At 42.8% G+C, this 122,913-nt stretch overlaps 1 protein-coding gene and 1 long non-coding RNA gene across 3 annotated transcripts; one reads left to right on the top strand and one right to left on the bottom strand.

The window, feature by feature from the left end:
* Positions 1 to 6,604: 6,604 nt before the first annotated feature.
* On the top strand, positions 6,605 to 9,497 carry LOC115610437. The gene is made up of 3 exons (XR_003992225.1): positions 6,605 to 6,833; positions 6,927 to 6,999; positions 9,388 to 9,497. It is a non-coding gene; the product is annotated as an uncharacterized LOC115610437 (long non-coding RNA).
* Positions 9,498 to 45,709: 36,212 nt separating this feature from the next.
* KDR (kinase insert domain receptor) lies at positions 45,710 to 121,393 on the bottom strand. 2 transcript variants are annotated; one of them, XM_030493099.1, is made up of 31 exons: positions 121,367 to 121,393; positions 120,010 to 120,041; positions 75,064 to 75,154; positions 74,342 to 74,538; positions 73,089 to 73,213; positions 72,593 to 72,761; positions 71,221 to 71,360; positions 70,855 to 71,023; positions 69,401 to 69,512; positions 69,144 to 69,307; positions 68,193 to 68,349; positions 67,006 to 67,126; positions 66,289 to 66,397; positions 65,231 to 65,575; positions 64,166 to 64,312; positions 63,887 to 64,018; positions 62,102 to 62,208; positions 61,553 to 61,688; positions 61,178 to 61,282; positions 59,887 to 60,000; positions 58,572 to 58,660; positions 56,831 to 56,987; positions 55,250 to 55,350; positions 53,826 to 53,948; positions 53,576 to 53,687; positions 53,085 to 53,184; positions 52,876 to 52,981; positions 50,805 to 50,956; positions 47,264 to 47,360; positions 47,057 to 47,145; positions 45,710 to 46,271 (listed from the first exon to the last, which is right to left on the bottom strand). In XM_030493099.1, exons 2-31 carry the CDS (start codon positions 120,014 to 120,016, stop codon positions 46,052 to 46,054), a joined length of 3,993 nt encoding a protein of 1,330 aa, XP_030348959.1. In that variant the 5' UTR covers positions 120,017 to 120,041; positions 121,367 to 121,393; the 3' UTR covers positions 45,710 to 46,051. The 2 variants fall into 2 exon arrangements, with proteins under 2 accessions (XP_030348959.1, XP_030348958.1); XM_030493098.1 differs by lacking the exons at positions 120,010 to 120,041; positions 121,367 to 121,393 and adding an exon at positions 76,451 to 76,526.
* Between the last annotated feature and the right edge of the window lie 1,520 nt (positions 121,394 to 122,913).

Consider the following 122,913-nt stretch of genomic DNA (forward strand, 5'->3'; position numbering starts at 1 on the left):
CCTATCTTAGAAAGCATTTCCTCCAGGCCATGAACAGCCAGGAAACTCACACAGGCAATTTTAGGAGCATTATTAAATCTCTGCCAGATCAGTTACCACTAGCTTTTATGCGTCTTATAGAATCACAGAATCATAGAATAGTTAGGGTTGGAAAGGACCTTAAGATCACCTAGTTCCAACCCCCCTGCCATGGGCAGGGACACCTCACACTAAACCATGTCGCCCAAGGCTCCGTCCAACCTGGCCTTGAGCACTGCCAGGGATGGAGCATTCACAACTTCCTTGAGCAACCCATTCCAGTGCTTCACCACCCTCACTGTAAAGAACTTCTTCCTTATATCCAATCTAAACTTCCCCTGTTTAAGTTTGAACCCATTAGCCCTTGTTCTACCACTACAGTCCCTAAGGAAGAGTCCCTCCCCAGCATCCTTATAGACCCCCTTCAGATACTGGAAGGCTGTTCTGAGGTCTCCACGCAGCCTTCTCTTCTGCAGGCTGAACAGCCCCAACTTTCTCAGCCTGTCTTCATACGGGAGGTGCTCCAGCCCACTTTTCCTCCTCGTGACCATCCTCTGGACTTAATCCCGAAATCCTTGCCTACTGTGGCAAATGACTCTATGAAGTCCTATGTCCATGCAAGGCTTCTACCTTAACCCATGTGACTGTGGTCTTTAGACTCCTTAGTCCAGCAAGTATAGGGCACAAAGCACTCGTGAAAATATGCCCTGACATTTCTTTTTGAAGGGCACAGTCATCTACATTCTCTGCTATTGTGGCTTTAAATGCAGATGTCTCAAAAATGTGCAGAATTTTTTCACTCTTCCTCCAAAAGTAAAAAGGCAAGTGACACGACATGTGCTGTGTGCCAGGGTTTGTTTTACAGGAGAAGATAGGGACATGTGCCAGGACAAGGTGTCACCGTTTAGCTAACTTTCCTGAATATTCAGATGAAGCTGGTGGCACATCAGCTCCCTGCTTGCTCTTGGCATCAAGCTGTCCTGCTCGGTAGCTCCATGTCTTCTGTTCGTTGGCTGTCGAGTTGTCTAAGCTCATTTGTCCCCTCAAGATGGTGTGAGCCAACTCTCACTCTTTCTTCTGTTGAGACTTAAAATCTGAAATGAGATCTTCAGAGAGGTAAAAAACCTTTTAGCTATTCTTTTTTATTAGTGTCTCCTGTTAGCATGGTGCAGTAGTTTAGCTAAAGCTTTTATACCTCCTTACTCCACCGTCTCAATGGCCATGGGGATGATGGAATGTGACCCTCATGCAGAATCTGCAATTCCTAATCTGCTTCTAGGAGATATTTACTAACCTGTCCTTAAAACCCTCCAGGATGGCATTTCCACAGCTTCCCACGTAAGTAGTGAAATATTTCACCGTATGGGTAGAAGGTAAGGAATAAAGTTTCCTTTGCTGATATTTCTTACCTTAATCACAAGGCATTTGGAAAGTAGTCTTATTTTGGTATCTTTTGTAATGATCTTTTATTTGGAATTTGTTTGCTGTTTAACTAAGCAAGGCAAAAAGTCCTCTATGAAGAAATACAGTGAAGAACCAGTGTACACATGCAGTAGCACAGTCTGCACAATCTGGAGGTGAAGGGCTTGCTGCATTTCAAACTGACTCTGAATGAGGTTCCCACCATTCCCGCGTTATCTGATCTGCTTTGGGTTTGATATCCAGACAAGTGATCAGTCTGAGACTGCTTTTGGGGGAAAAAAGTGGTATGTGACCATTGAACACATCCTGTGCTGCAGAAGTCCTTACTCAGCTGCAGGGTTGGTGATGTTGGTGATGTTGGGATGCTGGGGAAGGGGGACAAGATCTTGGCACTGGCTATGGTGTCTGCTTGTTGTCCAAAGGAGACATCTGTGGAGAGCACATGAGTCCAAGGAGCCCTGAGGCTGCAGAAATGCCTTGAAGGAACCTGTAGCTGGGGCTCACCTCTCCTCAAACTATCACTGATGTGAATCTAGAATAGCTTTGAAAGAAATTTCACTTACCTTGATATAATCCAGCTCTTAGAATACCAAATGTCCTTCTTGGTGTTAAATAGATACCTGTAATTTCACAACAAATGGTTCCTCCACAGCACTGTGTGGACTTGTTGGAAAGACATAAAGGTCTAATACCATTGGATTTTTGTCATGATAAAGAAAAGGGATGTCCACTCCACCGCAGAACAAGAAAGAAACTTCTCTTGTTCTGCAATGGAGACCCTTCTCTATTCCAGTATTTACAGCTAAATTAAGTGTATTTGAGTCACGTGAAAGCAAGTTGCTAGGCAAGATGTAACATCTACAGAGAAACAGCACACAATCCTACCCATAGGGTCAACTTCACAACGCACAAAGAACTCCCCCCTTAAAATATGTTGTTATAGTTCTGGCATTTCTGACCTTTTGCATGCATGAGTTTGCCATCCTAATCATGCCATTCAAACGTGGCAGGGTTGTGAGCATGAAAAGTAAGCCATCATTTCCAAGCACGAAGGCAATAAATTTTCTAGAGGGCCACCATCATTTTTCAGCAAACATGTCCTCTTTTTCTCCAGACTATCCCAGAATTTGTTCAGAGAAGATGGAGCTCCACACTAGAAAATAACATCCCCAAACACACTGAAATTCAACGGTCTTTCAAGCAACTGAAAACAGATACTAAAAACACAATTACTGAACAGCTCCATAAAAGCCCATGCTATAACTGTAATTTAGAGAATAAAATCAAGTCTTCAAATTACGAAGAGTGGAAAAAAATCACCTTAAAACATAAGCATTATGTTATTTGCTAATTATTGCATGTAGTTAATGCACATGGGACTCGGAAACCCAAAAATTCACTAATAAGTGAATTCACTGTTAAAGGCTGTGAAATCATAAGAGTGGTTTCAAAGCAGGAAAATAAGAAGACAACATCTGTGTCCTTTTTATCAGTCACAGAAATGTTTTAATGTTCCCACAAAAATTTCAAGTTCTCTTTTTCCAGGAATTGCAGCTCCAAGAAAAAAGTCAGGAAATTTAATCCATGTATTAGGAGGTTCACAATAAAATTGAATTTTTTCGCATTAATTATGATAGTGGATGTCTGCACTGTAGAACACTGGAGTAAATTGATTTTTAATAACCAGCTACTGATTACCTCCCCTGCCTTAGATACCCGTGTGATAGGACCATTAAAACAGCAATATCTTGCTACATTTCAACCTCACACTCTGTTGAAGCACAGGTTGCAGTCATAGATTTTCAAGAAGTGGTGCACAAAATTAAGCCTCTGGGCTGTTTGTTGTACACAAACCCCCAAAGCTAATATAATAGTTCCAAGTCAGCTTGAGAGAGGGAGCCAAGAGAGAGATGCAGTATCTTAATAAATATTTCAGTGTATGTTTTAAGTAGTATATAACTTTGCAAATAACAAATGAAATATTTTCAAAAACCTTTGAAATAGAAACCTGCAAGTACTAAGCATCGCTGTTTTCCTCATGACAACCTCCTCCTTCTCTTTCTTCTATCCTTTGCTGAGGTCACGGACGTCAAGTACAAGATCTTAACACAATATTTACATTCCTGTTCTTTAGCTCAGAAATATGGACTTGTCCAGGCACTGAGCTTCTTGTATTCCTGAGCCCCAGGCAACACCTCCATCCAAGGATCCTTTCATGTACCTCCCTGTAGAACACCCTTCTTACAGCAGCTGCATGACAGGATCCTCCAGTGGAGGTATTGGTGGAGACTTGGGAGTGATGAATGAGCTGTAAGGCACAGGTGTTTGCAGTGGGATTTTGCTAGGATGATTTAACCCGTCTGGGTGTTTTTGGGTTCTTCAGAAGAGGAAAGAAAGTAGAGAGATGCTGTCTTGGCCCAACATAAACAAGAACCGTGCTCAGGTTCATGTGTGCCACAAGACTCTGAGTGTCTATGCATGAAAGCATGAGGCGAGCACACAGAGAATTCCACTTTCGACCCCTCTGCTGCTCATGAGTCAGAAATCTGCAAGAGAGCCATGCAGAAGTGCTAAGCCCTGTCCTACATATTTCTGTAGACTTTTTTTGGTGTGTTGATGCTATTAGCTAAAAGAGCAGAAGAAATGTTAACAGGATGTTAGAAAGACTCTGCTCTACGTGGGTCTGGGCCAGTAATAGGGATAGTGAATAAGCTGTGCACTCCAGGAAAGCCACTGAGCATCTTTGATTCCTGCTTTTCCTCTTTAGAACATGCCTTACATTTGGCTATATTTATAAAACCCTGTTTTAAAAATAGATGGTTTGCTTCCTGACTGGGACACATAAATGACATTTATTGGATGTCCTGCATGTTGTACATTTGGTTTTTCTAGTCACGTTCTCATCAAGTAAATGTGTACATATAGGGTGGCAGGGTAATCACTTCCAGAAGGAGTATGCTTGTGTTTCTGAGAAGCCGTTTGTCCATGTGTCAATACATTCACTTGTGTGTGAAGAATACTTACTCATAACTAAAAGACTCTTCACAAATATATATACAAACAGAAATTGCATGAGTGCAGGTGAAAAGGATGCAAGGCTGACTGAATTATGAATCATTGGGAAAATAATTTTCCATCAATCACCCAACTCCAGCCACTCCATACTTTGAGAAGCATGAGAACAGTGAACATGGCAGCACTACAGAATTCATCCTCCTGTCACATGCTCTAACATCAGCACCCTCTGACCACCATTCTTCAGTCCCGACTTAGCAGTATCCCTGCTGCATGCCCAGGCACAAACTGTGCCTAAAATTTGAGAGGAGGGCTCAACTGTTCCTTAAGCTCGTGCTTGTACTTTTCACATTCTTTAATGCAAAATTATCCTTGTAGAATAAAAATTATCACTAACTAAAGATCTGGGAGTAGGCAGGCTCTACCCTTTGTAAAACAGAGAAAATTTGCACATTCCAACCTCATATTTCTCCTTAAAAATCTGACACATGCCAAGAAGTATAAGGATTCACAATGGATATTGTTTACCTGTTTGCACCATTTTAGAAGCAAAAGGGAATTGCGATGGATTCAGTACAATTTGAATTAAAAAGCCAGATGAAGCATCACAGACTCACAGACCTTTCAGACTGATAGCTAATCCCTGTGAAAAGGGCTATGAAATGAAACGATAGTTTCAGGGCTAGTTCCCTTTGCTTACTTAACCCAAAAGCCTTGTTAATGCCTATTAAAATGAAATCCAGTGAACAGCAGGCTCTCGTGTTTGTGGGCTGTCAAGTTAATTTTCCATATAGGTGTGCTGTCTTCCTTGCCATTGTTGGCCAAGGGTTAATTCATCCCAGGAAAAAGTGTGGCAAAATACATCACTTTAATCCCTTTCTTCTGTAAAGATGAAGCAGTAGAAAAGGAAAAGTATCAACTGGGAAAATGTTAAGATCCGGAATTTTTTATGTAAACTTGTCAGCCACTCCTGACGTCTGCAGTAATAAACACTCGACAATAAACAGTGAGGACTTTCCTTAAACCTCTGTAAGGTAACAACTTTGAGAGGGGGACAAAAATGTTCAAAGGATTTTTCTGAATGCATTTGCATTTCCAGGCTTTGTTGTGTTATCCACATAGAATGAAGCAGTTGCTCTTTCATCACTTAACCCTTCACAGGACGCTCCTCAGCACCAAAGCAGAATCCCATGCTGAGCTGGGCAGAAGCTGTCAGAAGCTGTGATATCCTGACTGGTAAAATCCTGACTTTTTGGAAGCTTTGTGCCAAAATCATGCCAGACTTTTTAACCCTGCATTTCATCCTCCTTTTATTTCTTTCACCTCTGTAGTTATTTTCTTCAACATTCCTGTATTATGTGCTGAACTAAGACTCTCCATAAACCAGTATTTCCAAAACTCCTGGCATTGCTTATCCCCTCCATAATCCTAGCATTGCACATTGCAGCCATATTCCTCCCTACTGAACCTCATCTTAGCCTCAGCCCCTGAGCAGTTCCTGTTTTCCGAGTCCACATCCTATGTGTAGAGGCAAAGGATCTCTACACCAACATTTGCTTTTTCTATTATTAAGTAAGTAAGACAGGCTGCTAATGCTTGGGCAGCTTTTGCACCAAATAAACCAAATGAATGAATGAAATGCTCAGAGGCCCAGATGTTTTCAGAATAAGATGGGGCGTTTGGTTCACACAATTGTTCTGCCTTTTTTTTTGTTTTCCTGCATGGTTCTTTCCTGTGGAGTGTAGGATATATTAACTTGCAGCCGCAGAGTACTTGAAACGCATCTACTGGATCAGCCTAGTACATCAGTGAAAGATGGCTAACAGTCTTCCTTTTCCTGTGCAGCTGTTGTTTGCAGAAAGGGATAATTTTTAAGTTGATTTATTTACCTTAGAGGGTTTTTTTTCCTTCTTCTCTTAATCAGTGAACATCAGCATGCTAATTGTTACTAGTAGCTTTGAAACAATGAATAAACCTCATTGATACAATTAGGATTTTAATAGAAAAACATCCTTGACTTGCAGGTGGAGAGCTAAAGACTTTTGTCTTCAGGAATGTTGATATCAGAGAGTTCCCAGTAAAAAAAAACAAAAAAACAACAGACAAACCAAAGGAACAAAGGTCCATATATTGAGTTAGGAAAAAAAAACCTCAAAAGCAACCAGTAAGTCCTCTTTTAATGTAAGGGACAAAATTTATATCTGGATTTCATGGATTTTGTAAATCCCTACCTGATGTAAATTATTGCTCATGCTCTCTTTAGAGTGCCCACCATGCTAGAACAGAGTGGTCTTCACCAACAAGGTCCTTTGGCTGCAGAAAGTGGGCTCAGGAATCCCCCAAGCTGTTCGATGAGGGCACAGAAACCATCAGGACAGGTACTGCTGCTGCCGTGGCCCTGAGAACCAGCTGCTGCAAAGACACCGCTGTCATTTCATACCAGATGATAAAACTTCTTTTTGTCTTCACAGGTTACGAAAACTTGACCTTGCTGAAATGCTGCCTCCATCCACGGCACAAAGCGCAGGGGCACTTCAGGAGCAGGTCAGGCACAGCCTCACATCTGGACTATATTATCCCTATTATTCCATCTGCTGATGCTTCCTATAAAGCTCCTCTATCCCATTCACTGTGGATTTTTCTCATCCTGTCTTAGTGGTGAAGGCTGCCTCTCTGTGGCAAGAGCCTGTATGAAAGGAGGTTCTGCAAAATCCCCCTGCCTGCAGCCTATGAAACGCGCAAGGACATCAGTACACTCTTGTGACAGTATTCATGAACTTGCAACGAACACTGGCAAGCACCTAAAAAGCTCCTCCTTGTGCTTTGAGGAGCTGAGGGGTTGCACATTGCCCGGTTATTAACCGTGGAGGGCTGCCCTGCATTGTGTTTGCCACAAAGACACAGAATGCAGCGGCTTCACAGGTGTGAAGAGGGATTGAGACACACATGACATTGAAAGCACACAAAAGCAAATGAGCTGGAAGCCAGAGTTCAGGCTCCGAGAAACTTTGGGAGCGAGCAGAGGAACGGCCATGGTGTGTCTGCAGGATGGAGAGGGTGGCAGGAGCCAAGCCTGCTCCAGAAATGAAGCAGCAGAGATTCCCCTGCAGGGCAAACGTTGCTCTGTAGACTAACATACAGAATGGAAATGCAAAGCCCAGACCTAGACACTTAACCTCCCATTTTGTGTAAGGGAAAAAGTGAGGTGCCTTAGAAGTGCAGCCCAAACCCAGCCATACACAGATTGGGGAGCAAAGTCCGGGAGGTGAACATTCATAGCAATTAAAGTCCCACCAAGCTTTGGGTTTTTTTGCTTTCCTAACTGCAGTCTTTTCTTGGCCTTTGCCCTGGGCCTGTCTGGAGGCTTATAATAAAACTGATAACAAGCATTTTGGCAGCCTGAGATCACAAAAAACATTGATGCTCTGGGGAGGGATAGGGACTCCTTTCTCCACTCACTGCAGCATATTTCACCAGTAGAAGATTTCAGGGCAACTAGACCAGCAAAGGGTCAACATTTAGCTATTGCAATAGAAACTCTTCCTGCCAACCAAAGCCTTTTTTTGGCTTCTAACATGCATATGTCTTACAGGGATGAGTTTGGCTGTAAACAGATTTGAACCAACTTTCTATTGAAGCATCCTTTGTGGGAAAGTGCCTAGACATCAAGATGGAAGGGCTTCTCAGGAAATATGTCCTTCCTGGCGTCTTGCTTTGTCAGTGCAGCACCACTTCTTGCCCGCTGGCCTCAGGGGCTTCTGGGGACATCAGGCTGCCATGACACATGGCTCCCAGGCAGGCGATGCTCTCTGTCTCTAGCATTTTAACTTTAATTATTAAATTACAGAGGCTGATAATTATCAAGAGGGTGAGAGAGAAGACTGAGTCAAATAAAATGTATTACTGCTTCTGCTTTTTAATGCACTTGGTTGATCATTATTGGCAAGATAGAGCAAAGAGAAGTGTTAGCTTCTCCCAGGAGCTGGTTTTCATAATATCAAAGGAGAAACTAAATGGGAAAAAGCAGTTAATTCTCTGCTAATAATGAAAGGCTGCTGCTCCATGGCCTATGAAAGGCAGGACTGTCTGCACCACAGCAGGCGCGAGGACTTGGCAAGAGCCATCGGGACCCTTTATCTGTTTTCCCCTCTCGGAAGAAGGAGAGCTGCTGTTTTTCCTTTTCCTGTTTCTTTGCTTAGAGAAATCTGTTACTTCCCCCAAGATTTACATCCTGACCTATGTAAATCTTTGAACAGCTCTCTTGAGGCTCCTCACAGAGAAACGAGGCGTCAGGAGCACAGGCTAGCATTATTTATTCATCTGGCATTTGTAACCTATCAGGCAGCTTAGGTGAGGGAAGCTGAGAATTGCTAAGGTTTTTCTGTGTTACAGTCATGCTGTGTTACTCACAATATGGGGTGATTTTCCTTAATTAAATCTCTTGCTATTGTTTAAAACAACAGCCTAAATACACTAATGCTGTCTGTCTGATTCCACTTGTTTCTTAAAACAAAATCTGGCCAGAACTGAGTATTGATTTAGGCACACTTCCTAATGTACGTCATATACAAAAAGAAGTTATGTATGTAAATATCTGCATTGTGTTCAGGCCAGTTGTGATTATATTGTAATTCTATGATCATGGACAGTTTTGTAATGTTTAAATTATTCACTGCTAGGATGTAAAAAAGTCAGGAGACGAAATAGAGGAAGATTCTAGATTTCTAGATTCAAAATATGCACACGCACACATATGTGTATGTAGCTTGTGGTCCTCAATTAATTTAGTTTACCTATAAATGGTTTGGGTTGGGTTTGTTGTTTTTGTTCTTTAAAGCAGGGTACAAATGACAGATTTCTAATTAAAAAACACAGTTCTTTTACAAAGAAGTTCTGTTGTCAGCCTGTGACCACAGAGCATGTCTACTTCAGGTCTCGTGCAGGTCCCTCCATCAACAGAAGCAGAAAGAAAAAGAAGGGGATTCTTGAGAAAGAGCAGCAAGGATTCCTGTGCCCTATGAAAGGAATGGTGAGCATCAATTAGTGATCAACTATGAAAAGTACAGCCCTATGAAGAGAAAAACTAATTACTCTTTACTGTTAATGAAGATTGTCCACATTGGTACTGCTGCTCCTGGGAACCATGCAGGTGTTTTGGGAAGCACCTAATGCTGAGCAACCCTCCTGGGGCTGGGTATGGCCACTGGGCAGAGCCTTCCTCATTCTGTCGCCAGACTCATGTCCCTCCATTGAGGTTGCAGGTGCTGTTATCCAAGTGCTATCTGCCTTTCCTTTCCCCACCCCTGCGCATCTCCTCCTGCAGTGAAGCCTAGGGAGCTGGGGAATATAGCCCTAGCCCACCATGAACCTCACAAGGCTGGCACTACAATTCAGAGTGGGCTTTGCTTTGTGGAGATGTGATAATTTGTCACTCTGCACTAGCTCTGAACTGAAGGCGTGCCATGAGCACTGCTGGAGGAATATGTTTTCCCAGTTATAAATAATTGAATTCTAATGTTCAGGCAAGTCCTTTAGTTTCCTCTGTTTAAGCTCTCTGGGAGTTTTGTTGTTATTCTCAGGCTCTCTGATTCCTATTTCTGTCAACGAGTAGTGGAGAAATTGGCTCTTTCTGAAAAGCTTTTGGCACTGTGTTGGTTGTTACTAATAGCATCTTCTTTATTATTCTTGTAACAGTTGTACCTGGTCACTTTGAGGAGGGACTGCGTTCATCTTGCCTAACATTAGACATCAACCACAGTGGCAGCTGCCTGTTTCTGAACTTGGTGCTTAGGTGCCCATCCTACCATAAGAGATTTCCTCAATTGAGGTCTTGTAATCCACCTGACCAAATCTAGTTGACTACTTTAGGCAAGAGTAATTGCTGTCTGTATTTCGTTAACTCTGCTGAATCTAAAGGGTGCTTAGTTACCAAGCTGGAATGTAGATGTACCTCAGAGCACCTAAAGTCAGGTAGGAGTCATATCTCTCTTACTACTCTGTTGTGTATAACACAGCACACACATCAGAGCTTCTAGTCTTCCATATTTACTGAAGTTTAAATGCTTGAGAGTTTCTCGTTTGCTTAAAAATGCTGAAGGGCAGTGTAAAACTCACCCAGCAACTTAAGCTTGCAGTGTAAGAGAAGCAGTGGCAGTCCCTCACACTAGTTCCCCAGTTTTGGCAGTTCTGCAGTGCGGCTCGGTTCTACTGGATTCTATTGTGTTATTCTAGATCTCCAGAATATGCTACAGTATGTGGGAAAGCTGTGAGAGACTCCTGGGGCTTGTGTTTATCTACTTGCTGCAGAGTGGCAGCTGAAAGGCTCCAGAGGAATGGCAGTGAAATGTGCCGCCAATAATTCTTTATTAATTCAGAAAGACTCAGGCTCTAGTTAGACACGCTTATTCAGAAACAATCACTTCATTCCAGCGTCCTGGGAGCAGGGAGCACTCGCTGCATGGGGCAATATTGCAGTAATTCTCTTGTATTAGCTGTTGACATCATTTGAAAGACAAAAGATGTTGTTGCTCATGTGCTGGGCTTATTACTAAAAATGAGCAGTGATCTGCTACCATATCCTCTCTCCTGCTATCTACCCTGTACTCCATGGAGAACAAGGGCACAAGACTATAGCCTGAATAGTCCAGTCATTGTTTCCTTTTCATGGGAAAAAAGACTTGTTCTAATGGTTATGGACATCTCGGGTGACCTAACCAGACTTCCTTGCATCGCATGGCCATAACCCAACCTTCAGGTGCAGAGAAAAGAGAACAATGCCCTACCTCAGTGTGAGATGCTGTCCTAGCTACACCAGCTCATGTCTCTGCACAGAGGTGTGTGATGTTGGTACTGAAAACTGTGCCTTGGTGTGAAAAGAGGAAGAGAGCTGACTCGCTGCAGCTGGTGGGTCTGTAAGGAGCTCAAATGGACCAAACAGATTTTACTTGTAAACCAGATGTGATTCCCGGGAAACTCTGGCACCCACTGTGGTGAGACCAGGCTCTTAATGCCTGGTAGTGACAGCAGACAGGTCAAACACACCCTGCCACTTTGCAAAGATAGGAAGGATGAAAGGCAGAGAGGGTTTTGGGACTGGCCAGCAATGGGTCCACCAAGGCAAGAAAATGTAGAAATGTCAGAAGGTAGATTTTGCGTCGATAAATCACATTTCCCCTCAGGAATGTCACAGCAGCAAGGATGGGAAAGAATAAGTGGGAAAACACATTGGATTTAGTTATATTCTTGTAATAATCTATACACTCATCTGGGAATAGCAAGCAGCTCTTCATTAGGGTCTCACAGGTAATAGCCTGTGGTTTAACCTTGTTTTCTGGTGTTAAACTTTGCTTTCTGATCTTTCTTCAGCAGCTGCTTAACATTAGGTGAAGGAAAAAGCATGGCAGGATATAACAGTACCTTTTCTACCTCACTCCAGCCTGAAACGTCAGGAATCCACAAAAAACCCCACAAACAAACAAACTCCCCAAAAAAACCCCAACAGAAACAAACAAACAAACAAACCCCCAAAAACCCGAAACAAAAAGCAAAAAACAAACCCAAAAAACTCTAAGGCAGAGACTTCTTATGTCCCAATAACTCAGTAAAACTGCAGCCTCTAAAGAAAGGCCTGGAGCTAATGGAGACTTTCACCAGGTAATAACTGACACAGCTTTATATTATCAAGGTCATTGGCACCTCTCTGGTACCTCTTTTCTCTCAAGGAGTGACGGGTCCCACTGAGGGAGGGAGGCCTCCAGTGGACAGATGTGTAAAGCACCACTGTATGTTCTGCTAACGTATTCTGTCTGTGAGGCAGCTGTCTGTCTGAAAGCGCATCCATTCCCAAGGTACTTTTTGTCCTAAAAGCTATTGTGAGGCAAAGGTTTTTAAAAACACTTTTTATTTTAAGGTGAGGCAAATGGGTGATTTCTTTTTTTCCTAAAATAGTGATCTCTGGTTAATAAAATTGCTGATTGCTGGGTAGCTGATACAAACAAAAGCTAAGACAAATCTAAGATATTTTATTTAGCCAAATTATGACTTTCTATAGAATAACCAAGGAGGAAGCAGACATCTTATTTACATCATTGTAGAGGGTGCAGCATCTTTCACTCACCAGCAACATTAACAGTAGTGCATATTCCTATGAGTAGGAGCTCCCCTTTCCAGTGCCACCTTCTGCTTCATATTCCTCCTTGCCTCCTGGGACACCCATTTTCTGCCCAGAAGATGGACAGTGAAGCCCCAAGAGGCAGCAGCCACTGCTGTGCTGTGCCTGGGTCTGCAACGTGCGCACATTTATTTATTGTCTGCCCAGTACCTATTTATTTCCCAGCTGGTGGACCAAACTGTGCCAAGATTGGCTCGCTTCATTTGATGACTTGTCTCTCCATGGAGATGGGTCTCTTTCCTCCACCTAGGCACTGATTTTTATGGAACACACAGGTGTTTCATATCCTGGAGACTGCTAGCCTTCCACCAAACCTGGTCAGCAGGTTCAGAAGCTGTTAGTGGAAGAGAGACAGTGTAATCACACATACTTTGTTTCTTAGGAAACCAGCCTAAAAGTAAATCATCTCAGTGGAAATCTGAGGTTACCCATCTTCTGCCAGATTACTTTCAATATCCTACTGGACTTCTTATATTTCCAGAAGCCTAAATAGAGACATGGGTGATAAATGCCATTGTTTATCTAACATGGATATTTGTATGTGTAAGCAACTGCATCCCTCCTATCATCAGACCATTTCAGCTCTGTATTTATGTTTGCCTCTATTCTGGGCTGGCTACTTGTCTGTCATTTATTTATTCATCACTTCCAAAGTGGATCACTGAAACCTGCTCTAGATGGGGTTGGGTATAAAAGGCATTCCTTTGAGGCCCTGTCTTATTTAAGGTAGAGCTGCCTATCTTTTGCAGGTCAAATTAGATAACATATATCACCACAAATACAAATGAAATGCATCACCGGTAGGTGAATGTCACACAGGCGAGCCTAGTTTTGAAATAGGGAAGCTTTCTAGCTCCAAACTTCTCATTCTTTTTTAATCGCTGATTAATAGACCCAGAACTGACAACTAAATGAACCCTTTCTATTGCCTGAAACAAGTACTTTAGTCACAAAATAAAACTGCACCTACATTTAGCTAACCCGTTCTCCAGCTAGTCTGTCAAATGACACAGTTTTATTCCATGTCTAGAACAATTAAACATTATGTTGTAAAGAGAGAACTGAAACATTCAGTGAGAAATGTGCATTTATTACGTGTTAGATATATTACTCCCTTTTACTCAGACAGCCACCAGTGTTCATGAGCTACCTGGAACTGCTCATAATATTTCCCATTTGACCCTCTAGTCCTGTTTTCCTGAGCATCCTGCACTCAGACCTCTCTTTACTTGCTATGTTCTGGGGCTTCTGTAGTCCTTCAGTTTCTACCCGACCTTAGGAGACCACCCAAGTTCAGCACCAGCTATACCACCTGTAAGACACGGGCAGCCCTTGTGTCGCCCTGATGCTGCATTAGCGAAGCATGGCAAAGGAGTCCTTCAAGCACCACTGGTCAGGAGGGACTGTAAGATTTACACTTGCTTTGTATAGAATAGAAGCAGTGGAGGAGGTGCATCCATCAGCAGGCAAATGTTACGACAAGGACAACACTGGTCAAATGTCTGGTTTTTCCAAGGCAAGACAAAAAGATGCCACCTAAATTTGCAGACTGAAGCTAAACTTGAGAGAAAACTGCCCTAGTGAAAGTGGTGGAAAGGCTGGCCAGAGAGAAAATGAAGTTCCTGGCTTTGGAATAGGGATGTTCTGGATGTTTTTAGGGGTAAGATAGACCAAGATCTATTAGGGCTAGCCTAGGTATAATTGACCCATTAGGTATTTCAGAGGATTCAATAAAAGCATCTTTGCTTTGCTCTATCCCTATATTTCTCTGGTTTTTGTTTCTTCAGCTTTTCTATCCTAAGGAAGAAGCAAATACACTAAGTTGGACCTACCATTATTTGTGTACAGGTATAGGGCAATCCTTTTATGCCCGATGACTTCTAAAGACTGAGAAGAAAAGGAAAAGAAGTTCATGCAGAGAACAAAAAGGAGCCTGCGAAACAGGGATAAAATTTTTAAAGGATGGAATGGAGAAACGTTTGAGGAATTAAGAGTAAATGGAAAGAAATTGTCTGCGGGAACCCTGTCCCTCCGACACTAGATGGCTCTGCAACCCCGAGGAAAGCTTGCTTTGCTGGACATCCTTTTCATTGGGGGACAAAAAAGTAGCAAAGGGACGCACTGGTGATGAGAATGCTTCCAGTCTAAGTGTATTAAAGAGGAGCAACACCGCAGCTGCAGATCTTCTCTTCTAGGTTAAGGAGTTAAATTATGCTAATGTATTTTGATTACATATGCTTCGTGCTTCATAACAGCTGCTAAAATATTTTATTAAAGGTCATTTGATGTAGTGCATAAAAATATATATATTGCTATATATGCAATATAAACTTGGACTAGTTAAAATGCATGAAAAAATAAGTTTTAACTAATGACTTCATATGCCAGTGACAATTTGATCATTAAGTATTGTCAGTTTCCATTATGTCCCCTCTCCACCCCCCAACCCCCCCCCAAATGTGATCCACTTATCCTGCTTAGTTTTAACAGAATTGAGGTGCCACTCCAGCCAGTGAGTCAGCTTCACCAGGGACCTCTGTGCAAATGCACGTAGCATGGGGAATAAACAGGAGGTAGAGACATGAGCACCCCTGCAGGGCTATGATCTTATTGGCATTATGGAGGTGTCATGGGATGGTTCCTATGATTGGCATGTTGGAATGGAAGGATACAGGCTCTTCGGGAAGGACAGGCAGGGGAGATGAGGAGGGGGTCTCACCCTCTATGTCAATGACCAGACGAAGTGCATGGAGCTCTGCCTGGGGATGGTCGTGGAGCTGACTGAGAGTGGGTCGGGATGCAAGGGAGGGCAGGGACAAGGGATATTACAGTGGGGTCTGTTACAGGCTATCCAACCAGGAAGACTGAGCAGATAAGGCCCTTTGCAGACAGACAGGAGCAACCTCATGTTCAAAGCCCTGGTCCTCATGGGGGACTTCAACCACCCCAATAACTATTGGAAGACAACACAGCAGGGGTGATTGGTGACAACCATCATGGCTTCACCAAATCATGCCTTACAAATCTGGTCTGTGATGGAGTTACAGTGTTGGTGGGTAAGAGTGACTGGCATCATCTACCTGGACTCATGCAAAACATTTGATATTGTCCTACATGACATCGTTGTCTCTAAACTGGAGAGGCATGGATTTGACGGATGGGCCACTTAGTGGATAAGGAATTGGCTGGATGGCCTCACTCAAAGAATTGTGGTCAACAGCACGATGTCCGAGTGTCATTCCTCAGGGATCAGAATTGGGGCTGGTGCTGTTTGACATCTTTGTCAGCGACACGGACAGTGGGATTGAGTGTGCCCTCAGCAAGTTTGCTGGTGACACCAAGCTGTGTAGTGTTGTTGACATGCTGAAGGGAAGGGATGCCATCCAGAGGGACCTTGACATGCTTGAGAGGTGGCGAATGCCAACCTCATGAAGTTCAACAATGTGAAGTGCAAGGTCCTACACCTGGGTTGGGGCAATCCCTACAGGTTGGCTGAAGATTGGGTTGAGAGCAGCTCTGTGAAGATCTTGGGGGTGTTGTTTGACAAGAAGCTCAAGATGAGCCAGCACTGTGCATTTGCAGCCCAGAAAACCAACCATATGCTTGGCTGCATCCAAAGGAGTGTGGCCAGCAGGTCAAGGAAGGAGATTCTCCCCCTCTACTCTGCTCTCATGAGACCCCACCTGGAGTACTGTGTTCAGCACTGGGGGCCTCAATATAAGAAGGACATGGACCTGCTTGAGTGAGTCCAGAGGAGGCCACGAAGATGATCAGAGGGCTGGAGCACCTCTGCTATGAAGACCTGCTGAAAGAATTGGGGTTGTTCAGCTTTGGGAAGAGAAGGTTTCAGGGAAACCTTAGAACAGCATTCCAGTGCCTAAAGTGGGCCTACAAGAAAAGCTGGAGAGGGACTTTTTACAAGGATATGTAGGTATAAGATAAGGGAATGGCTTTAAACTGAAAAAGGGTAGATTTAGATTAGATATTAGGAAGAAGTTCCTCACTATGAGGGTGGTGAGACACTGGAACAGCTTGCCCAGAGAAGTTGTGGCTGCCCCATCCCTGTCAGTGTTCAAGGCCAGGTTGGACAGGCTTGCAGCTTCCACTTGGTCTAGTGGATGGTGTCCCTGCCAGTGGCAGGGGAGTTGGAACTAGATGATCTCTAAGGTCCCTTCCAACCCAAACCACTCTGTGATTCTGTGATTTACATTGTGACTTACAAATCAAAGTTTTCTCATTGGACTCCTTAGACATCTGGTAGAGAGAGAAACATTTTTTCAGATTGTGAAGTTGAAAATCTCTATGCTTACCATATCCAGGTAGAGTTTCTCCTAGTTTTGTGCCTATTACCTGTTGCATTCTTCAATAAAGCCTTGGCTCTAGTGATCACGAGATGGTTGAGTTTGAGATCCTCAGGACTGTGAGAAGAGCATGCAGCAAGCTCACTGCCCTGGACTTCAAGAAAGCAGACTTTGGCCTCTTCAGGAACCTCCTTAATAAGGTTTCATGGGATACAGTCCTAGAGGGCAGGGGGGCCCAAGACTGCTGGTCGATATTCAAGGATCACCTGCTACGTGCTCAAGAGTGTTGCATCCCGACTAGAAGAAAGTGCAGCAGGAGGGCCAGGAGACCTCCATGGATGGACAAGGAGCTGCTGAGGAAACTTAGAGGGAAAAAAGAAGCATCTAGAAGGTGGAAGTGAGGACAAGCGGCCTGGGAAGAATATAGGAGCATTGTCTGGGAAGCTAGGGACCAGGTTAGGAAAGCTAAGGCCCAGCTGGAATTAAGTTTGGCAAGGGATGTAAAAGATAACAGGAAAGGATTCTATAGATACGTAGCAACTAAAAGACAGACTAGGGACAATGTGGGCCCTCTCTGGAGGCTATCAGGAGAACTGGCTACCATGGATTTGGAGAAGGCTGAGGTTCTTAATGACTTCTTTGCCTCCATCTTCACCAGCAAATGCTCTGACCACACCACGAATGTCTTGGAAAGCAAATGCAGGGACTGTGAAAATGAAGACCTTAGGCCCACTGTAGGAGAGGATCAGGTTCGAGACCATCTTAAGAACCTGAAAGTGCACAAGTCCATGGAACCTGATGAAATCCATCCACAGGTCCTGAAGGAGCTGGCGAATGAAGTTGCTAAACCACTGTCCATCATATTCGAAAAATCCTGGCAGTCAGGTGAACTTCCCGATGACCGGAAGAAGGGTAATATAACCCCCATTTTCAAGAAGGGAAATACAGAAGACCCAGGGAACTACAGACCAGTCAGTCTCACCTCTGTGCCTGGCAAAATCTTGGAACAGTTTCTCCTGGAAAACATGCTAAGGCACATGAAAAACAACGAGGTGGTTGGTGACAGCCAACATGGCTTCACTAAGGGGAGATCCTGCCTGACCAATTTGGTGGCCTTCTATGATGGACCCATGGAACTGATGGACAGCGGCAGAGCAGTTGATGTCATCTGCCTGGACTTGTGCAAAGCGTTCGGCACTGTCCCGCATGACATCCTTGTCTCTCAATTGGAGAGACATCAATTTGATAGATGGACCACTCGGTGGATAAAAAACTGGCTCGATGGCCGCACGCAAAGAGTTGTGGTAAATGGCTCGATGTCCAGTTGGAAACCTGTAACGAGTGGTGTCCCTCAGGGATCGGTGTTGGGACCGGTCCTGTTCAACATCTTTGTCGGCGACATGGACACTGGGATTGACTCCACCCTCAGCAAGTTTGCAGACGACACCAAGCTGTGTGGTTCGGTCGATACGCTGGAGGGAAGGGATGCCATTCAAAGGGACCTTGACACGCTTGTGAGGTGGGCTGATGCCAACCTTATGCAGTTTAACCAAGCCAAGTGTAAGGTCCTACACCTGGGTTGGGGCAATCCCAGGCACTGCTACAGATTGGGTGGAGAAGGGATTCAGAGCAGCCCTGCAGAGAAGGACTTGGGGGTGTTGGTTGATGAGAAGCTTAACATGAGCCAGCAGTGTGCGCTTGCAGCCCAGAAAGCCAACCGTATCCTGGGCTGCATCAAAAGAAGCACGACCAGCAGGTCAAAGGAGGTGATCCTGCCCCTCTACTCTGCTCTTGTGAGACCTCACTTGGAGTACTGCGTACAGTTCTGGTGTCCTCAACATAAAAAGGACATGGAGCTGTTGGAGCAAGTCCAGAGGAGGGCCACGAGGATGATAAGAGGGCTGGAGCACCTCCCATATGAAGACAGGCTGAGAAAGTTGGGGCTGTTCAGCCTGGAGAAGAGAAGGCTGCGTGGAGACCTCATAGCAGCCTTCCAGTATCTGAAGGGGGTCTATAAGGATGCTGGGGAGGGACTCTTCCTTAGGGACTGTAGTGGTAGAACAAGGGCTAATGGGTTCAAACTTAAACAGGGGAAGATTAGGTTAGATATAAGGAAGAAGTTCTTTATAGTGAGGGTGGTGAAGCACTGGAATGGGTTGCCCAGGGAGGTTGTGGATGCTCCATCCCTGGCAGTGTTCAAGGCCAGGTTGGACAGAGCCTTGGACCACATGGTTTAGGGCAAGGTGTCCCTGCCCATGGCAGGGGGGTTGGAACTAGGTGATCTTAAGGTCCTTTCCAACCCTTACTATTCTATGATTCTATGATTCTATGATGGTATAATTAAAACAAGTTTTGATGTCATGTATCAGAGTGAAGAAACGTGTAACAAAAGTCCAGGAGAAATTTGAGTGAAGAAGGGGTTTCTGAGAGGGCAAAAGGCGCTGGAGGCTGCACAGAGCTAGGCAGGACATCAGTGTGTGCAATGTACAAGACTGTTATGACTCTTCTGGAGTTTCCTTCCTATATATGGGTGTGCACATTTGAGTATATGAGTGTTCAACATCATATACATGGATTTGACCACATCAGAGATTGAACTTCATTTAGTTCCTTCTCTTCATGTCAGACGACTTCCCCTTTAATCGCTGTTTGCTTACATTCGCCACCTTCTATCCACCTTCCATCTCCTCTTTTTGCATTACCAATAGGGAAATCCCTGATGAGAGCACCAGACCCAAATGTGCCTATAGTGCATGCTCTGCTGGGAGATGAGATGTGAACTAATAACCTCCACTTTGTTGTTATTCAAAGACTACATCAGTTAGTAAATATCCATTGTTTTCCTCTTAAAATCCCAACTACAGTCTTATATACAGCACTAAATACTTCTTTCTGGGCCAGGCAAGGTTTCCATATTTCAAGAAATAATATTTAGTTTTACATATCTTGGAATGTTTCAGTTAGCTTCTTGAGCTCTTCTGCCACACTGCACTTTTGTGATTACAGCAACAAGCCCCAATCTTGATGCTATGGAGGAAAAATGTGAAGCAGCTGATGAAGAATTATTGGTCTCATTAATTAAAAAAGAACATATTCTTTTGTATATGTTCTAATGCTAGAGCACAGAAGCAGAATTGGATCCCACAGCACTGTTCAAAATAGAAGTGAGACACAATCCGTACATCTAAAAGCTTTACGCCAACATGTTTCCCTGTCAATCAGCATTATCAGGTTGAAGCTAGTGCCTTTTTTCCACATGCTGAAAACAACCTAACAGATCAGATGAAGAAAAGACCTTGCTTTACTACCTCAGATTCAGATGGTTCAGTACCTAAGGATACCATAGGAATTATTGTGCACAAAAATTAATCCTGATCTGTAGCAGCCACAGATCACATATTAACACAGAGGTTTAATATGAAGGCATAAGCAATGGAGATGCAGCACAGGACCATTTTTCTCTGTGTAAAGCAGAGGTAATGGAGGCAACATACAGGTCTGTGATCACATTTTAAGAAGAACATTGCAATTCAGGGGAAAGTGCAGAAGAGGGCTGCAGTGAAAGAAGGAAAACAGAAAAATGAAAGGTGGTTTGATTATGGTGAATTTACCTTCACAGGGAGAAAAATCTAGGGCCCAGAGGTGTGGCAAGAACTGGCAGCTGGAAGCCAAAGCCATACATGTCTGATTACAGCATTTGATCAAGGGTAATTAACAGTGAGGGCAGGCTGCTGGTAAGTGGTGAGCTCTCCACCTCCTGCTGACTTCAGATGAGCACTGGAGCCCTTCTGGGAACTGCCGAGGCAGGAGCACCCTTGGGAGAAGAAATGGCCACACAGGAAGAGTGGAGGTGGACATCGTGCATGACAGATCCCTGCTAGCCTGGGTTGTGTCAAGGGATGCCATGGGTGAGAGAGAACATTGCAGCAGCACCCAGAGGCCCGCACAACACATTGCACCTGCATGGATTCTCGCATTGGCCATACCCCATGCAAATAGTACTCAGTGAGACCTGAGGTTCTCATACATGTACCAAATCATTATAGCGTAGTACTGATCCTCTCTAGCTCACTAGTAGAGCCAGGCTCGTTACAAAGGAGTCATTAAGGTCCTTGAGGTATCATAGCATCCAGCAGAGTAGCCAGGAGCGCCAGCTAGATACAGGTTACAGTCATGTTGCCATATCTGTCTAAGAACCCGAGCTAGTTTGTGTGATGGGTGGGTTTGCCATGTCCACCCAGGCTGCACAGCACACAGCGCTTCTGACTCTGTATGACAGAGGAGCATGCAGTCAGGTGGGGAAGGGACACTATCCCTTATCCTAGATCAGCAACCAAACCTGCATACTCCCCACTCTTGCTGCCATGCTTGTGTCTGAAACATGGCCAAAATATCTTCATTTAAAATTTTCGTTTGAATCAGTAACAGCTGTTACTTACTGGGTTTTCTCACCTTATTTTAAATAACAGACTCTTCAGCAACTCTGCATTTGAGAACTGATCCAGCTGCAGCCCCAACTGAAGGCCAAATGGTTATGACAAACCTCATTCTGTGGTGTGATTTGAAGGAAAAGAAACACAGCAAGCTTGGTCTGAATTGGGCTGTTCAAATAAAGCTGCATGAACTTTCACACTTTATACTGTTTGTTATGATGTTTTCAAAATGAAGCACAGATGTTTTATGTTGTTGGGTTTTTTTATCCCCTGGTTGAGTCACCTATTATCCAGATCTGGGCAGCTCAAAAAGGAGTCACAATGAAGAAGCATCCAAAAGAAAGTCAATATTTTATTTGATTTAGAGATAATCCTCTGCACATACCTAAAAAGATAATGAAATAAACACAATCGCTACTAACGACATGGTGTGACATGCTGGGAAGTAACTGATCCTATCCAAACTGCTTGTGTTACCCATCACCTAAATTGAATCAAGGAGGATGAGTTAGGGTTGAATTTTGCCCAGAGATTGCAGCTTTTCTTTAAATGTTCTGCTCTGATTACAATGTAGGAGTAGAGAAGAACGAAAAGTTTCTGAGACAACCTTTGATCTTAACTATAGATCTTCAGCCTTCTTGAGCAAGTGGGACCCCATAAAGCAAATCAAACTGCAAACATTATGTAAACTGTCAATGTGATAGCAAATGGCAAGAGACGTGCTCTGACAAATGCCAAGTATCACAGCAAGGCATGGAGAAATCCCTTACTTTCTATTGGAACAGAATAGTCAGATATTCTCTGACAAAACATGCCAACATGTTACTGCAGCATCCTTTGGGGATGTGACTGATGTGCAGAAAGAAAATTCTCTGGCAAGAGTTAATCTCATTCAGCAGTCCACCGAGTCCTTCCTAGAAAGGATAATGGAGATCTAGCTATAGTGCGCTGTTTGAGAGTAGTATATGTCAACCCTTTTGAACAAAAGTTCCCATCCAAACACATCCCCAGCCTTCTTACTGCGTGCTTCGTTTGTTTTTTGTTTTCAAGAAGTTGTGTAATAATACATCCAGAGCCCCAGAATACATGTTATAGTTTTAACAGAGCATTGTCCTTGGAAAGTTTTCAAAGTGTTTCTGTATACTTGCAGTATCTGTACTTAGCACACTCAAAGCCAGAGTGATTCATTTCCTGACCAGTGGCCATTTGTTGTTTCATACTTTTTTCTTTGGCTGCACCTTTACAAATATAATGGCAAAATCACTACATGCAGATAATGAAAGTGAAGGAATTAAAAATTAATGCATACAGCACAGAATGTCAGCAACAGAAACGTGCTTGCACAGCGTGGTTTTCTCTATTAAATAGACGTGGACAGTGCCTACACCTTTGGAATTAGGGGTCAGTTATTTGGAATCAGCTAGAGACATGGGTTACTTCTACAGTGCAAGTTCCTGAGCAGTGAAAAGAAAAAAGTTCATATTATTGCTTAATAATTGATATTTCAGTGTATTTTGTTTTGGAGTAAATCTGTGCTACTCATTAATGCTTTGAATATTTAGCCATCAGTGGTTTCTTGTTTAAAAGTGCAGTCTCTCCAGATATAGTCAGATGCTACACAGGTAGGTGAGGTCTGGGGAACAGAGCATTGCTTGTGACATCTGGGTCTTACCAAACCCAGAATCTGTCAAGCCCAGGTCCATGACAGCAAAGTACACCTTATTGTATGTTGGGTAGCTTCTCTAAATTTGGTCTATTTTTACTGAAGAAAACCATAAAGTAGCCATCAAACTCTTCTAAGTAGTCAGGTCAAAGCACCTACTAGCAAAACGAGACCCCACAGAATGCTTTAACCAAAGCACTCATCTATCTCTATGGCTCACCTCATATGTTTTTTGTCCTAGGAACTCACCTAGCAATGCCAGGGGGCAGGCATTATTGCTTCTTTGAACTGGTACGGTGAGAAAAGCAGCAGAAAGGCAAGAAGTACTAATAATAAAGATACAGGAGCACTAGGCACTCCATTATCACTGCCCTCAGAAGCAGAAGCTGACTGGAGGATTCCTATGTTTGAGGAAGGACTTCTGGGTAAAAGATCTAATCTCTTTCTTATTTGAATTCAGTAAAATTCAGGAAAAAGGGGCAATGCTTTTCTTGAGAGAAACAAAGATTATATCTGATGCCTGACTGCATCCCCTAGTTTTCTCTTCCTGGGCAGCCCTGAGCTTCAGCTTGTATTAGCTAGTGTCAAGAACTGTGACTGGTTTCTTGTAGAAAGATAACAGGACTTTTTGGTCCTCTTGAAACAAGAATGAACAAACAGTAGGTTCTCGCATACCTTAAAATTGGCCCATGATATATGAATTTAAAGAAGGACCTGTTTAGCAGAAGACTTTCAAACAGAATCTGAAGGCTTCACGTAAATAGCACTATTTTGCCTAGGATGTTTTTTTAAAGCATGGATAAAATCAACAAACTCTTGGAGGAATGGGAAGCCCAGTTGCAACACTCCCAGTTTGGAAAAGCAAGGACAGCAGCCTGGCTGACATGGACCAAAAACCATGGAAGCACTAGAAAACCTCTGCCCAACTTGACTCTTGCTAACAGAAATGAGCTCCTACAACGATTTAAGAAACAGAAATATTTCCCAAAGGAAACCAGAAGTTTTGCAGGCTGTAGTAGCAGTCACCCACAAGAATAAAGGATCAGATACATTTTATGATTATTATGACTGTTTTCCAATCTATTTGTAACCATGGAAAGGAGAGAGACTGGATCATCCCACTCCAGATAATGCAAAGGTCACAGAATCACAGAATGGGTGAGGCTGGCAAGGACCTCTGGAGGTCATGCCATATAATTCCCCTGATCAGAGTAGATTGCTCACAGCCATGCCCAGTCAGGTTTTGAATATCTCCAACAATGGAGGCTCCACAGCCTCCCTGGGCAACCTGTGCCAGTGCTTGATCACTCTCACAGTAAAGAAATGTTTCCTGATGTTCAGTTTCTTGTGTTTCAGTTTGTGTTCATTGCCTCTGAACCTGCCACTGGGCATCACTGAGAAAAGCCCACCTCCCTCTCCTTTACTCCTTCCCATCAAGTATATATATGCATAGACTTCTCTAGGCTGAATGAAGAGTCTCAGCTGTCTCAGTCTTTCCTCATATGAAAGATGCTCCAGTTCCTTAATCATGTTCATGGCACTTTGCCAGGCTAACTCTAATATGTCCATGTCCTTGTGCTGGGGAGCCCAGAACTGGACCTAGCGCTCCAGATCTGTCTAAGCAGTGATGAGTAGAGGGGAAAGTTTCCCCCTTTGACCTGCTGGAGACACTCTTCCCAGTGCAATCCAGGAGGCTGTTGAACTTCTTGGCTGCAAGGGCACATTCCTAGCCTGTGTTCAACTCGGTGTCCACCAGAATCCTCAAGGTCATCTCTGCAGAACTGCTTTCCAACCCTTTGGCCCCCAGCCTGTACTGATGTCTAGGATTATTCTTCCCTAGGTGCAGGATAGGACGCTGCATTTCCCCTTGCTGAACATCAGTAAGTTCCTACCAGTGCATTTCTCTGGCCTGTCCAGGTCCCTCTGCATGGCAGCACAACGATTTGGTGTATCAGCCACCCCTCCTGATTTTGTACTGCCTGTAAACTAGCTGTGTGTGCACTCTGTTCCATTATGAAGATAATTCCTGAAGATTTTTAATTTGCTAATCTCTGTTTATCATGACCTGTTGGAAGATTAACAGAGATAGGAACAACTGTCAATGCCCTTCCACGAATGTTGCATCTCTCGCAGTCTTGCAGAACAGTCACCTGGAAGACAGACTGAATCACCTGGATGGTGTACAGACCATTAACATGTGGCTTGGAGACAGCCAGCAATATATGTAACTGAGGGAAACGGCTGAAAGTGAGGACAAAGGCGTGAAGGCTTAGGGTTGGGAGGGAAACGGATGACTTTACCTGAGCTGTTGGAGGACCACCAAAGTCACGTATTCATAGCGGATAAGAAAGCTACCAAGGATTTCCAGGATAAACTGGCAAGAATCAACTCACAGTCTTTCAGCTGGTCTTCAGCTTGTGGACCAAGGTCAGTGGATGGGTGCCAGATGACTACAAATGACTCTGGAATTTGCCATATTACTTACATTTTTTGTTGTAGTAGTGCACCAGAAAAGGAAGCAGGTGCTAGCAAGGAAGATGGATGCAGATCATGATGAGCCTAGGGACTCCAGCTCTGTGTCTTGTTGAGAATCAGCAGTTCTGGCATGACTCATGAAAAAGCATGAAGAACCAGGAAACAATTAAATTCTGTTTGCAATGGGCAGCCATTAGGTTTCAAAAATAAAGAAATGGTCAAAAGGCAGAAGAGGATGGAGCATCAGAAATAAAAATCACCCTCTGAAGTGGACACTGAGCAGAAGGGGAAGCGTCTGAGGGTATGAAAATCAGATTTTATGGTTAAGTCTGAATGTGCAAAGAACAATCGTAGGCTTTTCACTACTGAGAACACAATGCATAAGAACAGCAAACACCGTAGCCATAAGACAAGACATGCAAGATCTTCTGGAGAATAAGGGGTTCTGACAAAAACTGGGGCTGAAAATCAGGCATCGCATTACTCAGTGAAGAGGTGAACTCAAAAATCCATTTTAACAGCATTACAAAAATGCATTTTAACAGCTTCTGATTTGGCAACAAAGTCCAGGAGTAGTATAATACACTGGCAAATGCAAACATGAAGATTATTTTTAAAAAGTGGTTTGGGCAATTTTCAGCAAAACCAGCTAACCTGTTTTCAGAAACTGTTACAGCATCTGCTCACTGAGAAAGGTACCTTGCAAAGCAAAACCAGAGAATGATCAAGCTATATCCTTACACGAGCACCTTGGTTGGCTTTATCAGCTGAAGTTCTTGTGGAGCTGTAACAAGGAATGTGGTTTTCTTGTAGATATTCACTATGCAACAAAGGCAGTCAGCTCCATCACTAGATTTTCCTCCTAATCTGCGGGATCCCACGCATTGGCTAGCATCTATATGAGAAGAGTATTTGCTCTACATGCAAACATGGATGCCCATACTTCTCTTTGCTTCCCTGTCACCCCCAGGGTGTGCTGCAGCTGCCACGGAGATTGTGTAAAGCCTGGAGAAGCCTCTCTAAACACACCCTGCTTTCTGCCTGTTGCAGCAGTCTGGACAAGGGTTAGAAAACGATGTTCTTGCTCTATGACAAGCATCACTACCAGAGCAAACCAGGGCTGTGTTTACTCTGCTTTTTGCTGTGTGAAAAGAAAAACAATTGTTTATCGCTGATCTCAGTTGGAGCCATTTGATGGTTTCTTTCTGAGCTCATTTCGCTTACAATTCAATAAGAACTAAAAATAATAACATAGTTAATCTAATTGCAGATCAGTAGATATCCTGACCATTCTCAGCCTCAGAACATGTATCCCACGTATACTAGATGCACACGCAATACACGAGCTTTCTAGCAGCAGTAGCTTTTCACCTAGAACATGGGTGACATTTGTGGACCATAAAGCCTATCAATGTTGCCCTGCTCAGCTAATATAGTGCAGAGGCTTTCTTAAAATAAATAAAAAATGTTGATCTCTCTCCCTGATTGCATACCGTGGCCAAGGAAAAACATAAATGTTTAAACCCTTGAATTTCATATGCACTGGAGAAATCTTGGAGAAAAGAAAACAGGAAAGCATTTCTAATATTAAAAATAGATTGCTTCCTAAAAGTAGGAACCCTGATGTTCTTGTTGACTTGTTATTTTTCACGTTAAATGCCACATCATACAGAAGCAGAGCCAGTCAGCTCCTGATTTTACTTGAAATTTGCCTGAAATACAAAAGGTATACAGTAAATTTTATACTTTGATTCTTTTATATTTATATTATGTAATGCGTTTCTATGTAAAAGATACTTTTATAGGCTGTGACTGATTTCAGAACTTCCAGAAAGAAGTATCTTAGCCTTAAAACTCATAAGGAGGAACAAGATAATATTCCGCTGGATAATTAATGTCTGGGAAAATAAGTGTCATTCTGAAAAGCTGGGCATTTGCAGGGGAATTCCCTACAAGGGTTATTGCTGGAAATGGTAGAGATTTCCAAAAGGGAAAAATTAAATATACCTACAGGTTATACTCCAATTTAAAATACACATCCAAATATATATGGCCACCTCATTTGTCAATACAATTTTACAGCATGGCACCCCAGCTAGCAGAAGCTGTTGAGACCACAACAACCTTGCATTCCACTGACATTATCAGTTCCCAGCCAGTAAAAGGCAGGTTTACCATGTGCAGTTTCATGTCAAAGCCCTGAAGCTCGAATGCAGGGAACAGCCCCTTTGCTGGGTAATTGTGAGCTGTTGGCAGTTTCCTTGACAGAAAAGTCCACCTCCAGAGATGGGGAGGGCAGTTCTTTCTCTGCAGCTGTGAAGCTCACTTGCAGGTTCCAGCAGGCAAACCTCACCTCTCAGCACTGGCTGAAGTGGAAAATTACTTCTTTGTCTCGGTAGCCCATTACTATTGCATAGCCACAACAAACAAATACAGTGCAGACTTGTCATAAAATGGGGCAATAAGGATTATATGATGACTAACATACTAGAAGGTTAATGTCCAGTGAGTAACAGTCATCCAGATGCAGAGAGCAGGTAGAGAAAAGTCGTGCTTTCAATTGCATTGCATACTCTTTCTTCTGATGTTCACCTTCTTGAGTTCCCAAACTTAAAAGTGAAATAGAGCAGCTAGAGCAAAACCTGGAGGTGGCTTTTGATTCTCAACAATTTCTTCTGTTGCTATGAAAAGGTGAAGATACATAATACACTTTTAAAATGTATGTCCCATCAGACACAATCTTGTCTACTGATTATATCTTAAATACATTCTTTTTCGCTAAGAAAAGAAAAAAAAAGACTAAGTCACAGTATAAATGTTGTTAATGCTGTTGTAGTTTTCTGCTTGGGAAGGATTAAAATGAGGGATATTTTTTCCCTGAGACACAGGTTTTCTTTAAACATAAGGTTTTCTTTAAAATTTAATTTAAAAACATCATAGTAGTATTACTTAAATATTTTTCCTCTTTCAGTTTTCACTCAAGTCCTTCTCTCAAGTTTTTCAAGGTAAGGAAAGTGAATTTTTTGAGTTTTCCTCTGGCCACTGTGCAGTTGTGGGTTCTGCTCCCAGTAAGATTCCCATGTAGAAGACCCGGGAGGAAGCAGGAAAACATTTCTCATGCAGCTTTTTCTGCACTGCAAATTTTTTTCACCACTGGAGGCAAAAGTGATTTCTAGTGCTTTCCAGCCTACAAAACCTGATGGTCTGCAAATGTTGCTAAAGATGCTATGAATTTTGGTATGTGGGAGTCCTTTCACTCAGCCACTGAGATATGTGGCACTAGTGTGGGGCTCAGCTGCCAGAACAGCCATGCAATCAGCCTGTCATTTCCAATCTCTGCACTTTCCTTTTCCCACTTGTGAAACGCAGGAGAGGACATAGCCTGCACAAGTACACCTCCTATACACCTTCTATCATTTTGCTGTTGCCTCAGTTGTTGCTGGGTGTCATTGCAGGTAAAAATTTATATCACAGTGGAAAAATTACTACAAAGATAAAAATTCTGAATAACACTACATATTCTGCTAAAACTTTTCTGAGTTTCAATGGCAGCTTGAAGCACATTGTACTTTGCTGTCCTGTTGATCCCTGAAATACAGACTAATTCCCCATGAAATTAACTGTTTATACACATCTAAGTTGTGTCCTCATGCTTTGCCTTGGATAAACATTGGCCGAAGTGGTTTATACCCTAAGGTTGTTTTCCTTCTGAAAGATGATCCCTAAAGCAACTTCAGTCAAAAGACATGCAAAGATGAATGATGATTTTCTTCTTCCGAAGGTCTTTCAATAGATCAGTTTAAGGTGCCATTCTTCAGTTGTGCTCAGTTGTTCTATGAATGAAGTACTTGTTTCTTGTCATTAATTACAAGGTTTTGTTAGTCAAACTTTATTTCTTTTTCCTGTGAAAATATCACACCTCCAGATTAGAACATTGCCAGTCATTTTCTTAACAAGGTAAACGCAGTGTTTTATTCCAAAAGCATGCAGCTTAATTCCAGGACAGATGAGGTGGGTGCTAATGACATCCAAATGGTCATGGCAAAATCAGTTTGTCGATGTGCAAGTCTATGAACGCTTACCCTTTAAGTGCTTGAACATGGCTCGGTGTTAAAACCTCATGCCTCCAAGAACATCTAATTTCACACCCCTCGGCTCCTGGGACTTATCCCTGCTGGTTAGGACATAAAGCCCTGACCAGCCAAAGCGAGCTCCATTCTGGTCACACTTCTCAGTTAATTCACTACTAGTGCTGTGTAGGAAAAGACAGTAAATGCAAAACAATATGAGGCTTCCAACTACCCAAATTGGCTGGAGGAAAGGGGCTGAGAGGGCTCTTTCTTACACTTCTTTAATCTCTTCCCAAGCCTCTTGAAGAGATTGTAAAACCAAAAAGTTCATCTTGGACAATGCAAGGAGACAGCCTTCATGCCACTGTTAGTTTTGTCTTCTTTTCATTGCACTCCTCCAGTCTCTCTGGGTAATAGGATCAACCGGGCAGAAACATATCTGCCTCCTTGCCTCCTCATTACCTGTCTTTACTTCATCCAGGAGGTGAAGGAGATAATTTTCCTAATCTAGTTGTCTCCATCCCTAGGCCTGTGGCTGGTGACTTCTCAGCTTTACTTACCAGGGATAGTGAAGCAAATGTTCAAGCATGATTGCAAACTTCATTATATCCCTGCAAATGTGATTTGGCTTATTGCAAAATTCATCTCCTCTTTTGTTCACTTATAAAATTTTGAAAACTAAATCAAAATAAATCAAAATTACCACGAAAAGTAAAAACACAGCAGGAACTTGACTTGGAAAAATAGAAACAAAACCAGATGATCAGATAAATGCAAGTTCTCAAGAGCAAAAAGAAAAGAAACCATCTGTTTTACTAAATGAGGAATGCAGTGTTGGGAACCACTTTCAACTTGGCTGGAGCACCAATGCCATGCACAAGACCTAGAGCTGTTCAAACTTCCCTGTTTACAAAAGGCCAAGTTCATCATTTCCTTTAAGGATGGATTCTTGGTACTTCAACAGCTCATTCAAAAGAAGATCTTATTTCTTTGGAGAAATTGACCAAAAGGGGATGTGGCATAGCTTCTGAATCATGAAGCAGAAAAAGACTTCCCGCCTCAGTATGATGGTACATCCCTTTTATCACTCAGATGATACAGAGATCAGAATTGAAAGCAACTGGTAATAACATAGCAGATTTTCTCTCTGGAAAAAAAACATGGGTGGCTTCTGTGTGCGGCAGCATACCAGTAAGATGTACATGGTGTGATACACTTTGTCATTTCTGTGAGTTAGTATATGATTTATAGATAATAGTATGTCTATCTGCCCCCTTTCAGATAAATCTGACCTTTTTTTATTTTTCTCAGAAAACATAAGTCTGTAAATTTTTGCAGAAAATATTCCAAATGATGTGGATTTGGAAACATCAGCCAGACCTTATTGCAGTAATTTGTTAATGTAGAATTCATTCCTTTTCACAGTAGTTCAGTGTTACAATAGCAAATATACATACATGTTTACAGTATGAATTTGTAAAAAATATACAGATACTGTAACAACTCAAATAATATGCCCTATTTTAGTTTGGGGTTGTACAAATGCAATTTTGAGATTTTTGAGAAGTTTCATCTCAAAATACACATGGTCATGTGAAATAGTTTCATTTTTACTAGAGCACAACAGTTCTACAGAAATCTTCCTGCTGAAATATTTTCCCAGTACAACCTAACACTTTGAGTCATAGAATAATTTAGGATTCGAGTGAGCTTTCGGGGTCATCTAGTCCACCCTTCTGCCCAAACCAGGCCTAACTTCAAAGTCAGATCAGATTATGCAGGGCCTCGTTTCTATCAAATCTGTAAAATCGGCAAAGTTGCTTCTCCAGGCAACCTGCTCCAGTGCTCATGGTGAAGAGTTTTTCTTTATGTATGGAATGTCTCTTGCTCTTATGTGTGACCATTTCCTCTTGTCCTTTTACACTGTACCTGCAAGAAGAACCTATCTCTAACTTCTCTCTATGCCATAACAGTAGCTAAAACCAGTAATTAGGTTCCCCTGAGCCTTTATTTCCATAGGGCAAACAAACCCACCTCCCTCAGCATCTCCTCACTGCTGGCTTGTGTTCAATTTATCATCCAGCAGATCCCCCTTCTTCCATAAAACTGGTCCCAGCCTGTGCTGCTGTGTGGGGTTACTGCACCAGAATGCAGGACATCTTGTTTCTTTGCAGGTCTTTGTGGAACTTTGTGAGGTTCCTGCTAGCTCATGTTAGCTTGTCCTTCCACCAGCTCAGGATCTTGCTTGAGATTGCCCTGAATTGTTTGGAATGGTCTGACAGTCCCCAGGATTTCTGCCCAACACATCACACTACTTATATATCAAATTCCCCATGACATACCTGAATGTACTTCTGAATGCATATGCCCTGTGACTGTTTTCAGGCACCCAGAAACTAGGATGTCTTCCCAAAGTCAAAGCATAGAAAAGTGCTTATCATGAGACCAGAAGCCAGGACTGCTCAAGGTGCTGGTGCTGAGAGGTGCCCTCCGTCTCCCTTATTCCCCCTTGGAATTATAGCTTTTAAGTTTTAGGACTGATATAAGTGCATAATCCTGTCTTTTTTCTTTTCCTTTTTCCTTTTTTTTTTTTTTTTTCCTAATGAGGGAAATGCTATAATATCTCTTTCAGCACTATTAGCTTGGTATTATGCTGGTGAAATGATGACACTTCCATTAATCTCAAGGAGCACAAGCTGACTTTCCTATTATCTCTCATTTGCCATTTATTACAATGAGAAGAAACCTGCTTAACTGATATACTACCTAATGGATAAGCAAGGAGGTTATAGAAAGGTAAGCAGTAGTAATAACAGTTGTAATGGTAGCAATCAGAAGCCAATAAAACACATCTGACACTGACCTCAATTAACACTGACATGAACTCGCATTTTAGCAGTAATATCAAGTGACTGCTACAACATAGTTAAAGCCCAGAGCTCTGTTTTCAAGGGATGCTGATGACAGTTCTGTTTTCAAAACAAACAGCTAGAGGCCACAAATCAGGATACCAGGTTGAAACGTAGTCTCCTGAGGATCTCACGATCCTGAGCTTGAGCTCTCAGACAAACACCGTGCTGCTACAGAGAGAGTCACGTTGCTTTTCTCATTCCAGATGATAAACAGGTATAACCTGCAATGTTAAAATCCTGCCAGGAGTGGAGCAAACATCCTCAGCTGGGATGACACAGGCCCTCTTCTAGTTTAGAAAGACAGATAATATGAGATACTCACTGAGTCTCAGGCTTAACCTTTGAGGTTAGAAAGTTCAAACCAATTTGTTGAGAAAAGCTAAAGGCTTATATTAACAAGTCTCAGGAAGGGTCTGGGTAAGGAAAGGGGCCTGGACTAACAGTGATATGGAAACTCCTACAGTCAGGAATGATATTCACAGTGGGTAACTCAGGCTGTATTGACATTAGCATTTATGTTCATTTTTGAAGGAACATTTTGGAACCAAATCTTCCATTCCCCCTGCAGGTGAACACTTTGGTCATGCTGGGGCACTATTGCAGAGTGTGAAAACTGGGGTCCCTTCAGATGGCACTGGACAGAAAGGTGAGCTCTAGAAACACAACTGACATGTCCCAGCCACTAATGGGCATTCAGGCTATGAGACCTGACTAGAAACACGTCAAAACCTCCCCTCCCCACATATAGTGTGGTCACTGAGTCCTTGGCACCACTCATCTACTCTCACAGTGAAAATCCTTTTGTGTATGTTTTTCCAATTCTAGCATCATACTTCTCAGTACTGTCACTTCTACTGCAGGTTACTAGTACTAACAATCAATATATAGAGAACCTAACTGTTCGCCAAATAAAAGGTAGCGCCACCAAGAGACCCGCTGGACTGCATCTGAATATGCTGAGAGAACTGGCTGCTGTCACTGCAAGGTCCCTCTATCATCTTCGAAAAGTCTCTCTAATGATTGGAGAAAAGCAAGTGTTACATGCTTCAGTTACATATCTTCGGAAAAGGCCAAAAGGCCAATCCAGGGAACTGCAGACTAGCTAGTCCCACTGCGATTCCTGGGAAAATCTTGAAGTAAGTCCTCTTGCTCTTGAAAGATATTTCTGGGCATAAAAGGGTACGAATGTGATTCGGAATAGTTAGCATGGATTTACCAATGATAAGTCATGCCTTACCAACTTGATTGTCTTCTATGATGAAATAATGGTTTTTGTGGGTGAGGGGAGAGCAGTAGATGTCATTCACTTTGACTTTTTCAAGGGTTTTGAGACCCTTGCTAAGAATGTTCTTTTATCCTAAGTTAGGACGTCACAGTCTGGATGGCTGGATAACTAGATAACTAAAAATTTGGTTGGATAATCAGGTTTAGAGGGTCATCCTCCACCTAGAGGCTGGTAAGGAATGGACTACCACAGGGGTCTATCTTGGAACCTCTTGTGTCTAACACCTTTACCAATGACCTGAAGGCGGTGGTGAAGTGCCCTTTGATTGGATCTCAGAGCTGGTCCTGCTTCAGCAGGAGGCTGGACTAGGGGCCTTCTTCAGTCCCTTCCATGCCGATTTACCCCATGTAAAATTTGATGCCTTCCTTTGAGAAGGCATCAAATGCAGCCCATGATGTTCCTTCAGAGGATATTAACATTAAAAATGCAGTATGCATCAGCATTCTTTGCACTTCAGCACAGTACCCACTGCAGGCAGTTTCCCTTTCTCCTTTTCCATGCCATGGGCTTGTTAATCAAAGACCACAATGAGTAAAATGGATCTATCACTTACAGATCACGTGCTGAAGCTGTGATTTAGTTTTCTCTCTGTTCTAATTCAGGCAATGAATTTCAGTGGTTAGCTCCCACTTCATATATTCTAGCTGTCAATATGGTTTCAAATCAGTGAGAGGTTTTCCACTCAAAGAGTTAAAGAGAAGAGAAATATTCTAACACTAATGAGTCAAATACTATAGCTGAGAAAGGGCTGCATGTCCTGAAATAGACTGGAGAGGATCAGTGCTAGAACTAAGTTTCCGTGTGAACCTCTGACTTTTATAAATGCCAGAGACTCTTTCCTTTCAGATTCCAAGTTTACCTTCCTCATCTGGCTTGTTGCTTCCTTTAGCTGCACTGGGAGGGGACTGCTGTTTTGTAGGGAAAAGCCTGGATTATTGTCTAATTTGCCTTGTTTTTTTCTACAGATACTGTCCCATGGGCTTCAGAAACTGTGAGACCAGTGATAAGTGATTTTTCTATGCATGGGTTGTGAGATCTTGCAGAGACAGCAGCAAGAAAAATCCTGGTAGGATTAAAATCAAAGATGAAATACTCCAGGATTTCAATGAGGATGGAGTTTCACCCAGTCCCTTTTGCAGCATGATGTTCCTCATAGGGAGGAGGTTTGTATGAGGGCAAACATCCAGTAAACTTCAGAGAAAACTGGATTCTTCAAACCCCAGTATTCAATGGTTGTGGCATATTATGTATAGCATTTAACTTTTTGCATAAGATCGCCCTGATGGTTCTTGCAGACCCCAGGCAGGAAATCACTCTAATGTAATCACGCTGTCCTCCTGTTCTCCCTTCCTGACCCCTGCAGCAACCTTTTAATCCACTGACCATTTTAATCCATTAGTTTTCCATTTTATTATTCTATATATACTCCAGTGCTGGTGGAAGGCTTCAAATGGAGTTGGTGACTTATTAGGCACTAAGAAATCTGACCATGGGAGCAGGAGCCACAGCCAGTCCAGCTTTTCTGGTTCCAGGCTCAGAGGGCAGACCTGTCTGCTTTTCCCTTTTATTCCAAACTCAGGTGCTATTAACATATTCTTCTTACAACTTTCATTTTAAAATTGCCTGATCTGGGCTGAGTTTACAGAAATCAGGTTGTAACTAGAGTTTTCCCTACTGCTTTCCTAGCAGAACAGTAAACACTTTTTACCAGGGCCTGATTAGCTCCTGCTTTGACGATGCCAATCACAGCTTTACTTGCATCTCCATCCATCTCCAGCAATAACTAAGGAAAGCTAGACCAAGTTTATACAGCCTTGATCTAAAGATATTGGGGAGGATGACTGAAATGTTAAGGTGTTAGTGTGTGTGTGAAACAAAGGAATAAGCAAGAAAAAACCTATTCGAATAGTTAATACCTACGGTCTTAAATTTCTAAGGTAGAATCTTTCTAAAGGGCAGCAAAGTAAGTTGTTTCTGAAATTTCCTGGGCCCCACCCAAGACTTAGTGCAATATTTGCAGAAGTAGCTAGTTTACAAGTTCGTATCATATCTCTCACATGGGAGAAGACTTCAAGTAAGATAGTGGCTTGCTAGAAAAGCACACAGATAGTGAGGTGTAAGCTGAAACAAGGAGCTGGATTTCCCAGAGTGCAGCTTCATCAGGCTATCTGATTGGTTTCTTCAGCCTTTTGGGAAAGGCTTGGAAGAATCAGACAGGTTAACTGCTGCGTTACAGTGCTGTGAAGGTCTCTTACCCTTATACATCACACATGGCTTCAGAACCACGTGATTCACGTGAATCCAGAACTCTCACATACCTGCTGTGCAAGGGCTGACAGAGCTGTAGCAATATTGCCAGTTACTGGGTGCTCAACTGCACCAGATAACAAGCTCCAAATCTGATGGGGCTTTTCTGCTCAGGCTCGTGTTCAGGGCAGTTATTTGTCTGCAGACAAGCTGTGGATGTGTGAGTCCCAGCAACTTCAGGACTGAGCTCATTATACCTAGCTACATTTTGTTACTGGAGATTTTCCCAAGGCTGTTATATCTGAGTATCTTCTAAAGGTTAATACGGCAAGGCAACATCCAAAGACACTGAAGTAAACAGAGTTTACATCTCACGGACTTTCAGCAGTTGATTAGCACTTCCATGTTTTAGTATCCAGGAAATTTTTCCTTGTAAAATTACTCTGCTTCCCAAAGATGTCAATGAGTTTTCCCGCTCTGTGCATTGCTGAGCATGGTTTGATGTAGTGTTTAGCACACTTTGAGCTAAAAGCATGGAGTGGTAAGAAAAACGTGATTTGGATTTTCCTTTATTAATTACTACTTTACATTCACCTTACGTTTTTCTCTGTCTTAAAAAAGAGTAAACAGGTTGACTTCTTTACCAAGATTGTGTGGAAATACAGGATATATATATTTAGCACTAGTCAATCTGTTGAGAATGAGTAGGAAACCCATCAGTTCCTGATCCTGTTGTAGATTTCCTGTGCACAGCTTGTCAGCAGCCTGCTGGAGCTGAGGATATTCTGACTGCGTACTTGAAATGTCAGGAATGCATTGTTTATTTGCAGCGAAAAGGCTGAAAATCAGGGTCTAAAGTCTCTCATCCAGAGGATGCACGGCTCTTCAACAAGCCACTGACATGAGGCATAAGCTCTACAGCTGGTATATGGTGGTGCTGAAGCATCACTGAAATCAGACCTCAGGCTGCAGTCACACACATGAGGTACAGTGTCTGATCCACTGCTCCTCATTCTCTCTTTGGAGACATGCTCTTCTTTCAAGGGCTCAGGACCCTTAGAGCAACTTTAGCAGAATTCCGTTTATTAACCTACACAGTGCTCAGTGCAGAGCAGTTTAAGTGTGGGTTGAAAAGCACATACTTATGATCCTTTATGTGCAGCCTGAACACTGTAACTCTTGAAGAGAGTTATGTGTGGAGCCAGTGTTTAGCTAACTGTAAGAGCTGACAAGTTAACTTATAAAAACTTCAGGGGGTTATACCACAGTATACCAAAGCACCCTTATAGGAACTTTAGCAGTCGATAGTGGAAGCCTAAGGAAGAGTAAAAGAACAGGATAAGCGCATAGAAAACCTCTCTCAAATACCCTATCTCATTTTCCCATGATTTGCAGCTCAGACATTTCGTGAACTTGTGATGGCATCTTTATATTTAGTACCTCTGAGTGCTTTCTTCTTCCATTGATTTGTTCCATAGTTTTCTGAACTGATGTAAATATTAGCAACCTGTGGAAAAGAATTTCACAGGTTCACTGAGCACAGATGAAAACTATATTCTTGGATTTGTTTTGAACTTGTCCCCTGTCATTCTCAGTTGATGCTCACTAGTTCTCGTGCTGGAGGAGACAGAAAACAGATTTCCCTGCTACTCTTCTCCTTCTGTGAGATACAACTTATGTGAGGAGCTAGCAAAGTATTATAATTCTCAGTAAGAAAAATGAAAGAAATGCAGAGAACTGTTTTGCTGAGGACTTCAAGTATCTGCAGGAATATCTCCAAGTTTACTTCATATCCGTTCAGCTAGTGAAGAAGAAACCAGTACATAGCAGACAGGGAAAGATGCCTTTCTTGCCATTCAGACAGAGCAGTGGGCCACTCTCCCCCTTTGCAGTTCTGCTAGTAGTCACTTACAGCCGCACAGACGCACTGTGCTGCCTCTGGAAAAGGCCACAACAGCTTTAGTTTCACAAGCAGTGTTAGCTGTTGGAAGGAATGAAGCTGTGCCTCTCCACCATTGCCAGCATCCACTGCATTCCCTTCTGTGGCTGCCATGTCCTTTTGGAGCTGCAGTGCTTAGCAAACTGTGTCCTGGGACTTATTTGAGTTCAAAATAACCTGAGACAAACAACCAACAAACCAAACAACCAACCGACCAATCAACCAGCAAAAAAAAAAACCCAACTTGTTTTCAATCAGCTCTGTCTTTGATGGTCAGGCAGCTGTTTTGCTGGCACAATGCTCATGGGGCAGAGGATGCTAAGTAAACTTAGGGCAGTTTCGTCTGGTGATGTTTGTTGTCATCTTATGCCAGAGTAAGCATCAGAGAAACACTGGTGTTAGCTATATTTATACTGAATATATAGTGAAAGTATATATAATGCAAGTGCAGCTATGAAACAAAAGCCACGAGATACACCTTGGGTTTTTACGCAAAAGCAAGTCACAATATTAATCTCTGATTACCAGTCATATGCCCAGACCTAAGGAAATGCTCTAAAAAATAATAAAAGCCCCCCTATATAATGAAAAATAAAAAGCACTACATCGATTCAGATGAGAAGTCTGTCACAGACGCTTCTGTGGCAGACAGTTCTCCACCTTAGATCACCTTAGATCAGTGAATTTTTGCAATAGGTGACAGGCATGTTTATGGCATGGTGATTTGAATATACATATGTTTATATGAATATATTAATTTGTTTAGAAGCTATGTAGTGGTCAGGAATTTTAATGAAGTTTAGGAGTCAGAATGGGAGGAAGATGTTTAAATATACAGCAATGATCTTTCTGTAGTCTGCTTTTAAAACTGTCATTTGAACGCAAAGAGTCAAGACTAAGGACAGATACTGTACTCCTGTCTTCAATACCGAAGACATCTCTCATCATGCCAAGCCCAGTTCCAGCAGAATAATAAAGATTCCTCCTTAAATTGACTTCAAAGCTGGTCCTATAACAGACTCAACAAACTGTATAGCCATTAAGGGACTCTACATTATACGATATTGACTTCTCTAATATCCACATAATTACACTGAGATGCAAATTGCTAATAAAACTTAATAATCCTCCCGAAAAATTAGTGACATTAGCCTGAGAGCAGGCTTAAAATGCCTAAAGCCATTGTTTTGATAGCATTACTGAACCATACGTTAATAATTGCGCCGCTTTAGCTGCACACTCCCTGCTGGTTTCGTACTTAACTAAACTGTAATGTTAAATAGTTGTTGCCAGTTTAAGAAGTTTATCAGACAATATAAAGATGTCTTTGTGATTGCAATATAAAACTACACATAAGTGCACCCAAAAAGTTCCACTTGTGAAGTTATCTCCTAAGGGCTCCATTTATGGGTTTTATCTAGAGTTTAAAGAGAGTTTTTATACCCCCGAGTCTTAACTCAGTAAGTAACTGATAAGATAGGTCCTGCTTTCACTCTGTTCTGCTGGTCTGTAGTGGTAAATGGTGCCCTTGTTTGCACCGCGTTTGAGCCATACAGCCTCTGCTTTCTGCATCTTATCCCTCCCCGCAGCCAGCCAGGAGCCAAAGCAAACAGCCTGGGAACAGGGTGACGCTGCACACACAGGAGACAAGTCCAGCCCAACCCTTGGAGGCATTTCACAGGCCAAAAATAGCAACGTTGAGAAGATGCCAGCAAAGTTGGATTTTGACATTGACTGATGTTTGCCGATGCTGTGGTACATCCGTCACATGAATTGGTTGACATAGTGCTGTCCTCTGCTGACTGCCGCACACCTTCTTTCCTTCCAGTGGAAATTGGGTACCTTGTGGAAACCTGCTTGGGAATTGTGCCAAGCAGATGTCACCTTCTCACCAACGGGCCCTATGTACAAGTTTGGGGAGATACAAACAGATTTTACTATGGGCTAGGAATATTCTGGTTTGAAAGAGAAGGACTGAGGGGACTGCTGCCCACAGCATCTTAAATAGCATGGAGAAAATTAGTAGGGAAACTTGGTCAGTGTACTAGAAAATAGCTTGGGCCATAAAGTGAAAATCTCCATGCAAGAAGTCCTTGCTGCTGGATGTTGCAGGGGCTAAGGGTCTTACATGGATTCAAAAAGAAAGTGGAAAATCTGTCAAAGGATATTAAACATGAGGGTCCATTGATGCTTCAACTGCCTTGCCCAACTGATGAGCTCCTAAACCATAGCCTGAACATGGTGAACAGAGTAATAAACAGTGTGCTCTGCAAGTCTGCAAGTGAAACTCTAGCAACCTTTAGGGACCCTACTTCTGTATGAAATATGGACTGCAAAGCAGCCTCCAGATGACTAGTAATAAGCAAGTACTAGCTGGTTTTCCAGTCCTATGGTGGCACAAATTGATGGTCTATTAACAAGCAAACCCCCTTTGCTCTTCCTCCGTTGCTGGTGCTGAAGCACAACTCTCCAGTATAAAGACCTATGCATATTTGAAAAGGACATGTACAATTATTGAAACTTCCTTTCAGCCTTTTTCTCCTCTCCCCTGCTCCATGCCAGTGCAGCACTGCCAAGTCCAGGCAGACTGTCAGTCCCAAAGCCAAGGTCACTGCTGCCCTCTGGTCCCCATCAGCTGTGGGGTTGAGGAGGGTCCACAGAGCCAGGGTCTGCTACACTGGGAATGAGTGGTGGAAAACAAACTGCAACTTCCAACCTCACCTGAGTCTGGGAATAGATTGTAGTAATGACATTCTGATACCAAAAAAATGAAATAAGACTTATTCTTTGCCATTGCAGTGCATGACACAGGTACAATCATGCACCTAGAGTGCGAGAAACTCCAGTAACCAAACACGGCTTGCATCCCAGAGATTATTCCTACCTGTGGATGTGCTGCAGTTGAAGGCGTGACTTTGGCACATACAGAGGATATCCTGCAACTGGCTTTCTACTAGTAAGCTTGGTGCCAGCAGCATGGGATTTGCTGTGTGCCCCATTATCAATGTGCAGCATTGCACCAAGCAGAAGTCCAGGCTGCTGTGCTGGTACTGTTGCTTAGCCTGGCAGGATGAAAACTGCCTTATGTACAACATGTTGCAATCATGCTTCTGGCTATAGTGTGGAAACAGACCAGGAGAAAATAACTTAAAAGTAGCTACATTTCCACTCACTTTTGTGAAACCATTGCTAATCATGCCACTTAGCATGACTATACCGAAAGAGAAAGGAGCACAGTGCCCAGAGGGAAACAGCTCCATGTGATTGCTGTGTGAACAGCTTCAGTTCCCCTTGAAAACAGAATTAAACCTCAGTTCATATATTCTACCTTTATGAAGGTCTTTTTCTGACCAAGAGTTAGGAAACCACACGGCATTGACATTTTTCCTGGCACCAGAGGCTGTGTCTGACACTAGAGCTGTGGGTCTGGAAATTGAATTCATTTGTCCCCCCCAAAAAGAGCTTACAGAGCAGGCATCATTCACCATAACATGTCATCCTAACGAGCTGCAAGACAGAGATACTTCACATCTGAACCAACTGGTGGCAGTCAGTGAATAATGTCTAGGTTACCAGAACACCTTTCATCATGAACATGATATGTTTAACAGCTAATTAAATCTGTGTAGGGATTAGGCTTTACATTGTACAGTTTTATGGCAAACAAATCTGAGCTTCCTAAGATTACATTGACCAGCTCCTTATCTCTGATGCTGAGATGTTTATCAGCACCATATGTTACAAGCTCCTGCTATGTTTCCCAATGACCTTCTGGGACTCAATCAGCCCAAATGTCAGGGGTTGAGGAGCTGAGGACATATATTATGACACAGAATGCAACACTCGGCCAGGCAGAATGAAAATCCAGGGCTGAAGTCCAAAGAAAAGTTCTTTGTTGGTTAACTTCTGTCCCCGATAAATTCTTCAATTAGGAAGAACAAACGTTAACTTTGTTTTCCTTGCCCTTGCTGTTGCTCTGCGAGGTCCCATACGGAGACGTAACACAGGGTGTGTACTCAAGTATCAGTGATGAGGGGAAACCTCAGATGATTCATGGTTTGGGAATGTTTCATATAAAAATAGCCAATTCCAGCTTTATATCTGGAGGCTACCCATGCCACCCAGCTATGCTTTCCAGCCTTAGAACCATCAAGAAGATACACAATTAGCAGGAAACTTTCATTCCCAATTTCAACAGCTCTGTGATTGTAGCCTTTTTCAGTCACACGCTGCTTTTAGAATTAACAAGGACTTCATCACAGAAGTCCCCAGGTACGGTGCTTGGGGACAATCACATCAGAAGACATAGGGGATCACCATAACACATTTTATGCTTGTGTGAAATACACTTGCTTGTGATTGGAGATGCATTAAGAAGAAAAGCTTAGGCAAGGACTGGATTTGCAAGACATTTCCAGGCAAAGAATGAGATACATTTTACAGTATCTTTTTCAGGGAGAAGAGCCTAGCTACCACGCTTGGCTGCCCTTGCATTCTTCAGATGGGCTGTGTCTACATTGATAAGAGCTGACATGAGCCATCTTCAAGCCCCAAAACTGCCTATTTCAGGAATGTCTCTGCTTAATTCCCCACGTCCAAACCCACCAGCAGTTACAGTTCATTCTGGCAGTTCGTCTGAACAAGAGGAGTCAACCGTACCACTGCTTCTCACTACTCCTACCCAGCTGCTCAGAGTGATGTGTTTGGATCTCTAATCTCACAAGTGTCCCTTTTGTTTGCAGCTCACTGGGCTCAGAGTCAAGCTGGATTTCACGGATAAGAATGCTGATCCAAATGCTGCCACTTTGCTGCATGGCTGCAGAATGGAGATAAAGCTGGGAGTGGTTTGTGAAGCATTTGCAAATCTGTGCACTATATCTCTGTAATTTCATTGAAAATATCCTTTTTGGAACTTAAAGTGTCTATCAAGACAGATGTGGCCTGACTGGGGATTAGCTGAACGTGCTGTATACAGAATAGCACAGAAAGTCCAGGTGTTTTAAAGGATGTAATGCCCATGGTCTAAGAAAAGAATTGTGTTACTGGATGCCAAATATATGAACGCATTTATATTTGCTTGCTCCTGAATCTGAATATATGGGGTGGGGTTTTTTGTTGATTTTTCTGTTTTTTCTTTTAAAGACACTAATTTCCTTTCCAAAAGCAGGTGCGTGCTAGTTCCCACATTTTCCAGGCATATGTAAAATTATTTGGACCCACAAGAGAGATTCATTGGCTGGCAAGAGTTTTAAGTAAGTGAGAACTCATTAGCTGAAATGGTTATATTGCAACTTCATCAGTCTACATTATGGTAGACAACCATTTTAGAGGTTCTACAAACACAAAGGGAAACATATGACTACGTGTACGTGGCACATATGGTGTGTTACAATCTGGAGAGGAAACAAAATTACAAAATGAGATGTCTAGATTGAACATCCCAAACATTTGGGAGTTCCAGAACTAGGGCAGATGGACATCAAAGATAGATCTCCAACTCTCTGTCAGGACACTCCAAGATGTGGCTCAGCAGGTTACCTATCAAGCCTCCACCAGTGTGAGTATTTTATGTCCATCATACAGTAACACATATAAGAACATTTTCATTGAAGCTATTGAAGAATATTGGGGAGGAGGGAAGTTAAAGAATGTAGCATTGGCTATTAAGCATACTCATTGGCTAGACTCTTGCCTGGGATGCAAGACAAATGTCAAACATATACATGAAATTACAAGTCTTTCCTAGAAGCCCTTACAGTAGATATTTGAAGCCTCTCCCTTATTTTTCTACCTGACCTCCCAGTTCCTGCTTTCCTGGACATAAAGTGCTTCAGATTCAGGAGAGCAATGGAGAGACATCTGAAGCTTGACATTCCACAGCCTTGTAGTTGGGACATGCATGTAGAATGTAGAAGGTATATTAGCCCCATATTCAGCCTGAGAAGGAATTGGCAGTGAGATCTCCCACTTCCAAGAGAAGTGATCTGACTATGCAGTAGCCTACAAAGGTCTCATTTCAAACCGCAATAAAAAGAAGTTGAATAAAGCCTGCAGTTTGTAGTTTAACTTCCCTTGCCTTTTTTTTTTTATCATAAGCTGCTACGATACTTAGAGTCCTGATATCCCAGCAGCGGCCAGCCTTCCACTGAGAATGAAGGCCTACACAGTGCAGAAGAGAAAGTCAAAAAGTGGACAACAGAATGAAAAGGTGGGAGCTTTAAGTACAGATTTAAAATAAAGGTAGACATAGCTACCCAAGAGCAGGGACAACATCTCAGGTATAAGAAGTGAGAGAGAAGAAACACAAGTGGGAAAAGATGAATAAAGCTTTAAGGGAAACTGCTACTCCCCAGGCAAAAGCCACAATACAGTTAGATCAACCATTCCTAAACAGAACATAATAAACTCCTTCAGAGGAGATTCAGTCTGTACAAGCAGCCTATTCCTCTGACCATTTCTCAAAAGGCACTAATTGCCAACTGCTAAAATCATTGAAGTTTCTTTACTACAGGTAGCCACAGAAATGTTCATAGACCCATACAATGATATAAATAATTAGATTCATTAAATGGCACTTGGACTAAGTAGCACTTGACAAACCTCCCTGTCAATAGAAAGGATATAAGAAAATACATGCAAGAAAAGCAAACAGATCTACTCATAGACCCCACCTCTAAATTTCCAGTCCCTTTTAATAAAGTGAAGTTTTAGCTATAAAGTTTTGTGACCCTTGCAATGCTACAGAACACTGATATAAAATGTGAATAGTACAATATCCATCATATAATATATATATTTATATTTTAATATATTACATTTATTTCTACATAAAGAGGCTATAAATACTGTATATGCCTTATATTCATGGTTCCCAGCATTTGACATTATAGTAAGTACAAACTGAAAAAAATAATTATAAAAATACAAAAAAGAACTCAGTAGAAATAGCTTTACATTTTAAAATCTTGTAGCCTGCATTATGTCTATCAACAGAGCTCTGGGACTACAAGAGCATGGGTAAGAAGTTGTCCAACAATTAGGCACAATCTCACCACTCAGGGGAGATCAGAGCTGCCATGAAACCAGTCACGGATTCCCAAGACTACAGAAACCGAGATCTCTGCTATCGCAAACAGACTTTGAGTTTGCAAAGTGAAAGAGTCAGACGTACATCTGAGGGAGGAAGGATGAGCTGAGAAGGTAGGGTGCCTTTAAGCTGCTCCATGAGGACCACCAGGGCTCCCTGTGATCCAAAGGTAGATTACATTGACTTTTCTACCTGTTGTAGAGGCTGCCCTGCTGGTGATTCAGAGAGGGGGTATTTTCTGCAGCCTTTTCAGGCTAGCTCAGAAGCAGGCAGGCGTGTGGCATGGGTTAAGGGTGCTGGGGACAACGTGGGCCAGAGCCATCCCCAGAGGTGAGGCATGGACCCAGCACCCCTCACTCATCACTTGGCTCGGTGCTCTGCCTTTTCCCTACTAACCAACCTCACTGCACAAGTCTTACAAGCAAATACAGCTCATGCGGTCTGGTACAGCAACTTTTTTCCTCTGCCAAGGACAGAGACCATTGCCCCCACCTATATTTAGCCCAGTCTATGTTTAGACTCAGGCCATCAGCGACTGCCAGAGCCTTGAGCTGGAGGTTCCTTTTTTTGTTTGTGGAGGTACAAGCAAGGGATAACTCTGAGAAACAAGAAGCCAGTGCCGTGCTGTTTCCTTCCTGGAGTCCAGCCACAAGGGGAGAAACAACAACAAAAAAAAAGAGCAGGGCTGTGCCATTATTTCGTACAACTAGAAACAGTTAAGCTGAACGCCACGTCACCAGGGTCCCTAAGGCCACCACACTGCCTCTGCCATTGGGCCAGCACAGCCCGCACATTGCAGTCAGGGCTTTGTACCCTCAGCCACAAGCATCTCTTGAGGAAAGCGCCCTGCAGCCCGGCACGGCGCAGTTTTGCTGCCAGATGCTTCTGCATCCTCTTCAGGAAAAATAAATGTCTTTTCTTAGTCTCATGGATGCCGTCTTTCTGTACATCAAACCTGAATACCACCAAGCCCAGGCAAGGAAGGCACGTTGTGGGTGGACCCGGAGCTTCGCCCTAGAGTGGCGGGGTGGCGAGTGGCGCAGTGCCATCATAGGCGAGACCATGCGCACGGCAGAGCTGGGGAGAAGGCTCCTGGGCACACAAGAGTTCAGTCTCCTCACTGGAGTAAACGGTGGTGTCCATGTCGTCCGAGTGATACCCCGACTGGTACCCGCTCGTCTGGTTGGAGGCTTCAGACATGACAGACTCGTTACTCTTGCTGGGCACCAGCGTGCTGCAAAAAACAAGCACAAACAGGACTGAGAGAGCTGTGGAGACTGTCTTCTGGAGGGCACTTAGCAAAGCTGGCTTCAAGCCTTTTTAAACATGCATTTGATTATAAGAAGAGACCTTTTTATATGCCATAACTTCACTAACACATGAAAAAGATATTTAATTTTATGACATTACAAGGAGTCAGATTGTGAACACAGATGAAATGGGCAGAAAACTTTGAGAAGCTTCACACATTTCATTGCAACTGCAGTATACTTTTGTTTGCACTGAAGTTGTCCTGGAAAAAATAGTTCCTGAGAAGCTCTCAGAGAGCATACGTGAGGTTTGAGCTCCATGAATGCTATTGTGCTTCCTGTGAACTGCACAATGAAACCCCTGAACAATGCTCTGAAAATACACCCAGGTACATCCTGAAAACTCAAGAGTGAGCTTTAGAAAAAAAGAAAGAAAAAGAAAAGAAAAAGAGCTCTTTGTCACTGCAGACAAGCCCACAAAAATATGCTCAATTGTATGCAACAGCTCAGTTCCTTTGACTGGTGGTTGATGCTTCTGCAGCTGACAAATACAAGTCCCTTCTGCGGTGCTAGCCATTATTTCCAACGGCTGCATTACCTTTCCTCTCCTGGTGCCAAATGCAGGGACACAGTGCACAATTTGCCTCTGTGTTTTTAAAAATACAGTAAGACAATATATTGTCTTCTAAAAATTTTACAAACCAAACAGTCTTCTGACATACTGCAAGCAAAAGGTCATATTCAAATCTATATGCAGCCTGCGCCTTACCTAAAGGGTATTTTCACTTGTTTATCACTCTCTTCCAAAGTCTTCAGCTCCTCAGATGCGAGAACCATCCCACTATCTGTCTGGTTTTCCTGCAAAGATGTTAGAAATGCATTAAATGCAAAGGGATAAAAAAATTAAAATAAAATAAAATAAAATAAAATAAAATAAAATACAAAAATACAGAAGACATACAAATCACAAACTCACCTCCTGAACAACTTTTACAGTGGTTACCAATGGGACATCTTCAAATGTTTTCACACTCACAGGGCGGCTTTTTCTTTTGCTACCTTGTCGGTACTGACTGAAAAGAAAATAAAACAAAAAATGTTTTTTGTCCACTATCCACAACTTGGCTGCAAACAGCACAATGATATCAGAATCCTTTTATCTCTCTACAGAGAAGTTAATCCTTTTGTCAAAACATATTATGCAAACCTCAAAATATCCATTTATTGAGAAGGACAAACAGGCTCAAAAGTGGCATGTTTCTGACCTTCTGCTCCCGACAATCTTGATCTCTGAGCAAATTCTAAGAAATGGCTTTGAGAAAACAGCTCCTTTGCTCAGTTACACTGGAGGGCTTCACTTCCTGCAAGCTCCACTTAGAAGTATAATAAACAGAGGAGCCTGGAGCTCAGACATGTGTCTCTTCCTTTGGACTGCACTTCTGAGACCCCTGGCTGGATCCAGGACAACAACAGCAGACTCAGCAGACTGCTGCCCCTAAACCATGGGGATCAGGACAGGGAGTGCTACGTGTCTCTTGAAGGCTCTTCTCCAAAAGGAGCCCTCTGGTCAGGATGACATCCATAAAAAATATTGGACAAAAAAATCCCCATTACTTTCATGGAGGTACTAATACAGCAAACAAAACAGCTACCCTCAGCTTTCTGTCTAAACAGATATGGAGTAAAATGGATACTGTCCCAGTTAAACAGGATGAATTTATGTTCCTAACAGCTAATGAAGAAAAAGCCAGGGATATAGAAAAGAAACCTGCATCCACCTGAAGCACAGAGCCGGAGGCAATTAAGAGTATCACTGATCCCATTTCCCAGCTTTGAGTCTAGCTATGCTGAGTCCTGCCTGCCTCCAACAAACACATATTTAAGCTGGTGGGAATTTTGCAAGTTTCCTTTGCAGCCTGCCCAGGTGCTCAGTCACATTTCAGAATGTTTTTTAAATATTAAACCCAAGTATGTGCTGCAAATAAAATTTGTCCTATTGCTCGGACACAGAATAATTAATTAGGATCCTCTTTCAAGCAACTCTTCATATACTGGAAACTGTTAATATGTTCCCTCTCCACTTTCTCTTCCTAGACTTAATAAAACCAGTTCTTTCAAGATCTCTATACTGATCATGTCTTCTGCTCCTGTTACTCTGCAATGGTATCTAATAGACTTCTAACCCAATCCTGACAGGACCGTAAAGATCTAATGGATAATCTAGTCCACTTACCCTCCTGGACAACCTGACCTTGAATGATGATACGTTCATTCACAACTTGCCTTCTTAGTCTGAAAGCTCCATGTGTGTGCTTGCATTTAATTGTCCACACAGGCACAGAACTGCATGGCCAGAACTAGAGTTACCAGGGTGAGGACTGGAAACTCCAGCCTCTTATCTGAATGACCTCCCAGGTATGGAAGTCCTGCATCTTTCTGCTCAGCCCAGACAAGAGCCAGCCTTCATGGACCACAAGATCCTCCTGGTTAAGCCAAGCTACTGTGCAAACAGGATGAGAAATAGTGCGCAGGCAGAGAGAGGCCACACATGGAGTCTGACTCCTGCCCAGTGGCAGTGAGGGCTCAGCTGACATACTGACACGTTTGTATTTTGTAATAGACTGCCCCATTAAAAAAGGGCCAAAAATCCCCAAGAGAAAATAAAAATCCATCTTCCTTGCTATTACAAAGCCAATTATTCTCCCTAAAAATGAATTGTAGATTGGTTTAACTTGATTGGTTCTTGATGAATCCATGGTGGCCATTTTTAGTTACTTAATTTTCTTGTAGGCATTTACCATTACTTATCTGATCGTTTGGTCTGGCATCATCCTAGAATTCAAGTTAACCTGATTTAAGGTTACTCCTTTTCTGTTCTTTCTAAAATCACTTTACACTTCCTTAAATCTTCTTTACCTCACCTGACTATTCTTAATGACAATCTTGCAAGGTTCAGAAATTGCGTATCTATTTCCTAAGTCAAATACGGCAGATGTTAGGATGTCCTGCTGATTTTAATTTACCTCAGCAATCTAAATATTCTTTAATATTCTCTGTGTTTTCCCTGTGCTTGCTTTTCTTCCTCCTGCTTTGGTTTAGAGATTGTATTTATCAGCCTTTCCTCATAGTTAGTACTTTTGTGAAGACTGAAAAAGATGTTACTGAATAGATCAATCTTTTCCACTAAATGTATAGCAAGATCCATGCCAACAAAATTGTTTTCAGCTACAGAAAGAATAAAGCCCCTAAGCATGTCTTAAGCTCTCCACTTTGCCTCTCCCAGAATGATTTCCACAAGTGCTTTCACAACCCTGTTGCACTGGAAGACAAGAGAAAGGGTTTCAAAGTGTCTTTAAAAGGTTGACAGAGAGATTTTACTTCTGTTCATAACAGAAAGTGGGGACCAGGAAAAACCATATAGGAAGTATTAGAAGCATAAAAATATGTGTGACATTTTCAGTGTTAAATCATGCTTTTTTGTCTTTTAAATATTTATTTTGGACTGCCCCACTACTAAAACATTGAGAGTTGAGAGTTCAGCTCTAGGACCCCAAGTTCAACTGAAGTTTGAAATGTCTACCTAGTCTTTCCCAGGACAACATAAAAAAGTCAACCTGTGGTACACAAAATCATCGGGAACTTTCTTTGTCTTTGGTAGATAAAAGACAAACCGTGAGGGAGAGGGTTCCACTTTGTGGAAACCATGTGAAACCTGCCAACAGAGTCCATCTCTGCCCTTATAGTTGGATCCATCTCCTTCTATCATCCTCCTACTCCTGAGATTGCAGCAAGCAACCCAGGGCTTCCAGCATCCAAGTGGCTGAATTTGATCTTAGGCAGCACTGGATGAGAAAACACTTTTCTCCCTTACATGCTATGCCTGAGGTCCTCACAAGGTCCAGCATAAGCCCTGCTTAAGTACTTTAGTACAAACTCCTTACTGGGAAAGTCACCTCTGCCATGATACCAAACAGCATCTACCACTGTTGCTTCATCATGGATGCCCCAACAGCCCACCAGAAGCAAGCAGTGGACAAAAAGCAGCGACAACTATTTAGGTTGCATTCCCCTTGGCCGTCAATTTATGACATATTTACTAGCATTTCACTTTAGGGGGGAAAATGCCAGAGAGATCATTAATGATAAATCTATTACCATTAATATTTCAGGGAGCTGCAATACAAGAGTGCGAACACAATTGCATTGGATCAGTAAAACTTTTTATTCATTCTGATTCTTAAAAACTAAGTAAGTACCCTTGTGATTTACTTTTCTTTTTTTAAATGAGAATACCAAATCTTGAAAGGGTAGTAAAAAAAAAAAAAAAAGATCATTGGTATCTGGGGAGGTAAGAAACTAGTTTTTGCCTACAAAAACTCTACAGATTCTTTCTTATCCCTGTGGAGGAGGTTAAATATGGACCAAGCAGCTGAAGTCTCTTCCTTTCATTTTCCCTGCCCCCAGCATGAACAAAACCTGCCCAGAGGCCCCAGTAGGATGTCCACCATATAAAATACCTAATTCCTGCTGTGTTGTCATAATGGAATTTAGGATCACAGACTTCCTCTTCCTCCCTACAGGAAGCAGGTGAAGTGGGGAGAGAGAGACCCGAATCCTCTTCCATATTCAGCGATACTGACAAAGGAAGGACAACGTAGTCTTTACCATCCTGTAGAATGCAGTGAAAAAATACAAAACTTAATTTGGACACAGAGATACACAGACATAAACAGTTACATACATGTACATGGAGAATGCATCAGTCCAACAGTACTACCTTCGTTGTTTTATTAAACTATGAACATTATAGCACATTTGCAGGAGCAGCTACATCAAAAGAAGGAAACTTAATAAGAACCACTGCCAAGTAGTTTTAGACTAAAAATTGATATTTTATATGACATACTGTAACAAAGAATAAACTGAACTTTTTCATTGATGTCTTTGAAATAAAAATATAGGTTTGAGGAATGCTTGAATCTCAATGACACAAGGAATATGAACCTGAGGAAAAAGATTACCTTAAAATGAATTAGGCTACAGAAATTTCTAGTATTAACCAGAAAGACTAAATTAAATATAAGAAGTAAATTAAAAAAAAATTAGAAGGAGATACCAAAAGAGGAAATTTTCTATCAATACTTTGACATCTATCTTGATGTGAATAACAAGGATACTACTTTTTAAAATTTCTTCCACTTGTTTACATTTTTGCTCTAAAATAATAAAGAGAAAAAATGGATTATGTATCCTTCAATACTGCATACCTATTTATAGTCCCATAAGAAATCCTTTAGTAGATCTTCTAATCTAATTTTCTCTAATTCTTTTTACATCTATCTCTTTTGGATTACAATATGACACATGCATAATTAGCTATTAGTTATCGGACAGTAAATGATGTTTACTTTGTAAACATGTCTTTTATAGTCACAGTACACAATAGTTTATGACAAGAAGGTCTAAATCATTAGCAATCCAACTATATTAGGTTATGGCAAATAACATAAAGTATGTTTTGAACATATAAGGAAACACTTTTTTCCTGTGAGGGTGACTGGGCACTGGCAGAGGTTGCCCAGGGAGGTTGTGGAATTTCCATACTTAGGGATATTCAAAAGCCAATCTGGACATGGTCCCGGGCAAATGGCTATCGGTGGTCCTGCTTGAGCAGTGGGGTTGGACCAGAAGACCTCCAGAGGCCCCTTCCAACCTCAGCCAGCCTGTGATGCTCTGGTACATATGATACAAGCTGCACTTTAGAAAAGTGAAGAAACACTCCCCTTTCTGAGTTTTGGTATGCACAGACACAACAGTTTGGAAGGGCAGGTAATTCCCATCATTACTAATAGGTCAGAAAGGTAGAACTTGTCTGATAGGAGAGCATATGGCCAAACTCAGCCTCCCCCATCCAGTGTGCTCACATATGTTGCCCTGGCCTTGTCCACTTCTATAGTACATTAAGAGGTAGCCACAAGATGAGGAACGTGGGAGGGAGGCCCATATAGCTCACCTGGACACAGGGGGCTCCCTTACCATAATGCCTGCACACAGGACAAGTCTTAATACACTTATCTGCATGGAGCTGCTGACAGGCAGCAAAACATCTGCATCCCCATTTTCCAGAAGAGTCATTAAAAGTGTTGCAGCCCACATCCTCACATATGCTAAGATACCCGTCTTTGGCACAGTAACATCAATAGGACCTACCTGACGAAATGCCTCTATAGCATGCAGAGAAATCAGCAGCAGAGTGGGGAATTGAGCCCATGATGCCACTGCTGTAGTTATTTAGCTGCCTGGTTGGGGAACAACTCCCCAGCATACCTCCAGCTCCCAGGCAGACAGCTAAGTGACCACAGCGGTGGTGTCATGGAAGCCCTTGCTGGCAGGGCAATGTGGCTTTTGGTTACCACAAAAGGCCTCTGCAACCTTTCCCCTCCCATGCCAGTCAGTAACTGAAGTGGTGGAAGAAGCCCAGGCTCCCCCATGACCCCAGTGGACAGCACCTGACTAGGGGATTTTGTGGTGGCTGTCAGGAGGGGTTCAACTGGTGGTTTTAGCAACCAGAGAATACATTTCATGTACCTGACGGACATTGGCTTGCAGCAAATTCCCCAGGTGCTCCACCAGCTCTGAAAAAGTTGGTCTCTGCTTAGGATCGCCGTGCCAGCAATCCAGCATTGTTTGGTACCTAGAAGAACAAAGCCCATCGAAATATCAGCATAAAGAAAACAGCACCTACTGCTTGCTCCACCACCTGCTATCATTGCGGAGCTGGAAAAACAGTTGCTCACATTTCGGGTGTTGTATAGTCTGGTGCTCTCATTCTTGTTCCTTCTCTCAGTCTTCTGCAAAATTCCTCATCAATTTTCACTCCTGGGTATGGCGATGCACCTAAAATGAGAGCAAGGGTAATTTTAGTGCATTAGACTCTTAAATTCTGGGATGGATTTTCAAACAGATAATTCACTATGGCCTGAGTTAGTAAGGTAATCCAGTATATTTGGATGTGCAAACAATATAGACTTATGATTGGGTAAATGAAGCACATCATCATCTACGGAAATTGTATGAAGAAGCATTTCAAGTCCATGTTCCTACATTTGCATTTTGAAGGAAATCTGAGTATTTTATTTTGATGGAGAAAATAAACAGGAAATTTTCAAGAAGTTAAAAAAAAAAAATGCCTAAGAGGATCCAAGAACACTTTGACTGTTTTCTGTTTTGACTGTTTGACTCTGTTGTTTAAAATTTAAGATGGCTCAGTAAAATTGAAGTGACTTACCCAATGAAAATATTTCCCATAGCAGAACTCCGAAAGACCATACATCACTTTGAATGGTATATACTCTATCAAAAATGGTTTCTGGTGCCATCCATTTTAGGGGTAGTCTGGCCTGAAAGCATTTGCATAAACAAAAAGGCATCACAGTTTAGCAAAACACTGAGTTTCCACAAACCTATTTAAGGGGCGATGGGGGAAGGAGTCCTGATTTGATATTAATTCGCTCTCAAGCAGAGAATCTGAAACTTACATCTCCTTTCCTGACGTAATCTGGGTCTTTGTAGATGTCTCGAGCCAAGCCAAAATCACAGATTTTGACCACGTTATTGTCTGACAAGAGGATATTACGAGCAGCCAGGTCCCTGTGGATGCACTGCAAAGAGAAGTAAACAACTTCGTATGCCGCCTGTTGTCACAGCGCTGTCCACAGGGCTGATCTCTTTCACATATGTGCTCTCCTACCCTCAAGGGCCAGATAATTCTTAAAACCTTTTAAGAAAAAGAAACCTCGGCATCAACAGTTACTGATTTTAAGTGGTTTTTTGATGGTCACAACTGATTTGTCTCAGGGATACTTGTGTTCCCAAGTCCGAACATACATCTGTTTATCCACTATGCAGAGAGGGCCTTTGAAGTTAGCTAATTAATTATCCTAAGAAGCTGACATGAAACAGATTCAGATCTGATTATCTTTAGATTTACTTAGGTTCACTCAAATCTGTGTGCTCTATGCTCTCTCTCTGAAAAACATACCACGCTAAAACACCTATTCGATTCCAACACAAACTAATCGACCACAGAGAGAAAAGTCCATGTCTTTAAGTACGCAGAACAACAGTTTAGCCAACAATCCAAAGACTTCAAAACTGAAGCCTCAATAGCTGGAATTAGAAAAGCCAGGCTCTGCAAGTGGCTGCAGATTTGCTTCTAGTATAGACTAGAACTGGAGATCATCTGAAGACGTATTTTTACATATACACGCCAACCAGAATGTATGAAATGTAGACAAATGCATGTTTTTAGAAAAGACTTTCAAGTCTGGTTTTGGACGCCTAGCCTGCACTCTAGAGCAGTGCTATATTCCCTGCTTCTGTTCCCTTTTCCCATTTCTAAGCCCTTTTTGTGTCTATACAACTGCAGACAATTCTTTGCTCTTGCTGGAATTTACATCCTTTGAAACAAATGAAAATGTAGGTGAGGTGCTACCAACTGCCAGTGTGTCTTTGGCAAGAGACTCTCCAACGAGTCATCCATGAAGTTTCATAGGTGAGCACCGTCCCTCTTCACACTGCCTTTCCAATCTGGCTGCACAATTTACAGGCAACATCCTCAAAGAAAACTGTTTTACTCCTGTTTAGCTCTGGTTACCAGAGATTTGTCCCTAATTCTTTTAATTGTCCTCGCAAGTCAGCTCCCTTCCTCCCACTACTTAATCATTCTTCTATGAATCAGTGACCCATAAACCTTGCACAGATCACTAACATTTGTGTCAATAAATGCATGGGCTGTTTCACTCTGTAGTATTAATGATTTGGGTATGCCTTAAGGCAAAAAGAGAATGCTGCGGATGACTGCTAGTCCAAAGATGAACATGCTGTTTCCTTCTATAGACCTACAGCACTATTTCCTACAGTCAAATAAATAACATGCCACTCTTCCTGAGAAGTTCCTTACTTTGCGTGAAGCCAAGAACTCCATTCCTCTTGCCACCTGGAAGCTATAACAGATGAGGTCTTCCATGGTCAAAGGGTTCTTGCAAAGGTCTTCAGGACCAGCTGCAAAGAATCAGACGACAGTCAAACATGCCCTTTGTCACTGATTTCACCCATAACTGCTTCTTAGGTAAAAGTCCATCTTAACCTTATGCCACATTGAAAAGGAAGGGCAAACAGAGTCCTTTTTTTGGCTACATAATTATCACTACAACCCATTTTACACCAAACTAGTCCTGTGTAAAATAAACTTTGAAATGATGGGTTACACCCTAGGCCTCCTTGCTTATTTCCATAGTTCCCACCAGTGGGAAGATTTGCAAAACAATCCCAAAAGAAAAACAACCAAAAGTCAGCTCACAAGTTCCTAGGACAAGAAAGGCTTGCTGTGGCTTCAGCAGATGAATTTGGAAACCCATGAGAGGGAGGCCTCACCTAGTCTTTAGAGGGGAAGAATATGCCATGGGGAGAAAGACTTGAATTTGGCAAAAACCCCTGCTAATTTAAGGTAGAAGAAGCCTAATCTCATCCTCTAGTGACCTGGAGAAATAACATATTCAAGTATCCAACAAAGATACCTAGGCATTTAGTTCCTGCTGAAAAAAAACAACTCAATGACTTTGCTCAGCTCTTGATTTTAAGAAGAAATCTTCCAAGACCTACAACACTGATGGCTAAGCCCCTCATCTCAAGGCCCTCATCTCTTTAGGTCTACACACTTCTCACAACATTTCAGCTCAGAGGGTCTGTTTTTACACCAGAGAGGTCCAAAACAGTGCAGAAATGCATAAAGTACATGCCTGACATTACCTATAAGGATCACATTGAAACCACAAGATCGTCCTCCCTGTTAACATACTGATGTTTTTCTTTGCATTAAATGTTTTTTAGTAGCAGCTGAGGTACAGGCAGCTGAGCTATGGCTTCCCTCCTGATCAGTCAGATCCTACCACTTGCTGAAATCAGCGGTCTCTAAAATATATTGGCCGCACTGAGCACTTTGTGCTTTTTCTGCCAAGGGAGAACATGGCAAATGCATCAATGAAACTGCTGCAGAGGGTATGTATAACCAGGGGAGGCTTTGAATGAGCGGTAATTCAGGTTTCCTGTTCCTGACAGACCGCCTGTGCAGAGGGAAGGCAAATCAGCCTCTCTGCTAATAAGCAACAAAGCAGATGGCATTTCATGATATTTAACTTCTGGGTAAACACTGAGGAAATTCAGTTCGCATCCTGGCGCATCCGCTCTACACTGCCCTTGGAGTCTGTGCCCTGCAATTTTCCCTGAAGACACTGGATCAGACAGACCTCCAGAAGGCAGTGCACTAAAAAAATGTACCTTTTAAAGACAGGACAGTACCTGGGATTATGCTCAGGGGTTTGGGATGCTGAGCTAGATAATCCATAACTCAGGAACTTCGGTCATCCAGGAAATACCATGCACACAGCTTTAAGGAAGCTTTGAAAATCACACAGTCCCCAATGTTCCTCATCAGCCCCCAGTAAAGACACCTGTTCCAACACAAGGAGAAGACATATCCTACCATCCTCCTCTTCCACGTCGCTCAGGGACCGCTCCTCCACAAAGCCAGAGCTTGCTGAGCTCTGGCTGCTCGTGATGCTGTCCAGCCGTCGCTTCAGGTCTGCAGAGAGGTCACCAACATAGTTCTCCTTCCCCTGCCGGAACCTGGTGCTTTTGTTCTAGAAGTGTGAAGGGAGGGTGGGAGAAATCAGAAGCAGGAAGCATGCCACAAGTTTTCTGGGGAGAGGCAGTGATGCTCCCCATAGTCTGTGCCACTGGCACCACTGAAGGCAGGAAAGGCAGCCCAGCGCTGGCATGATTGGCCACACTGCTCCAAGCCAGCTCTGCTCCCACAGTCTCCCAGCTGCTTCCCAGCAACATCTCCACATGCTTGTGGGGTACCTCAGCCCCCTGGTGCCCACCACTTGTGAAGCACACATGGATGATGCTCTCTCACACACTCGAGCCTCTCTGTACTGATATGGCTTTACCTCCCACTGCTGCAAAGGCCCTTCTGCTAAACCTCTACATTGGCCAAAACCCTAGCAGCCCTAAAACTCCAATTTCCTTCTTCCCCTAAGACACCGAATGCCTTTAGGGAGGAAGCCAGCTCCAGAGCTTTCCTCAACCACATTTCCATTTTCTCCTGATTCGGTTTGGTGACCTTTCTCCCCTGGCAGGGCTGTTTTTCCCCATTGCCAATTCCCATCCCCACTACTCGTGTAAGCAAGGGTCAGCACCCTCGTGAAACCTTGACTCTTCCTTCAAGGCCTCTCAGATATTTGTTTATCCTTTATACCTCACAAGAAGATGCAGCAAGTTGCCTTTGCCAACACAAAATAGTAAATGATGACTCCAAAGATCAAGAAAAATAACCCCCTGGAGAACCAACAAGCAGTTTGAAGAAGCTCTGACCTAGGCACGGCAGCTGCAGGAAGACTCAGGTCTACCAGAGTGGCACAACAGCCCAGGGGCCTCCCTCTCGGCTGTGGGTGAAAAAGGGGTCCCAAGCTTGATGCTCAGTGCTGGGTACATGCAGCTATTCTCTTCGTCCAGCAATCCAACCCTTGGAGGGGATGGATCGTCCCAACCCTTCTCCAGAAGCCAGACCGTCTCTCAGAGGCATCCAGAAATTAGCTTGAATATGCCAGCCTCCATCCTCCTGCTCCTTTCAAATCGGGATGAAAAGGGGGGGTGCTGTGACGGAGCTCCCCTTTGCTAAGGACTTGGGAGGTGAAAAGCTAGGCCTAAACTCATGAGATATGTCAATTATACAAATGATTAACAGCAAAAGATATAGCCTAGTTCGGCAATGAGCCAAGGGGATAGTGGAAAGGATAATCATGTGACAGAAGATACCTATGGATATCTGATGGATATACACACTAAGCAGGTGTGCAGTTATTTAAGGTGGTCCAGAGCTTAACTAAGAAAGGAAAAAATTCAGGCTGATAATCAGAAAAAACTTCCTGACAGATATGGCCGAGCGTAGAACAATCTGCCAAGGGAAATAGTGGAAGCCCAGTTCCTTTGCATTTTAAGCTAACAATAACAAAATAGCTACATTGCAGGGGCCAGGGGAAAGACTAGATGACCTCTGATGTCTTTGCCATCTCTCATTCCCATGGGAAGTACTAGATATTCAGTGTCCCCAAGGATTGCCACTTCAGTCTGCGCTAGGAACAGAAACATTGTGTGTGGAAAAAAAACACCAAAACAAACACTACAATGTAATGTCAAGTAACCTTGACTTTGTCCCTTACCTTGTATGGGACAAATTCGCTCCTCTTGCTCCGTAGGTAGGCTGACAGATTTCCAAACTTGCAATATTCCACAATGACCATGAGTGGGCCTGTACAACACAGAAAGCAATTCCTTAGAAAGACTATTTATATCCCACCTTATCTCACAGCTAATTTGTGGCTAGAAATACACCCATTTCAAAAACATTCTACTATCCAGAGGTTTTTAAAAATAATAGTAATAAAAATATCTAATCAAAACAGGGAAATGATTCCTTTTCTGCTATATGAGGAAGGAAGGAAGAACATATGCTTTTGAAAAATCACAGGCCTAATTTCATATGTGAAAATGTATAGTGGTGTGCTTACACTTAAAATGCCAATATCTGCCTATGCTAATTGACATTGTAAGGATGTGACATAAATATCTGAATGAACTTCAGTGCAATTAACCACTCCTTTGCAATAAAGTTACACACATGATTATCCATGCATTTTTGTTCAGGCAGTTGAAGTCCTAAAAATTTAAAACAGGAATCCTGGTTTCAGACACTGATGCCTTAACATACAGTGCAAATGTGGTATTTCATGCTCAAATTGCTTCATACATATGCATATGCTAAAAGGATAAATTTCCATTCTAGGCTCCAGATACTGGCCATCTCTATTTCGTTATGGAATGAACAAGGAAAGAAATATTTATGGATTATGTTTCCCTCAACTACTGCACTTCTGTCATGGAATTTACAAATTAAATTCTGATCCCACAGCAAGCCAACACTTCGGCTTCTCTGAAAAAATATTACTGAGTTACTTTACACTGAATTTATTCCAAATTAGCGTGCAGTGCTGGACCTGTTACACAAAACATCTGTCCCCAATTATAAAGTAGGTATAAAGGTTCATCCACCCAGAGCTGGACTTCAAATGGCAACCTCCCTTCCTACACACGCACACAGGCACCCACATCCCATCCAAAGCCAGGGAGGGAAGTCACAACTTGCAGTTGCACTGTAGCCAGTAACAAGAATAAGACCAACTTGTTAAATCTGGTGCTGGACTCAGACCCAAAGTCTGTTACACATGGGGTGTCCACTATGAAAGCGGATCTGAGATACAGAAAAGCAAAGTGATAGAACAACTAAGAGACGGAGCTGGATGTAGAACTCAGGGCTTTTGAGCCCTTATCCACCTCTGAACCTGCTCACTCTTATCAGAATACTTTTTTTTAAAAAAGAAGACTATTTCTTCCAACCTTAATTTTGAAACTCAATTTTCTATGCAGCAGAAAGAGGGCTTTCACTAGCACCTTCCCACCCACTGAGAAGTTACTCACCTCCTGGCTTTGTACAGGCCCCAAGTAAATTGACAACATTGAGATGATGGCCGATATGAATGAGGATCTTCAGCTCTGACATAAGTGCTCTGTGCTCACTATGGGTTGCACCTTCTGAAGAGGTAAAACAACAAAGATCAGGAGCATCAAAGGCAGAAAAGTTTTCCCCTCCTCTGCATTCTCTCCTGCTATTTTTCCAGCTCATCTAGTGAGAAGTCTTGTTGGTTGGTAGCTTGGGTCAGCTATGCTGCAGGACACTGGTGAAAGCTGGGCACATGCATGACGGGGTTGGTTTTGTTCTGCTTTTAAACATTTTGCAGTACTTCAGAATAGGGGTGCAAACAATCCAGATTTGCAAATATCTTTTTACCTACAGACCTTTTGAGCAGTTTGTACTCTGCCATTTGACCCTTCCAACCAAGAAGAATTAGAAACATTGTCCCAAAGCCATTGCTGGGATCCAGTGGGTCCAGGGACTGGGGGATATATGGCCAGGGCCAAACATGCCTGACCCTGCAAGCCTCACCAAAAGCCTGGAAATGTGGCTGGTGTCCTCACAGAGATAGAAGGGGAAGAGGAAAGAGCTGAAGCAGTGGGGAGGAAGGGGCAGAGGAGGCAGCTCTCTGCAGGCTATCTGAGCCCTGGGAAGCTGGAGGGACAGGGCTTTCATGCACACTCATTCCATTGCAACAACTCTGCAATAGATATTGCCTGCACTTGTGAATGTTCACACTGCACTGTCAGAAATCCGTGGCTTTCCCACTCTTCCTTCGGTACAGCACAGGGTGGGATACAGCCCCTGAATGCTAGCAGCCCCTTTTCGCTGTCCCAGCTACATCCTCTTCAGGAACAGTATGTCTTGGAACCGCAGCTTACAACTTTTTTGTGGTAAATGCAAAGCACTATAACATGATTTAAAGTGAGGAGAAAGCTGTTCAAAATTACAACTCATTTTGGAGGATGCCTAAGCCATTGTCTGAGACTTGCAGAAAGCTCCCTACCAGGCTGCATGAGGCAAAAATGGACATGTGGAAACTGTCAAGTTCATATTCTGAACCTGACTAGATACGTAAAGCAAAAGTGAAGAAACCACAGTTGATCCAGTTATCGATGAGAGAAAGGCATGATTTTTCCCTAATCATTGCTTCATGACACCAACTGTTAAGCTAAACTTGTGTACACCTTTGGTACAAATATTTTGATTTTTTTTTCTTTCTACTGGTTGTAGTATTATAGTTGTATTTATCCCTATATTGTGTATTCAAGGTGAAGTTTTAGTCATCATTTTTACCTTTAAGCATTTTGACTGCCACTGTTTTGCAGGTAGCAGTTTTGTCGATCCCAAATGCGTCTGCTTCTATGACCTGGCCAAAAGCTCCACGCCCAAGAGGTTTACCTTGAAGTGAGAAGATGAACATACTCCAGTTTATTTCCCTGGCACAGTGGGCAAAAGATGCAGAATAAACAGCGACTCGAAACTGAGTTTATGTATCAGAAATTAACAGAGTGCTGGTAATAAGGAGAGGATTCATTATATCCTACAGGGCCACAGAGCCCATGCAGGAGTCCTGCATCAGGGCAGCCCCACAGCAAGCCAGGGCCAGAAGCAGCCCCCAGCACAAAGCTGGCTGCAGCATCACCAAATGGCTCATGCATGAAGACACACCTAGCTTTAGCCGGTCTCTGGGAAACTCCCACTTGCTGGCATCATACGGGAGCCGTTCGCAGTGCTCATCTATAGGGACCTCATCAGGATCCATGATGATTGACAAGTAGCCAGTCTTCATGTCCCCTCCGTTGGCCTGGAAAATGGTATTTGTTGCAGTTGCACAGATTTTTTGCTGGTGACGTGCAGGCAAAGTGCCATTTTCTCACTTTGTGGTGTTTCATTACTTCCCAGAAATGCCAAGCTACCATTTCACCCATTTCACCATGTCATCACCAGTGTGATCATCGTTAATTTCTTGCACTTCTTTCTTTTTTTTTTTTAATAAACAAAACCAGCTGAAACATTTTTTCTCTTGTGAGGGCCTGCTCAATTAAAAACAAATTTCTGTGCCCCAGGTTCCAGGAAAGAATGTTACAGCATGGAGAGAAAAAATGTGTCTGTTGATTCAAGAACAATGGAAAGAAGCAACACAAAAGAACCCAAGTCAGCTCTCATTTGTCATGCAAGGCCAGTGCTGATAGGACAGTACAAGAATTTTTTCATTACCCGCTTAACGGTCCGGAGGATGATTACAAGAAGCAACCAGAAGAACATGGCAATCACTGCAGTGCCAACGAGGATAATGAGCTCCAGATTTGTTTTCTCTTCAGCGCCTGGGAAGAAATAAATGAATAGCTGAGTGATAGTTTGAAGCATATTTGTTTTGTTCATTCATTAAAGTAGAGAATGGAGGTCCTTGTTCTGAAGGTTCATTTTAAAAGTGCAACATGGAGCAAGGAAATGAAAGCAAAACAAAACAAAAAGCTTGGGGTTTTATTTTGGGATATTACACTTTGTTTCACGTTATTTTACGCAGCACCCAATTTTTTAGCATCAGCTTTGTTCCAAGGACTATATCTGGACCTTTGGCAAATATAAAAAAGTAGTATCTCACATTTTAAAAAGAAATAATTGTTCTAGAATACTTAAAATGGACGATTCTTTCTCCAAAACCCAACAAAACCCATCGTATAATAAATAAAGTGCTGTGAGGATGACCCAAAGAACAATCTCTTTCTTGTCTCTTTACATGCTTCAACTGGGGCATGAAAAAAACACAGTTCTACAAGAACTGTGAAATATGAAAATAAAGTCTTATTTACAACATCCCTTTTCCAGTAAAATAGTCTCCAGCAGATAACACTCAAACATCTATTAATGTAGAAGCAGCTCTCTTCAGCTTCTGTTCACCACATCATGCTCTTGTATTTCATCCTTTGCATCATGCAGATTTTCCTACACAGTAGCACACTTCATTGCATGACCCCAATGAGCTGCACTATAAATTTCTTGGAGTGAAACAGTATGTCCTACACAGATTTCCAACTTTTACAAACATGCCCCAGCCGTGTTTACCACATCAGCTGAAATCTGCATTGATGTCAGCTGCAAATAATTTCCACCCCATGTAAACATATTGCCCAACATCTTAATATCCAAATAGGACCTATAAGAATAACAGGATACTGCTTTAATTACCTTAACGGAACAGATAGGACAACCACCCTGACTTATAAGACAGACGTTTGTGTAGGATTCAGTGACTAGATTTTGCTAATGTACTAACATCAAGGGCAAGGAGCTTTTAGTTCAAGGCTTCTCATTGCAACTCGTGATGGAAAAAGTCCCTCATGGTTCCAGCTACTCAGATTGCAGGCTAACCTCTTGTTAGGATTTATTGTTTATCATTATGAATTGCATTTCAGTGTACCACAATAGAACTGGAACAAGTGAGAGGTGGGACTCACAAATGCTACTTTCAGAGCTTGGCAGACTAAGGCTGGAGTCCCCTAACCCAAAACCGCTACCTATTGCTATTACTAAAATGGGATGGCAATCATAACAGACAGCACAAAGTCTTCACTCTGTTTTTCTTAGATGATGTGACAGCAATGACACAGTTTAAAAAGCTACAACTGTTACAACACGCATGATGACAATGATGTTACCAAGACAATAGAGATGCCCCAGGATAACGATGCCCCAGGATATCTTCAGGTTTAGGTAGGCTGTATAGGTTTGCATGTAATATAGACTGGCAGAGTTTTCTTTGAAACCACAAGTAAGATAGATTTAGTTTTCCTTGAAAAGCACTAAACAACATTGTGGAGATGAAAGCGCCGGTCTCAACAGCTGGGATTATGATGGCTACGAGGGCACTCAATTTGAGCTTAACAGGAATGGTGAGGACTTTTCGCAAATCTCATGGTATATTTATGATCTCCAATCAGGATAGCCAGCAGATTTTCCTTTTAGTAATTATAAAGATCTCATGCACAATCTAACACTAACCTTCCACTGAAAAAAAAGCCACTGCTTTTCTGCATCCAAGGACATTACAGGCAAGGCAGGTGTACAGCCCCCCATCTTCTTTCCTCACTCGACGTATGGTTAGTGTTTTGTTTCCATCTTTCAAAACAATACCTGGAAAAAAAAAATGATTCTCAGTTCTGCTATTTTTATGCCACTTTGTGTTAAAAATTAAACTTTTTATGGTGAAAATCAGCAGTGAGTCCCATGAAAGAAAGCCCTTCAGTGATAGAAAACTCATAGAAAAGGAGCAACCCTCACCTGAATCTTCAACAAGGGTTTCGTTATTTTTAAACCACATGATGTTTGGAGGAGGAATGCCATTCGCTGTGCATGACACTTCTATGGTTTCACCTATGTTTGTTGTTTGATTTTCCAGATTTCCTATGAGTGTGGGTGCCATGGGCTCTGTTGGTTTGAAAATACAGCAAAATTACAAGAACATTGTCAAAGAACAATTACATTACAGAAAACATCAATTTTTTTAAATAATAGCACTTGATGGCCAATAACAAATCCTTTTATAACACCAACAGGCACAGCATTCATGTTAAGATCATAGCCAAACTTCCACATGACATAATTATAATAGCCAAGAAAATTTTAATAGTACTGATGCAACCTGCTTTAGATGGTTTAATGTGTGACTGGCAAAGCTGTCGAGAGAAGATGGAATAGGTGAGAAACTGCTTCCCCCACATTTCTCTTTCCAGGGTCATTATGAGAAGTCTGATACTGCTGGTCCGTCAAACATCCACTCAGGACAGCCCATGAACACGCACAGGTATTTTCCTGAATGTGCCTACTCAGCCTAGACATCCAAGTCCCAAAACAAAGTCATCACTATTTGTGGGCAATTGCTTGCATTGCTTGCATCTGAATACCAGCATCACTTCATGACAGTTTAAATTACAGACATCTTCAGACAATTACTTCAAACTGAAGTCAATGACACAGAGCAGTAGCATTAATGCTATGAATACACACATGCATATACAGCTAGAGGGAAAAATGTGTTTTGAAAACTAAAACTGAGAAGTTACTGAGTTAAACATGTGCCTTTACTTGTGCAAAAGCCAAACGCATCCCTTTGCACAGCACAGTGGCCCGGTCAGTGTTTCCTCACTGATACTAACGAAACAGTAAGACCTGCTGCCCAGACAACCCCCAGACCTGTGTGTAACAACAAATGGTCTGAATATATTTAATAAACTCAGTGCACCACTAACCCAACACATGCAAGGCCTGGAGGTACCAAAACCTGACACTGCTGCAGTTATTTTTATGTACAACTACCCATTTTGGTTCACAGTAAGAGATCTGTACCTTGAACAGTGAGGTGCTTCACCAGGCAGTGCTGTGTTTTAGCCTTTTTGTCCTGAGCAATGCAAACATAGTCCCCTCCATCCTGGAGGGAGATGTTACGGAGGATGAGCTCTAAGGTGACATTTTCACCATTGGTATTTGAAACTGTAGCATTCAGCTTCTGGAGAGCATTGAGGTTCTTGCAGACGGGCATGGGCAGCCCTCCAAAGGGAGTCTGCGAAGCATGAGCAGTGAGTTTGTACCACGACAGCTTCTCAAAGGTGAATTTGTCTGCCGTGCATTGCAAGGACATATTATCTTTCTCTGTGAGTTGATACCGAGGCTGGAGATTAATTTCAAGACCCCCTGCAAGTTAAAAAAAATAAAATAAATTCCTATTAGGTTGCACATTTTGTGGTCAACATTAACTTGAAAAGCCCATTTTACAAACACAGCTTTATCCTCATCTTATCCAATTGTAGATAAGGAAACAAAACACTGAAAATCAATCAATCAATCATCTAAAGAGTACAACCTCAAAAAAAGGAAAAGGAAGGCCTGTGTAATGAATACAGTTCCTCTCTGTGTAGAAATTTACAGCAACCTAAGATGATTCTTAGCATTACTTATAGGTAATTTTTAGATTTGGATTAAAATAATATTTCAGCATATGAATATGGAGACTGATTTTTCAGAAGACATAAGCTCTTTGCCACTGGTTTTGAAAATGTCAGTCTTAGCTTTTACAGTACATCTTTACTCTTTTTGTGACACATAATTTCTCTGTAGCTTTTTTAGGTGACTGCAAAAGTAGTCACTCTCAGGACAACAGTGCCCATTTTGCATTATTTTCATGGGACCACCACTCCATAGATAGCCAGCAGGACTAATAACTTGGCTGAAGTTAGGTGGTGACTTTAAAGGATGTCTTAGGAAACCTTTGGTAAACCTAAATCCTAAACTATTAAAGGATTTCATAACAGACAGGTATCAGACAATGGCACTGAAGAATCTATCATTAGCAAAGTAGACAAAATAACAATAATTTAACATGGCTGTCCTCAACAGAGTATACTTACTGGTCACATGAAAGGAGATAACTCTCTCACTTGACCCAGCTCTGTTTGTAGCCATACATCTATACAAAGCAGATACATTTGCTGCTTGAATCACAAGGGTGCTCACAGTCTGCAAAAGAACAATCAAGCAATTTCATACCATGTCAGTCTCAAAGTATGTACTTGATCCTGACCACCCCAACAGCTCAGTAAAGCGCTCTGCAGATATTTGCACAGCCAAAAATCCCTCCAAAGCATGAACCCATGGCACGGTGGAGCACGGTCCCCTCCTGATGTTTACATATTGTCCTTAAGCGTGTAACAGTTGGGCAAAAGAAAACAACAAAAAGCAGCCTTCCGGAAGGCAAACTTTGTTTTATGTGTTAATAAATGCTGCACCCTCAACTTTTTCTGCTCTTAAGACTCTCCAGCTTCTCCCCATTACAGTTAAATAGGAAGTTTAACTCACATAACTTCAGACTGCTAAAAGGTAAGCACTGAAATCTAAGTAGGTTATGTTCCTCAAAGGAGATTCACTTTGAGTCAGTGTCTAACGGACTCGAAAGTGTGTATCTCTGTCCATTTGCTCTAGCAGAAGTTTGCACAACTAGCTAAGAGCAGATCCCTAAGTTTAACAATAGGTGAAAGGAGTCTTATTTTTAGTGATATATTTCCAGATATGCGGACTGCTTAACAGGGCCAATCATCCCCAGCCAACAGAAAAGAAAATCTACTCACCTTTGTTTTCCCGGCAATAGTAACGACTCGGTGCTTAATTTCAATCTGATTCCCACCCTTTCTCTCTGAGATCACTTTCCATTTCCTGCATGCATACGGATTGGCTCCTGAGCGAACTTTCCTGAAATAATAAGTAGAGATATATGAATTAGATGAGTATTCACCCTTTAAGAGAGTTGTTTTGTGTTCTCTTTTTAATGTGCAAATATTTATCTATAAATCAGATGCATCACCAGCCACAGCCTGTATCTGGGAGGGAATTCTAGAAACATTTCTATTAAATTGCACCATATAACCTTCTGAGACCTTTGTGCTCTGTAAAATAAGGAACCCCCAAACCTAAAGGTGAATTTCCTAATTAATCTGCCTTTGTCAGCTCAATCAGGATGCTTGGAGGAAAGCAGCTATTCTGGGAACAAACCTCCACTCATAAATGGATGATTCAAGTTAATTTAGTTCAAAGGAAGACAGAGAGACATAGAAATCACTGAACTCCCTACAAGAATTTCTTGAGGACAGTAGCCATTGTGTAAGAAGCAACTAGGCACCAAAGGAAGAAACTAGTGGAAATCACTTTAAAAACAACAACAGGAAAGAAGAATGCTTTTTGTTGGTTGCTTTTTTTTTTTTTTTTCCCAAAGGAAATCTGGGCTTATGGCAGGCCCAGATAAGGGAAGCTGCGTGAATCTCAGTCAGGCACTCTCTCTATCATTCCCCAACATCAACCAGTGCACTTCCTCTGAGATACACTTTCACACAGATAAAGACCACGGTCACACTCAGCACTTAAGCGTAAAAAAAAGCCACCACAAGGAACTGTAATAAGCATAAACAGTAAATTTCCTCTGTTTGGGATGGAGTTTTGGGCCTGCAGCCCACAGGGAGATCTGAGGGGAGGGCATGCAGATAGCTGCAGTTGAAACCCCAGGCAAGCCCTTCAAGAAAGCATGACAGTGCTGCCAGTTCCTCACTGCGGGTGGCCCTTGCCTCTGCCAACAACAATGACTTTGGCAGAGCCTTCCTGCAATGATCAGCCTATTGAGTATAACAATCTTTTCTTCATTGGCCATTGGGTCTACATTTAGTAACGAGCCTGGACAAGGGATGCACCCAAACACCCCAACCCAAGCCAAACATCCCACCAGAGCTATGTAAGCTGCAGAAGATGGCAAGGACTTGGCACTCACTGAGGGCTGAAAGTGCACTCCTCCTCCAGCTGCCAGTGCCAGAGGATGGTGGCAGGCGGCGGGACAGCGTAGACAGTGCAGGTGAGCGCCTGTGTTGAGCCGTACTTGTAGGAGTCAACGGGGGCCAGCAGCGCGTTCTCACCAATCTGGGGGGGGACTGGAGGAGAGAGCAGCAGGTTACACCTCCCCAGCAGCACCACAAGCACGTTAGACCCACAGCAGCTAATTTATACCCTGTCTCATGCCCGAGTGCAACACAGAGCATCTCTAACAATATGTGGGGAAGAGGTGAACCTGCCCAGCACCATGAGGATCAGGATCTCAAGACACAATGCTTAGGATAGCCTATAATATCTCCCTTCATTACCCCCTGGTTTAAAATGCAGCCCTCGGACTCCCACCATCCATTAAAGGCATATTATTCCCATTGCATGTAGCCTCACTGCCCTTTCCAAGACCTGCTGTCTTCAAAGCATAGGGACTAGGTTGTTTCATGAGGAGCAAAGAGGAGGAGGAAGAGGAGAAAGAGGAGCAGCAGTGCTGCACAGGGCAGAAGAGGAGGGACAGGCTGCGTGAGGCAGGAAGGATGGGTGAGATGGGACAAGACCAGGATGGAGCGGGGTGGGGAGGACTCCGGCAGCATAGTGAGCAAGGAGGGCAGGAAAAGAGCAGGATGCAGAGGCAAAGAAATAATATACAGAAAAAAAACCAACCCACACACAAAGTATCATCACAACACCACCAACAGGAGCCTGCAGCTTCTCAATCAGCACATCCTGGAGCCAGGAGAGACGGACCATCTCTGCCCTCCCAAGGCTGAGGTTCAAGTGCTATTCTCCCAGCCAACCCCCCCATTTAAACCTTCACAGCAGTGGGATTAATTTAATCCTAAGAATGGTAATACACCACAACCACATGTGAAAGAAGGTACTCCTGTGATACACCACTTACCATTCACAAGCAGAGTAAACGTATGTCTCTTCTGCAACTTGTTAGCAGGGTTTGTAAGGACAACAGTGTAATTCCCAGCATCCTTTTCAGTTGCTTCGGTGATCACTAAAGTGTAGCCAAGTTTAACTGTATGATTTGCATTGATGGCTTTTCCATTTTTATACCTGAAGGAAAAATAGAGTGCTTTAAGTAGTTCAGAGATCTACCTTGACTAAGAATAGCTCAGTTTTTCTAACATGTTATGTTGCCATTCTTACCATTTTGCCTCTGGTGGAGGATATCCTTTAAACTTCACGGGAATTTTGACTGTATCACCTAGCCTTGTCTCAACCACATTCTCCATTCTCTCCAGATGAACAAAAGGACTTTCTGTAAAAAAGAATGAACTAAATGGCCTTTCCATGTGGACAAAAGTGTAAGTGCTCTCCATTTGCGTTATCGCTTAGCAACAAATGGCAAATAGGGGCCAATGACAGGATGCCACTGGTGAAGCACAGCTGGCTCCGAACTGGGCTCTGGAGAGATGGACCCACCATGAAAACCCAGTCCTTTCCCTTGCACAGAGGAACAGACCAGTTCCCCCACTGAGGAGCTCTGGAAAGCAGAAACAAGACTCAGCTCTCAGGACAGTGTGCCAACTGTCAGACCTAGCGTCAGACCCATACATACATGTGTATACATAGATACCGATGTATATATAATGTGATACTTTTACAAGATTTCACTCAGTTAGATACATTCAGCCTCTTCTTGAGTATGTATCTGAACCATTGCAGTCACAGAATACATTGAAATTATTTACACTACTTGTTATAAATTATAAACTTGCATTCAGACTAACACAGTGATTAGGCTTCTGACTAAGATTTAGAATAGTATGGACTTAATATCTGGTACCCTCACTACAGCACATGATCTTGTTTTGGATCCTGAAGAGAAATACTAAGAAGCCAGGAGAAAACTGATTCTATCTTGAATCACTGTGCCACGTAATAAGTTTGAATGTTAAAAAACCAGTCTCCTTCAAAGTATAAGCCCCTTTGTCTGACTCAGTGATTAAAAATGGGCCATTCTCATGCTGGCAATTTTTTTCTAGAAGTAACCCAGTGGAGCCGCTGGGGCTGTGGCCAAGAAGGGCTTGAGAAAAGGCTATAGGATGTAGCCTCACACTTCTGTATGCACTTAGCCAAAGTTGTTTCCTTTTCATCACTTCCATGCAACCAAAACTCCACTTGATTCATCTATTCATAGGGTAAAAGCTGAAAGTTTTAGTTTCCTAGTTTCATTGATGTTGACCCAGGCTCTTTACCTGCAGAACCACCAGAGTCTAGCCTAAGTTCACCTGGAGTGAGAACAGGCAATGCTTCTACAAAGCTGTTTACACAAATTCAATTTTACAAGACCTCAAGGAGATCAACACAGAAGAGAAGCAGAGGCTTACCTCAGTTTACTTTACTGCCCATTTTCCTATGGGATTCTACAGCTTTCAGTAACATAAAGCATCCTTTAAAACCTTATCATTAGCTAAGCATGTGGTGTATATATATATTTATATATATAGGTATAATGCTATAGTAGGTGCAAGAGAAATACTGTAGCTGCAGCTTGATTCATTTCTGTTATTTGATTCATCACCAAGGCACCTTCTGCATCTCAGTAATGAATCCCAAATTTGAAGCAGCCAACAAAACTGAAGCAGAAGATGTCATACCATGGATAATGAAGTAACTGCTGTTTTTCATGTTCATACGACCGCTGGATGCTGCACAAGTATATCGACCTTTGTCACTTAAGGACACACTGTCGATGGTAAGAGTGCTCACAAACTTCTTTACTTCTCCTGCAGTGGTTTTTAAATCCCTTATGGTGGCGTGGTTTTCCTGTAACAGATAACAGACACAGGTGTTTGGGAGTTTTATTGTTATTCCTCCTGTCACCGTTTGCACACCTGTATATGCTAGTCATTTCTTTGTGTATTCTCATCTGCTTTGCCAATATTATAAAGAGGGGAGTGACATTGTACATAAATCATTTATTTCACTGTGATGTTGGCACTTTTAATGTATTACAGATTTACCTTGATGGAAGGGTAGTCCCATTTAAAATCAATTCCTACATTCAGCTCCGTCCTTACGGTGCAATTGAGAACCAGTTTTTCCCCCACTGCCAGCTCTACTTGGGAGTGCGGGTTCATTGTCAGGTCATAAATTCGGTATCCTAGAGGAAGAAAAAGGCAACACAAAACATGAGGGTAAGAAGAGGTTTCTTTACAGCACTCAGCACCAAATTTCCCAGGAGAATTCACCAAAACTCCCACTGAAACCCCAGCTACAAAGAAGCCCCTCAGTGTTCCAGTGCAGGCATACAAAGGAGCCTGGAAGGAAGGAATATGCCTGCCCTGAGCATTTCCCATCCAAGACCTGCATCAGACAGTGAAACAGCAGGATGTATGCACTTGATCAGGGTGCCGCCCGGAAGTAGGAGCAGGCAGGATATGGTGACCCACACAGTTCCTCTGCCTTAGACACCTTCTTCTTACCCTTGTGAGACTTGAAACTGAAGGAGCTATATCCCCTTCCCCAGCAGTAAGCAGGAATTTATTAAGAATAACAGTCTGACATTAGCAAAATTATCTGAAGTTTAATTTGTGCAATAAAATTTAAAATATTCCAATACAGAATATTCTGAATGCAGAAATTCTGCAAGAAATCTGAATTTGCTCCAAATCAGAGTGAGGACTGACAAATTTGGTGAAGAAGCAAGAGCCTGCTGCACAAAGTAAAGGGCGGAGAGCTGCTATGCCTTCCTACCAAGCAAGGCGAGACTGCCGTGGTGCCATCTGGCCACTTGAAGTGGTCACTGTGTCCTCAGCCAAAAGGGAAATAGCCACAGTTTCAGGTCACACTTGAGCTTCCACAGAATCATCACATTATTCCTGAGTTTTGATGAACAACTGACAAAATATACCAGGGAACGCATAAACCCCTGAGAGAGTCAGGATGTAGATCTGAGGGAGAGAAGACAACCTAGCTCTTAGTGTGACCCTCAGATCCCCTATTGCCTTGGTACCCCCTCAGAGCAATTCCTTTCCATCTGCTGCTGATGGATGCCTGCCTTCAGTTCCCTTCAACTACGACTTGCATCCTGGATAAGTGAATAAAGTACGTAACACAGTGATTTTAGGAAAAATGCTTGCATTGTCAGTAAAAAAAAAAATCCTTGGCATCTATGTAAAACACTAAAAATAGAAGCACTTATCGCAGTGATCAACCAGAAAGAATACAATACATTGCATTTAAAAGAAAAGTAATATATCTCACAACATCCATTTTGCATTAGCTGCATTGTCAGTATTGAATAACCTAGCGTCCCACCAAATGTAATTGGTTCAGTATGTTGTTGCGAGCAAAAGAACATTGGCTATAGAGGAAAAAAAACCTTTGGCTTACCTACAACTGCGACTATGTATATCACAGACTGGTAGCTTTCATCATCTATTTTAGCTTCACAGAAGACCATGCCCGCATAGTTGATTAAATGACTGGGTATAGTGAAGCCTTTCTTATTATTCCACGAAATTGATTTACCATCAGGAACAAATATCTTTTCTGGATATTTCTGTTTGAAACATTGGTAAAATACATAGTCAGATTTCAAAAAAATCAAACAACCCTGAATTTTCAAGTCCAACATTTTCCATTACCGCAGGGTCCCAGTTTTAACGTCCTAGCTCAGGTAATCTCCCTTTCATAGGCAATCACTCCGCATTTTAAGAATGCAGGATCACGGACAAGTACATTTACAGCACTCACCTTGTAATCACAGGCTGTAAAATTCCCAAGGATGGAAAGAAGTTTTTAAGAAATGTAGCTATACTTCAAGCAAAGTATTTATGTCACAGTGATTTCAACTAACTCTTACAATAACAGTGCATTTTTTCCTTACCGCATGTAGAGATACATTGAGATTTGATACGGTTCCAAGGCACGGCACTACCACAGTTTTATTCTTAGTGATGTATACAATGCCAAGCTGATCGCTAACTGAAGTCACAAATGGAGATCTGTAATCTAGAAGAACATTCAGTTGGTAAATGGATATTGTCACATTATTATGGAAGAAACTTTTCCAATTTTGTTCTTTCCCTGTCTATTTCCTCTCAAAGCAGTTTTATTCTTTTCTATATGGTAAAACACTTAAATAATGAGACTAAATAGGAAGTACATATTTTGACAGACATCCCCCAGTTTTACAATATCATTACTCTGAAAACAGTTATCAGCAGCAGTGCGCACTTTGGAGAATAGCTTCCTGCCACTGCAGTCTTTGTGCCAGTAAATATCTGATTTACCCTAGTGTGACTTTCCTTGCAGAAGTATTACAGGAAATATCAGTTAGAAGTAGTGACACACTACATTGGCTCCCTGAATGTCAGCATCCTCCTCAAAGTCAGACCAAAAAAATAGTAAGTTCATGATCTTACAAAACAAGCTAAGCCAAGTACATAATAACATCTCATTTTCAAGATGGTAACTGTAAGTTAACAATAAAAAGGAAAGGGTTTGCATAAGAAAATGAGTATGAAGCCATCAGTGCAAAAAAGGCAGATGCCTCAATGTATGCACTTACTGAAGCTGAATATATACCTGGAGGCTTTGCGGTGTCTGTGGCGCTGAGCTGTGCTGCTACCAACGCAACTGACAGCCTGAGTGTGAAAACTTAGCTCTTATAGCCTAAATAGGTTTTACCATCACAGTCAGTAAATGTGTGGAAGTTTATGCTTTGGAGTTGGGGTTTTTTGAATGGTATCAGGTAGTACAAATTGTAAAAGTGATCAAAATCTGTAATTTTTAATAAATATACACTCTCCATAATTCTACTGCTGAGGTCAGTAGTAGCTCTGTATTCATGAGGACAGGCTCACAGTGCAAAGGAGATATGCATGCTAAGTTCCAAGTGAAGGAGAATAGCAGACCAAGTACTGCATATGGCAGGTCGCTTCAAAGTTACAGGTACAAGGGCTTTTTTACTGATGGCAACTAGTATACTGGCATGAAATTAATCAACATGAAAAGAAGTAACAGTTTCACATAATCAAAAACTCAAGGATTAATAAATTTTAAAGTCAAAATAGTTTTGAGATACTTCTTCTCCCGAGGCTAGGGGAAGAGCCACCTAAGACCTGTGTAAGCACTTACCTTGAACATAGACATAAATAGTTGTAGCTGCCTGGTTGTCCCTGTAAAGGCACCTGTAGTCCCCTGTGTCATTGCCGATGACTTTGAGGAGAGTAAGTGTCTTGCAGTAGGGGCCATCACTGCAGTTTGTCACAGAGATACGCTTCTCAACACTGCTCTGGTTGCTTGGCCAGGACCACTCCAGTGGCCTCTGTCCGCTGGGAAAGCAAACGTTGGAGAGGTGTAAGCATGTGATGAGCACCAGTGCTGATGCTAAAGTGGCGAACCCCAGACCCGCCAATCTCTATGGCTGTGGAGAGGAACGGGCTTCATTCCGCCATGTGGAGTATTAAGCCATGCAGGATAAATTCACATAAATCGACCTATTGTTAATATCTATACAGAAGCTACTTGAGATTTACATTCTGCTGAATCTGAGTGACACAGCACCCAAAAGGGAGCTTCAAAAGCACAATTCCAAGAGCATAGCTCACCAGTGGACCTGGCTGATGCCTCCTTCTCTGGGCCACCCTGTGGTTCCCAGCTCTCACTTGCTGCAACCCCCTAAGATCATTTCCAAAGTCTGTCAGTGGAAAGCAAGGCGGGGAGGGGGAGGGGCACAAAGGGAGTGGGGAGAAACAGGAGCAATGATGGAAGAGAGACCAAATCGCCTGTGATTCTATACAAAAACTTGCTACATAAATTACCCCCATCAAAATAATGCTGGACAGATTTGCCCTTACCTGCAAGTAATATTTAGAGTGTTATTTGCAGTTATTGTGAGGACATCTTTTTGGATGCTAAGGGTTGGCTGATCCAGAGAAATAACTAAACCTGTGAATAATAATAACAAACATGTATAAAGCCCCGCAAATCAACCCAATTAACAAAGTACATGCTACTTAATCAGAAAAGCATTATGTACAGACATATGCAGTATGTTTTAAGCGGACACTTTCACATCACCTACTTAGCAGAGAAGGGTAAGTAATGACTTTTCACACATCCCAGAAAGTTCAAAAACTCTGTCATAACAGGAAGCAAAGGCAGATGGTCAGGAGCTAGCTGTAGAGCACTACAATTCAGCCAGCCAGGGTGGAGTTCCTGTTTTCTTGCGTTGCCAACTTCAAGGTCTAACAAGAGGATGTGGGACATTGAAATGAAGCGAACCTTCATCTGATGATCTCACTCCCTAGGGAAAGGGATTACTAACTTTTCTTATAATAAACTGAATATAGTTAAGTTCTTTGAGACTACCGATCAATGAACGATATGAAGAAACTATTTGAAGTTTGTCACAAATTTGAGATCCCATTCATTTATTTTGTCCCATGATTTTCTGAGCTTATCTCTTTCCTCCTAAGCAATTAGGCAAAAGTCTACTACTACCAGACTTTATTCACACCAGGGCTTGCACTGCACCCACCCTGAGCCCCCCCTGCTTGCGAGGGCTGCGATCTGGGTGCCAGTGCTTGCTCTGTGGTGACAGCCCAGCTTGTGCAACATTTGGGAGTACCACAGGGAGAGATTTTCAGCCCACCCTGGCTGCTCCCACCACAGTCAGGAATCCCGCATCACCAGGGCGAGCCAGCAGCCCCAAACGGGACAGTTCGGCCAGCTATGACGGGCAACAAGAAAGCGTGGCCAGACCGGGACCTTCCCTACTTCCCTAGTATTTCCCCACACTTTAATCACTGGCATCCCAAGCAGGTTCTTCGCTGATGACGGGTTTCCCGCATTTGGCTCCAGGGACATTTTGCTCTCGGAAACGATGTCTGATGCTGGAGCCAAGCATGCAGGACACTATGCCATGGCAGGCAGCCCTCTCCGATGGGGCAGCACCAGCCAGAGAAGCGAGGAGAGGAGAGGAGAAGAGAGGAGAGGAGAGGACAGGACAGGACAGGACAAGACAACAATCCCGCAGCACTGGGCATCCCGTCCCACGCCAGGGCTCGCACTGCCTCACCGCACTACCATCCCTGACAACCCCAAGTGAAACCCGCACCCGCGCGGTTCCCGACACCGGATCATCCCCGCGCCGTCTCCCCTCGGGACTCCGTGGGGCTGCCGGACTCCGGCGGCTCCCCGACAGGCCGGACCCGGGGCACCCGGGGCACCACGAGGGCTTACCAGGAGCGACGCACAGCAGGACCGCCAGCAGCCGCGCTGCACCGAACTCCATCCCGCGGGCGCTGCGGGGCGCGAAGCGAACCGTCTGCCCGGCGGCGCTGTCCGGCCGGCAGCCGCGCCGCGCCGCGCCGCCCCGAGCCGAGCCGAGCCGAGCCGAGCCGAGCCGCGCTGCACTGCACTGCACTGCACTGCACTGCACCGCACCGCACCGCACCGCACCGCACCGCACTGCACCGCACCGCACCGCACAGCGGGGATGCGGGACCCCGGCGAACAGCACCGCCCCTCTTGGGCCAGCGGGCGGGGCTTGTCGCAGAGGCTCCGCCCACCCCGCCGTGGCCCCGCCCCTCCTTCCCGCCCCATGGCGCCGCGGCGGAGCCCGGCGGGGATGGGATGCTCTGGTTCAGAGGGGCACAGGGAGCAATCCCCCTTGCTTGGCAAAGGCAGGAGGGTCTCAGGGACATCAGCACTGAAATTCCATGTCACCTGGCGCTTCACCGTGCGTATTTGGGGTTTCCTCAAATCCCCTCAACAGAAAAGACTCCAAAGGCCAGCCCTATGAGGCACACGTAGTGAGACACAGCCATCTCGGTGATTTCATTCAACCGGGTTTGAAGTGCCTGGTGATATAAGTACTGAGTTCACAACGTGGGAGTCCCTGAATCATGTAGCATGTACCCATCAGCCTAATTGGTCGCAACATGTCTAAGGGGATACAACCAGCCCCATCCTGCTCCCTGTGGGATTCTCCATTCCCCTTTCACTCCAAAGGCTTGATTTTTCCCAAAAATGAACCCCCTAGCTGCAACTATACTTTTTAATCAAAATTATTAAGCAGTGGGTGTTGAAAGAGAAGTTCATGAGACAGTCCTTTGGGAAAAATAAACACATGGTTATTAATGCTTTAACCATGCACATAACCATAAATGCCATGAGGGAAATAAATACATCTGCATAGACAGATACATAGGTAAATAGGTAGATAATCAAGTAGATAGAAATACATGGCTGTGCACTTAACTATGCATGCATATGCATATATGTACATCTACATGCTATATTTTTCTCTTTCCCTGCAAATCTGCATGTGAGCTTGTCCACAAATAGCCAACTAAGTTAACGAAACAGTGATTTTGTTTTGCATGCTATGCAGTTCCAGCTGGTTTACTGTACTGGGGGATGAATTTGAATTTCTATTTCCTTTGAAATTACACCCCTGTTGCTCACAGAAAGATATAGGGAATGGGAGAAGCCATATTTCTATACTGATTTTTCCCAGACATCCAATAAAATCCATGAGAAGTCAAAGAAGACTCGTGGTTCAAGAGGCAGCAAGTCAGCACTGTGCAAATGAAATGTGTTCTTGCTATTCTTATGAGCTCTTAAACCAGAAAATAGGTAGCCCTTATTAATATCCCCACTTCCACCACACTGCAGGTCAGGTCACTGGTCTTTCTAAGTGATTTGGGGAACTTTGGCAGTAATTAATAAACAACCAATCCTTGCTGAGACTAGGCTGCACATAGAGTTGTGTGGTAGTGATAAATGCCCAGAGAGAGCCAAGGGCACCTACTGCTAAAGAGACAGTTTTGATAACTTTACTAGTGGTGATGCACAGTCGTCACTATTAAGCGAGCGGTTTGGGAGGTGGGTGGGGTTGGTTTCATTATTAAAAATCATTTTGGTGCCTGAGCTTCATGGGAACGAATACCCACTGTTTGCCCTAAGCACATCTAAGCAAAGATAGATGAATGCTAGCCCTCCCCAGGCCCTCTGGTATTTGCCATGTCCCCTTCCTCCTTCTCCCCTGCAGTGTCCTGAGGAAAGGGAGGGAAGGAAAGGAGGGGGATGACCCCTCCACCTCACAAACCTCCTGGCTGGTCAGCGTGCACACACTGGCCTGAGCAGCCGGCAGCGAGGAGCTTGCACATTACAAATGTTGGGCATCTGCAGGGAAGTGCACGTTTCAAATCACAAAGTGTTTTTATCTCCCTGAGTGATCCCAGCGAGATCTCAGTCTTTACACTGTGGTTCCTAAATGGGGCACAATCCTTCAGTATTTTGCCTGGCTGTTGGTGTAATCTTGTTAACTAGAATAATGCTGCAGGAACTACTGCTTCACTGTATGAATTGCCATCCCGATAGTACCAGGCACATTTGGGATACCAGTGAGCAAACTAGAAGATAAATTCTTTACACTCCAGCTACTTGAATGGGGGCCCAACCCTGTAAACATTCAAGTAGAAGAATTACTCTAGAGAGTCATTCTACAGATGTAGGGCTTTTTATCTGAATTAAATTACTTATATACATGGTGTTGGTGGGACTATTCTGCTAGTATTATCAAGTAAAAACTGTAGCCAAGAATCAGTGGAACAGTAGGTGCCTGGGAAAAGTGAGAGCTAGAAAAGATGTGAGATGACTTTACCAACACAGGATGTATGGTATCATATGCACCTTGCTACAAAGATTCTTTTATTTTGAGCTTTGATGGGGCTTTCTCAAATGGAAGATGCATGGGGAACCTCTATGAGAAAAATCAGCCTAAGCACAGAAGAAAGACAGTCACCTGAAATCCAAGCGAAAGATTCATCTAAATACACTACTATGCTAACAGCTATGGGTCAACAGATGTCTGGTTGTAAAACCAAAACCCCAGTGATTCCAGTGTTGGCAGCTTTCTTATCTTTTAGGCTGTAATCTCACACAGCATTTGTATCATCCTTTAGGCTTGTAGAATATCTAGCATAGCCCAGCTTGCACCATAGCCTACCAGTGCTGAACCACAGGGAGCTAGTGAGAGAAGTCAAAAATATTGTTATTGAATGGGTAAGGAATGGGATTTCCTACTTCCCCAGAGGCAGTTTCAATCTGAGAAACTTCCCGGGATCCTGAAAACAATATGCAATGGCTTCTAAGGCTACCCCACCCTCTGTCACAGCACCCTCACCTGCCTTAAATAACAGGCAATCCTGCCAAGACCTTTCAAATCTGGCCTAGTTCAGAAAAGTGCCCCTGACTTGGCCAGACAATACCAGTAACGAAATGGGGGGCCGGAAGGAGCTCCATGAATGTTCAGCCCTCCTGCCACACTGAGCAGACCTCAGCCCGGTGTGGGACCAGACCCGGAGGTTTGCAGGAAAGCTGGTAGCCAACACATGGGATGCAATCAGACCACGTGCATCATTCCAAGTTTTGTCAGATCAATTCCCTGCTCTCACAGCATCTCCCAGAGCCCCTCAGAGAGCAGCTCCCATCCTGAAATCACTGCGTTCCCAGCCCCTGGGGTTATTTTCCTCCTTCCCTGCAGCCTCTTTCTGCCACAGCCCCAGTGCAGGGGAAACTCTGTGTTCACGGATGGCCCCTGGGAATGGTCAGTGCAACGGGAGGGGACACGAAGTCTTGCCTTGCCCAAACAGGGCCAGCAAGCTTTTGTTTATGCATCTGCTCCTCTGGTCGCAAAAAGCTCATTAAAAACAAGACACAAAGAAGCAGCAGAGGAACCGGGCAGCCCCCCCTCCCCTCTCCTCCCTGACCCGTCACGACTCTCCGGGCTCGCCGGCTCTGTCAGCGCCTCCTGGGCAGCCCAGCCAAGGAGCTTGTCCAGAGCAACCGTAGCAGCAGGAGCAGCCGGGCCACCTTTTGTTTGCTTAATTATTCAAATAACCTGGGGGCAGATAAGGGCTGGAAACACCGATTATGTGCTTCCTTCCTCATGTAGCTCAATAGGTTTGCAAGTGGTCAATGTCCCATGTAGAATACATCTGGGGTGCGGCAGCCAGCGGCTGGACCAGCTCGCAGTCACACCTCTGTGCCATAGCAAGCACCTCAGCATCTAATGAAGGGTGGAAGCTACGTTCAGCTCTGTCTGCATCGCAGATTGCGCTGCTGCAAGCCTGCATCCTTGCAACAACCGCTGGCGCAAGGCAGTATGGCCTTAATGTGCCTTTCATCAGGCATGTTTTGCTAGTACACTGATAAATCTTGCTAAGGCAGACGTGGAAGGAAGCACATTCAAGATGCTGCTACAAGAAGAAAATGAGAAGCCATCATTTTTCATACAAACCACATGCAAAATGAAATATAAATTTCTCATGATGCATACTCCATGTGTAGGTCCCAGAAAATGTGTTGGTATGCAAGTGGCTTTGAAAAGGACAGAATCTATCCTTCCAGTTGGAAATGAAATAATAACTGTCCCAGGTGAGGACAAGCATGGAAGCAGGAAGGAGAAAGCATAAAACCACTCATTTTCAGATAATATTTCCTAAAAGTAGAGATTTGAATGACGTTGTTTTCAGAGCATGAAAAAAATGTTAAGACTTTTGCTGGAATCTGTGAACATGTCACTTCTGTTTGGCTATGTCCAGCTATAAACAGGAGGTGTGAGTTTGGCATGTGTGCACATCCCCAAAGTGGCTTTATTCTAGCTTGACTGGATGCTCATGGTAACAAAACTGGAGGAGCAGGTTCACTGCTCTCAAGGTCCAGAGTAGTCTAACTTGCCTTGGATATATCTCTCCACTCCTAGGTCCTTAATTATGGTTGGACGCATGTGGAATTTTAGGGACACACCTTTGAAAAATTGAGTTTCTTTCACTGTTTATTTGCTTGGCTCCATCACATCCTAACTCCCTGTATAACTGCTCATGCCAGAACAACATGGTCCTATGCACCCTCCATAGGAGCTGTTCTTCTTTTCCCCACCAAGCTGGTCTTCCCCACCAAACCCTTTGTGGGGCAGGAGCTTTGTGGGGAAAATGCCTTTACTTGTTTATGTGGCTGAAGTCTCTGGAAATTTCTCTCCTGCTTGAAGCAGGAAACAGCTCCGAAGAGTCACTTTCTGAGCAGGAAGCAGAGGGTAATTCAGTATCTGAGCCCCTGGACATGTGGTCAGTCAGGCTAATGGATGGGCAACTGGTGACAGGGACAAGCTGCAGATCCTTACACGGAAGTGACATGCAATCTTTTTCTTTTTCTCTTCTCTTCTTTTCTTTCTATTTTCCTTTTTTTTTTCCTTCTTTTGTATTTTTTTCTTTTTTATTTTTTTTTTTAGTGCTGGTGAAGGAAAAATCTTCTTTTTCAATAGTTCACTGGTGTAGCATGGTCTCACTGCATCCCTTCCCATGAAAAAATTTGCATACTCACAAGAGTGCCCTAACCTCCACGCTGCAGGAATTGAAAGCAGCCTCCTCAGTCATTTTGTCTACATGGCTATGTTTTTATGCTGATTCCCTTAATATTCATTATAGGAGAAGAACAAGGCAGCAGCATCACACTATTCACAAAGAGGGTACTGGAGGAGAGATGTAGATTCTCACCCTCACTCCTGCAAATACAGAAGGATTTTGTTTGATGTGGAACAGTGTCATCAGGAAATCTAAAATGCCTATCTGCTATAGCGTGGTGCCCAAGAGTTTCTACTGACCTGAAGCCAGGTCTCCCATAGGTGAAAATTCCATGGTGGTGGAAGTCTAACTGCTTGAGAAACAATAACTGCCAAAAATAGAAGTTACCAGTTTGCTATGAAATAAAGAAAGATTATGAATGCATCTGACAGAGCACCAGCCTATCCAAGGTAATCTTTCAAGTCATTGCATTTGGAGAAAAAGCAATGCACCCCAGCTCACAGGGAGGTTGTGTCCCCCATATCACGTAAAGAACAACCTCCAGCTGAAGGGTTTTGGGTTGTTTGAGACACCTTTCTGCCATGGAGGTGCCTTAGTGTCTGCTAAGGATTTTATCTGTTGCAGTCTTTCACTGGTGAGGGCTCTAATGAAATGTCTCTCCTACATCCTACCACTTCTCAAATTAAATATATATAGACTTAATATCTTAGAGATATTTGACCACTGTCACTTTTTCTTGAAACTGGCAGAAGGGCTAAAAAATTATGAGTCAAATAGATAGAAAAAATAAACAGACAGACAGAAAATGTGATTAGGTGAGTCCTATTTCCCCTGGAAACAAATCCCTAAAATTTACAGGTCACACCAACTGGAAAAAACTGCCATCGCTTCATAAGACAGAGTTAGAAGCTGAAACTGGAGGCAACTCAAAGGAGAGCAAAGCACTGTCAGAAACTGTGAAAACCCAGCCTATGAGGAAAAGCTGAAGGATTTGAGACAGTTCAATCTAGACGGAGAGATCAGGCAGACCTGTGTGGTAACAGCCTTCCAGTGGGGAAAGGCTGGAGGTGCCTAACTGTTTATCCTCACAGCCACCAAGGGTAAGAGAGGAAATTACCAGTCTAATTTTCTGGACAGGAGATTTATCTCACATAACATGGAACGTTTTCTGACTTTTGGGGTAGTTAAGCCTGGAATGAGGTTGTTTGGGGAGTCTGGGACTGGCACCAGTTAAAGTGTTTAAAATCAGGTCTGTCAGAGATGAAATTTAATTCTGGTTTACAATAGAAGTAGGTATTAGATAGTATTCTCAGGTTTATTCAAGTCCCACGTATTCATGATTGATAGGAATACAATTTGTGGTTTTCTGTTCTTTAATAAAAGGCCCAAAAACGAAGCACTTCTTTATTGGGTCAAGCGTACCAGCCTACAACATTTCAGTATTTATTCTCAGCTGGGATAACTAATATGATCAGTCTGAGCTAATACCTCTTCTACTTTTTTGGAAGGTATCTTGGAGTGAGTGGGTTTCTTGTCAATTTTTTATGTTCAGCAACAAAACCGAACCATTATTCACCCAACTCCAAACCATTATTCACACAACACAAATTCCAGCTAGGAACTCCTGGGAGAGACCTTAGAGCACAAGCTGGTGGGGACTACTGAAATGTGCCAATAGTTGCCAAAGTACAAGCAGTGCTTTATAGTGATGGTTCAGAATGGTGTCAAGCAACTTCTCAGGTCAGTGCCAATGACAATTTACAGTGCATGTGTCAATAGCGCACTACTTCTTTCTCAACTACGGGTTGCAAGTCCATTTAAACAGCATTTAGGGAGATGTCAAGACTGGTTCCTTCCAGATAATTTATTTTCTCCACAAATATTTTCACAACCAGGATAAGTGGATGGTAACTGAATAATGTCATGCTATATAATGTAGGGCCTCCACAGTGTAGGGAAATAAGAACATAAAGAACCATGAGGTTCAGAAAAGGGCACAGCAAGGGTTGTTGTAGACACAGGAGGGATCTCCATCACTCTACCATTCTTCTAAAGACCTTTTAGGGTACTAGCACACCTGGCTCTCACAGTCCCTCTGAAGAACTATTTTTATCTCCGCAGTGAGGAAGCCTTGTTTCAAGTATGCTGCAGTCAAAATTTATTTGCACAGCAAGTATTTTAAATGTGATTAATCACTTTAAAGTTGCAATACACCAATTGATTTTTAACACACATAGCCCCAAATCCTTTTTCTTACAAAGTATAAAAGTTCATCACAACCAATTGTCTATTTGCCTGTTATGCTTTTACTTGTTTCACTTCATACCCACTTTTATGAGATATTGGCCATCATTTATCCCAAAGAAAAGAACTGTTTCACTAGTGGCAAGTTCACCTGCTGTTCAGACTCCCCTTCCAGGCCACAAATTAATCCATTCTGAAAAGAAACAGGGAGAATGTCTCAGCTTATTTTCTGAACAAATTCCTATATTTAGAGGGGTGAAAATCGCCTTTCAACAGTCTGGAGATGCAGACTACCTCAGTTCTTGCTACCACATCTTCACCCCAAACCCAGAAACCCTAACCCCAAACTCCGTTTTCTACATATTTTGCCTTTGTAAACAAGTTGGCTGATTGATTACACTTTTTTTTTTAATCACCTGACTATTTCCTCACACCTCTCATCCAAGAAGAAACATCATAGCAAATATCATACCACCCTCTCACTATTTTCTGCTGTGGCTGTAGTTAAATAAATCCTCTGAATATTTAGTAGCTGATGTGCAGCAGTGTGGCTCCCAGAAGAAAAGCATCAACGAGAAAGAAAAGGAAGCGAACAGGCACTGGCTGTGTTCCCCACTGAGTTTGTCTCACCAAAAGTTGTCACCAAGCAAAGGTTAAAAAATACATTCCACTTTGATTTCTGGAGGGAGGCATCCGAACAAGCCATGCACAAAATTCATGGACTCGTCATTAAGTCCAAAAGGAAATCTTAGGACATGTAGTCTGACCTTTGAAAATTGCAGGCAACGCAAGGAGCCCACTGGGACACCATTCCTCATTATTTAAGTGCAAATTCTACTAGAGGGGAAGAGGAATATTTACTAGCATCTGGAGCCCGGCTGAAGTTAGAGCCAGACGGTGAAGGACTAAGAGCATACACATTATCCAGAAGGATTTTAGGATCTATAACAGCAACCTTAGCACTGTGTAGAGATTATTCTAAAGGACAAATAACTGTACACTCATATGTATGGGGACTATAATATATACACATACATGTATGTATATATACATATATGTATGCGCTTTTAGAGACATCAGGAATATTTCTGGAGTTCTACTAGTATAGCATTTATTAACTACCCAGTAAACATAGCTGATAAGCACTTAGAAATTATTCCATTTCACTAAATTGCTGATTTGGTGCTTGTAGGAAATGCATTACCATTCCCATCCTTTCGGTTGTGGGAATAAACAAGGTGATCCTTCCCTGTAACACTCATAGCAAGCAATGAGGACACTCCTTTCCTCCTGCCCAGGCTCAGAGGGAGCTGGTTAAGGCTAACAAGGCCAAGGAAGCTCTAAGGAAAGCGCACGCCCTTTAGGAGGGCTGGAGGGTTTCCTAGAGGCCCATCCTGCAGCTGAGGGAGCAGCTCGAGAGAGAGCCCAGCTCTGTTCCTTGCTATCTTTGGGATCACATTTTCCAGGCAAGCCCTGGATACAAAACACCACAGACTGGGAAAACTGATACACAGGAGGCCATACGGTGGAGCGCTGCCAGGCTGTCCTCTGGGGTGCTGCTTTCTCTGCAGAGGCTATGATTCAGTGGTAGCATTTCCCGCTGAGACTAGCACAGTAATGCTGGGCAGTGGAGAAGAGGTGAGGCAGAACCGTGAGTGCAAGAATGCCACGGTGCTAGCTAAACAGGCACAAAAGTAGACAGGGATGTCAAATGTCCAGGCTTAAATGAGTAGGAAGGGCTTTCTTCTGAGGCCACAACTACCACCATTAGAATGAGTGGTGCAAGCAACCATTTAGGGTGAATGTCTTATAGGTTTGTCATGGACCTCAGATTATCTTGTTTTGAACTTTTGTTCATAAAATGCCACAGAATGAGAGTTAGCAGGAATTCTCCATGAGCCTGAAACTAGGCTCTTTATTGCAGGAAATACTATGCCAGCACTGAAGTGTTGGCACTACACACCACACACCTCCTTACTCTCTGACATCTGCTGACTGTCATGTGCCAAGAAAAAGGTAACTGAGCAGTTTAAGGAAGGAAGACATTGAGCTCAGAGTCACTGATACCTCACAACAAGACTTATTTTATATTAGACTTAGAAATATAGGAGTATTTGTTTCAGAAAGAGTGAGAATCTAAGCATAGAACTGCCATTTCTAAACTCTTAAAAATAGTTGGGTTTTTTTTAAACCCAGAAAATGTAGCAACTGCAATCAGTGAAGAACAAATCTCTAACATCCACAGATGTATGAACAGTCACTATGTTGAATAATCCTCTCTGTTTCCCCATTCCTTTCCCTCTGACTCATCCATAATGCCATTTACTTTATTCACAGAGTTTAACTGCAGATTTGCACCCTCTTGTCATCATTTCAGTTTCTAGATTTTTTTTTTTTCCATGTGAACCTGTGAAAATATTTTGATTGAACTGGTGCAAAAACATTTCAGGCAAACCCAAGGTATGGGTGTCAAAATATGCTAGGTGAATAACACACCTACTGATATATAATAACATTATCCAGTTATTAAAGGAAGCAAGTGGGAAAATACAGGTCTATGGTTTCTAGCTTGTAGGGGAAAATAAATTACAGGTCCTGATTAAAAGCTGTTAAAGGACTTTGAATTATGCTTCCCTTCCTTAACCAATTTGACCTACTAAGCATTGCCCCAGACCAGCACAGACAAGTAGGCAGGCTTACCACGCTCGCCTGGTGCAGTCAGCGAAAGTCACTTTCTGTAGCCTCCAGCATTCCTCTTGGATATGCATGTCATCAGGAAAACTAAGGCCAGGCTCACTACTTTCTCTTCCGCCCCTTTAGCTCCACATGTTTCCTGACCCTTGGCTCCTCTGCTGAGAGGGCTTGCCACCTGCACAGCAGCTCTGCTAGCACAACCACATCCTGTACCTTTGTCGTGTCCAGGGTTCGCTGTTTTCATCAGCCCGTATGATGGCTGTGTGATGGGAATGTGCTTGGGTTCTAACTATCCTTGCCATTGGAAAACAAAGGACTGTTTCCACTGCGCTGTGTAGCAGGGATAGCTGAATGGTAAAAAAGGAACCAAAAAGCATGTAGCATCCTGCTTGCTGCCTCTTTGGGTAGGGTGATGAACGCCCCATGGGGATGGGGACCTTGGCCTTTGCAAAACTGGCATGCAGCAGCAACAGTACATGTGAAAAAGCAGAGCTCCATTTCTCCAAATGTTTCTGTCCTCTTCTTCCGAGGCAGAAGCTGCCGTGAATGCCAGAAAAAAAAAAAGTCATTCGCACTTTCTCCAATATTCCCAATCCCCTTTTTTCCCCCAATTTTTTTCTACTGTAATTTTTCCAGGATAACCATCTCTCCTGAGAAAACAGAAGAGAATAGCCACAGCTGGAGGGTGAGCAGGACACATCATCGAGGAGGTAGTTTAACAGAGCAATTAACCAGCCTAAAAAGGCAGAGCCAGGAGGAGAAATGTATCTGTCCTCAAATGTTCAGGCTTGGAAGAAAAAAAAAGTCTCTTCAGTCCCATTAAAGTTCAATATGATCTTTTTGTTACCTTTATTGATCCAACTCACGTGATGGCTGCTACCCTGGTGCTACAGCAAATGAAGTTACTGCCCATTTGCTGTTGTTCAGGCTGCACCATTGAAGGACAGTGACTGAGCAGTGGAGATGGGTCTTCCCAGATGAGTCCCCAGTGCTGTGTTCCCCAAGAGGACAAGGCAGGCCAAGGATTAGCACAACACCCTCTGGTTGCAGTGACTTATCATAGAATCATAGAATCATAGAATAGTTAGGGTTAGAAAGGACCTCAAGATTATCTAGTTCCAACCCCCCTGCCATGGGCAGGGACACCTCGCACTAAATCATGTCTCCCAAGGCTCTGTCCAACCTGGCCTTGAACACCGCCAGGGATGGAGCATCCACAACTTCCTTGGGCAACCCATTCCAGTGCTTCACCACCCTCACTGTAAAGAACTTCTTCCTTATATCTAATCTAAACTTCCTCTGTTTAAGTTTGAACCCATTACCCCTTGTCTTACCACTACAGTCCCTAAGGAAGAGTCCCTCCCCAGCATCCTTATAGGCCCCCTTCAGATACTGGAAGGCTGCTATGAGGTCTCCACGCAGCCTTCTCTTCTCCAGGCTGAACAACCCCAACCTTCTCAGCCTGTCTTCATATGGGAGGTGCTCCAGCCCCCTTATCATCTTCATGGCCCTCCTCTGGACTTGCTCCAACAGCTCCATGTCCTCCTTATGTTGAGGACATCAGAACTGTACACAATACTTCAAGTGAGGTCTCACGAGAGCAGAGTAGAGGGGCAGGATCACCTCCTTCGACCTGCTGGTCACACTTCTTTTGATGCAGCCCAGGATACGGTTGGCTTTCTGGGCTGCAAGCGCACACTGCCGGCTCATGTTAAGCTTCTCATCAACCAACACCCCCAAGTCCTTCTCTGCAGGGCTGCTCTGAATCTCTTCTCCACCCAGTCCGTAGCTGTGCCTGGGATTGCCCTGACCAAGGTGTAGTATCTTGCACTCGGCTTCATTAAACTTCGTAAGGTTGGCATCGGCCCACCTCACAAGCGTGCCAAGGTCCCTCTCGATGGCATCCCTTCCTTCCAGCGTATCAACCGAACCACAAAGCTTGGTGTTGTCGGCAAACTTGCTGAGGGTGCAGTCAATCCCACTGTCCATGTCGCCAACAAAGACATTGACTTGGAAAAGCCATGAGAGCCCAGAACATGTAGTGAGGGCTTCACCACAAAATGCTCCCTTGTCTAGAATTAGTTATTTACTTCAATCCCTCCAACCACATCACCAAGGCACTAGGACTAGGACTGCATCTCTCGATGCTGAGATCAAATTCTGTCTACTTTTGGCTCTGGTGTGGACAAAAGCAGTTTCATGAATGAAGCAATTGAACTGAAAAGGAATACAAATTGAGCATGAAGAATATTTTCAAATCAAAGATCATTCTGTGTATCTTTTGGGCCAGATGGGAATGCAGAACTTCTAACCAAATCTCACCACTTTGAGCAATCCTACTGCTCACAGCTGGATCTCTCCCCTAGGCAGGACTGGAAGTGGTCTAGTATGTCCTGGCTGTTTCTCCCATGCCCAGTTCAAACCGGGAAACAAGCAAAATAGCTCAAGCTTTTGGGAGAGATTTCCACACTTAAGGCAGCTTTAGGCTGCTGTCCCAAGGAAATAAACTGTGCCATTACATTGCTGGTCAATCTATAAGTCCCACTTTTCTTACGAGCTCTTGAATTCATTGGCCAATTTCTGCAAAGCTGAAAGGGCGTTAGAAATAGCACAGTTAATTATGTGTGTGGAAAGACTCAGTTCACTATCCCTCTAGGGAACAGGTAATCTCTCTGACAGCAGCCAGATAGCTAAAGAGCATACACATATGAGCCTGCCAGCTTGTTCCTAGCTCCTGACTGCCTACAGCAGAGGTACAACTCCAGCCCACTGAGCACGGAAATAGGTGTAGGAGCTGGGGTCACGCTGCAGGGACTGCTAGAGGACGCAAGTCCATGGGAAACTAAGCCCTGCTAGTTCTGCTGCTCAAAAACCTGATGTGTTAATGCATTACTATGTTCAGACGTACATCAGGTGCCAAATGCCAAAGCTCCTTGGATTTATTTATCACACATCATAACCAAATGAAAGACCAGTGCCTTCCAAAAAGAAACCACAGTGCTTCCAAAGGAAGCTTCTGTCAGTCCAGTTCTGACCTCCTTTGCACTGATGCAGACTGGAAAACTCTGCATGAACATCCTTCCCTGGGTAATGCTAGCATGTATAAAATACCACTTAAAACTAACTCCCCCTGAGAGTGCAAGAAAACACAGAAAAAAATCCCAACATTTCTGACAGACTTATTCTGCTGTGTAATTCTTTTGACAGTAACCCAAATTGATTTCTCTGAAGTCAGTAACAAAATTGGCTCAGTGTGATGAAAGAAAAAATGCCAAGTAATTCTTCATCTGAAATATGATCTTCTGGTTGCGGTGTCTAGCGTCCTCACACCAACACTCCCACTAACTAAAAAGAATTTCACCCATGAGCTGATGTCAGATCTATTTTCTTAAAAACAACAGCCTTACATGTGAGAAAGGACTAATGCAAAGAGGGACACTGACTTTCACCTATCATGAAGCATTCACACAGCCTGTAGAAATCTGTTGGTTTTATAAAAAGAAGAACCACAACTTAAAATGTTGTGTTTTCAGGGCAGGAACACATATTTGGAAATCAGCTACAATTGGATTGAATATGTGGTAAGGTTATTTCCACCTGTGGAATTAATCTAGGTTTCTTCAGTATGAACAGGTGAGATTTCATTCTTACTGGTTGGCTTTCATCAAGGATCTACCTGAAGTCAATTAGTTCTATCAATTGAAGTAGAGAAAGATTTATTCCTCCACCATAAGTGTGGTAGGCTTTTTATGCAGTAGGAACAGAAAGAACATTTTCTTCCAAGCGAACACCACCACCCAGTGATAGACAGGTAGGGTCTTGAGACAGGAAAATGCTTGTCTCAAATTTTGCAAGTGGTGTTTGGGGACAGTCTTAACCTGGAAGGGATTTACTCTGGGAGATGACACAGCACAAGAGCAAATGAAGCAGCTCCACGCTTTGTCCATCTCATTGAAGGTTTTGTACATTGTCCTCTTCCAGAGGCAGATTAAACCACCCCTAACTTTAGCTCAGTCACTGTGATAATCTTTAGTGGTAGCCATATAGCACTTTGGATATACAGCCTTTAAGCCTCAGAGGAGTTGTAATGGACTGCGTGAGGAAGAGCTTTCATCTCGGTGTCAGACACCAGGAAAGGCTCTGCAAAATGAACTTTTATAAAGGCTGGAAATCTCTGGGTTAGGTGCGTTAACTTTAGTGGTAGAAAAATGCTCCAGTTGTGAGAAAGAATGTTATACTGGGAAAATAAGACAGTATCTGAACAACCTTCTGAACACATTACTGAGAAAAATATCTCATGAGCTCTCACCTTATTGATAAAAGTTTTATAGGCACGTAAGTTTTTCCTTCTATGAAAGTCTTCTCAAAATGCCATTTGTCAATCAAAAGGTCATGTTCTTTAAATATTTGGGGTTTTCGTAGGTTCAGTTTGAGCCTGAAAGTCAGGATCCAGTGTTAGCAACAGTTTTGAATTACCATTAACCAGAAAGGGCATAAACCCCAAGCCACCCACTTCTTGGATATAAGTTGACTATTGTGTTACATATAAAATGGGTTACCATGGGCCACCTTTCCTGAAATAAAAACTCAATAGTCATTTAATAGCCCAGTGAAGCCAGCATAGGAGTGGAGGCCACTTTGCCTCGTTTCTGAATCACAGTGGAGGAGAGGGGTATGGAGGTGCTGAAGCCAGTATGACTCTGGCTATGGCGGCAGCACAACAAGCGGGTCTGATTTCGAAGTCCAACCTGCAAACCAGCTCAGATGCTAGACTGAGGTGGTTGATCAGTGGAAGTTCTTTTAAATCTTTGGATGGAAAGCCCACGTAAATCCTGTTTGAGGTGAGTAAGTCCTTTTTGTGCTTCTGGTCCTTTGATGCACAAAGGATTTAAAGAGCAGCTGTGTATTTATTTTACAACGCATTCAGCATGTATACTTTTGAATGATAAGATGGTTTATCTGTAGTTTGCTTAATCTTTTCCTGTCATTCATGGAGATTAAGCACCATTTTCATTGTAAACATTCCCTCTACTCCCTTCATGATTCCCTAAGGATACACCAGTTCAGATATCCCTTCAAATAATGAACAGGCAAGGACTAATAAATATTTCACACATAAAAGGAATCTTGTAACAAAAGGCTCTAATAGATCTCTTTATTATGGGGGATATTTTTATTTGATTTTTACTTCTTGAATCCTTTCTTCAATGAATTCAGAGCCAAACACAGATTTCCAGTGAAAGTGGCAAGCACACCTGGACCTAGATAAAATAAAATGACAGAAAATAAACTGCCAGGAAGCAGAGGTCTTTTTTTGTAGGCAGTTCCACCCCATCCCACTTTCTATAGTGCATTTTAAAGAAGGGGCTGCTCTATATCCCAGCCCAGAGAATATTGCTATATATTTTTCTGTTATCATCTGAAGCACACTGCACTTTCAAGGCTAAAGATTGAGTAAAGGGAAAGTGAAAACATAATTTATAGTGATATTTCTGAACTTATCAACTCTGAGTAAAAGTAAAGAAATAAAAATCCAGCAAGGGTCATATAATTTTCCCTCAGCTGGATTTTCATTAAGAGTTGCCAGTCTATTGTCTTTCTAGTCATCAGAGAGCAATTAATTAGTAAGGCATAATGTAAGTTGAAGCATCTCAAGGCTCTAAAGTGGAACTCACTATCTGAGAATAAACATTAGAGGAAGCTGCATGTGTCTAAACACCTTTTTAACAAGTTTCTTTTAGTACCTTTACTTGGGGGAAACAAGTCCATAGATATCAAAAATTTTATGTATAGTCTCTTGTTTTAACAGAAAGGTGAAAGGCTAAGGAAACAGGGAAGTGGTGATTTTACTTTGAAAGAAGGTCTTATTCAGGGGCTGGAAAAACTTGTGGTGATTTCTATCATTCATTTCTCAGAAGCTTCTGCATTTGCTGTAGGACATTTCACCAGCTTCTGTGACAGCTTTTGAATCCTTGTGGTTTACAATCCAGCAAAATTAAACATCTCAGGATGAGTGCCCGTTTTGTGAAAAGATTATAAACTTCAGTGGTTCAGTAAGCGCAAGGCCCTTTGGGAAAGAAGACTGAACAGATAGGGACCTGGACACCTAAATCCATCACATCTCACCAGGTACGTATCCTGCTCCTGAGCTCTTTCACAACATGGACTTAGCCAGAGGCTGTCCAGCCATGTGATAGTCACACACAGACAAGCATCTCCAAAGCAAGACAAAACATCAGTGAACACAGAAGTGGTTTGGAGCTTTCCAGTCCACTTTCTTACATGTTGTTGACACCAGATCATGCTCACCACTTGCTGGCAAAAAATACTCGACAATCAGTCACTGCCAACATGGGCACAATGCCCCTGCATTCACTCAGAGGTGTGCTGTTGATGCCATGGCTTGGTCCCTTATTTTCCTTGTACGTAATAAGCGCCAGTATGCTCCCTGCCATGGAGAGGGACTTGCACATGAGTATGAAATCATGTCTTTTGGCAGCTAAACAGATTTTTGACCACATAGCTGTAGTAGTAGCCAAATCTGCTAGATGGTCAGCTTTCAAAATCTTGCGCTTGAATCATTCGCCATGACATGCATGTACTGACATTACTGGAACAACATTGGTTTAGGACTTGCGTTTTACTAGTAGTATTCATCTTAACTGGACACAGAAGCTTTCACCTACATTACCAACAAACAGCAGCCCAGATGTTGTGGCATCACAAATGGGGTGAGCTAAGACTGCTTCTGAGAAATATGCTCCCAGACTTCTCCCAGACTCAGCCAGGCATCCCTGTGCCTTTCTCAGGGCCAGTGTTAGTGCAACAGCCCTAAAGAAAACACAGGTTCTGCACGCCCTTGACACTGGTGTCCCCAGACATGGTTTTAGGGCTAATCTGACCACAACTGGTCCAGCTGATGGCTCAGGCATGGCCTCTGAAAATGAAGCTGAATATTTCACCTATTCCAGCATGAATTCCAGGCTGCACTGAAAGAGATGAATCGCATGCCACAAACCCAGGCATAAGTCGTCACTGCTTCTCTTTACAGCCATAACCACACAGTTACAGTGAGCTGATCCATTGAGCTCGTCTGGCAGAAAACAAACCCACTTAAGAAACAGTTTTCCATCAGATCAGCTTAACAGACCAATGCAACCTACAATCATTACGCAATGTTCAATTATTTTTGCATGATAAATACTGGGAAGTGGAGATCACCCCCTTGTTGGCAGTGAGCAGTTAGGTCAGCTTTGGTAAATCATGTAATTGAACTGTAATGCTGCTGTCTCAACTGAACCTAGTGGTTCATGTTCCCTGCAACGCTTCCTGTTTTCCAATAACCATCTCCAGAACTGGCACAAGCAGCAGTGTCACTTGCTTTTGCAACTGAATCACATTCACAATTCCTTCTTTTACTCTCCTTTCCCTTCCTGAGGGCACAGAGTCCGGAGGACTGTTCTGCAAACAGCTTTCACCAACCTTGACCTTGTACAAGTTTTGCTTTTCTTTCTCCCTTGTGCCAGCAGTTGATCAAAATAAGTCCATACACCACTAAAAAGCAAAAAGTCCTGATCTGACACAATGACATCTCAACACCGTGTCAAGTTTTGACTGCTTGCAAGCACCTTGTTAGTGACCTGATTCAGAGTGCCAGCAGACTTTGAGAGAAAGAGGAAACCTTTTCAGCAAGCTCCCAGCAAGGTGTGCAGGGATGTCAAGAGCAGATGGGCAAAGAGACAGCTCTGGGGCTCCCGGCCTGTTTGGTGGAATGAAATAACATCAGCAAATCTGTAAGAGCTGACTGAGGTCTTTTTCAAAGCACAACAGCTGCAGGCCTGACTCTGAGGCTGTCATCCTGTGCTGTGCGGTGCACTTTGACCACGCTCGCACAAACACCGTATCCCAATGACAGGCTCAGTCACTTTGCTGGAGAAAATACTAGGTGAAATGAGACATCAGCACTGAGACTCAGCACTGCAAAACACCCAGGCACTCTGCATAGAAGAGTTAGCAATGAGATCCACAGTGAGAGTAATAGTAATGAGAATGTTTATGATGACTAATAAAGGCAGCAGCATCACAGTACAGGAAGAAGATGTGGGAGATGTCATAAAATTTAATAGGGTTCTTTGACAAAACCCCTTTGTTTTTCAATAAGCGACTTTCTTCCCTAAAGAAAGGAATTGAGTTTGGACATCTAACAAGATACATGCTCTGATCCCATCCAGGTCCAGTTACCAGTGGTTGATTTGAGCTCAGTCTCGCAAGGTCCTTCCCTTGCTATTCCTGAAGAGGTTTGAGCATGCATGCTCAATTTTAAACATATATGTGTCTCTCGTTCCTCCCATGAGTGGGGAGAGTGTTTTGAGGCTGACGCGCACTATGTTAATGTGCATTGTGGGACTGCAGCATGGACACTCCACTGCAGCACCTCATGAGACTGAGCCTTACGTGATTAAAGGCTGCTTCACAACATGTTGTCCTTCTAATATGGTGTCACTGGACTCGGGTGGTTGACACTAGGTTGTATATCATTTGGGGGAAAAGTGATTTTGCACTGGGAACAGGAATATGTCTCATAGAGTCATTAATTTTGCTGCGTGCTGCAGCTTCCATTACAGTGCTTTACTTCAAGTGCTGCTTCTTGCCTCAGGGAATATTTTCCCACTCTCCAGTTGTTTATAATAATGAAAAGGCTGGTCTTGATTTGGAAAGAGCAATGTGCATAGATAAGATAAAATTGCTGCTGAGGAACTAAGAGCAGTTCTTCCTTTGCATTACCGCTTGCTGAAGGCCTGCGCTCTCATACCCAGCCTCCCCCTATCTATCTCAGGAGCAAGCAGCAGAGCTGTAGATGCTGCTCAGCCAGTTTCCCAGACATCAGGAAATGAACGTTTTGACAACTTAGCCAAAATAACAAAATAGCTAAAGTTAACAGGATAGCAGCTGTGAGGATTTATTTCTCACATGAGGCTTACCCACAACTGCTGTTGCATGCCGAGGTGGAATGACAGGACCCCAGGCTCCCCCTTAATTTTATGTATTTATTAATAGAAAGAGCTTTTGCAGAAGAGGATAGGCTGACACTTGTGAAGTTTGAAGTCTGAAGCCCTCTGATTGCTAACAGAGAAAAGACAAAGGCAACTTTTCTCTACTGCAACACCAGCATTTTCAGCCATCATCCAGGTGACCACGTTTGAAAAGGGAAGATTAAGTTCTGTGTCCGTGTTCAGTCAGTCTTAAACCTAAAGGTCGCAGCAAGATCTTTTTTGTTTGTTGTTGGATTAGGTTTCTAAAAGGGGACAAACAGGAAGCAGAGATTTCTCCTGCACAGAGCCGTGCTCCTGCTGGGTTGTTGCACCCCAGTGCACTGGGCAGGAGCAGGGCAGCCCCAGTTCCCCACCTCCCTGTGGCAGCATGATGAATGATGAGTTCCCAGGGCTATGGTGCAAAGGGGGAGACCAGAAAAATCCTGCATTCCTGTGAATCAGGAAGGCAACATAGGAGAGCAAATCTTTTTGTGGAAGTGTTGGGAAAATTCCCACATATGAGGGCTATCTACACCAACACAGGACATCTGGTCTTCCAGACTTAGAATAGGCCAACATGGTGTCTTGCTACTCCAGCCATCGTAGCAGGATTTGTGGCCATCTATCCTGCTGTAATGGGAAGCAGATCCATGAACGTATGGCATCATCATGGGTGACCATCATTCCCACACAGAATGGCTGGATCATGATTCACTAAAGCAATGAGTTTTGCCCGGGAGCAGAAAGTTAAATTGCTGGAGAACTGTGCAAGTGTTCAGTCTCCAGCTCTGGAATTAGGTGCCACAGGTGAGTGTTAGGGAGGACTCAGCATCTTGGGGCTGTGAGATGGATGAAGTAGGATGCAAAATGCTCCAGACCACCTCTCGATGAGCAGGCATGTATGTACTGCCTCAGGAGAGAGCTTCTAGCCAGAGGCATCCTCATTCTCAGGTTGGTCACACCTCACCTGGATATTTCTGTACTGGACTCCAGAGCACAGCGTGCTCCTATATGGTTTTATAATGTTTATCATCAAATGCCTTCCTGAAGTAACCATCTTCAGAATGATTTCAGTTTTCACTTCTACTGGAGGAAGAGAAGTACTGTGAGAGAAAGCTGGAGCTAGTATAAGCTGGTGTAATTTTTTAAAAGTCACTGCAATTGTCTCCATTTATACCAAGTGAATTTGGCTTTTGAGGGATGAGAGAAGAGGTTAGCCAGTGGGCAGCTTAGTTAGAAGACCTGACAAGTGGAAGAGAGAATACTTAGCCGTTTATGGATGGCCTTTCCTTATGAAATTCTCCCAACAATTGCCAAACATTAATGAGAAATGTATCACAAGGTGACAGTGTTGAAAAGCATTATCCTTGCCCCTAGCTATGCTTATAATGCAGAGACGAAAAGGCTGGTGCTTGCAATGGAGAGCTCTGCCCAGTCTACACAGGCTCCTTTCTGCTGCAGGACTTTTGTAAAGCAAGAAGCACTTCTGAAAGGGATGGCTTGTTCATTCTAGAGAGCTGCAGAAGCTCTCATTGAGGCTTTGTAAATATTTGCCATTTTAAATTGATAACCGTGGCTCTTTGAGTGCCTCAGACCCTAGGCTCTTCACAGTGCCACTGCCCTTAAGACAAACCACAGCCCCCTTCAGAACAGGTTGTTGCTTTGGTAATTCCTTCTACCAGCTCCAGAAGCATAAAGTCATATTACATGCTATGAAATATGATCCTGCATCAAGAGAAGAAAAAACTCTGGACAAGGCTATTACAAATAGAGGGCTTTTATCACCATGGTGTGCCCTTGAGCTCGGTATGAAAATGAAGTTGTGTCTGTCTCGAACATCTCAAAACTACTCTGCTTGGACCCAACCAGGAGGATGTTCATCTCGTGCTCACAGCAGGTGGAACTGGGGTACAGTGTTTCGGGAGTGATGGAAAAGGAGAAGAGGCCTCAGGGGTCAGGGAGCACAGCCCTCCCAAAGCCACTGTGGTTTTGGTGCTGGTCAGAAAAGTGGCACCAGGGGTGGCTGGGCAGGGGTAGAGGTGCCACGAGCACAGGGCCAGGTCAGGAACAAGACTAGTGCTGTGGCATCATTTGCAGAACAAAGAAGGGATGCACAGTTTTTCATGATCATATAATCCTAAACCAACTTTAGTGCTTTTTTTCTCACATGTGCTCAAATTAACTTTGGCTTGATGTCCAGCGAACTAATCTTGTCCTTAAAGTTAAGAACAGGTATAAGTGGTTTTTTGGAGCAGAGACAGTATACTAAGCCCCTGGCCAGATCAACCAGACACTACAAAGAATCTGCAGAAAGTAAATACAGATTTTATACACATCAGAATTTCTATAAGAAATCTGATTCTAGGACTTACATTCATCCAGCCAAAAAAGTAGAAATTTCTCACGCAACCCACTGCAAGTCATCTCAGATTTCCAGTATTAATTGCAAACTATTTGTAAATGGTCTGCAGCCGAAAGTTATTTGCAGAAATCACTCAGCTAAAAATTTATGGCAAATAAATCTGTTTACCAGTCATTTCTCTGGGAAATAATGGGCCAAGTTCAACAAGTCTTTCCAATGAATGCATATAGCTTTGTTTCTGAACAAAAGCTGCTTGCTGTCATACTGGGAACATCAGAGCAGTGCCCGGAGCAGGCTCATGTGCACACAGGATTGGATATAACTAGAAGCATGGGCTGGGCCAGAAGGAGATCTTCAGAATTTGAGGAAAGATTTAATCATCATAAAAATCATCAAGAAGTGAGAAGAATCATGATGAGAAGGCAAAACTCAGTGCCATGAAGTAATTTTGGATTGTCTTATTTTAACTACCCTACCCTTCATGACACCAAAAGAGTATTTTATTCCATTGATCTTGACTCAACTAACTATATTTATTCTAATTAGGCTCTTACTCTAACACGTATTCTATGAAAGTCCTCCCCAGCAGTGCACAAAGAAAGGCTTGCCCAAATTCACCTCACGTTGCTCCTGGGAATCACCTGCACCGCAGCCCAGAGGTCCTGCTTTCTTTCACACACTAGCTGCATCCCCACTGAGCAGCTCCCATGGCCTTGAGACTTGCTTTCCTCACAAAAGACAGGATGTTGCCGTCTCCATCCCACAGTAACAGCCCATATCTGCTCCTGCCTGGAGAGAAAGAGGCTTTCAAGAATCACCATGGGCCCATTAAGCACTTAGCAAGATTATATTCTCCAGGCATAGTCCTCATAATCTTGCATTCATTTTACTAAGTGAAAGCAACTGATGCTTTCACACTCATGGTGCTGGTCACCTCTGGTAAGGTGACTGGCACTGGGACCCTGAAGTCTGGGATGAGGGATGGCTAACAGGACGACATGAAGAGGTGAACTGATGAGCCAAGGAAGGGTCTAGGTGAACCAGAAAACCGGTGTCTACAGCAGTCCACAAGACCAGTGCAGAAGGTGACTGTTGGTTTTCCCAACCACAGTTTGAAATGCAGCTGTGACACAGCTGCATGGGAGGCTTGGACCATGTGGGGCTATATTTTATTACCAAATAACCTTGCTGCACTTTACCAGGAGTTACTGTCTGTTGTTGGCTTTGTAGTCACTTTTCTCGTCTTGGAATATTGCAGGAAATTTTAATAAATAGGGTCTAATTCCACGATCTTTCTCAGCAGCCATCCTTAACTTCAGTGCATGCCCACTGGAGGTAGCCTTGCTTACTGTCTGGCTAATTTGTGTCTGTTTGGTCATCACTCTACTGATACTTACAGGAAAGAGCTATTGTTCCTGGGCTTCCTTGTGGATAACAGAAGTTTCTGAATTTCTACTTCCTGTAAATTAAACAAAACACCTCTGAAGAAAGCATTTGGTTTTGGTTTGTAACCTATATGACTATAATCTGCATGGATTGGTTTGATTTTTTAATTCATAGCCGCAAACAGGAATTTCAAAGCAGCAAGATGAATCTAAGTGAACCTCTTAGGGAAAGATTATGGTGCACCACACAAGAAGTAAAACACCAAACAAAAGCAACCAGCAAGCCCATGTGACTGCCCAGAGGACCCTTCAGTTTTAGAGGATACTTGGCCCTGCATCGGTGTTTGGAAGAAGAGAGCAAGGTGCTTCTCAAGGGGCATCTTCAATGTAGCCAACGTATCAGGTTGGCTCACAGGAAAAGAACATGAGCAAAAATGGATCATTTTGATTAGTCAAGTTGATTAGCACTGTAGTTGCCTGGTTCAACATAATATGAGGCACAAATCATTCAGTCCTTTGCCAATACCCTTCTGGCACGTTTGACTGGTTCTAATGTTAATATAGCTGTTCAGCTAGGAAAGAGGCTACATATTCTGGAAATTAGTTAGGGAGAAGAGAAACAAAGCACTTTTTAAAACTCAAAAAAATCACTAGGTTAGATGGGAATCTGAAAAGGCTGGGTAAGAATGAGTCATTTTTAATAAAGTAGAATCCCATATGATACTGCATTTTGGTAAGAATTTTTCTTCAGGCTGTGTCTTAGATATACAGTAGCTTTCTTTATCTGGCTGACATTGGAGACATGGAATTCAACTAGTTAAACATGCTCAGATAACAAGAGTTTTGCATGTAAGTGCTGCTTTCTAATAGACATGCACTTTGCTGAGATAATGAGTGATTTGGATAAAAGATGGGCATACTGTATCCACTTTGATGATAAAATCTGCATTGGGAAATTCTGAAACTGAAACTAAATTGCTCTTCTAATAATTGCACATCTCCAGGAACATTTTAATACACAAGTGCAACAGTAACAGCCGAAATCTGTTAAAATCTTTGGCTGCTAAAAACGTGATCTACATGACACAATTACAGACTCATATCATTCATGCCAAGCAAAAAGGGGCAATAATGTTGTAAAACATTTTGGCATTGCTTGGGTGTTTACATTGGTAAAGGTTAGGAGGTAAGTGATGATGTTGCTATTGCCCAGGTTCATTATATCAAGGCTTTTAGAGACCCTGGTCGTGGTTCTGACTGCATTTTCCTCTCGTCTGTACAGCCCTGTGCGCACAGATTAACAGCACAGCGCAGGCACAGTAAGTCTGGTACATCCAGTATGATTTATCTGTAGGTATGCAATAGCCATTTTTCCAGCCAGCTGCCAGCCTGCACTCCCAGACATCCGGAAGAGTGGCCGGTTACTGCAAAAACACAGGAAAAGACATATCCTATATGCTTGTCATATGGTGCATGGGATTTGATCATGCAGTACAGGAAATCCTATGCAATGTATGCAGCCCAGCAACCCTAGTACAAGCTAACAGGCCTTGGGAGTGTGTGCATAGGGAAAGGGATGGCTGAGCCTGGGTTGCCAACCCATGAGTTCATGCTTTCAGGTGGCATTGTCCCTGCACCCTCAGGGTCCAGCCGTACCAGTGCCCAAGCATCCTTCCCCCAGAGCCAGCAGCTAACTCTGCCGCTCTCACTGACTTGAAAGAAGCTACTCATATGCTTAAAATTAGCCCTGGAGCTGGGCCAGACTTCTCAGCACATTAGGGGACAGAGCTGTGGACAGACGATATTAACTCTCTCGCTTGTGAGAAGTTTGTACACACTCCTAGTCGAGCTGCAGGACCAAGGTCTTGGCCTCATGTTCTTGCTGAAGAGCCCATGGTGCTTTTCACAAGAACGAAGATGTCAGGCTCATCAGTCAGATCAGATCAGATCAGATGCCGATGCCAGTAAAACCCTCCTGCCCTGTCCTCCCTGGGTACCTATAAAACAACTCCAGTGAACCAGTCTGCCTCACCCCCAACCCCAAGCAGCTGGATTTTAAAACACCCTGGCATTAATTTGCCTGTAATACTGAAAAGTGGCCACATGATTGATGTTGCTGACTGCTACTTGAGCTTGCATGTTACATTTGTAGCATATAAATACAAGTTGGAGAGTACAGCAGAGGCATTCACAAAAAGCAAGGTGCTTATCTGGTGGGATGGTGCCAGCAAGCAAGCAGTTGAGTAGAAAAGTTAAACAGAGGTAAGCTTCATTGGGTTGGTTAGCAGATTTTTCTACTGCTATTAAATTGTGCAGAATAATCTTTGGAGAGGTGAGGGCAGGAGACAAGAGGAGAGGAGAGTTACATTCTGGACTTTGCCATATGAGTACAAGTCTGTTGTCTCCCATAGTGTCATGCTGCATCCACAGAGTTACACTCAGGTTAAGAAAGAAGACCAAAGGAAGGAAGACAAAATGCTTGGCCCTAGCAGGAGAACAGTCTTTTGCCTTGCTACCCTTTCAAATTCACTGACAATACAACGAGGTGCCAAGCAAAAGTGCACACCAGGAAGCCGCTGGCCTCAGCAAAAAATAAGGCTGTCTGAATTAGCAGTATGAAGCCTGTTTCATTTCCTGGGCATTTTCTTATCTATACCTCACTTGGGTTTTTGATCTATGGGTGAGTGGGTCAGGAAGTGGCCTCAAGACACCTCTTTTGCCTCATGTGTGGAAATTTTCTAATTATAGGGTTGCTCCCACTCCTGTCATGACACTTGGTGTTGTTTATGTTGTTTAAACAAGAGAAGGGAAGAACCCATCTCCCCAGACCAGTGAAATAATGAGGAACAAAATGCACTCTTTTATCTTTTTGTCAAGTGAGGCAAGTCTATTATCTGCCCCAGCCTGCGGCTGGGATCACCATCTCCCCCAGAGCAGCGTTTTACAGGCTGATTAGTGTGTAGCTTCCTGCAGTAAACTACTAGCAAGGACCAGAGCACAGGAGGGGAAAGAGAAATTCAGGGACAAGATTCAAGCTCTGGCTTTAGTTTTTATTGCCTATGCTGTATGTCAATACATAGTTAACTGATAATCCACACATAGTATATGAACATGCACACACAAACATGCATGCAAACTCTAAATAGCCTACTCAGGCCTCAAGAGTCGCTGCTGACTTTGCACACAGAATGATGCTAAGTCAGGAGGGTTTGAACCAGCTGGATTTGAGAAAAGGCATCTCTGGACGAGGTTGGTAGAAATTCCAGACAAGTTTGTAAGACAGTGCCAGAGTTGTGCAGAGCCATGGGCTTCAGGTTTGAAAAGACTAGAGCCAATACAGTTGGAAAGAGCTTCTGCTGCACTAAGAAATAATTAGCTTTTACTATTTTGCGTTCTTGGAAAGTCATTATGCCACCTTGAATTTGTAAAGCATTTCCTTTAATAATCTTGTTATTATGCTATTAGAAATGCCTGTTAAAAATGGCTATCTGCAAAGATACAACCAGATAAATAGACTTGTGGCCACAGGAAGAACCAACTGCTCATTAAGCGTCTAATTTGTATGGCAGAATAGTGGTATGACAGTAAATTTCAGTAAATTACTAATGCTCTATTACACTTGGTAGTGGAGACACAGGAAGGTGACATACAACTTTAATTCCTTTAAAATGAAAATATCACTTGTGGGTTTTGGTGGTAAAATACATGCCTAGCTGCTGAGTAAGATAATACCTCCTTCTGTATAAATGTCAGGTTGAAGTAGGTGAGGGAGTGCTCAGTAAAGACACAAGGGGCTAGACCCATTTGGGGGGTCTCTAACCCTGTCACTGTAGGAGATGCTTGGCTGCATTGTGTAAAGCAGGACAGAGCTTAAAATCATCATAATCTTTTGGGTTTAACCACAATGAATCTTTGAAAGAATCATAGAATCATAGAATAGTTAGGGTTGAAAAGAACCTAAAGTCTTGAAAATAATATTCAGTGTCAGAGTACAAACTGTACGGAGTCCATAAGTACTGTAACAGAAGGACTGTCACAAATAAAGATGAGGAAGAAAGTGGTATTATTACCTAAAAAACTTTCCGAAGATGTCTCAGCAATGGAAAGAAGTGACTTGAAGCCTAACTGGGAGCAGCTTGCAGCAAATACGGATGCAAAGCTCGCTCAACTCAGCTCTGTTTTTGTGGGTGCAGCTTCTGTGAAGGCTCAGCAAGAGGTTTTCTTCCCTGAAATCAGATAGATAATCAGCTTTTAGATTCTGGATGTGATCTTGTTAGGTGCATTGATCTTGATTTGGAGATATACTTCAAATGAGCCTTTGTAATAGAAGTTAAAGAGCCAAGAACCCTGCTGCCTTTTATTTATTTATTATTAACATCATTATACACTTTATTTGTTCAGATGTAAATGCTTAATCCAGGTAAATGGGATAACTTTGGAAGACCATGGAGATGATACTGTGTGCACTAGCTCTGTGCATTGTGCAACTGGATTACTTCGGATGTTTCTGTGTCATCTTTGCTGACACTATAAAAAAAATGAATTGCATTGGTCTCCCAGACGAAGGTGAGTTGCTTCCAGGATCCAGCTGAATCCTGGGCCACCAGGATTACAGAGGTGCAGAGGTACAGAGGTGATCCAATGTCTGCTCGGGTCCCATGGAGGTGCTGAGAGATGCTGCCTCACAGAACGGAGATAAATGAAGAATGAGCAGCAAGATAATGGGAAAGGTAAAATTGCATAAAGCTTCTCCCTCACCTTCTCAAAGAGCTTTACATCCACTGACCTTGAGCTAGTCAGGCATGCAAATCTTTCACACATTGAGACAGTAATTATAGACATATGATCAGTGGTTGTGAGGAAGAGAGGTTTTTCTAGATGAACTATTTCAGCTGTTTTCACAGGAAGAGCTGTTGCAGATACTGTAGCTCTGGCAGGTAGCTGGACTGGACATGCCCTTCACGTTCATTGTCATTTGGCCCCAGTCTTAAGTTACCATTGGTATTTTTCATTAAGAACACATCTAGTGGTTTTTTAAGCATATAATTTTCACTGGTAGATTTTCCTGATGTAGAAAATTTTCTAGATGTCCTGACTATTGCACCAGCAGCCAGTACGCTGCTGTCATTACAATAACCTGCTCAGGATTGGCTTTCACTCATCTGCAACCAGAAACACCAGATTGAATGAGAATAGTTTGCCCAGCTTCTTTTTTCCCTTTTCATTTCCCCAGAAGCAGGGCAAGCTAGCCTGGGACAGGCTGGGACACCAGGAGCAGCCAGGTCATGGGACTGCAGTGCAGGGGTCTCACCTCCATTTGTGCCTAGACACACAACTCACTGCCTCACGCTCCCTGGATGCAAAACTGGAGCAGTGGTGCACATCCAGATCTGTGAAAAAGGACTTCAGATCTACACACCTACATAGAAGAACTATGAACTGTTCATTTCTTACTTCAGTGAGACAAGATTTTTCAAGAAAATAACTGCTGGCTTAAACCATGACACTGAGCAAGTACAGAGGCTGAGCAGAGAGGCTGACCAGAGAAATCAAGATCCCTACAACAACATCTGAAATGAGAGCTGGATGATATATTTGGCAGAGGAAAGACTGATGGCAATACAAAAGCATCTCCAAAGAGTATTTAAAAGGTGTCAGCTCAGAAGAGCATAAAAGCCAATTTTATCAGGGCAGAAGAGAAAGGAGGAACTGTAGGGAAGGGATAATGTGTGGGGATCACAAGGTGAAGACAAAATCCAGCCCAAAAAAAGACTCATGAATCACAACGAATAGAAAAGGGCAAACACTACCTTTTTATCCTCTCTCACATATAAATCAGAAGAGGAAAGAAAGAAAAAATAGACATATCCATCTTAAAACATAATAATTTGATTTACAAACTCAATACAATATGAACTTAAGTTGAGCTGCATCTGTTGTGTCTTATTTTTTTTCCAATGGATTGAAGAAATGATTAATGATTTGACTGACAGCAACAATGGGGACTTTCAGAAAATGAGAAAAAGCTATAGCACTCATCAACCCAGCACTTGCCAAGGGAAAGGAGTAGGAGAAAATGTCTGATCTAAAGCCATCAGAATGCGATCCTATGAAACCATTCTTAGCAACCCCCTATTTAGTTACTGCCCAGTAATAAAGTTCTTCATTAGCTCCTCATTCTGCACATGGCCAGTAAAGGATTTGGGAATCTACGGTTCTTTGGGGTGCATCCCAGAATTACCTGCCTTTTTCACAGAAAATATATGTGTATGCTAAACATGTAATTTTTTCAGTTTTATAATACAGAAGTGGTTCCATTTCCAACCTAGTGAGTAGAAGAGACTGACTTGTATCACGTTATATTTGAGAAAGTGCCTTCACTTGCAAAGTATCTGGGAATTCAAAAAGACAACTGAGAATGAGACTTTTCTTACCTAACTCCTCCTAAAATGAGACGGGACGGCAGCAGAGCAAGAAAAGTTTTTTTCAATTCGCATGTTCATAGCACAAGGCCTCTGTGTGTGTAACTGTGTGTCAGATTTAAGCATTTAAGCCACAGCATGGCACTGCCTGGGGGAAGACAGAAGTAGCAGGAGGCTTTCCTCAGCTGGATTAATTCAGCATGGATCTGGCAAAAGGAAGAGTACCTAGCATATAAGTTAGTGTCTTTTTAGCACTTTAAAAAGGCCAGTGCTCACTGTGATAATCTGTAGTGGATGGTAAGCATTGGTTTCCAGGGTTGGGAATACAAGCGCTTCACTTGTGCCAATACAGACTCCTTTTTAACCAGGTAATTATGCAGAGAGCTGTGTCCTAAACGTTGTGTTTACCTGGAAGAGATACAAACTTTTATCTTGGAAAGTACAACGGAAACAGGCTTTTCTCACATGGCTGTGCTCTGCCTTCAACCCCAAACAGCGGCTGGTGCCAAAACACAAGTACCATGCACAACATGGAATGAACTTTACTCAGGGATTTTTTTTCTTGTATAGCTTCCTCATGTTCCCTAACCATTTTCCACAGGGACAATATTTCCCATTGAACAGGGAATTTATCTTTAAAAATACCTAATGACATGTCTTGCTCAGGGGAAATGTTCATGTGCTTGAAGTCCGGCCAGCTACACTCTGCAGCTCATGAATTGAAGGCTTGATGCCATTCTTAGGGGAACAATTTACTGACGTAACTGGCTGGTTCAATACATGCACAAAAGAACCCCATATTTTTTGTTTCATGGCCACTAGATGTCAGAGCACAGTGATGTGGGAGTACGTATCCCTTGGGGACCACAAAGCCCACCACAGCAGCTGAGGCTGAGCTAGACTCCTCAGCTCAGCACAGGAATGAAAAACAATGAATTTTAGATAGTAAAAAGTAAGGAGATGTCTTGTATCTGCAACCCATCTTCCTCCCGCTCCGCATGCTGGCTCCATGGAGAAAGTGTTTGCCTGCCAAAATTTTGCAGCTTGCTGCCTATGGTGGAAAACATACACCTCAACGTATATTTTGATGTTAAATCCACATTCAGAAATGCCTGGTTTTTTTCTACTCAGGTGTTTACATTGGCAACCATCAAGGTTGCTGTTAAGTGGCGTTGGCTTCTAAACAATACAGTTTCATCTCTGTGTCATACTCAATTCGGATTAGAAACTGGCAATGTTTTCTCAAGAAAATGTTTCAGTCTCCATTGGCATTTCTGCTTTTTTGCATTTTATGTACACTGCACTTATCTTGGATCTGATGATGGGAAGTGTACAGGATCCTTCTCTTTTTAAAACAAGATTAATTTAAGCCCAGCAGGAAGAGCTTAATTATGGAAGAGTCTATATTTAGAATATTTTCCTTTTGTGTACAGCTGAGTGTATTTCCAGATCCCTTGAGTGTCTGTCAATGCCATGGACAACTACAAAACATACCCCACCTTGCAAGTAATTCCAAAGGCAGACGGAAGGCAAGAAAAGAATAGTTAGCTCCAATGATCACAAAACATAGGAAGAAGTCTTTTCCTTCCTCTGAACGCAAATATACCTTGTTTGACAACACAGTTGTTGATCTACTTTCAATATTCTGTTGCGTTAAAACTAGCCCATAGAAGCACAAAAACAGTTAGAAGGGACCTCTGGAGGTCATCTAGTCCCCTGCTCAAAGCAGAGTCAGCTTCTAAGTTATATCTAACATAAAAATTAGATCAGGTTGCTAGAGGACTTGTCTAGTCCAGTTTCCAGTATCTTTTAGGACAGAGATTGCCTGAGTTCTGGCCAACTCGTTCAAGTGCCTGGTTAGCCATGTAGAAAAATTTGAAAAATGGCTTAAACTAAGTATAACAAAGAAGGACTGATTGAAATCTAAATAAACCATTTGGTTTATTTAAAGATTATTTTTTATTTAAAACAAGAGATTTTTACCTCCTTAAGAACGTATCAATGCCAAAGGCTTCAAATGGGAAATTTAGCATTGTCAGCAGCACAGAGCTACAACTTTTATAATTAAAACAAAAAGTTAATTCAGCACATACTCATGTTTCTGTTCTTCTTGAGTGCTTTTTATTTTGATCAAATACTTGTAGAGAATGAAATTTACAGTAGTAATATTTTAAAGACCAAAAGCACATGAACAAATCTTCCTCTCCTCTTTGACAGAAAGAGCTTTAGGATGTGATATTCCAGAAAAACAAAACAGTTCCATTTTTGCTGAACTGAAATCAGTTCAATTTTGACTTCTGATTTTTATTCTAGTCTTTGTGGTTATAGTCTTCCAGGTGCATTTTCCTTGTATTTATTGTACGTATTTCTCAGTGCTGTGATGAATAATAAAAACTACAATTGCTTGTTCCACAAACAGTAAGACACAGTAGAATAAGTGTAATCTTTAGACATACTTATCTCAGACATCCACAGGCCCTTCAAAATCAGTCAAGCATAGAGTGAAATGGTCAAACATCAAAGATGCTAACATGTGGAATTTGGAGGTAAAAATGTAATAACACATTGATCTTCAGATGGGTCGTAAGTAGTCCCATGTAGAAACTCAAGCAATCTCATAATGGAGGTGATGTAAAAGATGAGGTCACATCCACTTCAAGGTGACCTCACCAAGAGGTTAAATGTCATCTTTCACATGATCTTGTAATTTAGCCAGGGCTCTATCACCATTTTTGAGCTATTTTTACTTGCATGACCCTAGCAGTCTGGTTTTCATATACCATGTCACAATTACGACCTTCAGGCTGCTTATAATCTAGAAAAGAATTAGCTCTCTCTTTTCAAGAAGATGTGGAACATGGTACATCTGAACAGGATCACAGAGTCATGTTAGTGACAAAATAAACTGCCATTGCTAGCTGCAGCTGTAATCAGAGCAGATCCCTGGCCTACCAACAAAAAAATATAAAAATAATGTTTTAGGAAGGAAAACTGCCATGAAAAGTGATTAAATTATTCTGTTCCTGAGGAAAGAAAAATCATTACATAGCAGCCACAGGTTGAACCAGTAGCACCATTCACACAAAGTCCATTTTGATTTGTTCCTGAAGTTCAAGCTTTCAGAAGCAAACACTGATCAGCACACAGATGTATGCAGTGTATGGGACATTGGCAACCACAGGCAATCAATCCCATGTTGCCCATGGCTCTCAGAAGTGAACACCCAGCTCCGTGCTTTGTGCTGAGCATGGTATGTGCTGCTGGATGGAGAAGTAGTTAATCTTAGCATTACTATAATTATGTCAGAAAGCACACATGCTAATTAAATACAGACTTAATGGGTGTAGTTAATAAGATGCTGAACAATGTCTGACAATTTGCACAGCTAACAAGAAGTTCAGGCTGAGTAAGCAATTGAACTACTAATGTGATAGTGTATAAAAGGTCCAAGAAGGGATTAAATCCTCCTTCAGCTAGGTGCTGTACAAACAAATAACAGAAAGAGAATCCCTCTCCTGAGTTCACCACCTTGAGCATTGCATTGGCAATAACAGTATCATTTACAGCTGAGTCTTGGCCATGTTTTCTGGGTTAATAAGCAGGGAAGCAGTATTCAGTATTAGCTGGATTTTATGAGAGATCTGGAAGTTGGCGCTTAAGAGATAAGTACTGGCAAGCAAAATGTAAAGCAACAGTTTATAATTTAGAATTCAACGATCACTTAAAAAGGATCAAAGATCACATTAGGTTATGGTATGACCAACTGATAGTCCAGGGAGAAGAGGTACTGGGAGAAAGAGCATGGAGTGGCACACAGCATGGCATTTAAGCAACTCAAAAAAGATTGGAGACAGGGGGTTTACTTTGGAACAAAGATAGTACAGATAATTTTTTTCCTTCTGTTAAGCTCTTCGATATTCTTGCAGGAGACACCTGCCTGTGTAGCGGGAGAGGAAGGAGGAAACCCAGGAGCACCCACCCCTGAAAGCAATGGAGGGGGCTTACTCCTTGCTCACTCTTGCTCGCTCCTTGCTAGGCCCTGGCTCACTCCTCACCCCACTGACTCCTCAGGCACAACAGGTCTGTCCCTTAACCTGAGGTCACGTCCCATGATGGCATGTCCCTCTGCCTGAACTAGAGCTGCTTGGGGCACCTCCCAGAGACAGGTAACTGCAAGTATGGCCAGTACAATTCCACCTGTGCTGTAAGAGATGTCATGTCTTGAGCGAAAAGCCCCAGTGGTAGAATAAAACTAAAGAATGAAACTTTGAGTAAATGGCAATACATTTGCTCAGTTTTCAATCAGCCTCCTACTTCTGCCCAGATCATGTGCTCCATCTACTTTTCTCTTTCTCATTTTAAAAAGACAGCTGGACAGATCCCAAAGTCAATTAGCTTTTCCTTTGTACCCATGTGACTTATGTTGCTTGGATCTCCAGTGCTCTCACCAGACTGTTAAGATTGTCCTAGCCATTGAACACCATGAGCTCCATGCCCCATATTCAGTACTGTATTCACTGCCAGGAGGAGACATAGACGGTTTGTCTTTGCATTATTGCAATCAAGCCATAAAGCATATTCCAGTTCAGAAGAGCTGGTGTACTGGCATTTAAGCTCAATCAGAAGAAGGACATGAGGGATCTCTCTCTTAATCCCAGTAAAAAATACACTTAATGCTCCATGTAATCAAGGCTTTTGTGGTGTATCTTTATCATAAACAGTATATGTGCTCACTGCTTTAGTCCTATGTCAACATTTCACTGTTCCAGCTGTCTCTATTTAATTTTATAGAAAATATTTTATGGAATACAAGCACACCAATACAGTCAGAGTGTTACCCTCTAGCACCACAAAACCCTCCAGCTAACATAAAGCCACAGAGATCCATCGAGCAGAGGAACTACCTTGTAGCTTAGACATTCAGGCTGTGCCTGCAAGGAGAAGATGCAGGGATGATTACACTCCAGAAGTACCACATGAAAAACATAGAGTCACAAGCAGTCTGGAGAGTGATTGTTACACTTATCAGCTTAATGACAAAGAAAGGCCATTAGATGTGCACTAAAAATTCCTTCCTGCTCTTTGCTGGTCCCCGCAGCGTGCCGTAGGCACACACTGAAGACACTGCGTCGTGAAATCCTGCCATTCTGGGAAGGTGGAATCAATTAGTATGTAAGATGTGTACTTAGGGAGAAAAAGCCTTCCTGCAAACACCCGACAAGAGGTATCAGCTGGGCTGTTTGCTCACATGGAGCCTGTTAGTTACACAAACACAAGGAAAGAAGATAGTATTACAGGTGAAATCCTGCAGTTCTCCTAATGAAAGTGAATTTGTTTCCCTTCCTGTTTTTCGTGCTTACCCCAGCTATTTGACCGTTGTTAGACTGTGGCATGTACACTGGTTGAATGCCAGTTTTCTCTCTCCCATTCAGCATTTTCTATCTCTCTCACCAATTTTTAACTCCAAGAAACTGCAAAAGTAGGCAACCTGATCTAGTTGAAGATATCCCTGCTCATTGCAGGGGTGTTGGACTAGATGACCCATAGAGGTCCCTTCCAACCCAAACCATTCTATGATTCTATGATTCTAAGTATTTTTACTTTTCTTGGGAGCAACACCCAAGGAAGCTGTCTGTGATGCAAATGAGGGCTGTTTCAAGAAACAGCTGGCGAAAAGAAACCCTGAGAAATCAGGTCAAAAATGGCAATTTGGGAAAGAAAACTGCTTTTTTTATTTGCGTATTCCAGTGATCTTTGACCTTCTCATTTACATTTATCTTCTTGAGTTCAAGAAGGAAAGAGTTTTGCCAACACTGAAAAAGTAAAGCCCCAAGAATATTAACCTCTGGGGAGGGAAGACTTGTTTTACTCAGAAATAGTATAAGCTCTACAGTGAACATTCATCTTAATGCAAAGCCAAGGAATGAAATTCTCTTCTCTACCAGAAGATCTGGTGATGAACAAATATTAATTCCACCTGTCTTATCTGGTGAAACCCCTAAGTAGTACTCAGTCCATGTGAGTAGTGAGACATGAAGCCAGCGTTACATTCCTTTTCTTATTTCTTATTTGTCCACAGGCAAGGAGAGATAATTTTGGCCTTGAGGGGGAAAAGCAGTTTTTCACTTCTTCAGACTGCTGTCTTGATTCCTAAAACTCAGGAGCTGACAGTCAATATACCAGGCACAATCTATGCCCTGGCTTCCTTCTGTCAAGTAACACGTGATAAGTGAATATGGTGCATGGCAGGAGCTGAAGCAGGGGTTAGTCCAGTGAGGAAAGACTCTTCAGAGATCTCGGCAATAAATCCTAGATCAAATTTTCAGATCATGGCTACTTTTCAATGATTCATAATCTGAACAAAAGGTGCAGATTTTTTCAGGACCAATACACATCTTAAATTTAATTCTTTAAGGGAGGAGCGATAGTTTTCCAAACAAAACCCACTGTTATAAGATTAGAAAGCAGAATATTCTCATTTCCCATCCTTAAAAACAACTAAACTTTTTCCAGCAGTGCCACTTTTCTAAAGTACCCTGAAGCAGACAACAAGCATGAGCAATATCAATTCAAAGGGCTGAAATCTACAACAAGAAATAGCAAGTAACTTTAATAATAGCTAGTAGTACCAAGCAATAAAACTGCATTGCTCTAACTTGTAAAAGTCTGAGACAAGTATGGTGGAGAATCCTGAATTGCTTCTCTCACCACAGAAATAGAAAGACTAGTAGTTTGCTTGCATTTTTTTTTTTTCTGTAAAACCATGTAAATTTGAAAACTCCACTGGATTTTTTTCTCTGAGTTATCAGCATAAGTGACATTGACCTTAACATTACTACATTTAAGCTTCAGTCTTCAGATAGCAAGGGAGAAGAGCTGAGTCTCTTGGACAGAAACCAAGACTTGAAAATTTCAAGGCAAAAGATGAATACATTAAACAGGAAATTTATAACACAAGCTCTTTTTATACCCTCAGCTCTGTAACACACAGATATGTGGAGACTTGAGCAAAATCAAACTGAAGATGAGGGGCATAAGATCCACTCTCCTTTAAGCAGGATAAATGCACAAAATATTTAGGATCTTGAAGGAACGGGTTAAAATGGGTTAAAATGGGTTAAAATGAGATAAGTTAAAATGAGAAACCATTTCTTAAAATATGAGTTACCTGCAAAGACTGGGATTGAGCTGCACAATCACAGGGTCTGACTGAGACCTGAAAATGGAGCAGGAAAATGCTGAGATTTTTTTGTTCTGTGTTGTTCTGTTTGGGACAGTGGGGATGGGCTGCTTATATCTAAATGGGTGTCTAAAAAAAGTGATAGAAAGGAAGGACTAACTAAAAACACAACAACACAGAAGAGGTTTGGGTCAGAAGAGGTATCGCTAATTGCACATATTGTTTTTCCCTGAAATGAGGAACATCCTCTACCAATTGGAAAACTCTTGTTGCTTGCAGGGTACAGACTGCAAAGAAGGAATTAACTGCAAACAACCAAAGTGGAAGTCTCTGCAGTAAATAAAATTTCAACTAATTACTCTAATTAAGCATAAACATGTTTGCTTTTACTGAGAGATCACAGGTTTTGAAAAGTTTGGTAGAAAGAATTCCCCTTCCTCTGAGAGCTTTGAAGCTGTATTCTCCACTTGATGAAAATATGAGGCATGTTCTTCATAAGACAATGCTGGGGGGGGAAAGGGAAATGAAAAAAAATAATATCAACTCAGCACCATATTTTCAGAACATTTTGGCATATTTTATTGTTTCCTCTTAACTGCCCCCTCCTTCTTATCTCGTGTATGGGCCCATCTACAGTAATGTTTTAAATGAAAAGCTTTTTAGTGAGTCAACTGCACCTTTCTCCAGGGAGTTCCCACTGAAATTCCTGATAACACCAAACAATGGAACTTCTTTCAAAGAGGTACAAAGTGTAATGAAAATGACATAAATTATCATTTAGAAATTTCATCCCTTCAAATACATTTTTCCTTCATTATTCATAGTGGGTTTTTTCTAGAAAATCAAGCCATGATAGACCTTTCCACAGAGTAATTTAATTAAGCCAAAATATTAGCAGTAGAAGTGGGCTACCTCAATTACTACCATTCTGTTTTTCTATTTTAAACTGATTTTTATGAAACAAGCAGCTGGGGAGCTGACTGACTCAGGACCCAAAGCTTTCCATGTCTTTACAGCAACCAATTAAAACTGGCAGAGAGGATGAAGATTAAGTTGGTGCAGGCTTGACTTTGCTGTGCATAAATTGCATTTAGCACCTCTGGAAATGCCCTGTGGTGTCCCACTGCTCTCATCCACGAAGAGGTAAGTCTTTTGAAGACTGTCACAGTTGTCCACCCATGGGGATGCTCTGGGTACCCTGGAGCATTTCAATGGCACCTTATAACTGAGCATAGGAAACTCAGTCAAGCTCTCAGTGTCCACTTTAAGAGCATTGTATTATGCAGACAAAGCCATAGAGAAGAAATATGTTTTAATCTGGAGCCTAACTTTTAAGACCTGAAAAACATTAGACTTTATCATTCTGAATACCAAAGATTAAACGGATGTGGAAACTGCTGCCGAAGTATTCCTCTTATTCTTCCTATAATATTCCTGCTATATCTAAGTGTGGATTTATGAATACTTGGAAATGTATGTCAATAATAAATTGACCTCCAAAATATAAACCCTGAGCCCTATCCATACAGGTAAATCAACGTGTGGAACAAACTTGTGCTAACTTTCTTCATTTAGGTAGATAGGAGTTGGAGGGGTGTAGTTGCTCTAACCTGTTCCTAGCCTTCCCTCAAAGCCATGTTATGTGTCAGGGATGCAACTGGAAGCCCAGGGGAGACAAAGGGGAGACAAAGGGGAGACCTACCAAGATCAAAGGACTCTGTATGGTACATCTTCACCTTGTGGAAAAGGTGGAGTCATTGCCATGCTTTAGTTTATTCATTGCTTAATTTGGGTGCCTAACTTACCTACATGGTAGTAAAATCAAGTCCTCCAAATGTGTGTATTTACTTCACTTAACTTGTGCTTATGAAGAAGGAGGAGGTGACTTAGTCCTTTGGAAGTAAGCTCTTAAATTCACTATAAAGGCCATGGCCAGAGGAAAGTCTTTGACAATCCCAGAAGCAGATTCCATACAGTGAACTGGACCTCTCACCTGTATGGGGAGAGCACGCCTATCCAAATGGTGATCTGCTCAGTCCAGGTCTGGTGTCCATTCCTCTCCTGGGGTGCCCCTGAAAGGGGAAGCACAAGCCAGGCGATACCCCTTCCCAGAGGAAGAGGACACAGCCATGAAGGGCTGTGTCCTTTCAGCCCAGCTGCTAAGCAAGCGATGGATGGCTGCATGTCCCGATTGGATGCTGGCAGGGGGGCTCCATCAGACTCGGCAGACACGGACCCCATTTTTGGTGGGTTCTCTAGCAATTTGATTATTGCAGAAAGGGGGACATGCCTAAAAGCGTGTGCGTGGGTTGCTAATGCTATGTTTATAATTGCTGGCTTCAGCAGAGAGATTAGCCAGTCCAAGAAAGTAGGATCAGTGTGGGATTTAGGCAGACCAAATCCTATCCCAGGTTTTATGCGATTTTGATTTCTTTAGTCTCCTGCCAGGCCAATACACAGATCTGCAGGGATCCCTCTTCTTCCAGCTTCACACACGCTCGCAAATGCCAAAATTAACAAATCAAGATTGCATTTAATTCCAGATGAGCACATCTGAATTGCTCCATCTTATGATAATATTTTGCATCTTACTCAGGATAAATGCTTGCATACTTAAACTAAGCAAAACATTTCAAAATCAATTTCTAGCTCACATCTCTGTTCCTGAATCCTAGACTATGCCTGAGCCCTCTTTCTCTCGCCCTAATCAGTGCAACCTGGTGCAAGGAGGAATTAAGGAATTGGGCTCCAAAAGAGTCAGCAAATGTAAGAAAGCTACTGCAGGTCACTCATGGGTGAGTCACGGGCATCACAGCACTGCTGGGACCAAGACCCTTCCAGCCACTTCTAGCCATGGGCACTGGTGGAAATGTGGTGGTGAAAGCTGGGGACACTGAGCACTTCATTCCTGGGCATTGAGCCTGGCAATCCCATTCAGTCATAGGGCCCTCTGTCATTTACAGGCTGCAGTCCTGGGGGCTTGGCCACAGCTGCACAGGAAGACTGAAGCAGAGAAGGTTATTGCACACATGGAGCCAGTGCTCAAGGATAATTTCCTAACCACTGCACCCTCTTTCATTGTTTATAATGCTGTTTCACCATGCAGACCTTCTATTTTTCAAAGGCAGGTGCAGCATGGTGGGGTATCCCTAGGGGTAATGCAGGACGGCTCTCAACAAATCTCAGACCTGACCTGCACCAGCACTAAGTCATTTCAGATAGGTCTGAGAGGAAGACTTGACAGTAATTCAAGAGGTTTGAGTTCCTGGTTGTGGAGTCCACTAAGTCTGTAAACCCACCTTTGAACATTTTTTTAAGCACCCCCTGCCAATCCCAGCCTTCCCTCTCCAACCATTGTAAAGGAATAGCAAAGCCGAAACTGTGGAGTTTCTTAAAAATAGTTCCCTTTTATAGGGGACTATGAGAAATAGTAGGCAAACCACCAAGTGATGAAGACCTAAATCCCTAAGAGCTTATACATATGCATTAAAAAGAGTGGTTTGAATGCCTAAATAAATAAATATAAAGCTGATTTTACACTACAGGATTATGCTTGGGAGGCTTGTGTCTTACACAACCAAACTTCAAAAGAAAACCCCCTGTGAAACGCTACTGGGTTTCTGCAGTCATGTGGAGGACTCGGTTGGGCAGGACAAAGCTTTTTTCTGTTGGAGGGAAAAGCTCCATTTGAAAGGTTTGGAAGCAATTTCTGCTCTCAGTTTGCAAAGTGCAAATCAGGACAGTTTGTAACAACACAGAGCTATTGAGATGCGTGGAACTATTTACATAAGTAAGGTAAGCAGGATTTGACCCAGCCCCGTGAGCCCTGCAGATAGCATTGTCCTGTCAATTTTCACTCCCTACAGCAATGAAGCCAGATAAATGGCTTCCTGCCATATGGCATCACCTTTTTACAGGAGATCATGTGGCCATTGCCACTAGCTTCTAGATGAAGGGAAGATCTCACTTTCCTTCACAATGTAAATTCCAAAATGTTTTCCAAATCTGCCATGTACTATGAGCTCTAAGCGGAAATACATAAAGATGTCCTAGATGAGAGTACCAAGAAAAAGAAGATTCATGTGTGCTAGCTGTGAGTTTCAACATCTTTAGCCCTCACCACCCGGCTTGATGGAGCTTTGCATGTGATATGTGTGATTGTTCAGGGTCATTATTGCCTCTTTTTGCTGGGCAAGGTTCTGCATGCTGTGTTCTGAGCCATTTGTGATGACTTCGGTGAGAGCAGATATAGCACCTTTCATCTTAGGGCTTAGACCATTAAATGAACAAAGTTTAATAGCAGAGTTTAGCCTGTTTGTTAGTCAGAGAAGATCTCCCTCAGTATTTCCCAGGCTGTGCTTTATCCATAACGCTTCCTCTCATTCCTCTGATCTTGCCCATCAACTATAGACAAGCTAGCTGTGATGTGTTTCATGTAACACCAAAAAAAGTCAGAGAAAATAGATGGTGTTATTCAAACTTCACTCAAGAAAAGAGCAAATCTCTAAGGAAAGCACTCCTCCTCTTTTATTTATGAAATAAAACTCTAGAGTCTCACCCCTCAGGGAGGGATCGCTTTATATTCTCACCAAATGTAAAATTTACCCTGTCAAGAAGCAGCTGATAAACTCAAATCTCTCCTCACAGCGTGAGCTTCTTAATGCCTCTGCCTCATTTGTTCATCAGCACTTTATGAGAAAATAAACAAAAACACTGTCTGTTTGCCCATTGTCATCAAGGGCATCTGAACACTTCCTGCCGGGAGAGGTGGTTGTACCACCCTTGGAGCAGAGGCGATCGCATCTTTCTTCTGCCTCTGCATTTACAATGGCCAGTCTACAAAGACGGAATCCCAGGGAGCTTAATCAAAAGCCAGAAGACACCCCAGGGTATGTGTTATTGTCTAATAAGAGTAAGCACTGCACACTGTTAACACCAGCATCAGGCTAGCGTCAGCGTTTCTGCATACTTGGGCATCCCTTGGAGGAATCCTGCTGCTCTTACACGGAAGAAATCATTACAGATGTAAAAAACAGGCTATCACAATCATACAATGATTTTTAAGATGGTAGAAATTAAAAATACATCCTCAGTGTTCCCCTCTGGTAAGAGTTTTCTCTCTCACATCAGTTTGGAAAGAAGATTCATGCTGTTTTCAGTTCAGCCTACCAGCTGCTACAGTAAACCACTGCCACACTACCCCAGAATAACCCCATCATGGAAAAGGAGGATCACAGTGAGGTTTAGGTTAAACCCTAAAGGTTTCATTGCAAGCACACTAGCCAATGTTTTAGTGTTTTCTTAAAGTGCAGTTCTGTGAGAAGCTCAGTACAGCTCCTAACATCCATCCCTCAAAATAGGCAGGAGTTTATGTGCAATTTCTATATGATTGGCACAGTGGATTCTTCTCTAAATGACTTCTTTCCTGCTTTATTGCAGTCTCTGGCATTTTATTTTTTTTTTTTTGGTCACTGTTCCCCTTCAAATCCATATTTTTTTCCTCTGCAGTTGGTCCATTCTACCAGTATTTTTCTTCCTTGTTTTTAGCTTCTTAACCAGGCAGATGTGGATTATTTGACCCCACTTCTGAGCCCGTGTGTGCATGTGCCTGTGAAGTGAGGGGCAGTGGACATGCAGCTGACAGGCACGTCATTCATGCGTGCTTTGCTCATCTGGCATCTCTCTGATGCAATGGAGGGAACTGGTTTGTATGAGAGATGGCTAATAGCACTCATCTGCCTCCATCCTCCATGCAAGGGACAAGATGGAAAAGGTGCTGGGGAGCAGATTCACAGTCCTCAGGAGTGCTCCTGTGCCCGGTAACAGAGGGTAATCGAGGACCTTCTTTCACCCCTGCTGACTGTTCCCTAAAAGTGAGAGAGAAAATGTACACATATGGCTGTAAGTGCTATAATTAGGGGAAATACTCTAAGTCCTATTTCTACCAGACTTAGGCAAAGGGAAACCTAAAGATCTCCGCACCTTCCCTTGCATCAGTTAACTGGTTAACAAGGTGAAGAGGGGATGAAGCAGAAGTGTCCTGGGCAGACCTGTAGCGATGTCGTCATTCACAACAGCTGAGTGCTGAGATGTGTGTTCAGTGAATGTGTTGCTGCATTATGGTGACATCGCAGTGGTCCTTCTCCTCCACAGACAAAGCATGGGAAGATGTATCTCCAGCCATGTGTTGGCCTACACCATCATACCTATATACTGTATACATGTGCAGCAAGCAGACTAAGGTGTTACAGTTCTCAGAACTGATAGGATATCTGATGCAGAGAGTGCTCTTCCTGGCAGAAGTACCCTCTGTAGAGAAGACCTTCTTCTTTGAAGTCAGTTATAAAATGATTTTTTAAAGGATTTTGCAGTCTGGTTCAGTGGGGAACTGGGACTCCTCGTCAGGTTTCAAATCTCCCTCTTTCAAAGTGTTGATAGTCTGGTACCAAGTGGTTTTTACATGGAATTTTTGCATTTTAACATTACAAAAAAATCCTTGAACTTTAAAATTCCTCCTGTAATCATGTACTAGCAGCCAAATTTGTATAAATACACCCATAGACATACATACACACAAAGAATCAATTATTAAAAAAAAAATAGAGCACTTTTAGAAAACTAACAAAAGCCCGGCACAGCTCAGCAATTCTTGTTGGCTTGGTTTCTTGTACTGCCAGAGACCATTTTAAAGGGCAAATTCTCATCAGATATTAGGGAGGGAGGGAAGGGAAGGAAATTCATGACAGATTGTGCTGTGAATTCCTAAGCCTGGAGTTTTGTTTGTGATTTATCATTGCTAGGCCTTATCAACCACTGATTGAGTCTTTCCTCTCTCAGCCCTCAAGGGTGGCAGTCTCTGGTCTCCTGCGGTTCCCTCCCAGACGACCAGCTTCTCTAAATGCTAATCAGATGATATGGACCCTTCTGTGATCTTGTGAAGGGCTCTATCAGCAGTTTGGTAGAAACACCATCATGTAAAAATGATACTCCCTTGTCATCTCCGAGAGGTGTCTGCCAGGAAGCAGGGTAGAAACACAACATCAAATGGCTTGTACATTGTCAGCTCCTACAGATCTCCCTGTGATGTGTCGAAGTGTGGACAAATACTTACCTGACATGGCTTGTTATAGAAAAGGGCCTTTTGCAAGAAAAGATGTTTTAGAACGCATGAACTTTGTTTGTTTGTTTGATATATTGAATCAAACTCAGTCAAAACCTATGCTATTTCCAGATAGCATAAACTTGAGGCCAAGGTCCTAGCAACATTAGTTTTCTCATGGAAGATATCATTAGCATTTACAGGCAACAGGGCAGTAATTTCCAAACACATAAGCAAGCAAGGAAGCAGTGCTCCTACCAACACAGCTATGCAGCCAAACAGCTATTCCTCAGTGCAAACTGACAAGCTAAGAGCAGAGGAGGAATTCTGCTTCTCCTCTTGAGGGCAAAGCTCTTTGTGACAGGGATCTGGCTGGTACAAGAGGTATAAACATGATCCTTCCATTACCAGCCATGGTCCAAGCGGTCCTTGGAGCAGAGGGTGTCCAGCAGCTGACTCAGGAGCACTCTGTCTGCCCAGTACCTCCACCCTGTTGCACCCACCAAGGGCTGCCTCTGTGGCCCGTTATGGATAGACTTGTCCGAGCATCACCTGGGATGCAGGTTCTGTGAGGACTTCTTGTGCAGAGCTTGTGGGGCAGTTTTCAGGTGCTCCCTCAAGCTCAAACAGTTGCAGCTCCCAGTCATGGGCAAGTGCTGTGACCATATCAGTGTACCCGCCATTGAACCAATATCCAAAATATAATATATAAGATAATCCAAATGCTGGGCACTGCCTGCCCTTCTCTGCTCCGCAGGGTGCGGAGCAGTGGGTGTTTTGCTTCTCTCCAGTTTCAGAGGAGGGTTTGGATTACCCACTGGGGACAGCTATGTTCCTGGGACTGCTCAGCGGGAGAGGAAGGCACCTTTTCAGGATTGGATGTCCCTCCAGAAACTTGCAGAGTCGCCTGCATACAATTCACCCAGGGTGCTACAAGGGAAATGCCTCTTCAGCTGCGCATGCTATTCCGCTGTCCAAACGCAAAAGTGATGCAAAATGTAATTAATTCCATTTTAGTACTGCCATGGAGGTTAAAGCTAACTCAGCTTGTCTCATTGCCAAAATGTTTCAGCCTTTTGTTCAGTTAGCAGGCAAAAACTATCCCACCCTACACACAAAAGCCTTTGAGGAAAAAGCCTGTGTGGTAATACGCCAGAAATACCTACCAACCACGTTTGTTGAATTTAAGCTATCCAAAGAGAGGTCGTCTTCTAAAATGGCTAATAAAATATGTCTTAGAAACACAGAGGCAGCCCCTCACCCCAGGCCATGAGGAACCCATTCTCCAACCCAGGTATTGCTCAAGCTGGCAATTTTGGGAGTAGGCCTGCTACCTGGCTTTCAGCATGCACCATCCACCTACAGACATCTTGCAGACTCGCAGTTCATTTCTCCTCTTTCAGCTGTCTGCCTCTGAAGCATCTCACCAGCAGATTGACAGTAGCTATACTGTCCAGGTGAGGCAAAAAACCCAGCAGCTGCAGGGGCAGTGCAGTGGCACCAAGCTACCCACAGTCACCACACATTATTGGAGTGGGGTGGTTTTAAACTCACTGCAGGACTGCTTTGATTCATTAGCGGCAAAGCAGTTTCAGATATTAATTACTGCTGGCACTGCAGGGCCAAGTTCAGCTCCCCAAGCTTTATCCAGAAGTGTAGGAGACTATGGAGATACAACCTGATATGTTTATCTTTGCGAAGCACACGCTCTGCCTCAGTCGTGTGCCAGATGTAGCCACAGCTGCAGGAAGTTGTTTATCTGCCCTTGTGACCTTGCAGAAGTGTCGGGCGATGGTAAAATCATGTTTTTATTGAGCATCTTTTCAACTGGAAACTCTTCAGCATCAGTTAAAATTTATTTAAAATTCTATAGGGAAGCCAAGCACTGATATTACAGAGCTCTGTAATTCAATTATGTCCTTCACTGCGCGCTCACTGTAAGAATTTATTTTGAGAAGCCAGCTTGAAAATGTTCACCTTGGTGAAAAAATCTGACTGTTTGAACACCTGTGGTAGCTACTGGTAGTTACTCGTGTCCTTTCTAAATCTCATAAGTCTTTATATTTATTGTTCTTCACATCTCCATATTTTATAGAAAGTTAATCTATCATGTTAGATGTACTGTGACATTATTCTGGAGCACAAGGAAGATCATAATGAGCCTTTGGCTGGGTTTGCCAGGACTCCTGGCGCATGCAGACACTTGGTGCCTCTGGGATTTCACTAAGAGGTGGACACCGAATAGTCTGAGATTCCTCTGAAAATGTTAGTCTTTCCAGTTCTCCAAAGGAAAAAGGATAGTGTGTGTCAGGTAGTTTAGCTGAAATACATTTACAGCTGCAAATGACAGAGCAACAGTGTTCCTCAGCAGAGCTGGATACTAATATACATTGACTGATCAACACTATGGTGTAAGTGATAGTCCTGAGCATGGGAGAAAAAGGATTAAGCAAAATACAAGTGGTATGTATCCATCAACCTTATCACTCACAGGAGAAAAAAAAACAGTGTCATTAGCTAAGTTTCCAAAATAGCCCAGTTTCCTGCTTGAAAGTCAATCCTTCAGAAACAGGTTAAGCCTTCATTTTGTTATGACATGCTGGTAAAGTCACAATGGTGTCTTTGGTCTGTTTCTATCAACATCAACATGCTAAGTGAAAATAATTGTTCCAATGGAAAATACTCACTTGGCTCATAATACATTATAATTACCAATGTCTCTTTTTAGTCAAACAGCAGTTGTACCACAGAAAGATCTTGTTTACCAAAAAGTGAGTAAAACAATTTTCCTTCTACTTTTAATCACTTCATTTGAGCCGAATTAACATACAAATTTTAGTAATTGTTTATCTTTTGCATTTTTAGAATAAGCAATGCAATTAATAGTAATCTAGTAACTTGAATATTAAATCTTCC

This window comes from Strigops habroptila, chromosome 7, assembly GCF_004027225.2.
Source record: "Strigops habroptila isolate Jane chromosome 7, bStrHab1.2.pri, whole genome shotgun sequence".
NCBI classification, from domain to species: Eukaryota; Metazoa; Chordata; class Aves; order Psittaciformes; family Psittacidae; genus Strigops; species Strigops habroptila.

What these genes read in the sequence shown, in the direction of transcription:
- KDR (XM_030493098.1), bottom strand. Translation starts at nt 76,502, where the DNA reads ATGGAGTTCGGTGCAGCGCGGCTGCTGGCGGTCCTGCTGTGCGTCGCT. An exon ending in GGCAGTCAAAATGCTTAAAG is followed by an intron (nt 60,001 to 61,177) that starts GTAAAAATGATG and finishes TTACCTCTTCAG; the next exon opens with AAGGTGCAACCCATAGTGAG. An exon ending in CGACGTGGAAGAGGAGGATG is followed by an intron (nt 55,351 to 56,830) that starts GTAGGATATGTC and finishes GATTCTTTGCAG; the next exon opens with CTGGTCCTGAAGACCTTTGC.